Source organism: Tachyglossus aculeatus, chromosome 9, assembly GCF_015852505.1.
Source record: "Tachyglossus aculeatus isolate mTacAcu1 chromosome 9, mTacAcu1.pri, whole genome shotgun sequence".
Lineage (NCBI taxonomy): Eukaryota > Metazoa > Chordata > Mammalia > Monotremata > Tachyglossidae > Tachyglossus > Tachyglossus aculeatus.
In genome coordinates this window covers 38,485,474-38,607,369 of record NC_052074.1, presented here as the reverse complement: position 1 = coordinate 38,607,369, position 121,896 = coordinate 38,485,474, and the positions used below count along the sequence as shown (strand labels likewise).

Here is a 121,896-nt window from a genome sequence, read left to right as displayed (position 1 = left end):
GTGGGAAATGTTCCAATCCATTTTCACTTATATTTAACTAGAAACATAAAGTGATGCTTAGAAGAATAAGTTTTTGTAATAAAAATGAGGAATAAAAAAGCTCGGCTTGCTGATTTATGATTTAGCTATTTGTGCCCATAACCATCCCTAAATAATCTCTAAATAAAATGGATTTCTACGTATTGACTGGCAGTTTTGAGCCTAATTCATGGATATGTATAAACCTGAATATTTGAATGTGTGTATATATACATATAAATTAGAGAGTGGGAGAGAGAGAGAGAGAGGGGTAGAGGGGGAGAAACCGAGACAGAGACAACACTTAAGAAGCTGAAAATATCACCAACAATAAAACACACAAGCTCTACTGATTTCCATTGATGTTGATTCTGCAAAGTGGCTTCCCAGCCAACACTCAGACTTCAATCATTTCTTGAATCTGCGTGGGACAAGCATACTTTTCAAAGATAATTTTGCCTCCTCATTCTTTATCTTGCCATCAGTTTTCAACCTCCCTTTGACTTCACCCCAGTTTCCTTGTTTGTGCTTCTTTTTTTCTTTTTTGGTATTTGTTGAGCACTTACTATGTGCTAGGCACTGCATGAAGCGCTGGGGTAGGTACAAGATACTCAGGTTGTACACAGTCCATGTCCCACGTGGGGCTCACAGTCTTAGTCTCCACTTTACAGATGAGGGAACTGAGGCACAGAGAAGTGAAGTGACTTGTCCGCTGTCAATCAATCAATCGTATTTATTGAGCACTTACTGTGTGCTAAGCACTGTACTAAGCGCTTGGAAAGTACAAGTTGGCAACATATACAGCCATGATTAAAACCCTGACCTTCTGACTCTCAAACCCGTTCCATGTTGCTTCTCACAGTTCTCCTTCCCTCTTAGACTGTGAGCCCCAAAATGGAACAGGGACTGTGGTCTTACCAGACTATTGTTAAGCGCTTAGTACAGTGCTCTACACACAGTAAGCGCTCAATAAATATGATTGAATGAATACCTACCCCGGCACTCAGTTCAGTGCTTGTTGCATAGTAAGTGCTCAACAGATACCACAAGGTATTATTATTATTATTGTCAAAGCTGGGCTGGAAACAGTAAAGCTTTTCCACTAACAGAAGAGCCACCTATTCATAAAAAGTGGTCCCTTGGACACATTTGAAAACGTGCGACTAATTTTAACCCAATCAGAGGAGGCCACAAAATAGCATTCAAGAAACTACTTTTCCAAGAATGGGAACTTTCCCACAAAAACTCCTCCTGAACTAGACCAAGACTTTTCAGCTGGATGGACTCTCTAAATAATATGTAAAATGCTGACACCTAATGTTAACTTTTTGAATTATTTTTTATGGAACTATTGGAGAGCTGGCCAGTAAAATTCACAAACGTTTTCGACATCTTAAATGTTGGGGAAAATGAATGGACGGTCATCAACTGGACACTGAAGATGGGCAAAATGTCAGGGGCAAATACGCTTCCTGTCCATTAATTGATTGCAATCCAGATTTAGAAGTGATGTTGATGAAACCAACATGTAATTCACAAGGTGCGGTCAGCTCCCACTACTGAGGCAATGTGTACAATGAGCTCAGAGAAGCAGCGTGGCTCAGTGGAAAGAGCAAGGGCTTTGGAGTCAGAGGTCATGGGTTCAAATCCCGGCTCCGCCACTTGTCAGCTGTGTGACTTTGGGTAAGTCACTTAACTTCTCTGGGCCTCAGTTCCCTCATCTGTAAAATGAAGATAAAGATGGTGAGCCCCACATGGAACAACCTGATCACCTTGTAACCTCCCCAGTGCTTAGAAAAGTGCTTTACACATAGTAAGCGCTTAATAAATGCCATCATTATTATTATTACAAGTAGCACAGCCACACGGAATAGTGCATGTGAGGAGATGCAGTGTGGTCTAGAGGAAAGAGCACAGGCCTGGGTGTCAAAAGGTTACAGGTTCTAATCCTGGCTCTTGTTTGCTATATCTTCTGTGTGACCATGGGTAAGTCACTATACTTCTCTGGGCCTCAGTTACCTCGTCAGTTAAATGGGGATTGAGACTGTGAGGGCCACGTGGGACAGGGACTGTGTCCAACCTGATTTGCTCATATCCACCCCAAAGCTTAGTATAGTGCCTGGAACATAGTAAGTGCTTAACAAATACCATAATTATTATTATGATTATTATTGGGGTAGATATAAGCTAATCAGGTTGGACACAGACCGTGTCCCACACGGGCTCACACTCTTAATGCCCATTTGACAGATGAGGCAACTGAGGCACGGAGAAGTGAAGTGACTTGCCTGAGATCACACAGCAGAAAAGTGGCAGAGCTGGGATTCAAACCCAGATCCTCTGACTTCCATGCCTGTGCTCTATCCACTAGACCATGTTGCTTGTCATGTAATGTCCGTGTGATTCACTTACCTAAAATTTTGGACACGTACGGCTTCAGTTTCGTTCTGGTGGGGAGGAGAGAGGAATATACAATAAGCGGTCAATAAAAATCATGGATTTTATTGATTACTGGAGGGCTGAATCAAGGGAAGGGGTGCAACATCTTGAGAAGAAGTGGGGGGACAGGCGGGGAGATGCAGAAAAATGGGAAGGGGGCCTGGAGGTGACAAAGAAAGCAGGGGTGAAAGGTCAGAGGTGGCTGAAGTTCAAAAAGCAGCCGTGGTCTCTGTTCCAGTGAGTGACCAGTAGTAGTTACAGTTGTGGAGACCTAATCTTAATGCCCCTTGACATATTGGGGTCTGGGATACAAAGAGGGCAGCCACAATGGTGCTGTGCTGATCCCGTCCCAAATGAAAAATCAATCATAATAATTGTAATATTTCTTAAACACTTATAGCTTGCCAAGCAGTGTGGCCTAATGGAAAAAGCCCAGGCAGAAGAGTCAGATTCTCTGACTCTGGCTCCCCCAGTTACCTGCCATATATACACACATCAGTTATGATCTTGAGCAAATAAGTTCTCTGTGCTTCAGTTTCCTCATCTATAAACTGGGATTCAATGCCTGTTCTCCCTCCTTCTTAAACAGCGAGCCCCATGTCGGACAGGGATTATGCCTAACCTGATTATCTGCCCCAGGGCTTAGTACAGTGCTTGGGGTGTGGTAAGCACTTAACAAATACCGAATTAATAATAATAGTAATAATAATAATTGTGCGAGGCAATGAAGTAGATTCAATACAGATTAGAATCAGTCTCTGTATGGCATGGGATTTATATTGTAAAAGCCAGCAATTAATGTGAATTACTATTAATTTCAATTACAATTCAATTTCAATTACTAATAGCAACTACTATTACTGGACAGGGAGTGAAAGCAAGTGAAATATTTGGGTACAAAGTTAACCCTCCCGACCAAAGAACATCCACAAACCCGAGACCCGAGCAGAAGAAAGAGAGCGTGTTTTACTAATGAATCTATCTGGCTTCCTTGGCCTTCAGAGACAGAAGTGACCTCGGATCCAGGACCCAAAAGGGTAGCGGTCACTACCGAAAGTAGGCCTCAAGGGAAGGGACCCATCACACTGTGGAAAGGCAGTGCAGATTCACAGATTCCAAGCTTGAAAGATTCACAGATTCCAAGCTTGCTTGTCCTTGAGCCTGAGGAATTGATGAAAGGAAGCCATCGGAGTCAATCAATCAATCAATCAATGGCATTGTTTGAGCACCTGCTGTGTAGGGAGCACTGTTCAAAATCCCTGGGAGAATACAATACAATAGTGTTGGTAAATCATCATCAATCGTATTTATTGAGCTCTTATTGTGTGCAGAGCACTGTACTAAGCGCTTGGGAAGTACAAGTTGGCAACATATAGAGACAGTCCCTACCCAACAGTGGGCTCAAAGTCTAAAAATATGTAAATATTTTTAAATATGTTTCCTCCCTACAACGAGCTTACAGTCTAGAAAGGCAGAGCTTAGAAAACCATGAAGAGGGTGGCAGAGTAGAACGGGAACTCAAGTTGACCGCATGGAAGTCAATGGCCAACCGCTTCCAGATTTTGACCAAGAAAACTCTATGGATCCACTACCAGAACGATTGTAGGTGGAGAGCAGGGGGTTCTCGGAGAGATGTGTCCGTGGTGTCGCTATGGGTCGGAAATGATTCGACCGCATAAGATAAGATTCAAGATAATCAGGTCAGACACAGTACCTGTCCCTTTTGGATCTCAAAGTCTAATGGGGCTGGAGAAGGTCTGTTATTCTTCCCCAGGTACCACATCAATCCATCAGTGGTTATTTACTGAGTGCTTGCTATGTACTTTACTAAGTGCTTGGGAGATGCTTCCCCCTCTCCATCCCCCCGTCTTACCTCCTTCCCTTCCCCACAGCACCTGTATATATGGATATATGTTTGTACATATTTTTTTTACTCTATTTATTTATTTATTTAATTTATTTATACATATCTATTCTATTTATTTTATTTTATTAGTATGTTTGGTTTTGTTCTCTGTCTCCCCCTTTTAGACTGTGAGCCCACTGTTGGGTAGGGACTGTCTCTATGTGTTGCCAATTTGTACTTCCCAAGCGCTTAGTACAGTGCTCTGCACATAGTAAGCGCTCAATAAATACGATTGATGATGATGATGATGATGAGATTTCAATAGTTAGCAGACACAATCCTTGCCCTCAGTGAGTTTACCGTCGACTGAATGCATTGTACTAAGTGCTTGGGAGAGCATGACAGAATTAGCAATCAATCAATCTTATTTATTGAGCACTTACTACTTGTGTACTAAGTGCTTGGGAGGGTACAATATGACAGAGTTGGTAGACATGTTCCCTGTTCACAATGAGGTGCCACCCTAGAGACATGATCCCTACTCTCCAGGAGCTTACAGTCTACTCGTGTGAAGAGCACTGTACTAAGCATTTGGAAGAGTCCGATACAATTAGACATGATCCCGGCACTTAATGAGCTCACAGCACTTGTCAGTCAGTCAGTCATATTTACTGAGTGCTGACTGTGTGCAGAGCACTGTACTATGCACTTGGGAGAGTACAGTAACAATAATTTTAATAATAATTTTGGTATTTGCTACACACTTACAATGTGCAAAGCACTGTTCTAAGCACTGGGGAGGATATAAGGTGATCAGGTTGTCCCATGTGGGGCTCACAATCTTAACCCCATTTTATAGATGAGGTAACTGAGGCACAGAGAAGTTATGTGACTTGCCCAAAGTCACACAGCTGACAAGGGTGGAGCTGGGATTTGAACCCATGACCTTGACTCCCAAGCCTGTGCTCTTTCCACTGAGCCACGCTGCTTCTCTAATCTAAATATAAAATAAAATCTATTTTATATAAAATATAAAAATAAACAATATATATCATAAACAATCAATATAAAAATAAACGGTTACATCTCCTGCCCACAGTGACATGGGGACAAGGGGCCCCCACTGAAAGGTAAAGGTGGAAAGTGTCAACCAAATGTGAAGGAGCCCTTCTTCCCCTAAAAAGGGAGGGACCACAGAGACTCTTCCCCCAGTCAGGGGTGAGCACCAGAAATCCTTCCCCTCACAAAAGTGTGTGGTCAGAAATAACAACAGGTTCCAGGAGGTTTTAACTTCACACACCCCTGGGCCCAAGGCTTTGCGTCTGTGCCACAGGGGCCTGGTCAATTGTAGTGTGATTTCAGTGGCGGTAATCTCACTGTGGCAGGGAATATGTTTGTTATATTGTTATATTATACCCTCTCAAGTGCTTAGTACAGTGCTCTGCACACAGTAAGCCCTCGATACATACAGTTGACTGGCTGACTAAAGTTTTTACCATGAATGATAACAGTGATGAAATTTGTTAAGCGCTTACTATGTGTCAAGTACTGTTCTAAGCTCTGGAGTAGATAGTAGCTCTGGAGTAATCAGGTTGGACACGGTCCCTGCCCTAATAGGGGCTTACGGTCTTCATCCCCATTTTATAGATTAGGTAACTGAAGCAAGGAGAAATGAAGTCACTTGCCAAGGTCATTTGCCCAGCAGACAGAGCCAGGATTAGAACCCAGGTCCTTCTAACTGCTAGGCCCAGGCTCTATCCACTAGGCTGTACAGCTTCCCGATCATCCTGGTTCCTCCAAACATCAACTTTTGTCCCCAGCCAACAACTTCCAACCATCCCCCCGCTTATCCCAAAGTGTCTGAACTTATCACCCCCAAAGTTGATATCCAAGGAACTTGGAGGCAGGGGGAGTTTTGCCTCTCTCCTCCTCCTCTCTCCGGCAAAACAGAACATTCTCGACCCAGCATGTGATGCAGGAGCCTAGTAAGCGTCCCATTCTTCCCCAAAGTTTCTCTTGTCGCTTCAAATCCGGCAACGGCCCGCCAATTGCTGGCAAGTTGAAAACAAACCAACTGGGGCCATTCAGGGACACAGCTTCAGTGTCGCTCCAAACTAGTGAAGCGACTTCCGAGACACTTGGGAAAATCCCAGCCTTCCTTCCCACTAATTAAGACGCATGTATCATTCTGTATATCATCTGTCGAATAAACAGCTCTTGCTCCTGCCAAAAGAATATCTGGAGGTGTTCTTGTTTACATCATGGGCTGAAAATATCAATAAAAACAAAAAAAAATGGGATTCACTGTTTGTTGCGGCTTATAAAATTGCCACTCATCAACACGGAAGCAGCGTAGCCTTATGAATAGAGCACAGGCCTGGAAATCAGAAGGACCTGAGTTCTAATCCCAGCTCCTCCACTTATCTGCTATGTGACCTTGGGAAAGTCACTTAATTCCTCTGTACCTCAGTTACCTCATCTGAAAAATGGGGATTAAGACTGTGAGACCTGTGTGGGACATGGACTGTGTCCAATCTGATTAGCTTGTATCTACCCCAGGGCTTAGAACAGTGCTAGACATATAGTAAGCGCTTAACAAATACCATCAATATTATTAGTAATAGTAAAAACTTTAGTCAGTCAGTCCATCATATGGATTGAGTGCTTACTGTGTGCAGAGCACTGTACTAAGCGTTGAGAGAGTATAATATACAATACTACAGACACAATCCCTGCCACAGTGAGACGGGAATTAAGACTGTGAGCCCTGTGTGGGACATGGACTGTGTCCAATCCAATTAGCTTGTATCTACCCCAGTTCTTAGTACAGTGTCTAGTACATAGTAATTGCTTAATGAATACCATTATAAAAAAACAATAAAACATGGCTCTTACAGTGGTTACCCTATACTTTGGGGGCAGCTGTGGCATAGCTGGTGTTGGGAAAATCTTGCTTTCTTGACCTAAGCTGGTGTTTGAAAAATCTTGCTTTCTTGACCTCCTCTAGACTGTGAGCTCACTGTGGGCAGGGATTGTGTCTGTTTATTGTTGTATCGTACTCTCCCAAGCATTTAGTACAGTGCACTGCACACAGTAAGAGCTCCATAAATGATTGAATGAATGAATGAATGACTAACCACTTGAAAAGACTTTTGTCCCTACAATCTAGTGAAGGGGAAGTGGTGGTGATTCCCATCTCCTTTCAAGCTGAAGGAATCTAGTTCTATTGTCATTTCCTGATTGTAAGTTTTGGTCATTTACCCCTTTCCCTCATTGCTCTCCAGCCATGATGGACCTGACCCACAAATTCCACTTCCAATCTGCCCTCCAGATGAAGGCATTCCAAGCAAACACGTCAGGAACATAGCGGCAACTGATTTTTATTTTTCCACCAAAGAAAACCCAACGTTTCAGATTCCATAAACCTTCCATGGAAGCCAGAGATATGTTCCAAAACCGGGTGCTTTGCGTACCTCATTCCCCCATCATCAACTCTCAGAATTCCCCAGAATGCAGCCAAGCCGTGGGCAAGAGGGTTAGCCTGTGCCCCCTCCCCACCCGCTGTTCTCTTCCCGAAGCCCAAGGGGTGAGAGCCAATGAAGGATGCAACCAATCTCATGGGTTGGACTGGTTTTGGTACCTATACCATCACAGATCTCAGGATTTGAACGAACTTGAAGACATCGTGGAAGGAATTGTAAAGAGGAACGGGGGACAGGCGGATCCCGCTCGGTTCTCGTGTATCACACTGGAAAAAAGAGAGAAAGAGACCTCTGAAGAAAATCACCATTTTCCCGTAGGGAGGAATGAAGAGAAGACTAGGAGCGAATCAAAAGTACGAGACCAGACCTGCCTATGGGCAAACATCTTGTCACTACAACAGCCCTGGAGAGAGAGCTGTTATTTTTTACCTGAGTCCAGAATTGGGCATATTGGAAGCAGCGAACATGATGCTTGGATCACGCTTTCCTATGGCCTGACAGCTGAATTAATGATAATGATAATAATGATAATGGAATTTGTTAAGCGCTTACTATGTGCAAAGCACCGTTGTAAGTGCTGGGGGGTTACAAGGTGATCAAGTTGTCCCACGTGGGGCTCACAGTCTTAATCCCCATTTTACAGATGAGGTAACTGAAGCTCAGAGAAGTTAAGTGACTTGCCCAAGGTCACACAGCAGACATGTGGTGCAGCCTGGATTCAAACCCATGACCTCTGACTCCAAAGCCCATGCTCTTTGCACTGAGCCACGCTGAATTCTCGGTCCATCTTCAGAAAGTTCTGGAAAGATCATACTACAAGTCCTAGAATGCCATGGGGCTGGACATGAACCTGCACTGAGCATGCTCCAGCACAGATAATAATAATAATGATGGCATTTATTAAGCACTTACTATGTGCAAAGCACTGTTCTAAGCACTGGGGAGGTTACAAGCCAATCAGGTTGTCCCCCAGGGGGCTCACAGTCTTAATCCCCATTTTACAAATGAGGTAACTGCAGCACAGAAGTTAAGTGACTTGCCCAAAGTCACACAGCTGACAATTGGCAGAGCTGGGATTTGAACCCATGACCTCTGACTCCAAAGCCCGGGCTCTTTCCACTGAGCCACGGATGTGGGCATCCTCTATTGACAGTGAGCCCAGCAGCAGCAGCTGATCCCGATAACTGGGAAGCTGAGACGGACCCAATTCCGGGCCATTTTCTCCACAGCTTTTCTGAATTTTTTCTTTTCAAATTGACTGAGAATGTCCTAGCTAAACTGGGACTTTCTAATATTGCTCAGAGGAACTGGCATGGGATGACGATGGGATGGTGATAATAATATTACTACAACTACTCCTAATAATAAAATCTTTCATTTGTTTGGCAGAGTTACAGTTTGAGAGTGCTTCTACATCCGTTATCTCCTTTTATCCCCACAGCATCGCTGCCAGAAAGATGGACATTCTTTCATTTTACTGCAGTCCACTGAAGTTAAGAACTTGCCCGAGGCCAAAGAGCAGGCCAGGGGCAGAGCTGGGATTTGAAACAGGGTTTCCTGACTACTGATTCTTTGATCCCAATATTATTATATTGCACTCTCCTAGATGCTTAGTACAGTGCTCTGCATACAGTAAGCACTCAACAAATACGACTGGTCGATTGATTCCTCCCATGAGAAGCAGTGTGGTCTAGTGGAAAAAGCACGGGCCTGAGAATCAGACATCCTGGGTTCTATTCCCGGCTCCACGACTGACCTGCTGTGTGACCTTGGGCAAGTCATTTAACTTCTTTGTGCTTGAGTTTTCTCACCTGCAAAGTGGGGATTCAATGGCTGATCTCCCTCCTACCTAGACTATAAGACTTGTGGCTGATCTGATTGTCTTGGGTCTATCTGAGGGCTTTGCGTATAGTGCTTGGCAACAGTAACAATAATAATAATAATAATGGCATTTATTAAGCGCTTACTATGTGCAAAGCACTGTTCTAAGAGCTGGGGAGGTTACAAGGTGATCAGGTTGTCCCACGGGGGGTCTCACAATCTTAATCCCCATTTTACAGATGAGGTAACTAAGGCCCAGAGAAGTTAAGTGACTTGCCCTAAGTCAAACAGCTGACAATTGGAGGAGCCAGGATTTGAACCCATACCATAATTGTTATCTCTATCTCTATTTGGTAGATTTACCGATGCTAGAGGTTGTTATTTTCAGACTCTCAAAACTTGCAGATTTACAAGTTGCTATTTTTATGGTACTTATTAAGCTCTTAGTATGCACCAGGGCTGATTAGATTCAAGCTAACCAGGTTGGATACAGTCCATATCTCCCACGGGGCTCACAGTCTTAATTCCCATTTTACAGATGAGGAAACTGAGTCACAGTGAAGTGGCTCACCCAAAGTCACACAACCGGTAAGGGCGGAGCAGGAATTAGATGCCAGGTCCTTATTTCCCCAAGTACTTGGGTAACAATGACTTCTTTTAATCAGTCCACTAATGGTATTTATTGAGTGCTTACTGGGTGCAGGTCACTGTTCTGTTTGGGAAAGTATATGCAGCAGAGATGGTAGACATGTTCCTTGCCCACAAAGAACTTAGAGTCAAGAGGAGAAGCTGCCAGTCTGACCCTACAATGAGCTCTAGTATTCAGAACGGGCCTTCACTGGGTCTCTGGGCCTCACCAGTTTCCTAATCTGCAAAACTGGGATAAAATCTCTGCCCTCCTTTTCTAATAATAACAATAATGGCAATTATTAAGGGCTTACTATGTGCAAAGCACTGTTCTAAGCACTGGGGAGGTTACAAGGTGATCAGGTTGTCCAACAGGGGGCTCACAGTCTTAATCCCCAATTTTACAGATGAGGGAACTGAGGCCCAGAGAAGTGAAGTGACTGGCCCAAAGTCACACAGCTGACAATTGGCGGTCGGTATTTGAACCCATGACCTCTGACTCCAAAGCCCGTGCTCTTTCCACTGAGCCACGCTGCTTCCTCTGAATGAGAGCCCCATGTGGGACAGGGATCTTGTCCCATCAGATTACCCTCCATCTACCCCCGAGCTTCTCACAGTGCTCAGCACATAGTAAGCACTGAGTAACAGTATCTCGATCCCATCTATCTTGCCACTGACCTCTTGTGCACTTCCTGCTTCTGGCTGGGAATGCCTTCCCTCCTCATAACTGACAGAAAATTGTTCTCCCCTACTTCAAAGCCTTATTGAAGGCAAATCTCCTCCAAGAAGCCTTCCCTGATTAAACCTCCTCTCCTCTTCTCCCACTCCTTTCTGCATTGCCGTGACCTGCTCCTTTTATTCATCTTCCTTTCCAGTCCCACAGCACATATGGATCTATCTCTCATTTATTTATTTATTTGTTTATTTATTTATTTATTCATGGATATTAATACCTGTCTCCCCCTGTAGACTGTGAGCTCGTTGTGGGCAGGGAATGTTGTTTGTTGTTGCACTGTACTCTCCCAATCACTTAGTAATCATAATAATAATAATAATAATAATCATGGCATTTATTAAGCACTTACTATGTGCAAAACACTGTTCTAAACACTGGGGAGGTTACAAGGTGATCAGGTTGTCCCACAAGGGGCTCACAGTCTTAATCCCCATTTTACAGATGAGGTAACTGAGGCCCAGAGAAGTTAAGTGACTTGCCCAAAGTCACACAGCTGACAGTTGGCAGAGCTGGATTTGAACCCATGACCTCTGACTCCAAAGCCCATGCTCTTTCCACTGAGCCACGCTGAGTACAGTACATAGTAAGCACTCAACAAATGCAACTGAATAAATGAACAACTATAAGGAAAATAAACGAAAAGGATGAGGGATATAGACTCACCACCACACCCCTTTTTTCCAGCTCTTTGAAGACGGATTTCATCGGAATGGAAAACACCAGTGTTAGCTGGCAGCCCCTCTCCTCCGGGTCCGATGGTGTAATTATGTTCACAAAAGGTCTCTCTGGGTCGGCCTTATCTTTGCCATAGTAATGCTTGATTAGGTACTCCAGATAGCCAGTGAGAAGAATGGATTTCTTCCTTAACGCGCTCATCGTCGTTTGATTAAATACCTGCACCACATCAAACAGTTGGATCAACAATTAGGAGGCCTTCCCAGACTGAGCCCCCTCCTTCCTCTCCCCCTCCTCCCCCTCCGCATCCCTCCTGCCTTACCTCCTTCCCCTCCCCACAGCACCTGTATATATGGATATGTTTGCATGAATTTATTACTCTATTTATTTTATTTGTGCATATTTATTCTATTTATTTTATTTTGTTAATATGTTTTGTTTGGTTCTCTGTCTCCCCTTTCTAGTCTGTGAGCCCACTGTTGGGTAGGGACCATCTGTTTATGTAGCCAACTTGTACTTCCCAAGCACCTAGTACAGTGCTCTGCACACAGTAAGCACTCAATAAATACGATTGAATGAATGAATGAATGAACAATTCCTTCCCGATATGCAAAGCAGGAAAGACAAAGCTGACACCCTTCTCAGAAGCAGCTGGGCTTCTTCTTCTGACCTTTCCAATAAATGCCATATTTTTAGATACACTGCTCTGAAAAACCTGGTAAATTTTACGAGACGTCCTGAATTCTTGGGCAGTGACTTTCAGCTCATTTTGTAAGAAGACTCCTTAATGTTATTTCAACTTCTCCCCTCTAAGTAGCAAGAGCTAATGGATTAGGATGGGTTAGGGTTAGCCCTAACCCTAACCCATGGCTAATGGATGAATGAATTAAGGTTTATCTTGGCATATATGGGAGAAGGGGCAGCTTTGATATTCAGATACTCCTTATTGACCTCCCCTGCTGAGGTATGGGTTACTTACCTCCAAACTAGCATGCAAGGCACTGACCAGCAACATCGGAGGATTAGATATCCGAAATCCATTGACTCCTGGAGTCAACTGCAATTCTGGAAAATGAATACTGGGTACTTATAATATTCCAAGTGCCAACAGATGGCAGGTATTTCCAAGTTTTAGTTGCTGTTTGGTAAGATGGCCCCTTTTCTTCTGCTCTTTCTCCCCTCCCCATCACCCCTACTCCCTCCCCCTGCTCTACCCCCACCCCCGCACCCCACAGCACTGGTGTATATATGTACATATTTATTATTCTCTTTATTCTATTAATGATGTGCATGTATCTATAATTCCATTTATTTATTGCCTGTCTACTTGTTTTATTTTGTTAACTGTCTCCCCCTTCTAGATTGTGAGCCTGTTGTTGGGCAGGGATTGTCTCTCTCTGTTGCCGAATTGGACTTTCCTAGTGCTTAGTACAGTGCCCTGCACACAGTATGCCCTCAATAAATATGATTGAATTGAATTAAATTGAATATTAATGCTATTGATGTCTGTCTACTTGTTTTGTTTGTCTGTCTCCCCCCTTCTAGAAAGTGAGCCCTGTTGCTAGGTGAGGACTGTCTTTATTTGTTGCCGAATTGTACTTTCCAAGAACTTAGTAAGTGTTCTGCACACCGTAAATGCTCAATAATATGATTAAAATGAATGAATTGTTTTTTAAGGACGTCTTTTTCGTCTTTAGGGACCAAAGACCCAAACTTTCTCGGATTCTGGGATCTTAGAATATTTATGGTTCTGAGTAAAAACTTTCTAAATTACTCTCTTCAAGTATCTTGGGTCTCTCTTTCATCATTGATCTTCAATAGTCTCATACCAATGGGAAGTGCTAAGCGGGGCCCTTTCAAACCAATCAATCATTGGTATCTACTGAGCACCTATTACGTGCATAGCACTGTACTAAGTGCTTGGAAGAGTACAATACATTAAGGTTGATAACACACGATCCCTGCCTAGTTATTTGTCCACCCAGTGAGGAGTCCGTCTCTAGCAGAAAAAGAAAAGTAATGGACACAAATCCCACTGGAATTTTGTCTATTCTTAGAAAAAATCTCCAACCAACACTGCTGTATTGCACTCACCCAATGCTCTGCACACAGTAAAACACTCAGTAAATACCACTGATTGATTCACACTCCTCAAAGTTCTCAGTGAAGGACCCGGCTCAAATGGCAAACTTCAATGAGAAATTTAAAACTACTCACCGTTTTCCATTTTAAATCGCGTTTCCAGATCGTGACCGAACCATCCGACTAACCTGAAAGGGAAATGTGATTCTGTCAAATTTCATGCAACCAAAGGAAGCTGCCGAGCGATGCAATACAGAAGGCATTGCTCAAAATGCAGAAGCAGTTTTCAATCAAGTCCTGACATTGCCTAGCAAGAGGAACATCATCAGTGGTATTTATCGAGTGCTTACTACATTCAGAGTACTGTATTAAGCACTCGGGAGAGTACAGTATAACAGAGTTCACAGACATCAATCAGTCAATGCGTGGTATTTATTAATAATAATAATAATGATGGCATTTGTTAAGAGCTTATTATGTGCTTGCTATGTGCTTACTATGTGCCAAGCAGTGTTCTAAGAGCTGGGGTAGATACAAGGTAATCAGGTTGTTCCACGTGGGGCTCACGGTCTTAATACCCATTTTACAGATGAGGCAACTGAGGCACAGAGAAGTCAAGTGATTTGCCCAAAGTCATACAGCTGATCAGTGGCAGAGTGGGATTAGAACCCACAACCTCTGACTCCAAAGCCTGTGCTCTTTCCACTGAGCCATGGTGCTTCTCTGCAGAGGTAGTTCTCAATCAAATCCTGACATTTCCTGGCAACTGGAACATCATCGGTGGTATTTATTGAGCGCTTACTCTATGCAGAGAACAGTGCTTTGCACATAGTAAGCGCTTAACAAATGCTATCATTATTATTATTATTATTATTATTAAGCACTTGGGAGAGTTCAGTGCAACAGAATTGGCAGACATCAATCCAACTGTGGTATTTTTTGAGTTCCTACTACATGCAGAGCACTGTACCAAGCGCTTGGGAGAGTACAATCCAATGGAGTTAGCAGACACATTTCCTGCCCTCTAAGAGTTTACAGTCCAGATGGGGAGACAGACATGAACGGGAATAATTGATTTATACTATAGTGATAGGTACACAGTATTGAGGGGTTGAGGGTGGGGTGGATATCAAATGCCCAAAGGACACAGATCCTAGTGCAGAGGTGATGCAAAAGGGAGAGGGAGAACCGGTGAAGAAGGGAGTGGAAGAAGTCACTAATAACAAATGGCAATTCTGTCGGCGTCCCTTAAGTAGATTCTGAATTTGGCATTTGCCAACATCTAAACCGATCCCATAAAAGAAATCATTTTATCCGGGTAAACGTCAGGGAAAGGTAAATGAAAACAAAGTCACGCCAATGATTCCCTCCAGTTAGGTGAAAGAAAAAGCAGAGATTTGGCAAGCAGTTCCGATTCAGAAGACGAAAAGAATCTAGAACACGACAGTCTTGCACGGAAGGGTCACCAAACAGGAAACACACCGTGGAAAATGAGGTGGGAGCCTAAGGAATTATTCATGCCATTATTACACAGATTGCAGATTGGTTTTGCATTTATATGGCTCCTTTCCTGCAGAGAACTCAAGGTAACTCCAATGATAATTGCGATTTTAAATTGTTTTGATTTTCCTGCTTAGAATAAACAGCCGGGACAGAGACCGCACTAGTCCCAGGGTGGATTCCCAACTGAAAGAGCTAAGGAATAAAGATGCCGAGATGTGGTAAAAAAACCTCTTCCTTCACACCCTCCCCGATCAGCACTTAGAAGATTGGCGACTTCCTCCATTCTGACTAAAATTTTCTTCTTTAGGCCTCCCCCATGCTGCTCATAGGAAGAACAGGTAGTTAATCTCCATTTTACAGATGCAGAAACAGAGGCACAGGGAAGGTAACTGATTTGTCCAAGGTCACACAGCAGGAAAGTGGAGGAGCCAGAATTGGAACCCAGGTCAGTCAGTCAATTGTATTTATTGAGCACTTACTGTGTGAGGAGCACTGCACTATTCATTCATTCATTCATTCAATCATATTTATTGAGCACTTACTGTGTGCAGAGCACTGTACTAAGCGCTTGGGAAGTACAAGTTGGCAACATACAGAGACGGTCCCTACCCAGCAACGGGCTCACCGTCTAGAAGGGGGAGACAGACAACAAAACAAAACATGTGGACAGGTGTCAAGTCATCAGAACAAATAGAATTAAAGCTAGATGCACATCATTAACAAAATAAATAGAATAGTAAATATGTACAAGTAAAATAAATAGAGTAATAAATCTGTACAAACATATATACAGGTGCTATGGGGAGGAGAAGGAAGTAGGGCAGGGGAGATGGGGAGGAGGAGAGGAAAAGAGGGGCTCAGTCTGGGACCACTAAGCACTTAGGATACACAATACATAGACACATTTTCTACCCATGACAAGCTTACAGACTATAGAAATAAATAAATTATGGCTATCATAAGTGGTGTGGGGCTGGGTGGGGAGAGGAATAAAGGGAGCAAGTCAGGGTGACGCAGAAGAGAGTGGGACAAGAGGCAAAGAGGTCTTTGGTCAGGGAAGGCTTCTTGAAGGAGGTGTGCCTCAACAAGCCCTGTAGCTAGGGAGAATCATTGTCTGTCAAATATGAGGAGGGAGAGCGGTCCAGGTCAGAGGCAGGTTGTGGACAAGAGGTGGGCAGTGAGATAGACGAGATTGAAATACAGTGAAAAGATCAGCGTAGCCATGAGGAGGGCCTCTCCTTAGAATTTAGGACCTGATGTAATCCCTACTCAGCCCTCAAGTGTTCTCAATAATTCATTTTGATCCTGAGGTAGTAACTATGTTGATATTCATCTCGCCTATTAGAGTGTTAGCTCCCCATGGGCCTTGACTGCCTCTTCTTTATTCTGTATAGAGAAAGAATAATAAATAAATCATAATTATGGTATTTGTTAAGCACTTATGTGACAAGCACTGTTTTAAGCACTGGGGTGGATACAAGGTAATCAGGTTGCCGCACGTGGGGCTCACGGTCTTAATCCCCATTTTGCAGCTGAGGTAACTGAAGCACAGAGCAGTTAAGTGGCTTGCCCAAGGTCACACAGCAGACAAGTGGTGGAGCCAGGATTAGAACCCATGTCCTCTTACTCCCAAGCCCGGGCTCTTTTGCGGCTACTACTACTCTTACCACTTTTTCTACAACTAGGGTGTTAGCTCCCCCTAAAATGTAAGTTCATCGTGGCCACGGAACACGTCTATTGACTCTGTTACAGTGTATCCTACCAACTGTGTAGTGCGGTGCTCTGCACACAGCAAGCGTTCAATAAATGGTCAAATGATCGACAGCAGAACTGACACTACTGCTGTTGCTGTGACAATTGCGGTATTTGTCAAGGGCTTACTAGGTGTCAGGCACTGTACTAAGCACTGGGTTGGATACCAGCAACTCAGGTTGGTCACAGTTCCTCTCCCACTTGGGGCTCAAAGTCTCAATCCCCATTTTCTGGCTGAGGTAGCTGAGGCCCAGAGAAGTGAAGTGACTTACCCCAGGTCACGCAGCAGACGAGTGAAAGAGTGGGGATTAGAGCCCGTGACCTTTTGACTCCCAAGCCCATGCTCTAGCCACTACCCCTATTACTGCTGCTGCTACTTTTCATTCATTCAATCATATTTATTGAGCGCTTACTGTGTGCAGAGCACTGTACTAAGCGCTTGGGAGGTACCAGTTGGCAATATATAGAGATGGTCCCTGTTAAGCAGCGTGGCTCAGTGGAAAGAGCACGGGCTTTGGAGTCAGAGGTCATGGGTTCAAATAATAATAATAATAATAATGGCTTTTATTAAGTGCTTACTATGTGCAAAGCACTGTTCTAAGCGCTGGGGAGGTTACAATGTGATCAGGTTGTCCCACGGCAGGCTCACAGTCTTCATCCCCATTTTACAGATGAGGGAACTGAAACACAGAGAAGTTAAGTGACTTGCCCAAAGTCACACAGCTGACAGTTGGCGGAGTCGGGATTTGAACCCATGGCCTCTGACTCCAAAGCCCATGCTCTTTCCACTGAGCCACGCTGCCCAGCTCCGCTAATTGTCAGCTGTGTGACTTTGGGCAAGTCACTTAACTTCTCTGGGCCTCAGTTACCTCATCTGTAAAATGGGGATTAAGACTGTGAGCTCCCCGTGGGACAAACTGATCACTTTGTAACCTCCCCAGTGCTTAGAACAGTGATTTGCACATAGTAAGCGCTTAATAAATGCTGTCATTATTATCATTATTATTATAGTGCCACTATTTCCAAGCAACCAGTCAATCAAATGCACTGCTTAAGCACTTTGTGTATGCAAAGCACTGTACTAAACAATTAGGAAAATACAATAAAACAGCCAGTAGACTCGATCCCTACCCTCAAGGAGATCGCAGGCTCAGATCACGTTATCTGACAAACGATCTGCATCGCCTGCAGGATACGGAAGCTCAGCTGCTTAAGGAAGACATGTCAGAGTGACCTGGGAAAATCCCTGAATCTTCACGGAAAATTTCAACCTGAACTCTGTGAGCGGGAGCTAGACACCCATGCCTTCATGACAGAGTTTCATTCTCATCTTCCATTGGAAAGCCTCGGGGCATATTTACATTTTAGAAGTCAACATATCAAAACATTTCAAAGGGATAAACCGCAAGTCATTAGTGTTCTGGAGGGTTGATTTTATTGATCGTTTTTCAGTGTCGCCTGTCAGAAATTGAAAGCAATGAAGACTCCAAGGGGAATCTCTGCAGAGAGGAGTCAGCTTGAAGAGATATTGCATTCTACCAGACAGACACACGTGTGGAGTTCTTTACGTACGGAGCCTACTTTGCTCGCTCCAAGACAGAAAAAGCCATGTGAAAATAAGGATTGGTCATGTGACTTCACCACATTTTAACAGTGATCCTCTCTTGACATTTTGGAAAATGAACATACTGTGTGCAAAAGGCAGAACTAAGCCCTTGAAAGAGTCCAATAGAATGAATAATAATAATAATAATTGTTATAATTACGGTATTTGTTAAGCACTTACTGTGTACCACGCACTGTTTTAATGAACATTCTGTGTGCAAAACGCAGAACTAAGCCCTTGAAAGAATCCAATAGAATTAATAATAATAATAAAAACTATAATTATGGGATTTGTTAAGTGCTTACTATGTGCCAGGCACTGTTCTAAACACTTAGGTAGATACAAGGTAATTAGGTTAGACACAGTACCTGTCTCACTTGGCGTTCTCACTCTTAATCCTCATTTTACAGATGAGGTCACTGAGGCACAGAGAAGTTAAGTGACTTGCCCAAGGTCACACAACAGACAAATGGTAGAGCTGGGATTAGAACTCATGACCTCTGACTCCAAGCCTGTGTTCTTGCCACTACTCCATGCCGCTTCCAATTAGCAGACATCTTCCTTGACCTCAACAAGTTTACTGCCTAGTGGGGAAGACAGATAGGGAAAAAATAATTTATAGAGCCAACCCAAAGGATCCTACTGAAATGTGTGTTTTTGCTATGTGTTGTGGCTAGGGTGCCGCAACTAGGGAATTGGGGAATTTTCTTCTCACAGTAGGAGACTGGGCTTAGCGTACATGGCATGACAGTGTGAATTTCCCTTAATGCAAGGTTTCAATCAATTAATCAATGGCATTGATCAAGCGCTTACTGCGGGCATAGTGAAGGAGAGTCAGGCTGTGGTGGAGAATGGGACACTTGGGGAGCATCATGCACGTGTGCCAGCCCTACTGTGTGGACTCTTACCCATCTGGCCAGGGGGGTGGGAGAACTGCAAAGAAAGGGTCGGAAATCCTTTCAGCTATTAAAATCAATCAATCAATCAATCAATCGTATTTATTGAGCGCTTACTGTGTGCAGAGCACACAAGTCGGCAACACATAGAGACAGTCCCAACCCAACAGCGGGCTCACAGTCTAGAAGGGGGAGACAGAGAACAAAACCAAACATACTAACAAAATAAAATAAATAGAATAGATATGTACAAGATAAATAGAGTAATAAATATGTACAAAAATATATACATATATACAGGTGCCAGCAGTAACAGTAGCAGTAATAGTATTTATTAAGCATTAACTGCGTGCAGAACACTGGTTAGGGATTGTCTCTATTTGTTGTCGAATTGTACTTTCCAAGTGCTTAGTAGCTTAGTACAGTGCTCTGCACACAGTAAGCACTCAATAAATATGATTAAATGAATGAATGTACCAAGGGTTGGGAGAGATGTGAGAAGGAGACTTGGACTGTCACAACAAGTCTCAGAATCTCTACAGTAATTCTTTGGAGTTGGTTTATTAATGATGATGATAATAATAATAATATAATAGCAGTGGTATTTCTTAAGTGCTTACTATGCGAAGAAGCAGTCTGGCCTAGTGAATAGAGCATGGGACTGGTAGTCAAAAGGACCTAGGTTCTAATGCTGACTCTGCCTCTTGTCTGCTGTGTGACCTTGGGCAAGTTACTTAACTTCTCTGTGCCCCAGTTGCCTCATCTAAAAAATGGGGATTAAGACTGTGAGCCACATATGGGAATGGACTATGTCCAACCTGTGTAACTTGTACCCCTAGCACTTAGTACAGTGCCTGATTAAGTGCTTAAAAAATAGAAAACAACAACAACAACAAAAAATACCCCAAGACAGTAGAATTGAAAGACATTTGGAGAATGGTCACAAAGGAGACAATCACAAACTGTAAGCTTCATAACAATAATGATAGTAGTAGTAGTAGTAGTAGTAATAATAATAATAATAATAATGACATTTGTTAAGCGCTTACTATGTGCAAAGCACTGTTCTATCAGGTGATCAGATTGTCCCACGGGGGGCTCACAGTCTTAATTCCCATTTTACAGATGAGGTAACTGAGGCACAGAGAAGTTAAGTGACTTGCCCAAAGTCACACAGCTGACAATTGGCAGAGATGGGACTTGAACCCATGCCCTCTGACTCCAAAGCCCGTGCTCTTTCAACTGAGCCACGCTGCTCCTAATATCGTTAGATTGATTGATTGACATGACAAATTTGGGCAAAGTATAGAGAAGAGGGAGAAGGGAATGTAGCACCAGCACTGAATTGAACAAGTCCATTATTAGAATCAGGGATGGTGTTACAGCCTGTGGGTGATAACGAACCCTGCAGATTTAAAAATAAAACTGAAAATGAAAAAAAAAAACCCTCATACTGTCCAAAAAACAAGAGGATTTGGACAGGTTCTTATCACTAAGCTCCATATTTTTTGTAAGCTCCCACAAGGAGCCACTTTTAAATGTGCATCCAAAAACACGTTAAAAAAAAGCGGGTTAGAAGTCATTCCCAAAAAGGAAAAATTCTACTTGCTGGACTTTCAAATTGCAACCTGTGATCTTGGAGATGCAGTCACCGGAGTCCCCGGAGGTTTGGGAGATGTTTATCTCAGTAACATATGATTCTATTGCACGGGGCTGCCTTGTTCTAACACACAAAGAGCAGTTTCATCTGAGAAATAAAAATATAATCTCGTCAACAGTAAGGCCTCGGCTGAAAAGGCCACCTCAGTCTGAGGACTGAGCTGGGCTTTCAATCTAAACAGAGTATCAGGTTTGCAGATCTGCAGCTATGCTCTGTCCTTTGTCCTCTGAAGCAGAGTATGTGTGGTTCTTAGGCTGAAAAGAACGCAGGTCCTTTCCAACTTGCAAGCTTCAAAAAAGGCTGAGCTTTTGGAGGCACGGAGAATCCGAACGGGCAGTTCTCAGAGAAAAGGGTAAACTTGAGGTCAGTATCTGACTTCACATAGGTATTTGAGACAACAGGGGAGTTTGGATGAAATCAGAGGCACAAAACAATCGCCACCAAATTACACCAGACTGAGAGAGAACCGTAAAAATGGCTTTTTTAACATTCACTGGAAAGGAAGAAATCTCGCAGGCAGAGATAACCTAGACAGAGAAATGGCATCTTCCCATCACATTTACGACAATCCCAAATGCCTTGAGAGTTTGGCACTTTTATCGCTTTGGTTTACACTTGAAAAACTCCTACAATCTGCTCGATTTTTTAGTTTTTTTCAGCGACACATCCTAGAGCTGGAGAGGGAAAGGGAAGAAAGAGAGAGAAAGAGACAGAGAGATGGCCAGATGGGGAGAGAGGAGATTCACCCATCTATTCCTGATATAATGATGGCATTTATTAAGCATTTACTATGTGCAAAGCACTGTTCTAAGCGCTGGGGAGGTTACAAGGTGATCAGGTTGTCCCACAGGGGACTCACAGTCTTAATCCCCATTTTACAGATGAGGTAATTGAGGCCTAGAGAAGTTAGATGACTTGTCCAAAGTCACACAGCTGACAGTTGGCAGAGCCGGAATTTGAACCCATGACTCTGACTCCAAAGCCCGGGCTCTTTCCACTGAGCCATGCGGTCTAGACACTCCTCAGCTGCTGCACTGTCTAGAACAGAGATGTATTTTCTACCTATATGGACTGTTAACAGATCAATCAACCCAAGGCATTTACTGACTGCTTACTGTGAGCAGAGCACAGTGCTAAGCGCTTGGAAAACTACACTGTAATAGATTTGGTAGACATGATCCTTGCCCACAAGGAGTTTACAGTCTCCAGGAGGAGACAGGTGATAAAATTACATATAAGGGATCCGCTATCTATACATGAACTGGCAGTGACTATCAGAAGTATGCTACAGAAGCAGCATGGCTCAGTGGAAAGAGCATGGGCTTTGGAGTCAGAGGTCATGGGTTCGGATCCCGGATCCGCCACATGTCTGCTGAGTGACCTTGGGCAAGTCACTTCACTTCTCTGAGCCTCAGTTACCTCATCTGTAAAATGGGGATTACGACTGTGAGCCCCATGTGGGACAACCTTGTATCCCCCCACAGCACTTAGAACAGTGCTTTGCACATAGTAAGCACTTAACAAATGCCATTATTATTATTATTATTATTATTATTATCATGAACGGTTGCAGAAACTTGTCAGGATGGGGCATATAGGGTGGGGTTCAGAGTGACCCCAAGAAGACAGGATCCTCTAGACTGCAATCTTAGTGTGGGTGGAAAATGGGCCTGTTTATTGTTGCCATGTACTATCCCAGCATTTAGTACAGTGCTTGGCACACACTAAGCAGTTAATGAATATCAAAATTATTATCATTATTATCATCACTAGTAATGATTAGTAGTAATCATTAGTATTAGTAATAACTATAATTGGTTTCTTCCTCTGCCAAATGGAGATGCTAAGTTCTGGCCTCCCCGTCTTACAGGGGCGTTGTGAGGTCAAAACGAAAAATAGAGTGGGAAGGCACTTTGGAAGAAGAATACCATCATATAAACTTGAGGTGTTGTTGTAGATGTAATATGTAACAACTCAAATTCCCATGTGTATATAATGGTATTTTTCATTCATTCATTTCATTCAATCGTATTTATTGAGCGCTTACAATTTATTTTATTTTGTTAGTATGTTTGGTTTTGTTCTCTGTCTCCCCCTTCTATACTGTGAGCCCACTGTTGGGTAGGGACTGTCTCTATATGTTGCCAACTTGTACTTCCCAAGTGCTTAGTACAGTGCTCTGCACACAGTAAGCGCTCAATAAATACAATTAATTGATTGATTGATTGATTGCAGAGCACTGTAATAGGCGTTTGGGAAGTACTATTTGTTACACGCTTTGTGTGAAGCACTGGACTAAACGCTGGGATCACTACAGGTTAATCAAGTCAGACAAAGCCCCCGTCACACATGGGGCTCCCATTAACTCACACATGATGAATGGTTGCAAGGCCCAAAATTCAAGTGTAGACAACCAATAGAAAACACTGATTTCTAATTTCGCCCTTCTCCCTTGCCTCGCTCTCTCCACTATATCTCATCAGAAGGAAATCGACCTCTCTCTCTCGCTTTCGCTCAGGTTACGGCAGTAAGAGAGAGAAACAGACAGCCGTGGAGTTGGGAATCCAATCAGGACTTAAGAAAAACTCACCAAACCTTGCAGAAGCCACTAAGCCGCTTGTGAGGAAAAGAGCCAGCCACCCATTTCGCTCCTTGAGACCGGCCTGGAGAATGGCGTGGTGCTGAGGGGACTGTAATCTAAATTAAATCCCGACCATGGGCTCTCCAAAGAAGCAACTCTTCCAAGGCTAATGAAGTAGAATTAAAAACTGTTCGAGTCAGCTTATAAGGAACCGTTATCTCAGCGAGCTCGTAAATCACGGCTGGGGGCCCAATCTCCCAAACACGCAGAGAGCAGAGAGTGGTAATGTAATTGTGCTTAAGAGTGAGAAAAATGTGACTCCTTCCCTGACAGAAATTAAAAGTTAAACAGGGAGGCAATTTAATTGTAACTGGGATATTAATAAAGTTACGGTGATTACTCCAGGTTTGGGATAGTACCTAATTATAATAATTATGTGCCAAGCACTGTTCTAAGCACTGGGGTACATTCATTCATTCAGTCGTATTTATTGAGCACTTACTGTGTGCAAAGCACTGTACTAAGTGCTTGGAAAGTACAAATTGGCAACATATAGAGACGGTGCCTACCCAACAACGGGCTCACAGTCTAGAAGGGCAGGGGAGGATGCAAGTGATCATGTTGGACACAGTCCCTGTCCCACATGGGGCTCCCAGATTTAATCCCCATTTTACAGGTGAAGTCACTGAGGCACAGAGAAGTGAAGTGCTTAGCCCAAGGTCACACAGCAGATAAGGTACGGAGCCAGATTTAGAACCCACATGGTTTGACTCCCAAGCTTGTGTTCTTGACACCAGGCCATAGTCATAGAGACTTGATTGGTGGGGGCTCTTTCCAGATGTGACCAGTGTCTTTCGGGATTCTTCCCATGAAGGAAAGGAATGGCAGGCATCGGGGCCGAAGAAGGTATGTTGGATGTAAAAGTGGCTCAACATGTGGCGGGCCTGCCGCTCCCTTAACCAGCTTGGCCTCGGCCTCTCTGTTGGGTCTTGGAGAGACGGCTCCAACTTTGGAGGGAAACAATGCCTTCGTCACTGTGAACAGAGGGCTGTGCAACTCGAATCTGTCAATGTGTGTTGGAATCTGGCACCTGGTGCATCTTTGTGATCTTGGGAATGCTATGGAGAAGCCTTGGGAGGACCTCCCCCTTTTCGACTGTGAGTCTACTGTTGGGTAGGGACTGTCTCTATATGTTGCCAATTTGTACTTTCCAAGCGCTTAATACAGTGCTCTGCACATAGTAAGTGCTCAATAAATACGATTGATGATGATGATGATGATGACCTAGAGAGGCTCTGGAGAAGCTGTGGGAGGCTCTGGAGAGACCGAGAAAAGTCTCCGGAGAGGCTCTAGAGAGGATATGAAGAGGCTCTGGAGAACCAGTGGGGGGTCCTGGAAAATCCCTGGAGAGGCTCTGGAAAATCCCTGGAGGAGCTCCAGAGGAATTCTGGAAAGGCACTGGGAGATTTGGTTTTCCTTTCACTTTGAGCCATTTTGAAAGTTTGACGGATGCTCTCTTTACAGCGAGAGAATATTGATTACGTATTTGCCAAATTTAGTAAAAGCCTGTCTGTCTTTCAGAGATAATGGTGTACTTTTCTGGATAAGAATACCAAGTTCCATCCTAGAGCTACAAAGCTCCCCAGAAAGGCAAATAAAAGGAGATTCTGTTTGGGAGGCTTTTCAAGTCAAAGAGATTGGCCCGGCTCATAAAAACCAATCATTGATTATGTATTTGCCAAATTTAGTAAAAGCCTGTCTGTCTTTCAGAGATAATGTGTACTTTTCTGGATAAGACAACCAAGTTCCATCCTAGAGCTACAAAGCTCCCCAGAAAGGCAAATAAAAGGAGATTCTGTTTGGGAGGGTTTTCAAGTCAAAGAGCTTGGCCGGGCTCATAAAAACCAATCATTGATTATGTATCTGCCAAATTTAGTAAAAGCCTGTCTGTCTTTCAAAGATAATGTGTACTTTTCTGGATAAGACAACCAAGTTCCATCCTAGAGCTACAAAGCTCCCCAGAAAGGCAAATAAAAGGAGACTCTGTCTGGGAGGGTTTTCAAGTCAAAGAGATTGGCCGGGCTCATAAAATCCAATCAAAAGGCTTGCAGGTCTGGAAGGAGAGATCCTTAGAGTAGTCAAAATAAGACTTATTGAACGCCTACTGTGTACAATGCACTAAATTCTGGTTTCCAAGGTAACCGAGCAAATCCTTCAAATGAACAAGGATTGTCCTGAAAATACTTTTCTAACTATCCAAAGCCCACAACCACTGAAATCACCATCCAAACCTGCTGAGGGGGCTACTGGTCTGGTGTCTTGAATGTCACCCAACTTATCCTGGAAACATGAAGAATGATAAAATCAGTAATTTTCACATTTAATAAAATGTGACATCGTTTTTATATTACATGTCTAGTTTATCCTTTAATGTACTCTCCCAACTTCTTAGGAGAAGCACGTAGAAACAGCAGTGTGACTTAGAGTGAGAAGCAGCATGGCTTTGTGGATAGAGCACAGGCCTGAGTCAGAAGGATGTGGGTTCTAATAATTCTGGCTCCACCACAATTCTGCTCTGTGACCGTGGGGAAGTCACTTAACTTCTCTGGACCTCAAATGCCTCATCTATAAAATAAGGATAAGAGTGTGAGCCCCATGGCGGACAGGGACTGTGTCCAAATTGATTAACCTGTGTCTATCCAGTGCTTAGAACAGTGCTTGGCACATAGTAAGTGCATAGCAAGTACCATTATTATTATTCCTTAGTACAGTGCTCTACACCCAGTAGGTGCAGTGTTTTGCACACAGTAAGTGCTTAATAAATATGATTGAATAGGTGCCCAGTACAGTGCTCTGTATGCTGAATATCCAGTAATAATAATAATAATTGTGGTATTTGTTAAGTGCTTACTATTTGCCAGGCACTGTACTAAGCGCTGGGGTGGATACAAGTGGTGTGCGGCACCAAGCTCTGCACACAGTAGCTGTCCAGTACAGTGCTTTGTCCAGTACAGTGGACAAAGACAATAGACACTATCAAATAAATATCCCATTTTTACAGCACTCTCCTAAATACCATTTATATATTCATATAAGTCAAACAAAAATAATTCATGGTACTTCTAAGAGTGCCCAACTTCCACTAGAAAAGCTGATCTTGGGATTTTTTTACAGCAGTCACGGTAACTGGTAGCCTATTAGCTACCTTGCCGATTGAAACGTCAAAGACTCTCTTGAGAAAAAAGATGCCTAAACCTACGGTAAAGGAAAGTGTCTTTGGAAAGGTCTGTGGCTTTGGGTCTTTGGTTCCCCAAGAGATGACAGAGAGGTCAGAACTGCAGTTTCCTGACCCTCTCTGTAATTGGCATCATTGGCCATTCGGATCTAGGATGGTAAATGAGATGGCTGACTCTGGATCGGGCCTTAAAACACCATCTGTCCCATTTTCCTGCCTCTAGTCTAGAGGCATCAAAGTCAGCAGACAATGGAGTGTGTCCCTGGGGGACCCCTGATACCCTAAGTTGCTCCGCATTCCCTGAATCCTCCCTCCCATCTCCTTGTGAACACAGGAGCTGCTTCCGTGCCACGGAACTCGGTAGAAGAAGGAGATTGGGTGGGTCGAATGAAAAGGCCGGTCGTAACCGACGATGAGTTGATAGGGCCGGGAAGCCTTTCCGGCATAAAACCAAACCATCATCGGCCACCCTGGAGACATGGAGGGATGCCATGGTGCCCGGGAAAACAACTGCCCTCCAAAGTCAACCCGGTTTGATCCCATTCAGCCAGGTTAGGGTGTCACCTCACAGTCGGGGGAGAGATGACAGGCTGGGGAGGTGGGGTCTGGTGGAGCCTGGGAAGATTTTACCGCTCCCCAGCCCTTAATGTCCCCTTCACGATTCACTGCCAGGGTCATCCCTTGGCCATCAGCCTGATTTTTCCTTCCGAGCTGAGACGGCGAAAGGAAAGGTGGCCGGTGACCAGTGCCTAACATGAAGGTAATTGCACGCGGGAAGACTCAGAGAAACAGAACTCCCGTGGGATGGTAAGACTAGCGGAAAGCACTGAAGGGGCCCGGAGAGATCAACTGGTTGGCATCTGTGACTGTGAGCCCACTGTTGGGTAGGGACTGTCTCTATATGTGGCCAACTTGTACTTCCCAAGCGCTTAGTACAGTGCTCTGCACACAGTAAGCGCTCAATAAATACGATTAATGATGATGATGCGTGAAACAGGCAGAGTCTGCTCTGGGCAGCAGAAGGGCTAAGGCATTTTAAATGCGTGGTTAGGACCACAAGGTGTCGCCCTTGGTCCAGATGCCGGTGAAAGGCTTTGAGGCCGGGCCCACGATCAGCAACTTGTGGAGCACTTGCATTCCACTCTCTCGGATTAATTCAGGGAACAGCAAATTGGTCTGCATTTAAATCAGCTCTAAAACGGACTACTTTGACAGAGACAAATTCCCCTTCTTCCCCCCCGACTCCCTCAGGGCCTGTGCTGGCTCAGAGAGGGAGGACAGAGGGGGCATTTTAGCCAAGGGAAGTTCTCTGGTCAACCTTGACGCTCAATAAACACAGCGCAGCTGGGGGGAAATCACGTGGAGGTCATCACTTGAACGGAAAAGGTAACCTCCACTCTTCCCGTCTTCAAAACCCTACCAAAATGGCATCTCCTCCAAGAAGCCTTCCCAGCCTAACCCTTTTATTTCCCCACCTTATTTGCCCTCTCCTCTGTGTTCCCTATATACTTGGCCTGTACCCCATAAGAACCTGATACTCATCCCACCCACCTCCAACCCCACAACACTTACATCCGTATCTTCAGACTCCGCCACTCCCTCCATCTGTATTTTATTTTAATGGCTCCCTCTCCCTTCTATAATCACAATAGTAACGATGGTATTTGTTAAGCGCTTACTATGTGCCAAGCACTGTTCTAAGCACCGGGGTAGGTAATCAGGTTGTACCACTTGGGGCTCACAGTCTTAATCCCCATTTTACAGATGAGGTAATTTAGGCACAGAGAAGTGAAGTGGCTTCCCCAGTGTTACACAGCAGACAACTGGCAAAGCCAACATTAGAACCCATGTCCCCTGACTCCCAAGTTCATGAGCTCTTTCCACTAAGCCACGCTGCTTCTTAATCTTCTGATTCTTCCTTGCATTGCATCCGTTATCTCTGAGCATTTGATATTTGCCCCACTCTCAATCCAACCGCATGTAAGTACATGTCTTCAAACTATATATCATAAATTATTTATTCATACTAATGTCTGTCTCCCCCTCTAAACTGCAAGCTCATTGTGCACAAGGAATATGTCTGGCAATTCTGCTGCACTGTACTCTCCCAAGTGCTTAGTACAGTGCTCCGCACATAGTAAGCGCTCGATGAATACCATCGATGATGATAATGACGATGGTGTCTGTCTTCCCCATTAGGCTGTGAATTATTTGAGGGCAGGGATCTTGTTTACTAACTCTATTGTAGTGCACTCTCCCAAGTGCTTAGTCCAATGTTCTGCACACAGTAAATTCTCAATCAGCACCATGAATAGAATAGATTGATTGATCCGCTCTGGGCTGTTTCGACCTTGCCCATCCAACAGACCCCAACAGGTCTGGAGTGCAGAGATTTTGTCTGGCACAAAAAACATTTGTGGCCAGGGCGTCAGCTTTGTGGACCCATCCAGTGCTCTGCACAGAGTAAGTGCTCAATCAATACCATTGATTGCTAGATTGATTTAACAGCCCTGGCCTCCTCCTCCAAAAATGTTGCCTCTGATTCCGACTTCCTTTCCTACAGGTCACAATTAATTGGCCTGGGCAGATAAAGAATTCTCAGTTCTAACTGGAGGAACAAACCAAACCAACAACCTTTCAGTTACCGGCATCCTCTATACCCGATCTTTTCAACAAAAACGGCTCCAGAGTCCCATAACTGCTGTGGCAACATGGTGGACAATGAGAAAGGCGATGGATATGCTCAGTTCTCTGCAAGGGCTGGGCCGTGTTCCAAAAGATACTTCTCTGGCCATCAACTCAGCCTAATCACACCTGGGCCAAAGCCACACACACACACAGAGCGGTGTGTCTGCTTACTGTTCTATCCTACTCATCCAAGCGCTTAGTACAGTGCTCTGCGTTCAGTAAGCACTCAACAAATGTGATTGAATGGAATGGTTTCTTCTGGCTCCGCACCAAGTCATGCCCAGACAAACTGCACTGTGGGAAGGATGGTTCCCATTTCCTTAAAGCGTTCGATTCCCAGGATACTGAAAACACATTTTAAGAGAAGAGCGGCCCGTAGTCTGGGGAGGCTTAGTGAGAAGTAGCAGTAGAGTCCGGGTGATGAGAGAAGGAATGTGACATATTGGAAGAAGTACAGGCCTGGGAGTTGGGAGGCCTGGGTTCTAATCCCAGCTCTGCGACTTGCTTGCTGTGTGATCTTGAGAAAGTCACTTCACTCCTCTGTCCCTCACTTACCTCACCTATAAAATGGGGATTAAATACCTGTTCTCCCTTCCCCTTTAGAATGAGGTCCCATGTGGGGCAGGGACTGTGTCCAAAATGATTTCCTCGTATCCACCCCAGCCTTAATTCAGTGCTGGGCACATAGGAAGAATCTAAACAAATACCACGGTTATTATGATGAGAGTGTTTTGCTCAGCACCTCAGACTCTGAGGGATCCAGGAGCTGTTTGTATTTTTTCTGTCACCTGCTGTGTCAGCTGCTGTTCTCTGCTCAGAAGAAGCAGAAGGAAGACATGACTACTGAGCATCTTGGATGCAGGTAGGCAAGTGGACTGTGTGTTTGTGCACATGTGTATGGACAGGTGAGAGGAGGAAATGTGATGAGGAGAAGCTTGGAGGAGCCATGGGATCAGATGCCCGCTACTTAGAGAAAGGTCATTCCTTCCTCTGTAATAGTAATAGCAATAATAATAATTGTGGCATTTATTAAGCACTTACTACATAGCAGACACAGTAATAAGTGCTGGGGAGCATACAAGCCAATCAGTTTGGACACAGTCCCTGTCCCACATGGGGCTCACAGTCTCAATCCCCATTTTACAGACAAGGTAACTGAGGCACAGAGAAGTGATGTGATCTGCCCAAGGTCACACAGCAGACAAGAGGGATTCAAACACATGACCTTTGACTCCCAGTCCTCTGTCCTCCCCACTATGCCTTGCTGCTTCTCATGATGCTGCTTCTCTTGCTGCTTCTAGACTGTGAGCCCGCTGTTGGGTAGGGACCATCTCTATATGTTGCCAACTTGTACTTCTCAAGCACTTAGTACAGTGCTCTGCACACAGTAAGCGCTCAATAAATATGATTGAATGAATGAAGCAGCCTCCAACCTGCAGAAATTCCATTTCCAAAAACAAGTAGGAAACCCTGTTCCATCCCCGGATGAATTCAGGGACAGGTTTTGGTAGGATCAGCGCTTGGGAACCAAATCTCAGCCCCATGGGAGGCTCTTACAATGCTATTACTGATTCCATTCATCATACAAGCTGCAATCGTCGCCAAGATTAGGCCACTTGGATATTGGCTGGGAAGACGGAGGGAACACTAATCAAATGTGATTATGTTATCTACCGGGAGTCTAGACATCTCCCCATCACACGGTCTCTCCTGGAAGCTTTTCCTTTTTGTCCTTTCCAAACAGAATATAGTTAGCACCAAACCAGCAGGGAATCAAAAAAGTCAGGATTCAGATCTGCCCAAATTAGGGCCTGAGAAAACTGTGTATATTTGTTACTGTATTAGGTTTGTGTTCGTTTTCTCCCTAATAAGTGAAAGTGGCAATATAGGAGAAGATAAGGCATTTCCTCCAGCCAATCTGCCATTCAGCTCCTCCGTGTTCCTATGGTTTATAAAATCTAGGAGAAAAACAGACCTTCTCTAGCAGAACTTCATTTACCACTTCAGCTTTCAAAGGAGGTGTCATTTGAAAAAAGACACCCCTCTTCTCAGGAGCCATTAGGCACAGTGCTGGAGCTTTCTTTGATTTGCTCACCACAAGACATCTGAGATTTTTATAAGTTTAATTTTTGAAAGAAAATGATGCCTCTTTACATTAAGCTGTCTTTTATCCATGATTGAAGTTCCTTATTTTTAACATCCCAAGTATCCCTTTTATGATTAAATTTCTAGCACTTGCTAAGATGCTCTTAGGAAAGCAGCTATTTTGAATGAGCCGATCTAAGTAAGTGGAATCTGATACAATAATTGTAATTTACACAGATTCTCATTGGCTGGGAGTGTTTAAGAAGAGAGAAACTTGGATTGGACAACTTCTGAACCGGAGAAGTTTTGGTGTTTAAAGGCAGCAGTTGATACTTACGTGGGCTTTACTGTGTGGGCATGCTTTTCATGAATGAAGGCGCCAGCGAGACCCCCGGCTCCAGAATTTAAATACTAAGTAAAGCAAAACAAAAACAGAAGCAAAAACAGAATTCCATCACAATTCACATTATTGCTCTTTAAATGCAACAAACTACACACTCTTATCTGCCTCCCGCTGTAGATTGTAAGAGCCTTGTGAGCAGAGGTCCTGTCTACCAATTACATTGTAGTGTACCTTCTGAAGTGTTTAGTACAGTGTTCTGCCCACAGTAAGAAACAGGGAACAAACTCTGTTATATTGTCATATCGTACTCGCCCAAGCACTTCGTACAGTGGAAGCAGAGTAGCTCAGTGGAAAGAGCCCAGGCTTGGGAGTCAGAGGTCATGGGTTCTAATCCCAGCTCCACCACTCGTCAGTTTTGTGACTTTGGGCAAGCCACTTAACTTCTCTGTGTCTCAGTTACCTCATCTTTAAAATGGGGATTAAGACTGTGAGCCCCATCTGGAACACAGCTGTGCCCAACCTGATTAGCTTATTTCTAACCCAGCACTTAGCCTGGCACATAGTAAGCACTTAGCAAATGCAATTAAAAAAAAAAAAGACTGCATTTGGGAAGTTGGACAAGGATAAGGAGTGGTAGCCTTTTGCAAACCCCCAAAAGACGAAGATGTCTTAAAACATACCCAGAGACCACGTGCCAAGAGAAATTCCTGCTACACTAATCTAGTCTCCACTAGGATCGGTGCTATGAGCCTGGTAATCCAACGTTAAGGAGTTTTCGATGTCATCCTTCCTGACCTGTTCAGTCAATGAAATTTCCTGTATGCTTGTGCTGTGCAGAGCACTGAACTAAGTCCTTGGAAAAGTACAATTCAATAGAGTCGATAGATGTATTCCCCACCCATGACAAGCTTATCGTTTATCGCAAAAAGAGAAAACCGCAGGCAAGTCCGCATGACTCATAGGTGCACGTAAAACGGTTGGGAAGGGAATAGTCAATTAATCAGTCAATCAATGGTATTTATTGAGCACTTTCTGTGTTAAGGCCACTGTACTAAGCACTTGGGGGAGAACAATCCAATACAGTCAGTACACACTCACCCAGTCCGTATACGGAGCTGACAGTCTAGAAGAGGAGCTCAGCACTGTTTTCAAAGAATCAAATAGCAACCTAAGCCCTTTAACTCTGGTCATCCCGGGTGTAATGGTCAATAGATCACTCCAGAGGCCTGTTCAGTAGGCCTGGAGAAGGCACAGAGCTTGTGGGTGGAGGGGGCAGGAGAAGGGGTAATTAATTAATGAATTAATGATGGCATTTATTAAGTGCTTACTATGTGCAAAGCACTGTTCTAAGCGCTGGGGAGGTTACAAGGTGATCAGGTTGTCCCACGGGAGGGCTTACAGCCTTAATCCCGATTTTACAGGTGAGGTAACTGAGGCACAGAGAAGTGAAGTGACTTGCCCAAAGTCACACAGCTGACAATCGGTGGAGCCGGGATTTGAACCCCTGACCTCTGACTCCAAAGCCCGGGGGTAGTCCGCTCTGGAAGATGAAATCGGAATTCAAATTAGCCTGGAGTTGGAGAAGTGCTTAGAAACCAACAGAGTGAAGTTAAGTGAGGTCAAGAGCTGATGGTACACTGAAAAAGCAAGAAAAAATATCCCTCACCACAAATACAATTGGTGGAGTGATTCAGGCTATTAAATGAACAGGGACTCAATGCTGAGTATGAGTCAGTGTTGCAACCCACAGGTGCACACACCCACACACACACAAATGCATATAAAGTTACAGTGAACAAACCACAAACTAATGCTCAACAAATACGATAAAAGAAATGATGGGAGGTTGTATCCTCGGAGGTTCTGGAGTGTGTCAAGCTTAGTTGCCCCACCTGCATTTCTGGAAATGAGTCTCTCAAAGGGGCAACGTTTGTACTTTGAGAAATTCCCAGGACTACACTCTGTTTCCAGCTTGACTGCCACACTCTCTTCTTCCTCACTGTAGACAAATAGCCCGATGGAAGTTTCTCTCCCAACCACTGACACTTGCATATCAGCCATCTAGCCACACCTGGAAAAATCAAAGTCCCTCATCAAAAATGGATTTCCCACCACTGGACCATTCAGCCACTGTAAATCCATTTTGGCCCATCTCCATGCTCTCCGTAGATGAAGGCAGAAGAGTTCTGCTGTTACAAAAAAATCATTATACTGCCAACTGTTCTCTGCGTATTTTTATTAACATCAGAAATCTGTGGGAATGCAATTTGGAAAAGTGCACGGACATTTAGTGAGAAAACGGAGGGAGGGGTGGAGCAAAAGGACACCTGGGTTTCAGTTCGACAAGACTGGAGAGAGGCGGCCAAAGAGTATGGTGACAGGTCACTTAGAAGACATAAGATGGAGATCACATCATCATCATCATCAATCGTATTTATTGAGCGCTTACTGTGTGCAGAGCACTGTACTAAGCGCTTGGGAAGTACAAATTGGCAACATATAGAGACAGTCCCTACCCAACAGTGGGCTCACAATCTGAGTCATCTTTCAATGGCCATTAGAGGTACCCACAGAAAGGGTCACTAAGGCACTCTATGGTGAGAGAATTAAATGAAAGACTCAACAAAAGAGAGAACAAGAATGAATGTCAAAATGTATTCGCTGTCTGGCATCATCTTTGTAGTATTTCTGACTGAATAAGAGTCAAGTCATGAAGAAATCAACAGGATATCTTGTTAGGTTTTTTTCCCCCTTGTCTCCATTTCTTTCAGCCACACTTGACCGGGCGGTTTATATATAAGGAATAGTGTAAAATCCCCTCTGCTATTTGATAGAGAAAGGCAATTTGGCCGGAGGAGACGGGGAGGCAGTAAGAAGTCAATCATGCATTGTGTTCATAAATGAGAGGCAGTGTGGCCTATTGGAAAGAACAAGTGGCTGGGAGTCAGTGGACCTGGGTTCTAATCCCTGCTCCGCCACTTATTTACTGTGTAACTTTGGGCAAGTTACTTAACTTCTTTGTGCCTCAGTCAGAGAAGCAGGTGGCTCAATGGAAAGAGCAAGGGCTTGAGAGTCAGAGGTCATGGGTTCTAATCCCGGCTCTGCCACTTGTCAGCTGTGTGACTTTGGGCAAGTCACTTAACTTCTCTGTGCCTCAGTTCCCTCATCTGGAAAATGGGGATGAAGACTGTGAGCCCCACGGGGGACAACCTGTTACCTTGTAAACTCCCCAGCGCTTAGAACAGTGCTTTGCACATAGTAAGCGCTTAACAAATACTAAAAAAAAAAGTTCCCTCATTTGCAAAATAAGCAGCAGCATGACAGTGGAAAAAGCATGGGCTTGGGAGTCAGAGGTTGTGAGTTCTAATCCCAGATCCACCACTTGTCAGCTGTGTGACTTTGGGCAAGTCACAACTTCTCTGTGCCTCAGTTATCTCAACTGTAAAATGGGGGTGAAGGCTGTGAGCCCCACGTGGGACAACTTGACTACCTTGTATCTTCCCCAGTGCTTAGAACAGTGCTTGGTACATAGCAAGCGCTTAACAAATGCCATCATTGTTATTATCATTATTATTATTAAAATGGAGATTCAATATCCATTCTCCCTCCTATTTAGATGGTGAACCCCATGTAGGATTATTTTGTATCTACCACAGTGCCTAGTACAGTGCTTGGCACATAGCAAGCACTTAGCAAGTACCACGATTACTATTATAAATGGACAAATACTCGACCAATGTAAGTGTTATTCCTCAATAATCCAAAACTCTTCACCTACATTAAGGAATTGTCTTCGTTTGAGCAGTTGGATCCTCCAGTACCTGCTCACTGTGCCCTGATCTTATCTAACTCACTGCCAACCTCTCACCCACATCCTGCCCGTGTCCTGGAAATCTGACAAACAATGATTCTCCCCATCTTCAAAGCCTTATTGAAGGCATATCTCTCCCAAGAAGCCTTCCCCAACTAATCCCACATTTCCTCTTTTCCCAGTCCTTTCTGCATTGCACTGATTTGCTCCCTTTATTCACCCCTCCCTCAGCCCCACAGTCATTAGGTTTATATCTGCAATTCATTTATTTCTCACAGTGGTCAGGGAATATGTCTACCAGCTCCATTGTATTGTACTCTCCCTAGAGCTTAATACAGTGCTCTGCACAGAGTAAATGCTCAATAAAAACCATTGACCGATCAATTGAAATCCAACTGATAGGGAAGAAGGCATCACAAATGGGGGGAATTGAATAGGGATTCTCTGGAAGTAGTGGGTAATTTGTTTACCTATTTAACCAGGTAAATTTGCTTATTTTCTCTCCTACTGCTTGTGCCTGCTCTTCCACTTTCTGTCTTGCTGGAATCCTCCGTTTCTTGGAAAGATACATTTTAGCAGCCTACTATCAATCAATAGTACCAATCAATCATGTGAATTGAGCACTTACTGGGTACAGAGCACTGCACTACATACTTGGGAGAGTACAATAGAGTAAGTATTGTATTACTTATATATTTTCATAATTATATGAAATTAAGTGCTCTGCACACAGTAAGCGCTCAATAAATACAATTGATGATGATAAGTAGAGTAATCTCTATCCTCCAGTCATGTATAATCTAGCAGATGAGACAGATACTTCTAGCATCCAAAAAATAGTGGACCATTGTATAAGGTTCACCTGAGTTTGGATCATTCCCTAAATATCCATTGTTGTCAACACCACTGTTATCATCATCCAACTCAGTGTGGCCTAGTGGAGAGGCCACAGGCCTGGGAATCAGACAACCTGGGTTCTAATCCCGGCTCAGCCATGTACCTGCTGTGTGACCTTGGGCAAGTCACTTCATTTTTCTGTTCCTCCAGTTACCACATCTGTTAAATTAGGGTTTCGATCCCTGCTGCTTAGACTGTGAGTCCTGTGTGGCACACAGACCGTGACTGACCTGCTTATCTTTCATTTACTCATTCTTTCCTTCAATCATATTTACTGAGGGCTTACTGTGTGCCGAGCACTGTACTAAGCGCTTGGAAAGTACAATTGGGCAACAAATATAGACAATCCCTATCAAACAACGGGCTCACAGTCTGGAAGGGGAGAGACAGACAACAAAACAAAACGAGTAGACAGGCATCAATAGCACCAATATAAATAAATAGAATTATAGATATATACACATCGTTAATAAAACAAATAGAATCATAAACATGTACATATATACACAAGTGCTGTGGGGTGAGGAGGGGGGTAGGGCAGAGGGAGGGAGTCAGGGAGGGGAGGGAGAGCAGAGGAAAAGGGGGGCTCAGTCTGGGAAAGCTTCCTGGAGGTGGTGAGTTTTCAGTATCTTGTATCTTCCCCAGTGTTTACACGAGTGTTTGACACTATTATTATTAGGATGATTTTTATTATCTACACCACCACCACCATGGTCACTGTATAATAATTATAATAATAATGGTATTTATTAAGTGCTTACTATGTGCAAAGCACTGTTCTAAGCACTGGGGAGGTTACAATGTGATCAGGTTGTCCCACGGGGGGCTCACAGTTTTAATCCCCCTTTTCCGGATGAGGTAACTGAGCACCCTAGAGAAGTTAAGTGACTTGCCCAAAGTCACACAGCTGACAATTGGCAGACGCAGGATTTGAACCCATGACCTCTGATTCCAAAGACCAGGTTCTTTCCGCTGAGCCACGCTGCTTCTCTAAACCCGGATTAAATCCGGATTAAAAGAATACCAGTCGTTCACATGAGTGATATCTCAAACCAATTGGAAAGGCAACCCAAATCAATTCCCCATTTTATGGAAACTTTGTGAACTACAGAAACTTTTGGACTGGTTACAGTGGGCTAGAATTTTTGTATGAAGAGTGGTCTCCGAAAGATATTTTGTACCCTGTTCCAGTTGCTAAGGGCTGGAAATGTCAGAAAGTTAAGTTTCTCCCTGGAGTTTTTAATCACCATTGTGTTCAGTCAACCCACAAGTGCACAGACTGAAGAAGGAAATTGATGTACGTATCTATCCATCTATCTATATTGCAAGTTAGGTAGAGATAGTTGCATTTAGTTTGTCCTGCCCATCAGTTTGAGATCTCACTCATGTGAATGCCATTTTAAATGAAGCACGTTTCCTTCTAATCTAGGGTTCATACAATGACAATAGCGGTGCTTTAGATAATGATAGTAATAAAAATTGTGCTATTTGTTAATCACTATGTGTCAAGCACTGTTCTAAAGACTCCATATATATACGTATAATTTTTTTCCAATTGGCGCAAAGGTTTTGTGCGGTCTCTGATAAATTCATGACTCGGTCTGGATCACTACATGATGAAAATACGGTCCAACATAAATGACCGGAGGCGTCTTTACCTTATAAGAGCACCAGCAGGCAAAATCCACCCCCCAGTCATGCAAACGTAGTTCTACATTCCCCACAGCGTGGGCTAAGTCGAAGCCGACGAAGCAACCCTGCAAGAGAGCAGACGAAACACATCTGAAGTTGGCATGAGTCTCTGCGAAGGCGATGACAAATGTTCATTTAATGCTACCATTTACCCAACTTCTTCCACGAGAAGCCTGTCTCCCTCAGCCGGCACTGGAGAGCAGCAAAGCCTCATCCTGAGAAAGTAGGGCAAGTTGGAGTAAGCCTCTCCTGCCGCTTATGGAGCCGTTCAGTGTATGAACAATTGTCAATCAATCGAATTTATTGAGAGTTTACGCTGTGCAGAGCACTGTGCCAAGAGCTTGGGAGAGTATACTATAGCAGAGTTGGTAAACATATTCCCTGCCCACAATGAGATCACAGTCTAGAGGGGGAGACAATCATTAATAAAAATAATTTCAGATATGTAAATAAGTGCTGTGGGGGTGAGGGAGGGGAAAATAAAGGGTGCAAATCCAAATGCAAGGGTGATGCAGAAGAGAGTGGGAGAAATGGGAATGAGGGCATAATCAGGGAAGGCCTCTTGGAAGAGTTGTGCTTTCAATAAGTCTTTAATGCGGGGGAGAGTGCTCGCCTTTCAGATATGAATTGGGGGCAGGGAATGTGTCTGTTTATTATTATACTGTACTCTCTCAAGCTCTTAATACGGTGTTTTGCACCCAGTCAGCACTCAATAAATATGACTGACTGACTGAATGAATGAATGAATATGAAGAGGGAGGGCATTCCAGGACAGAGGCAGGTCATGAGCGAGAGGTCAGTGGTGAGATAGATGAGATCAAGGTACAGTGAGTAGCTTGAGCGTTAGAGAAGCAAAGTGTATATCTCTAACTGAGATAATATTTATTATTATTTGCTGCCTCCAAAGGCAAAATTCATTTCTGTTTTAATATCGATTATTTCTAGGCAAGAGCACATTATAGATGCACAAAATGCAGAGAGCAATCACTGGGTCTCCATGTTGTCTTTAAAATCATGTATGCCCATCTCTGTGATAGAATGGAAGCTTGCTTCTTCCCAGAAGAGTAGCCTTGAACATTACCTCAATTCACATCAGAATCATTTGACTTAGAGAAGAAACATATGTTCACTGAAGCACCAATTTAAGAAAATTCAAAATTCAGAGGAATTAGCAGCCCCATCCCCTAGTTCATAATTTATAATCTAGCAGGGAAGACAAATAATAATAATAGTGATAATAATAATAATAATAATGATGGCATTTGTTAAGCGCTTACTATGTGTGAAGCACTGTTCTAAGCACTGGGGTAGTTACAAGGTAATCACTTGTCCCACGTGGGGCTCACAGTATTAATCCCTATTTTACAGACAAGGGAACTGAGGCACAGAGAAGTGAAGTAACTTGCCCAAGGTCACACAGCAGACATGTGGCGGAGCTGGGATTCGAACCCATGACCTCTGACTCCTAAGCCTGTGCTCCTGCCACTCAGCCACCGTGCTTCTCATAGACCCCATATAGACTTCAGATAGGATGAAGCCTGGCCTAGTGGAAGAGCACGGGCCTGAATGCCAGGGGACCTGGGTTCTAATGCTGGCTCTATCACATGTCTGCTGTGTGACTTTGGGCAAGTCCTTTTAAATTCTCTGAACCTCTGTATCCTCATCTGTAAAATGGAGATTACTAAGACTGTGAGTCCTGTGGGGACAGGGACGATATCTGATCTGCATATTCTATATCTACTCCAGTGCTTAGTACAGGGTTTGGCACATTCATTCATTCAATCGTATTTATTGAGCGATTACTGTGTGCAGAGCACTGTACTAAGCGCTTGGGAAGTACAAGTTGGCAACATATAGAGACGGTCCCTACCCCACAGTGGGCTCACAGTTTAGAAATCGCTCAGAAGAGTCTACTACTATTATCATTATTACTGCCATTACTATTATTATTCATTCATTCATTCATTCATTCATTCAATCGTATTTATTGAGCCCTTACTGTGTGCGGAGCACTGTACTAAGTGTTTGGGAAGTACAAGTTGGCAACATATAGAGACGGTCCCTACCCAATAGCGGGCTCACAGTCTAGAAGGGGGAGACAGAGAACAAAACCAAACATATTAACAAAATAAAATAAATAGAATAAATATGTACAAATAAAATAGAGTAATAAATACGCACAAACATATATACATATATACAGGCGCTGTGGGGAGGGGAAGGAGGTAAGGCGGGGGGATGGGGAGGGGGAGGAGGGGGAGAGGAAGGAGGAGGCTCAGTGTGGGAAGGCCTCCTGGAGGAGGTGAGCTCTCAGTAGGGTTTTGAAGGGAGGAAGAGAGCTACCTTGGCGGATTTGCGGAGGGAGGGCATTCCGGGCCAGGGGGATGACGTGGGTTGGGGGTCGACGGCCGGACAGACGAGAACGAGGCCCAGTGAGGAGATTAGCGGCAGTAGTATCATCATCGTCATCATCTTTTTGGCTTAGTGGAAAGAACCTGGCCTCGGGAGTCAGAGGACGTGGAAGGGAGTAGGATGGAATCTCCATTTTAAAGTGGAGGAAACTGAGGCACGGAGAAGGCCTGGCTTCTTACATGACTTAAGTGATGCCCTTGAGAATAACTGACCGCCTTATAAAATGCAATCTATTACATATCCACAAGATGGTGGCATTTTTCTAGTAAAGAAAGTTCCCACTGAGGCCACCGTGTAACAGTGGAGAGATGTTGAAGATGGGATTTCTGCCGACAAAACCATAAACACTTCCTCACACTTTGCACCGCCACAGATTGATTTATAGTCAACGTGTGTTTTGAAAGAGCTGACCCCACGCTACCACACCCCCACCTTAGCAGGTGCCAACAGATCATCCAGTTTGGCCCAAATCGCTCTTGATGTTGATATTAAAGGGCGAGGTAGAAGGGAGTGGGAGAAAAGGAAAATGCGGGTTTAGTTGGGGAAGACATTTTGGAGGTGATGTGCTTTTAATGAAGCTTTCAAGGAGGGGTGAGGGATCATGATCATCTGTTGGGGAGGAAGCAACTACCCTGGAAGCCAGGGTAGTTGCTCCCATCCTTCCATTTCATTCCCAAATAAACAAATTTGCTTTCCAGTCACACAGTAGAATGGCAGCAGAGTTAATCTAGAACCCACTTTCCTGCCTGCTGTTTTTTTCCCTTAATGCCACCCAGCTTAATGCACTCCAGTCATCTGGGTAATTCAAAGCACAATGCTGATTTTGATCTAGCTTATCCCAACAATGTCAGCTGAACCTTTTTCTGGGAATAAGAAAGTCTGTGTGACTCTCCGAGTGCATTTGTGGTTTTTTTTTAACATCTCTCTCTAGCTACACAGCTTGTCTCCTTTTCAACTCTCACTTTTGCAACTCTGTGGTTTCCTCCACACCAAACATAAAAATCGGGTAAGAGTGACTCAGAAGGTTGAAGCTAGGGTTGTGACCAAGGCTGAGGGAAAGGGATGGGGTAAATCTGGGGGAGCCGGGCTGAGTGTCGGTGAGTGTGTGATGTCGCTGGGCATCAGTAAGGATGGGAACGGGAACTTTGCAGAAAACCTTCTCATTCATTCATTCAATCAATAGTATTTATTGAGCACTTACTGTTTGCAAAGCACTGTACTGAGTGCTTGGGAGAGTACTATACAACAGTGAACATTCCCTGTCCACAACGAGTTTACAGTCTAAAGGGGGAGATAGACACTAATGTTAATAAATAAATTACAGATAAGGTCATAAGTGCTGTGGTGCTGAGGGGGGGATTGAATATAGGGAGCAAATCAGAGTTACACAGAAGGGAGTGGGAGAAGAGGGAAGGAGGGCTTAGGCAGGGAAGGCCTCGGAGGAGATGGGCTTTCAGTAAGGCTTTGAAGGTGGGGAGAGCCGTTGTCTGGAAAGGGTGGGATGGAGAGGGCACCCAAATCATTCTGAAGGCTGGAGTGAGCTGGAAAAAAAGTGAGTCTGGGAGTTCCTAGAGGATGGGGGTTATTATGCCTGCTCCAACTCAGATTCCTCATCTATTAAGTGCTTAATAAATGCCATTATTATTATCATTATTATATAGTAAGCACTTAACAAATATCATAATTATTATTATTATTAAACATTCTCCTCCTTGCCTCCCAACGTCCCCACACAACTTTTTCTATCTCTGTTTTCCTTGAGAAGCCAGAGACAGGAAAATAGCCAGGGGGAATAAGATGTTGAGTTTATTTAATATTTAATGGTTTCATGAGGGTGTCTGTGTGCTCACAGGGTTTCTATGCATGGAAACAGCAGAACTCCCAACAAATGTTCACTTTCATTTCGGAATAATTGACCATAACAGGGCTTTCCCCAGATCTTTCTGGGTGGAGAGGGCAGCCGTGATTTGGGGGTAAATATAGCTAATTAACGAGGGCTGCTGTTGGAAGCTTATCCAATGGAATCTAAGAGGGAGAATCCAAGGTGACAGAGTATGACCATCCCATCCCTCCGACCCGATTCTCCCCTCTCCATCTTTGACTCTCCCCCAGTGACCCAGCCCGGACCAGCGCACACCACCGACTCTCCCATCAACCAACACCTTGACTTTCCCCACTATACCCCTGATTCTCCTCCAGTGACCCAGCTCTGACTAACCAACACTTACAACTCCTCTTGCAACCTAGCATGGACCTTCCAACACTTCTGACTCTCCCCTCTTCATCCCTGGCCTGGAATGCCCTCCCTCCGCACATCCGCCAAGCTAGCTCTCTTCCTCCCTTCAAGGCCCTATTCAGAGCTCACCTCCTCCAGGAGGCCTTCCCAGACTGAGCCCCCTCCTTCCTCTCTCCCTCCTCATCCCCCCACCTTACCTCCTTCCCCTCCCCACAGCAACTGTATATATGTATATATGTTTGCACGTACTTATTACTCTATCTTATTTGAACATATTTATTCTATTTATTTTATTTTGTTAATATGTTGTTTTGTTCTCTGTCTCCCCCTTCTAGACTGTGAGCCCACTGTTGGATGGGGACTGTCTCTATACGTTGCCAACTTGTACTTCCCAAGCGCTTAGTACAGTGCTCTGCACACAGTAAGGGCTCAATAAATATGATCGAATGAATGAAATGAAAGAATCCCTGACTCTCTCCTCAGCGACTCAGTCCAAACCATCCAACACCCCTAAGTCTCCCTTCTCCATTGTTGATTCTCTCCCAGTGACCTAGCACTGACCATCTAACACCCCTAACTCTCCCCTATCCATCTTTTACTTCTCTTTCTCTCTCTCCCCACAAGGTGATGTCGCAGACAAGCAGCAAAGTACAGATTAGAACCCAGGTCTTCCGATTCCCAGTCCCATGCTTTATCCAGGAGGACACCCTGCTTCAGGGAGTTTTGGGTCAAGTGATCGAGTCCTCGATCCTCTCAGGACAGATAAGGCCAGCCCAACTCAGAGAAGGCTCTCTTGAAGGTATGTTTCATTCATTCATTCATTCAATCGTATTTATTGGGCACTTACTGTGTGCAAAGGACTGTACTAAGAGCTTGGGAGAGTACAATATAACAATAAACAGACACATTCCCAGCCCACAAAGAGTCTAGAGGGGGAGACAGACATTAATAAATAAATTAATATGCTGTGTAATTCTTGATCTCCACGTGACAACAAACGTAACTAAGACACTATGTCACCAGCGTTTTGAGTCTCCACTTGACCTTTGCTGTCTCCCAAAAGGATCCCCCCAACCCAATCAATCAATCAATCAATCGTATTTATTGAGCGCTTACTATGTGCAGAGTACTGTACTAAGCGCTTGGGAAGTACAAATTGGCAACACATAGAGACAGTCCCTACCCAACAGTGGGCTCACAGTCTAAAAGGGGGAGACAGAGAACAGAACCAAACATACCAACAAAATAAAATAAATAGGATAGAAATGTACAAGTAAAATAAATAAATAAATAAATAAATAGAGTATCGATATTGATACTCAGATCGATATTAGTGGGAAAACCCAGATCGATATTAGTGGGAAAACAAGGCAGGGACGTCCGTACCTTGGCCTGCCCGGCTTTGGTTATCCGGGGCATGTCAAACAGCTGTCCAGTGTAGAACTGTACGCCACTAAATAAGATCACTGCGATCGAGTCCCCTTCCTTCTCAATTAGGGCAAGGATGTCTTCGGTCCGCAGGGTCTCCTCCCCCTGAAATGGTAATAGTAAAAATAATAATTTATAATCGTGTTTTTTGTTAAGCGCTTACTATGTGCCATGCACTGCTCTAAGCGCTGGGAGAGATATAAGGTAATTGGGTTGGACACAGTCCTGTCCCACAAGGAGCTCACAGTCTTGAAATCCATTTTACGGATGAGGCCCAGAGAAGTGAAGTAGTTTGCCCAAGGTCACACAGCAGACTTGTGGAAGAGCCAGGATTAGAACCCACACCCTCTGACTCCTAGGCCAATGCTCTTTCCACTAAGTCACGCAGCTGTACAGTCCAGTCAGCCCTTGGGACCCGATCCGACACTGCCACTTGTCTGCTGTGCGACCTCGGGAAAGTCACTTCACTTCTTTGTGCCTCAGTTACCTCATCTGTAAAATGGGGATTGAAATTGGGAGCCCCATGTGGGGCAGGGACTGTGTCCAACCCGATATGCTTGTATTCACCCCAGAGCTTAGTATAGTGCTTGGCACACAGTTAGCACTTAACCAATACCGCAATTATTATTATCATCATCATCCATAGTATTTATTGAGTATTTACTGTGTGCAGAGCATTATACTAAGAGCTTGGGAGACTGCACTGTAACAGAGTCGGCAGGTAAATTCCCTGCCCATGATGAGTTTACAGTCTGGAGGGGAAGATGGACACATAATCTTCTTTTTCAAGGGAAACCAGTAGCCCAAAGAGTCCGAGCAATGATTTTGTGTGGTTTGGCAAATTCAGGTCCCTAGGGGAAGGGGGGCCAAATATTAGTGCTCTTTTCTCCAACACCTCCTTGCTCTTCAGGAAAGCTTCCCAGCAGGTAAGAAGCTATTATAAACCTTTCATGTTATTATTCCAGATACGATAACTCTCAGAGCACCTTGAGTGTACAAAAACACTCAGAGCAAATCCCAAGACCCCCAAATAAAGGGAAGCAACAACAGTAAAACAAAAAAATTTAAAAAATTTGGCTCTGGGCTGGGTGGACCCTGGGTTTGACTGAGTCATGGCATTACTCATGCCTTTACAGTCTTATCAAATCAGAAAGAAAATCAGTGAGACTGGAAATGCTTTTGGTCAAAGAAAGCCACACCTTGCTGACAATAGTGGAGTTGTTTCCCTTCTTTTCAACCCCTATGAGCCTTCAAGAAAGGGTCAGCTCTACAACCTCCAGTGTCCCCCTTCTCTGAGTTAAGCAGCTGGCTCTCACAATCACTCCTTGCTCCTCTTCCACTATAACCCAGCCTGCACACTTCCCTCCTATTAACACCAACCTATTCACCATCCCTCGATCTCATCTCTTGCCGTTGACCCCTTGTTCAAGTCGTCTCTCATCTTTCACATTCAGCAAACCACCACTCTCCCTATCTTCAAAGCCCTACTAAAATCACCCCCTCTCCAGGAAGTCTTCCCTGACTAACTCATCTCCCCACCCTACTCTCCCTCCCTTCTGCATCACATACACGCTTAGATCTGTACCCAATAAGCACTTGAATACTTACTTCACACTCATAACACTTATATCCACTCCCTGATATTCCTTTTCTTCCCTTCCCTTTTAATGCCCATCTCCCCTGCTAGATTGTCAGCTCAGAGGGCAGAGGTCGGATCCACCGATCAATCATGTTTATCGACCGCTTATTGTGTGCAGAGCAGTGTACTAAACACTTGGGAGAGTACAACAGAAGAGAGTTGGTAGACACATTCCCTGACCACAAGCTTTTCCTCTTCTACAGTACTGTAATAATAATAATAATAATGGCATTTACTAAGTGCTATGTGCAAAGCACTGTTCTAAGCGCTGGGGAGGTTACAAGGTGATCAGGTTGTCCCACGTGGGGCTCACAGTCTTAATCCCCATTTTACACATGAGGGAACTGAGGCACAGAGAAGTTAAGTGACTTGCCCAAACTCACACAGCTGACAATTGGCGAAGCCGGAATTTGAACCCATGACCTCTGACTCCAAAGCCCTGGCTCTTTCCACTGAGCCACGCTGCTTCTCTGTACTCTCCTAAGCGCTCTGCATATAATAATAATAGTAATGATGGTATTTGTTAAGCGCTTACTATGTGCCAAGCACTGTTCTAAGTGCTGGGGGGATACAAGGTGATCAGGTTGTCCCATGTGGGGTTCACAATCTTAATACCCATTTTACAGATGAGGTAACTGAGGCACAGAGAAGTGAAATGACTTGCCCAAAGCCACACAGCTGACAGTTGGCGGAGCGAGGATTTGAACCTATGACCTCTGACTCCAAAGCCCGGGCTCTTTCCACTGAGCCACGCTGCTTCTCCACTCAATAAATACGACTGATTGATGGATTGATTGACCGATTACCTTCCCAGGTGCCTGCCGCCGGCTCTCCCAAGAACTCAAATTCATTCAATCATATTTATTGAGTGTTTACTGTGTGTGGAGCGTTGTACTAAGCTCTTGGGAGAGTACAATACAATAACAATCAGGCACATTCCCTGACCCGAGGATTCCTGTCTGGCACATACCTCTCTCGGCTTGATCATCAGCATGCTTTTCTGCACGTCAAGTCCGTGGAGCTGGAGCTGGGACTCTATGGCGTACTGGAAAGAGAGCGTGGATGTTTATGGGGTCAACGAACGGAGCCGGGGCAGGGTTACCAAGTAATAACCGGTTGTTGGGGTCATCGCCGATGGAGCCCAAGTTCCTAGGCCCAGATTCCCAGGGGGACGGTGCTGGTACAAATCCCCCTACACCTCCCGGGCCCAAGCCGGCCCACCGTGGCTCATGTCTTTAAGTTTTGGCCTGGTGGTGTTCGGAGGATTATGGAAAGACCTTCCCACGGCCTGAGCCATGGTCCAATCAATCAATCAATCAATCACTCGTATTTATTGAGCACTTACTGTGTGCAGAGCACTGTACTAAGCACTTGGGATGTACAAGTTGGCAACATATAGAGACAGTCCCTACCCAACAGTGGGCTCACAGTCTAGAAGAGTTGGTAGATACATTCCCTGACCACAAGCTTTTCCTCTTCTAATGTACTGTACTCTCCTAAGCACTCTGCATGTAATAATAATAGTAATGATGGTATTTTTTAAGCACTTACTATGTGCCAAGCACTGTTCTAAGCACTGGGGGGATACAAGGTGATCAGGTTGTACCTCCGCTGGGCACGGGGGTCCGGAGTCCAGGGTTTGGCCCCAACTCCCCGGCCCCCAGCTTCTCCTCGAGAAGAAACTGTCCCGGTCTACGTTCTGAACTGCGGTGCCAACAGCAGACCCCTGAGAGGGCACAGGGAGGAAGCAGTTACTTTAACACAATAAAGGTTCCCTTTCTGCCACTCCAACGACAGAAGAGAAACGTGTTTAACAAACCGCCTTGACTCCCCTGCGTGAAGCTGCATATCTAATTGCTTCTAGGCGAATTTTTGTCATTTATCTCTCTTTTTCTTACTCTGTTACCTACTGTATGGTGACCAGTTTGGGCTCTTCAACAGACCATCAGCTCATTGAGGGTATGGGCTGATATGAATGTTCTCCAGGTGATCCTCTAGACTGTAAGCTCATTGTGGGAAGGGACTGTGCCTGTTATATTGTTGTGTTGTACTCTCCCAAGCACTTAGTACAGTGCCTGCACACAGTAAGCGCTCAATAAACATGATTTATTTCTCCCCCTCGTTCCCCTCTCCATCCCCCCATCTTACCTCCTTCCCTTCCCCACAGCACCTGTATATATGTATATGTTTGTACATATTTATTACTCTATTTATTTATTTTACTTGTACATATCTATTCTATTTATTTTATTTTGTTAGTATGTTTGGTTTTGTTCTCTGTCTCCCCCTTTTAGACTGTGAGCCCACTGTTGGGTAGGGACTGTCTCTATATGTTGCCAACTTGTACTTCCCAAGCGCTTAGTACAGTGCTCTGCACACAGTAAGCGCTCAATAAATACAATTGATTGATTGATTGATTGATGATTGATTGATTCATAATAATAATAATAATGATGATGATTATGGTATTTGTTAAGCGCTTATTATGTGCAAAGCACTGTTCTAAGTGCTGGGGAGGTTACAAGGTGATCAGGTTGTCCCACGGGGGGCTCACAGTCTTAATCACCATTTTCCAGATGAGGTAACTGAGGCACAGAGAAGTTAAGTGACTTGCCCAAAGTCACACAGCTGACAGTTGGTGGAGCTGGGATTTGAACCCATGACCTCTGACTCCAAAGCCCGGGCTCTTTCCACTGAGCCATGCTGCTGCCACGCAGGGGGTGCCCAGGAGAATGTATGAAAGAGGTGCCCAGTACAGCGCTCTGCACATAGCAGGCAACCAGTGCAGTGCTCTGCACCTAGTAGGCACTTAGAACAGTGCTTGGGACGTAACAGACACCCAGTACAGTGCTCTGCACAAAGCAAGCTCCCAGTAGAATGTTCCACTTACCATGCTCAGTGGAAAGAGCACGGGCTTTGGAGTCAGAGGTCATGGGTTCGAATCCCAACTCTGCCACTTGTCAGCTGTGTGACTTTGGGCAAGTCACTGAACTTCTCTGTGCCTCAGTTCCCTCATCTTTAAAATGGGGATTAAGACTGGGAGCCCCCCGTGGGACAACCTGATCACCTTGTAACTTAGCCAGCGCTTAGAACAGTGCTTTGCACATAGTAAGCGCTTAATAAATGCCATCACCATTATTATTATATAGTAGGCCCCTCGCACATATCTTGCATGTAGCACAGTGTCCTGAACACAATATCTGCACTCAGTCAGCCTCTCCTGCATATGGTAGGAGCCTAGTACAGTGCCCTGCACATAATGGGTCCAGTGATCTGAACACAGTAGGCGTCCAGTTCAGGGCTCTGCACATAGGAATTACTCAGTACAGCTCACTGCACGCAGTAGATACATTAAGCACTCAGTACATGCCGCTCCTGATCTGAATCACGGAGTCTGTCACGAATCCCTCTGAAAATGATTTGGGGTTCAGCATCACTGTGCCCGCAGGAGCAAAGTCCTGATCAATTTTGCCCTATTTCCTGAGGTGATGATGGAGCAGAAGCCGTGCTACGGCAGACGGCCCCAGATTCATTTTTCCTCAGCTGCAATGCACATTTTTTATATTTAATAGGGCACAAATTATTCCCGTTCCCGTGTTCCCGCATGCTAAGGAAAGGCATTTATATCTCTGCCGGGGGAGCTGCTTAGGGTTAAGGCTCTGAAGTTTGTATTGATTTGGTTTCGTAAAATAAAACAGCAACGAGAATTAATAAAACATTTATAACTTCAGTTGATTCAGGCCAGCAGCTTGCTCAGTGTCTTTAAAAAGGCTAATAAATCAATGTCCCCGTTCAATCTTTTCCTCTTTTAACACATGTTTTACTTGAACAAAAGGAATAGAGCTCTAATGTATAAAAAATGTCTAAATCAAAAGCAGCTGACGGATCTTTGTGCTGAAAAGCTACGTGGACTAGGCTGCAGGATAAACATTCAAATCAGCCCTTGGAATTCCGGGGGAAGATGAGGAGAAACCCTGCAGAGGGAGGAAAAGCGCGATTCCTTACATGGTCCGAAGGGAAGGCTTTGGCTTCTAGAAGAATTTTGTAGCGAGTCGGCGTGGGCTTAAAGAAGGATAACTGTAACAGAAATGATTTGTCGAGCTCGTATTAATGCAAAGTCTTAAACGTCGGAGCGCGTGTAGAACGCTTTCATCTCTGCACCTTGCAGCCCCTTGGAAGCATAATTGATTAATTGATTAATTAAAAGATTGATTGGAAAACTGCAGCACCTGGTGAAGAGAGCATGGGGCTGGAGAGACGAGACCCGGGGCTCTAGACCCCGGCTCCGCCGCTAACCTTCTGGGTGACCTCGGCTGTCACCCATATTCTCTGGGCCTCAGTTTCCTCTCTTCTTAGCTCTGAGCCCTATGGGGGACAGGGACTGGGCCTCCTCTGATTATTTGTATATTTAGTACCGCTTCTAATCCTGCCTCTTCTGCTTATCTGCTGTGTGACCTTGGGCAAGTCGTTTAACTTCTCTGAGCCTCAATTTCCTCAACTGTACAATGGGGATTTAGACAGTGAGCCCTATGTGGGACTGTGTCCAACGCGATTATCTTTTAACTGCCCCAGCCCTTAGTTCAGTGCTTGGCAAGTAGTGCTTAACAAATATCACAATTACTTTGCACAGTGTTTTACAAACATTAAGCACTTAATATATATAATAATACATATAATACATAAAAGCAGTGTGGCTCAATGTGGAAAGAGCATGAGTTTGGGAGTCAGAGGTCAAGGGTTCTAATCTCGGCTCCAACACTTGTCAGCTGTGTGACTTTGGGCAAGTTACTTAACATCTCTGGGCCTCAGTCACCTCATCTGTAAAATGGGGATAAAGACTGTGAGCCCCAAGTGGGACAACCTGATCTCCTTATATCCCCCCCAGTGCTTATAACAGTGCTTTGCACATAGTAAGCACTTAACAAATACTAACATTATTATTATTATATAATAACAATGGAAGTTGTTAATATCATTATTGTTGTGGTTACTCTAGCTAGGGTTTTCAGGGAGACAGCCCCAAAGCTGTCCGGCTGAACAGGAGGGAACTGTTCTTGTGTCTCTTTGGAAGAGCTGCAAACAGGGGATTTGAGGCTGACCTATTCCAGCACAGTGCATTTCCTTCCTGCAAAGCCCTGGGAAGTGATCTGCTTGGCTCCTTTCCCGGAAAACTCTGGAGTGAGCTCCACTCCAACCCAATCCCCGTGTGCCCCCAGCTTCTGCTGCTTCCAGCCTTTCCCGATCTCTCTCCGAACTTGACCCACCCCTCGCTCCACTCCACTTCCACCCCTATAACTTCCAGTTCCCAAGAAATGTAGCCCCCCTGCTTCTACTGCTGCTGACTTTGCTTCAGCAGGGTTGTGACAGCTCCATGTATGTTTCCCCTCTCAAATGAGAGATCTGTTGTCAGAATCCAAAATTGGGTTTGCGACAGGCTCAGTTCTCTCTTTCTTGGGAGGCTTTGAAATTGCTTCAGATCCCAAGCCTCACCTTGCCCCACGATCCCTTCCAATGGGATTCTTCTCCTTTTTCTTTTTATATGGTATTTATTGAGCACTTACTATGTAGCAGGCACTGTACTAAGCACTGGGGTAAATGCAAGCTAATCAAGGTGGACATGGTCCACATTCCACATGAGGCTCAAGGTCTTACTCCCCGTTTTACAGATGAGGGAACCGAGGCACAAAGAAGTAAAGTGATTTGCCCAGGTCACACAGCAGACAAGTGGCGGAGCCGGGATTAGGACCCTGGTCCTCTTACTCCTAGGCTCGTGCTCTGACCATTGGCCCACAGTGCTTCTCCTTTCACTGTTCTGCCTGTTCTTCTGGTTTGGATTTGAGATTCTCACCAACCCTGGCCTTGAAGCCATTGGGATTTATACTGCTCTCCCTCTCTCCCTCTCCCTGTTTCGGTCTCTCTCTGACTCTCTAATCTCCTCATCTGATTCTCTTTCACCAACTCACTCTCTCTAACCCTAACTCTGACAACTCTCTCTCACTGTCTCTGACTCTCCCTTCATTCCTCTTCTCCTTCCCGATTCACTTTTCAACCCTTTTTTTCCCTTACCACCCGACAAAGATAACCCACAGACATGAGACCCTGCTCAATTTAATTCCGACCCGCCCAGAGCCGCCTTCAAACCTAGATTTTGCAGCCTTCCCTTCCTAACTTCGGTGGAGATAGTCTTGTATCCTGAACTGAGCCTAGCCTGGGCTTTCCATTTCCTCAGAAATATTGATTCCTTAACTATGCAATGATTATTAAAATAGCATTTTATCCTGGCCCCCAATAGAACAAGGAGAAACTACCAGCTCATTTAAGAAAATAAACAGAAACCATCGCACCCTCATGAATTAAAGATAACGATAGCCCAGATTCAGCTACCGAAGACGTGGGAAATATCGTTGGGATGGAGACGTACCAGCAGGAGATGCAGATTGACTGTGAGGCCATTCATTAATGCGATCTCTTTCTCACCTGCTCCTGGAAAGGAAACAAACAAGGGTCCCTGTTGGCCTTTTGATTTGACATGAGTCCGGGTTGGGCTGCTGTGACATATGAAGCATCCCAATTTCACTCTGTCTCTCCAATGATAATAATAATAATGATAAGAATAATAATAGTGATAATAATTGTGGATTTGTGAAGTGCTTACTATGTGCCAAACACTAGTGGCTCTCCAAGGTAATTAGGATGGATACAACCCCTGCTCCCCATGGGGCTCACAGTCTAAGTATGGATGAGAACAGGTATGGAGACGAGGAAACTGGGACACAGATAACTTCAGCGACTGGCCCAAGATTAAAAAGGCAGGCAAGTGGCAGAGCCGGAATTAGAACCCAGATCCTCTGACTTCTCATTGCTCTTCCCTTAAGGCCATTCTTACTTCTCTTTCTGAGGACTTGCAGAAAAACACAGATTTAGTGTGTCACCAAGCAAAAGGGAAGCTTTCCCATTTGACCCCCCACTTCTTCAGCCTGACGGGAAAATATACATTATTCAGTTTTGTTGCTGAAAATGAAGGATTAAAAAGGATGGATGAATCCACTGCATCTTACTGTAAATGAACAACTACTTATTATTATTATTATTCATTTCTAAGCCCGGTTCCCAAAAGTGCCTCTGGGAAGAATCATGTCTCAGAAAGAAACCTGGGAATAGATCAGGGACAATTGCATTTTCCTTCAGGCCCTGGTATTGCTCATTAAAATCAATCCATCGATCAATCAATCAACAGTATTTTCTGAGACCCTACTCTGTGTAGAGCACTGTACTAAGCTGGGAGAGTACAACAGAGTTAAAAGACACGATACTTGCCCTCAAATAGCTTAAAGTCTAGAGAGGGTGCCGGACGTAAAATAATTTACAGAAAAAAGAAAGGGATATGTAGGAGTTTGGGTTTCATTAGAAACCATAAAAGTTACAATATTTATTGAGCACCCACTGACTGCAACACACTATACTAAGCACTCAGGAACAGAAGTACAAAACATGTTTTCCATCCACAAGGTGCTCCTGCTCTGATGACCTTCTAATGCAAGTCCATGAATGCGGATATCATCAACCACCCATCCGTCTCCACATCGAGCAGAAACTTCTCATCAATGGCTTTAAGGCCCTCACCCAGTTCTCTCCCCTCTCCATCTCTCCTCACTCCTCTCCCACTACATCCCAGCCCACAAACCTGCTTCTCGAACACAAAACCTACTTCACTGGGCCTTGCTTTCATGTCATTTGCTGTTGACATCTCATTTGCTGTCTTGGTTCTCGCCTGAAACGCCTCCCCCCTTTTATATCCGACAGTCCCCCATCCTCCCCACCCTCCAAGCCCTTTTTATAATCATATCTCCTCCAGGGAGTCTTCCTTGATTAATCTCTCATCTCCTCACCCTATCTTCCCTCCCTGTTGCATCACCAATAATAAGAATAATGATGGTATTTGCTAAGCGCTTACTATGTGCCAAGCACTGTTCTAAGTGCTGGGGTAGATACAAGGTTGTCCCACTTGGGGCTCATGGTCTTAATTCCCATTTTACTGATGAGGTAACTGAGGCACAGAGAAGTGAAGTGACTTGCCCAAAGTGACAAGCGGCGGAGCCAGGATTAGAACCCATGACCTCTGACTCCCAAGCCTGGGCTCTTCCCACTAAGCCACACTGCTTCTCTCAGCCCATCATGGTCTAAATTCTGAGGTACTCACCCTATCGCCTCCACACACACCATTGACGTCCTAAACCTTAGGCCTCCTTTGCCTCCCCATTTATTTATTTCATCATTTCTTTTCATGCTGTCATCCCCTATTAGAGACTGTCAACTCCTCGAGGGCAGGGATTGTGTCTACTTATGAAACCGTACTCTCCCAAACACACAGCCCAGTGCTCGGCCCACTGGAAAAGCTCAATAAACACCACATATTGGTTGATTGATTGATTAACAAGCCCTTTTACTGTCAACTGGACAACTACAGGGAAGCAGCATGGCCCAGTGGATGCTAGCCTAAGAGCACGGGCCTGGGAGTGAGAAGGTCATGGGTTCTAATCCAGGTCTGCCACATGTCTGCCACCTGTCTGCTGTGTGACCTTGGGCAAGTTACTTCACTTCTCTGTGCCTCAGTTCCCTCATCTGTAAAATGGGGATTAATACTGAGAACCCTATACGGGACGGGGACTGTGTCCAACCTGATTACCCCTTCTAGACTGTGAGCCCATTGTTGGGTAGGGACCGTCTCTATATTTTGCCAACTTGCACTTCCCAAGCGCTTAGTACAGTGCTCTGCACACAGTAAGCGCTCAATAAATATGATTGAATAAATGAACGATTATCTTGTATCTTCCCCAGAGCTTAAAACTGTGTCTGGCACATGGTAAGCACTTAACAAGTGCCACAATAATGATAACTATTATTATTATTTGCAACATTGGAGGGGGAAGAAACACATGGTGGCCGTTTGAATTTAGGTCTGTGCCGACAGGGTTGTATCAGATGTGAAGGATTTTGGAAGTAAATCTTTGACAAGAAGGCTATGATGAGTACTGAGATGGAAGTTCATCTAGAGCCCCACTATTTACTGCTCACAATTTTCTTCAGGAAGAGCATCCAGCGTTTTGCGGGCAAGGAACCATGAGAAAAGCAAAGTTCCGGGCACGTTGACGTCCTATGATTCCACAGAGAAAGATTCAATCTGAAGCTCACCTTCACTGCCCGACACTATTCCAAATGAAATCTGTCACTGCATTTGTCACTGAAACCTGGAAATTTTCTAAGTAATATATTTATTGAAATCCGGTCTTTATTGAGTTTCAGAGCCAAAACAAACTTAATCCATTTCTCGGGAAAACGTTCATCCTTCATAGCCCAAACTGTATTTTGGAACGCTCTCTCTGATCTGATCTGATTATCCTATAACAATTTTCAAAGACTACCGTCGAAGAAGCAGAATGAAGTCTGCCTTCTCGGCACTAAAACTCCACATCCCGAGACAGACTAAACCCTCCAATGTTCGCTGACAAATTTTCCCTCAAATGAAAGGAAGCAGATGGCATCAGTAAAATCTCCTCTAGACTTTCGCCACAGCCCTGATTGGATTAGGCAGACAATGCCATCTTTCTCCCTGAAACTATAATACAGGTGAACTCTGCCGGGCAGCTAAGCCAGAAGGCTTTTTTGTTTGTTTGTTTGTTTGTTTTCTTTGGTTTCAGGAAAAGACTTGTAGCCCAAAGGCAGAGGACCTTGTGTGGGTTTCTTCATCCTTATCTGATGTCAGGGCAAATCCCGTCACCACTGAATCTTTATTTATCCATGACCGCTAAGGGTGGTTCACAGGAGCGAAGGAATAACATTTTGTCTTAAGAGAGTCCATCGGCAGGCCAGCAAGTCAGGCGGGGAAAAGAAGCAATTTTTTTTGTGTTTTAATGTTCCACAGCTAGCCCGACTGCTGTTTTCCAATTATGCATGGTTTAGGCGTGAAACAAAGCAGTACACGTCCTTTGATCTCCCAGTGACTTTGACTCCTCAGATCTCACAGAATCACTGAGGAAATACACACTGAACAGGGAAATATGTGTCCATTTAACAAGCAGGTTGTTATGGCCCGATAAACTGTTAACTAGACAAAGGGAAGCTCTATACAGGTTTAGTGTCTTCCTGAATAAATCTTCTGAAATAACATTCATTTATTGCTTCTCCTAAGGAGCGTGAACATGCCCCCATGAGTTGATTAATATTAAACGCAAAATAACTGCTTGAAGATTTCGTTTATGTACCGACATTAAAACCTACCCGGCGAAGACAATTTAGAGTTCTCTGCTCCCTCCCTTTTCACCCTCTTGTATTTTCTTCCTCAGGGTTGGGGAAATTCATAATCTCAGGCAGTTTTTGATAAGAATAGTTTAGTGTTTTTTGAAATTTGTTTCTTTGTTTGTGGAACAATTACAGGGATGCAAATTGGTTCCTGAGTAATTAGTCCGTATTATAGAGGAGTGATTAAACAGAGACTTGACACAAATGCATATATAATGGAGAAGAGTGTTAGGATGTCAGTTCCTTCCACTTCAATAAATAGTCATCTATGTTCCCCAAAGTGATTCTAACAAATACTCACAAGAACAAACCCGCCCCTCATAGTGCAACTGGATCATCGGCTGAGTTTTCCACTCTATCCTGTCGATCCCAGATGACTCCGGTCTTTGGAATGCTCTGGTAGTATGTTCTGGGCCTGAACTCGCAGGTTTTGTATTAATGTCTGTCTCCCCCTCTAGACTGTAAGATCCTTGTGGGCAGGGAATGTGACTATCACCGCTGCTGTAGTGTACTCTCCCAAGTGCTTAGTACGGTGTCCTGCATACAGTAAGTGCTCAATAAATAGCATTGATTGACTGAATGATTTTCTTGGGAAGGTCACACCCAAAAGTGGTTGGAATCCTGGGTCATGAACAGTTCACGCAAAAAACAGATAAACAGGATGGTTGACTTCATTTAATTCCCTGGAGTTCACAACACCCCTAATCTTATCTAACCAGGAATAAAATTAACACACCTGATGTTTCTGAAAACTTGTGAGGGAGGCCAACACTGCCTAGTGGAAAGAGCCCCAAACTGGGAGTCGAGAGGACCTGAGTTCTAATCCTTGTCTGCTGTGTGACCTAGGGCAAGTCTCGTCCTAGTCTGTGCCTCAGTTACCTCATCTGTAAAGTGGGAATTAAGACTATGAGCCTCTTGTGGGACAGGGACTGTGTCCAACCTGATTAGTTTGTATCTACCCCAGTGCTTAGTACAGTGCCTGGGACACAGTAACTGCTTAACAAACACCACACAAAAAAAAGGCAGAGGAGTCTCCCTTCTGCCTGTGTGTCACATTAGAGTGTGAAGCTCTTTGTGGGCAAAAAATAAATTTTATATTTCTTAAATGCTTACCTTAGTGCATTGCTACCAGTAAATGCTTCAGAGATGTTATTATTACTTCTGAAGGGGATTGGTTCAAATTAACAAAATAATTTTTCTTTCTCATTTAGATGGTGGTTAGCATGTGCAATTCATTTCATCGATCAATCAATAGTATTGATTGAGAGCTTATTGTGTCTAGAGCACTGTACAATACAATAGAGTTGGTAGACTCCCACCCCTCCTTTCAAGGACCTTGGAGGAGTGAACCATAATCAACTGACGGCATTTATTAAGTACTTACTGTGTGCAGAGTACTGTACTAAGTGCTTGAAAGCATATTACAGAGTTAGTAGACATGTTCTCTGCCTATGACAAGCTTAGAGTCTAGAGTGGGAGATGGAGGGATAACAATAATAATAATAATAATAATCGTATTTGTTAAGCACTTACTATGTGCCAGGCACTGAACTAAGCACTGGGTGGATACAAGTAAATCGGGTTGGACGTGGTCCCTGTCCCATCTGGGGCTCACAGTCTCAATTCCCACTTTACAGATGAGGTAATTGAGGCACAGAAAAGTGAAGTGACTTGCCCAAGGTCACACAGCAGACAAGTGGCGAAGCCAGGATTAGAACCCATGACCTTCTGACTCCAAGGCCCGTCCTCTTTCCACTAGGCCAGTGTTCTGCACAACCACTGACTGGCTGTCAATTTAACCCAGAGAAATGAGTTAATTAGAGGAAGCAGAGAAGCAGTGTGGCTTAGTGGTCAGAGCATGGGCTTGGGACTCAGAGATCATGGGTTCTAATGCCGGCTCTGCCACTTACCAACTGTGCGACTTTGAGCAACTCACTTAACTTCTCTGTGCCTCAGTTATCTCATCTGTAAAATGGGAACTAAGACTGTGAGCCCCACGTGGGACAACCTGATTACCTTGTATCTAACCCAGCGCTTAAAACAGTGCTCGGCACATAGTAAGCGCTTAACAAATTCCATAATTAGTAATTACCTGAGACTCACACCGATCCCTTGGACTGGGCCCTCACCACCAATTTGAAGTAGGATGGGGAATTAGAGGCACAGCGAATCTTCTTAATACTAGTCACCTTTCCAGAGCAAGGACTTCCTCTTAGAGGGGAAAGCTATGGGAAGCATAGTAGCACCAAATAGCCTGAAAGATTTCAATCTAGGTCAATCTGTCTGAAACCTGCTGAGGGGAGAAGAATTCTTCTCCCTCCGTGGTGCACCCCTAGAGAACATTAATTTTGTTGTTTCCTGTTTGAACAGAGATAAAGAAAACACAAAGCAAGATATCCTCATCCCCCACACCTCTTATCATGGTTTCTATTTTCTTTTATCTTCTCCTCGAGCAATCTCTCTCCTTGGCGATGTGGTCTCAATAGAGTCTCTTCATTGTTCATGATCTCAGATCCTCCCGCTGCAATTCTATGTGTGTTCATTCCATCAGCACTAGGGTCAGCCTCCAAACGTTGGAAGGTAGGAAATAAAAGCACCAAGGAGTCAAAAAAAAAAAAAAGCAAAACAATCTCTTCTACTGCTACCACTGAGAGTTAGGAAGAAGGGATGCCGTTGCCAGGGTTACCGATGTGGTACTTACCCACGATGCTTTCCATGAGCCCCACAATGCACTCGTCCCCTGTAATCCAAGGACGCCGTCCGAATTCATGCCCAAAAGCTCCCCTGAAACAGAAAGGAGCCGAAAATGAGTCGCTCTCCGTCCCAGGAGACTCGGCCTCTGACATTTCACGGGGGCAGTTGCATGCATCTAGTGAAAAAAGCACGGCCCTTGGGAGTTAGGAGAGACGGCTAGAGAAGCAATGTGGCTCAGTGGAAATCTCCTAATCTCCTCTCCGTACCTCGTTCTCGCCTGTCCCGCCATCAACCCCCGGCCCACGTCATCCCCCTGGCCTGGAATGCCCTCCCTCTGCCCATCCGCCAAGCTAGCTCTCTTCCTCCCTTCAAGGCCCTACTGAGAGCTCACCTCCTCCAGGAGGCCTTCCCAAACTGAGCCCCTTCCTTCCTCTCCCCCTTGTCCCCCTCTCCATCCCTCCCATCTTACCTCCTTCCCTTCCCCACAGCACCTGTATATATGTTTGTACATATTTATTACTCTATTTATTTATTATTTATTTTACTTGTACATATCTATTCTATTTATTTTATTTTGTTGGTATGTTTGGTTTTGTTCTCTGTCTCTCCCTTTTAGACTGTGAGCCCACTGTTGGGTAGGGACTGTCTCTATATGTTGCCAATTTGTACTTCCCAAGTGCTTAGTACAGTGCTCTGCACATAGTAAGCGCTCAATAAATACAATTGATGATTGATGATGATGATGGAAAGAGCCCGGGCTTTGGTGTCAGAGGTCATGCGTTCAAATCCCAGCTCCACCAATTCGGGCAAGTCGCAACTTCTCTGGGCCTCAGTTTCCTCATCAATCAATCAATCAATCGTATTTATTGAGCGCTTACTATGTGCAGAGCACTGTACTAAGCGCTTGGGAAGTACAAATTGGCAACACATAGAGACAGTCCCTACCCAACAGTGGGCTCACAGTCTAAAAGGGGGAGACAGAGAACAGAACCAAACATACCAACAAAATAAAATAAATAGGATAGAAATGTACAAGTAAGATAAATAAATAAATAAATAGAGTAATAAATATGTACAACCATATATACATATATACAGGTGCTGTGGGGAAGGGAAGGAGGTAAGATGGGGGGATGGAGAGGGGGACAAGGGGGAGAGAGGGGAGAGGGGGAGAGGGGGAAAAATGTAAAATGGGGATTAAGACTGTGAGCCCCCCATGGGGCAACCTGATCACTTTGTAACCTCCACAGCGCTTAGAACACTGCTTTGCACATAGTAAGTGCTTAATAAATACCATTATTAAGTCATGGGTTCAAATCAGCTCTGCCAATTGTCAGCTGTGTGACTTTGGGCAAGTCACTTAACTTCTCTGTGCCTCAGGTACAAATTTTTTACAAATGAGGATTAAGAAGTGAGCCCCCCCAGGGACAACCTGATCACCTTGTAACCTCCCCAGCACTTTGCTTTGTACATAGTAAGCACCTAATAAATGCCATAAAAAATATAAAAAATCCCAGCTCCACCACTTACCTGCTGTGTAACCTTGGGCATTTCACTTCACATTCCTGTGCCCCAGTTTCTGCCTCTGTAAACTGAGATTTAAATGCCTGTTTTCCTTCCCACTCAGACTTTGTGTCCCATGTGGGACAGAGGCTAAGTCAGACCCGCTTCTAGCATATTTGGCCCCAGACCTTCATTTAGGGTTTGGTGCTTAACACACACCACAGTTATAATTATGACTAATAGGCAGGTGGTGGAGCTGGGATTTGAACTCAAGGCTCCTGACTCTCAGTCCCTGCTGCTTCCACTAGGTTACAGGGGTCCTCTGACATTTTCTATAGGGTCCAGGGTGGGTCCTCCCTGCATGGAATGGGAGTCCCTTATGGTCCAGGGTTCAGTTGGCATTCCATCATTCCAGCTCTTGGCGTGAGAGCTCATAGTGTGGGTAACTACCGGTGCCCATCCTGGGAGTGTTTGCCAAAGTTGGCATGGGCTGTATTGTACGCACTGGCCCTCCCGTCTGGCACTAACCCTGCTTATTGAGAAGCAGCGTGGCTTAATGGAAAGAGCACGGGCTTGGGAGTCAGAGGTCATGGGTTCTAATCCCGGCTCTGCCACTTGTCTGCTGTGTGACCTTGGGCAAGTCACTTCACTTCTCTGTGCTTCAGTTCCCTTCTCTGTAAAATGGGGATTAAGACTGTGAGCCCCACGTGAGACAACGGATTACCTTGTAACTACCCCAGCGCAGTCCTTGGCACATAGTAAGCGCTTAACAAATGCCATCGTTATTATTATTATTCAGTCACAGATCCTGAGGGTGCCAGGGATGGCATGGCCTAGTGGAAAGAGGATGGAATGGACCCAATCTCAGCTCTGCCACATAATTACAATAATAATAATAATAATAATGATAATAATAATAATAATAATAATAATAATGATGGTATTTGTTAAGCACTTACTATGTTCCAAGCACCGTTCTAAGTGCTGGGGTGGATACAAGGTAATCAAATTGCCTCACGTGGGGCTCACAGTCTTTATCTCCATTTTACAGATGAGGTAACTGAGGCACAGAGAAGTTAAGTGGCCTGCCCAAGGTCACACAGCAGACAAGTGGCAGAGCCGGGATTAGAACCCACGCCCCCTGACTCCCAACTCTGGGCTTCTGCTCTAAGACACGCTGCTTCTCAGTTGCTTGCTTTGTCACCTTGGGCAAGTCATTTAACTTCTCTGGGCCTTGGCTACCTCCTCTGCAAAATGGAGTCTAAGACTAGAAGTCCCACTTGGGAGATGGACTGCGTTCAACCTGATTTGCTTGTATCTACTCCGGGACTCAGTACAGTGCCTGGCACCTAGTGAGTGCTTAACAGAAATGAGTTAAAAAAAAAAATGGTCCAAGGGAATGGCCTGTTTGAAGTTTTCATCTTCATCTTCGGAAATGGCCCCTCTGATCGATCAATCAAAGATGTTTATTGAGCTCTTACTGTGTGCAGAGAAATGTCCTAAGTGCTTGGAAGCGAATGATAAAATGGAGGTGCTCCTTGCAATCCGGGGTCAATTAGAGGGGACTGTTGTCCCCTCAGAGGTGGCGTTTGTCCAGCTTGCCCTCATCTCTCGTAAAGGGCTCTCCTCCTCACCCCCACCCCAACTCCAGGCCTTCCAGCTGCCTGCAGTGAATGCCCAAAGACACGGGTGCTCCGAGATTTCAGGTTGGACGTCACCGCGTAAACCCATCAGGCTGGGAGGTGCTATCACTTCTGAAAGTCCGACGATTATAGTATTCCTTAAACACTCACTATGTGCCGAGCACCGCTCTAAGCATTGGGGTACATTCAAGTCAATCAGGTTGGACACAGTCCCAGTCCCACAGAGGGCTCACAGTCTACGTAGGATGGAGAACAGGTTTCAGATCCCCATTTTACGGCTAAGTGAAGTGACTTGTCCAAGGTCACCCAGCGGTCAGAGTGGCAGAGCTCCCAAGCCGGGGCTCTTTCCACTAGCCCTCACCGCTTCTCTGAATCGCTCCCCCAGTTTCTGATTTCGCCACTTCTCTTAATGAGCATTCAGGGCAAAGAGGGGCCCGCCTCATCGGCACGTGGCGTGGAATACAATTTCAAAACTCATTTCCGAGTTGTCGTGAGGACGGTGGCGGCGAGCTTGTCGTGGGGGAGCGTCTATGGGCTTGGGGATGGCCCGTTGTGGGGCCAGCCCCCCGAGGGAGGAGGGAGGGGCCTGCTGGTTATTATTATTCCTATCATTATTGGCTAGCCCGCAGTCTGCCCCTCTCCTGACTTCCAATATAAATGCTAAAGACAAAAATCATTATCGTTAAATGCTAGTTAAAGGCAGATCCCGGGACCCTTTTTTATTTTAATCACACAGAAGTCTATAGCCTTTGCTGATGGCACTATACATCTTATTACATTTAGGTAGTAAAATTCTAGGCTCTGCTTCAGAGAATTTATAACCCAGGACATAACGCCACCCTACTCCAACGCTGGTAGACTCCGGGGGCGATAATCTTTCGGGATACATTCAGACCGCACTGCTGTTGGCATTTCCTGTCCTGTACATCATTCGAAGATCCTCCTGCCTCGGTTCCTCCTCCTCCCACCCCCAGCCCGGGGTCATAAAAGAGACATAGATAAAGGCGGGCATATTGTCCTTGCCTGGCTTGGGCTCTGAGACGGCTGAGGAAATGTTGACAAGACAAGATTAAATGGCAGCTCCATGTTCTGCCTCCTGTTTTAGGTAGACCAGCGCGTTCTTCAGTCCAGTGCTCTGCACACTGTAAGTGCTCAATAAATACGATTGATTGATTCTTTGTCCCAATGAAAGAAAACACTGGGATGTAATGCCCATCCTTCTTTCCTAATAATCCCGGAGAAAAGACTCCGTAGAACCCTGAAGGCAGGGCTTTTGTGGTCCTCTCCCAAGCCCTTAGTACAGCGGTCTACACACAGTAATGTACCTATCTCTAATTTGATGCAATTTATTTATTTTTATTAATGTCTGTCTCCTCTATTCTATAAGCTTGTTGTGGACACGGAATGTGTCTGTTTATCAGTGCTTAGTACAGTGCTGTGCACACAGTAAGTGCTCAATAAATAGGATTGAATGAACGAATGAATGTACAATGGCTCAAAAAATACTATTGATTGATTGAAAAAGTTCAGGGGTCTTCAGGACCAGCAGGAAAATCATGAAAATTCCTTTTTTTTTTTTACAGTATTTGTTAAGTGCTTACTAGAGAAGCAGCGTGGCTCAGTGGAAAGAGCACGGGCTTGGGACCCAGAGGTCATAAATTCTAATCCCGCCTCAGCCACTTGTCAGCTGTGTGACTTTGGGCAAGTCACTTAACTTCTCTGTGCCTCAGTTCCCTCATCTGTAAAATGGGGATTAAGACTGAGCCCCCCAAATAGGACAACCTGATTACCTTGCATGCCCCCCAGCACTTAGAACAGTGCTTCATACATAGTAAGCGCCTAACAAATGCCATCATTATTATATGCCTGGCTGTAGAAGATACAAGCTATTCAGATTGGACCCAATCCATGTCCCATAAGGGGCTCACAGCCTTAACAGTGCTTCATACATAGTAAGTGTTTAATAAATGCTAAAAAAAAAACCATTTACTGATGAGGTAACTGAGGCACAGAAAATCAATCATTTGTTTTCATCGAGTGCTTACCTAGTGCTTGGGAGAGTACAATACAACAGAATTAGCAGTCATAGAGAATGGTATTCAGTAAGTGCTTACTATGTGCCAGGCACTGTACTAAGTGGTGGGGTGGATATAAGCATATCGGGTGGGGTCTAATCCCAACTCTGCCGCTTGTCATCTGTGTGACTTTGGGCAAGTCACTTAACTTCTCTGGGCCTCAGTTACCTCATCTGCAAAATGGGGATGAAGACTGTGCACCCCAAGTGGGACAACCTAATAACCTTGTATCTACCCCAGCACTTAGAACAGTGCTTGGCACATAGTAAGCGCTTAACAAATGCCAACATTATTATAATTACTATAGGGCTCACAGTTTTAATCTCATTTTACAGATGAGGTAACTGAGGCACGGAGAATTCAAGTGACTCGCCCAAGGTCACATGGCAGACAAGTTGCAGAAGCAAGATTAGAACCCATGACCTTCCGACTTCCAGGCCTGTGCTCTATCCACTATGCTAGAAGTGAGGTGACTTGCCCAAGGTCGCACAGCGGACAAGTTGGTGGAGCTGCCGTTAAAACTCAGATCCTGTGCTGTATCCATTAGGCCGCATTGCTTGTCTTCCCTTCTGTTGAGTGGGGATTAAAATGGTGAGTCCTATATGGGACATGCACTGTATCCAACCTGATTACCTTATATCTACCCCAGATCTTAGAACAGTGCCTGTCACATAGTAAACACCAAATTCCATAAAAAAGTGCGCTCAATAAATAGCTTTGATTGATCGATCGAGGGGCCATTCCGAAGATGAAAACTTCAAACAGGCCATTCCCTTGGACCATTTTTTTTTAACTCATTTCTGTTAAGCACTTACTAGGTGCCAGGCACTGTACTGAGTGCCGGAGTTGATACAAGCTAATCAGGTTGAGCTCAGTGGAAAGAGCCCGGACTTTGGAGTCAGGGGTCATGGGTTCAAATCCCGGCTCCACCAGTTGCCAGCTGTGTGACTTTGGGCAAGTCACTTCACTTCTCTGGGCCTCAGTTACCTCAACTGTAAAATGGGGATTAAGACTGTGAGCTCCCTGTGGGACGACCAGATCACCTTGTAACCTCCCCAGCGCTTAGAACAGTGCCTTGCACGTAGTAAGTGCTTAATAAATGCCATCATTATTATTATTGTGATAACTTACATCTGCTCCTTGTAAGCCCTTATTCGACCATTATTTTATAATCCCTGAGGGCAGGGGTCACGTCACCTCTACCGTACTCCCCCAAATGCTCAGCACAGTGTGCCGCACAGCGTAGGAGCTCCATTAGAAGCAGCGATTGATTCAGGTTGATTCAGGTGGTGTTGCTTCTAGGACTGTCTTGGGAGACTTGCCTCTCTCACTTGCAGAGCAGTGGCAGCGGACTGAGAACGATGATAAAAACTAAAGTATTGGGAGAGGTCATATGATTTATCCCTATCTAGGCCCTCCTGGCCATCAGAGGATCGTTCTGGTTTAAGAATCCCTTCAGAGGGGGAGAAGTCCAAAAACTATGTTATGTGGTCTACCACCAGCAATGGGGCCCAAGATCATTTGGAAGACCAGAACCATGACCTTCTCATACGCTTAACCATTCCTCCAGCCCATCATTCACGATTCTAACTCAACCCTTCTAATTCTCCCGGTGTTCTCTTTAATAGGGCTGACTTTTTTCTCTCCGATATTCCAACCTCGCTTGAACTTATCGGTCATCGCTGACTCTGCAATGGTCAGCCTCCTGAACTTCTTTCTTCTTTCTAATGGGAGTCATGTGTACTACTCCACGTTCCAATTCAAGCGTACGGGGAACTGTCTGTGAGGAATTGATTCTCAATTTCACGTGGGCACATTCTCCCTCGAGACTTTCTGACACCCGCCCCCATTGCAGAATTCTCATTCTTCTCTGGGTAGATCCGAAGATAATGACAGATTTTCTCCCCGTTGACTTCTGCCAAGGCACTCAGCTAAGTGCCAAGTAGAAGCCCTGATTAAACCCTCTTTTCCCCGGCCCGCTCTCTGTTCTGCATTGTCCACACTCTTGGATTTGTGGCCTTTTGGCATTTGACATTCAGCCCATTCTCAGACCCACAGCACTTGTGTTCATATCTACAAATTATATAACATTTATTCATATTGCTGTCTGTCTTAGGCTGTAAGCTCATTGTGGGCAGGTCTGTCATACTGAACAAACCAAGTGCTTAGTGTGCATGGTAAGTGCTCAATAAATAGCACTGATGACAGAGTGAGAGTCAGCGTGGCCTAGTGGAAAGAGCTTGGCACAATTATAAGGGAAAGGAAGGGGGAAGTGGTGAGTAGTGAAGGAATTACATGAAGGAGAAGAATGATTTCTTGAGATGTAACCTGGGTCAAGAAGTGACTACTGCTGAGTGAAGCAGCATGGCTTAGTGGAAAGAGCCCAGGCTTGGGAGTCAGAGGTCGTGGGTTCTAATCTCGCCTCCGCCACCTGTCAGCTGTGTGACTTTGGGCAAGTCACCACTTCTCTGTGCCTCAGTTCCCTCATCTGTAAAATGGGGATGAAGACTGTGAGCCCCACGTGGGACTACCTGATTACTTTCTATCTAGCCCAGCGCTGAGAACAGTGATGATAATGATGGCATTTGTTAAGCGCTTACTACGTGAAAAGCACTGTTCTAAGTGCTGGGGGGATACAGGGTGATCAGGTTGTCCCATATGGGGCTCACAGTCTTTATCCCCATTTTACAAATGAGGTAACTGAGGCTCAGAGAAGTTAAGTGACTTGCCCAAGGTCACACAGCAAGCCTGTGGCAGATCTGGGATTAGAACCCATGACCTCTGACTTGCAAGCCTGGGCTCTTTCCACTGAGCCACTCTGCTTCTCTATGTGCTAATACTTCTCTATGTGCTAACAGTGCTTAGCACATAGTAAGCACTTAACAAATACCCCCATTATTATTATTATTATTATTATTATTACCTTAATCACCCATTATTCCACCTTTAAGAACCATGAGACCATAGGCTAGGAACTCTGTTATTATTCAACAAGCACCCTAGTGGAAAGAGCTCAAGCCTGGGAGTAGGAGGACTCGGGTTAAAATTCCAGCTCTGTCATTTGCCTACTCTGTGACCTTGGGCAAGTCACTTAACTTCTCTGAGCTCCAGTTTCCTCACCTGTAAAAAATGGGGGATCAGTACCTGTTTTCCCACCTAATATGAGAGTAAGCCCTAGTTAGGGGTAGGGACTGTGTCTGCCTTGATTACCCTGTTACCTATGCAACTCTTTAGTGCTTGGCACATAGTCAGCATAATAAGAAAATAAGCATAATATTGAGAAGCAGCATGGCTCAGTGGAAAGAGTACGGGCTTTGGAGTCAGAGGTCATGGGTTCAAATCCCGGCTCTGTCAATTGTCAGCTGTGTGACTTTAGGCAAGTCACTTCACTTCTCTGTGCCTCAGTTCCCTCATCTGTAAAATGGGGATTAAGACTGTGAGCCCCCCGTGGGACAGCCTGATCACCTTGTAACCCCCCCAGTGCTTAGAACAGTGCTTTGCACACAGTAAGTGCTTAATAAATGCCATTATTATTATTATTATAAGCAAAGGAGAAGTAGCATGGCCTAGTTGTTAAAGTAGGGGCCTAGGAGTCAAGAGGACCTGGGTTCTAATCCTAAATCCACTACTTGTCTGCTGTATGACCTTGGGAATATATCTTCACTTCCCTGTGCCTCAGTTACCTCATCTGTAAAATGGGGATTAAAATGGTGAGCCCTATGTGGGACATGGACTGTATCCAACCTGATTACCTTATATCTACCCCAGATCTTAGAACAGTGCCTGTCACATAGTAAACACTAAATTCCATAAAAAAGTGATCAACAGATGTTACAGACATTGTTATTATTATTTGCATGCTCTCTACCTAGTAGGTACTTCGCCCACTAGATTGTAAACATCTTAAATGCAGAGACTATTTCTACTAACTGTACTCTCATGTGCTTAGAACAATCCTCTGCATACAATAGGCACTCAATAAATATATAGTTTTGATTATCACTGTGCAGGTTTCCAAATCCCTACCACAGTGCTCTACTAGAGTAAGTGCTCATTATTGCACTTGGTACATCCTGGGACCTGAGGGCAGTACCATGTAAGTGGTTGATAGAGTAATCTGCAGAGAATAGATGCTCCATAAATCCTGAATGTTCTTGATGATGATTGCAGAATCTTTTAAATCCAACAACTGATTAATTAGGATGGAGTGGGGCAGGTCTACCCAGCTGGAGGGAGGAGTTGAGTCTTTTTTTTTTATTCCCCACAAAAGCCCCTTCCCCCTTTCTGCATCTCTGGCAATTGAATAACCCGACATCTGGGTTGGGTTAGATGGCCCCCAAATTCGGACAAACATCTAGGCAATTTTCAAGAAATAATTTCCCTAAAATGGCATCTCTTCCAGCTGATTGAGTCAGCCTCCCCTGGTCTGACCTCTTAGAGTGCACAGCATGATGCGACATGTAGTCCCACGGACCCGAAAGCCAAGGGACTTTGAGGAAAATAGCACACTTTTCCTCAAACTCCCTCTCCCAATTGGAAGCAGGGAATCCTGGATCACCCCAGATGGAGAATCTGTCACCATAGAGTCATTCAAGCCCCTCCCACCCTAAGGTCACCCAAGTCCCTCCGCCACAACCTCCCAGCCACCGTGATCCAAGACACCTAGGGATCCTGTGAATCCAATTGCTTACATCCTGGCCCACTTGTCCAGTTCCTCCTCCAGGTAAGCCTTCACTTTCTTGGGTTGAAGTCCGAGAGAATTTCCCAACAGGTAGATGGCTTTGTCCTCCGCGGTCGACAGAGACGGGTCAACTGCAAATAATGATAAAGAGCTGCTTTCTTCCAAGTGTTGGTGGAGCGGGCGTGAGGTTTTGGGCTTCGCAGTAGCCAAAGGCAACCCGACAAGATCGGCCATTGGAGCCTTCCCGGAAGTGAAGTGCCAGAAGTTCAAATATGTTTTTGGCTTCCGGTCAAACACCAAATGAAAATCAGGGATTGCTAAGTGGAAATCACAACCAGTTACTTCTGTTGACTATTAGCAGAAGGAGGGGGTGGGAGAGGATGACCAGGATATATGAAATTGAGGAAGACTTTTTCAGGCCAGCCTTTAAGGACAATGCACTTTTTTCTCCTCCCAAACTAATCTCACTGTGACTCTTTCTCATCTCAACTGTCTAGACAGTAAGCTCCTGGAGGGCAGAGAGCATATCTACCAATCCTACTGTATCGCACTCTCCCTGGATGGTCTGGCCTCCAGACCCTTGCTCAAACTCTTTATGCTACCTGGAACGCACTCTAACCCTAACCTTAATCAGAACTCACTCCCTCGTCAGTCCACCAGACCACGGCTCTCCCAACCTTCAAAGCCCTCTAAAAATCTCACCTCCCCCAGAAGACCCTGTAATTTATTTCAATGTCTGTCTCCCCAGCTACACTGAAACCTCCTTCAGGGCAGGAACCATGTCTATTAAATCCAACGTACTCTCCCAAGTGTTTTGTACAGGGCTCTGCACCCAGAAGGCATTCAGTAAATTCCACTGACTGTTAGATTGATTGAGGCCTTCCCAGATTGAGCTCCGCCTTCCAGTTGTGTCAACCAGCGGCCTCTCTGAGTTTGTATTCTCAAATCACCTTTCCTCAAATCACCTCACTCCGATTAATCTCTTCATCCTTCCACACTTCTGTCGGCAAGAGCGGAAATACTTGTGAACAGCTCATCTCTGTCAGCCCGCTCCACGAGACTGCAGTCAAACAGATCTCAGAAACACATGCTGCGTCTCTTGCTTATGACTCTGATTCTTCTCATGTGGGACCTGATTATCTTCTATCTGTCCCAGGGCTTAGTACTGTGCTTGGCACATAGTAAGTATGCAGCAAATATCATTATTATTTAAAGGAGGGGTCGGGGGACAACATGTCAGGGCAGGGAGAGCACTCCAGGTCTCTAATAATAATAATAATGGCATTTGTTAAGTGCTTACTATGTGCAAAGCACTGTTCTAAGCACTGGGGAGGGGTTGTCCCACATGGGGCTTACAGTCTTAATCCCCATTTTACAAATGAGGTAACTGAGGCACAGAGAATTTAAGTGACTTGCCCAAAGTCACACAGCTGACAAGTGGCAGGGCCAGAATTTGAACCCACAACCTCTGACTCCCAAAACCATGCTCTTTCCACTGAGCCACGCTGCTTCTCAACTCTGGTTCTGCACTCCATTACTCAGTGGTATTTATTGAGTAATTACTGTGTACAGAGCACTATACTAGTGTTTAGGAAAGGTGCATTGCAATTGAGTTGGTAGACAGAATCCCTGCCCACAAGGAGCTAAGCTCCTTGTGAGGAGGGAATAATAATAATAACAATTATGGTATTTGTTAAGTGCTTACTATGTGCCAAGCACTGTTCTAAGCACTGGGGTAGATACAAGGTAATCGGGTTGTCCCACGTGGGGCTCAGTCTTAATCCCCATTTTACAGATGAGGTAATTGAGGCACAGAGAAGTGAAGTGACATGCCCAAGGTCACACAGCAGACAAGTGACAGAGCCGGGATTAGAACCCATGACCTCTGACTCCCATGCCTGGGCTCTTTCCACATACTGTACTCTCCCAAGTGCTTAGTACAGTATACTGCACACAGTAAGTGCTCAGCAAGCTAGCTCTCTTCCTTCCTTCAAAGCCCTACGGAGGGCTCACCTCCTCCAGGAGGTCTTCCCAGACTGAGCCCCCTTTTTCCTCTCCTCCTCCCCATCCCCCCTGCCCTACCTCCTTCCCCTCCCCACAGCACCTGTATATATGTTTGTATAGATTTATTACTCTATTTATTTTACTTGTACATATTTACTATTCTATTTATTTTGTTAATGATGTGCATTTAGCTTTATTTCTATTTATTCTGATGACACCTGTCCGCCTGTTTTGTTTTCTTGTCTGTCTCCCCCTTCTAGACTGTGAGCCCATTGTTGAGTAGGGACTGTCTCTATTTGTTACCAACTTGTACTTCCGAAGCGCTTAGTACAGTGCTGTCCACACAGTAAGCGCTCAATACGATTGAATGAATCATTTATCCCCCATCTTACCTCCTTCCCTTCCCCACAGCACCTGTATATATGCATATACGTTGTACATATTTATTACTCTATTTATTTATTTATTTTACTTGCACATATCTATTCTATTTATTTTATTTTGTTAGTATGTTTGGTTTTGTTCTCTGTCTCCCCCTTTTAGACTGTGAGCCCACTGTTGGGTAGGGACTGTCTCTATATGTTGCCAACTTGTACTTCCCAAGCACTTACTACAGTGCTCTGCACACAATAAGTGCTCAATAAATACGATTGATTGATTGATTGATTGAATGAATGAATAAATAAATATAATTGACTGACTGATTTACAAGTCTGCAATCCCTTTCCACCCTCTACCATTTGACTGAATTTTCTGACTTGAGGCAATGCAAGCCCGGCCCTGAGAATTCTAGACAAATCCAGCAAAGTTCCCGTTGCTCTGACACCTGTCAGAGGAAGAAGGTTTCTGAACATCCGAAGCACTGAAATCATCTCATTAAAAAGCTAATCTGTCTCCACCTCCGTGTCTCCGAGAGTAGCTGTTTACTCGAGGAGAGCTTAGCTGTCAGGCTGACTCCACTGAAGGGATCAGCAGGCCGTTCTTTCTTTCACCCGGCCTCCAGGCCTTCTCAAACAGACCCTGGGGGCCGCCTGGATCATCATCCATTTGTGCAAGCGGCTTTCGATTTGGACTCGGCTCACGCCACTCCGCCGACACTTTTGCTCTATCTTGCTTGTCTCAACTGGAGGTTCTCCCCTCCCCGTTACCAAACAGTTTTAAAGTCCATCTTGCTGCTTTTTGGAAGTGAGGGCAGGACACGCCTGACTAATCGTTACAAGCATTCATTCATTCAATCGTATTTATTGAGAGCTTACTGTGTGCAGAGCACTGTACTAAGTGCTTGGGAAGTCGGCAACATATAGAGACGGTCCCTACCCAACAACGGGCTCGCCATCATCATCAATTGTATTTATTGAGAGCTTACTATGTGCAGATCACTGTACTAAGTGCTTGAAGGAAGTCTAGAAGGAGAGACAGATGACATGTTTCCTCTAAGACATAATGCCCCTTGGAAGCGCCAGTTAACACATCCATCCTAGGACACTCTAGTAGGACAGAGAGAAAACAAGCTCCACTTTACCCACTCCTAGAATCCCCAGAAAGTCCAGCACTTGCCCTTCGGCTCCACTTCCAGATCTTTAGACTGAAAGCTCCTTGTGGGCAGGGAACGTTTTTACCATTTCTGTTATGTACTGTACACTCCCATCAGCTTAGCACGGTGCTCTGTACCCCGTTAAACACTCAATAAATACCACCGATTGATCATTCTTCAGCACAAGAGGGTGTGCTCACCAAGATGTCTCCAACTTGAGCCAGTGAAGCCTCAAGAAAAGCATCCAGGGCTGGGAGTCACGAGACCCAAGGTCAGTCCCTGCCCCACTGTTGGCCTGCTGAGGAACCGGAGGTAAGTTGACCAACCTCTCTGGGCCTCAGGCTCCTCACCTGGAGAGTAGGGACGCCTGTTTGGTTGGAAGCTCTGAGTGGGTCCACTCTGATCACCCTGAATTTACCTCTAAGCCTGACTCACTGTGGGCGTTTAAACAAATACCAAAATTCACTTCCTTGGCAGAAGACTGAGAGGGTCAGGAGACCAACTTTCATCTAGGTAATCAGCAAGTGGCTTGGCACTCACAACCGCACTGCTCTATGTCTCCGCTTCTGGGAAATGAGCCTAAACCACCCCTGAGAGGTATGCATGGAGATTGCAGAAGTCTCCCCACCTCTATAGTTTTGGGCCCTGGAGCTCAGACCCCTCTGATTCTGCCTTTAGTTCTCTCAACTACAGGAGCTTGGGAGTTCAGGAAGGCTGAGGGTCCCTGGAACGAGATGAACTTGGCAACTGTTCTAAGCAAATCATGACGACAATAATAATAATTGTAGGATTTGTTAAGCACTTACTCTGTGCCAGGCACTCTACTAACTGCTGGGGTGGATACAAGCAAATTGGGTTGGGCATAGTCCCTGTCCTACATGGGACCCACAGTCCGAATCCCCACTTTTACAGATGAGGCACAGAGAAGTGAAGTGATATGTCCAAGGTCACACAGCAGACAAGTGGAGGAGGTGGGATCCCCAGGCCTCAGCTTTTACCACAGAGCACTCATTATTGCACCCTCTGCTACGAGGGAGAAGGGGAATGATGCATCATAGCCTTCATGTGGGAGGACTTTAATTGTAGATAAATAATAATAATAATAATAATAATAATAATAATAATAATATTTGTTAAGCATTTACTACATGTCAAGCACTGTTCTAAGCACTGGGGGGGGATACAAGATAATCAGGTTGTCCCACGTGGGGCTCACAGTTTTAATCCCCATTTTACAGATGAGGTAACTGAGGCAGAAAGAAGTTAAGCGACTTGCCCAAAGTCACACAGCTGAGAAGTGGCGGAGCCAGGATTAGAACCCACGACCTGTGATTCCCAAGCCCGAGCTCTTTCCACTGAGCCACGCTGCTTCTCTATATCAAAGCCTTATTGAAGGCCCATCTCCTCCAAGAGGCCTTCCCTGACTAAGCCCTCATTTCCTTTTCTCCCATTGCCTCCTGCGTCACTCTCAGTTGCTCCCTTTATTCCTCTCCCTCCCCAGCCCCATAATTCTTAAGTCCATATCCATGATTTATTTATTTCTCTTGATATCTGTCTTCCCCTCTAGACTGTAGCTCACTGTGGGCAGGGAATGTGTTCTGTTGTACTCTCCCAAGCACTTAGTCGGGTGTTCTGCATGCAGTAAGCACTCAATAAATACCATTGATTGACTGATTGATTGATAGGACCTAAATGAGGCCTAAAAGCAGAGCCTGCATGACCCATCACAGTCAGTCTCCCTTCGGTATCACCTCCACACTTGGATCTGTGACATTTGGGCATTTGATTTTCACCCCACCCTGTTCTTCCTTGAATGCCTCTTCTCCCTCTTACATGAGGGACTGTGTCCCGCCTGATGGCTGGTATCTAACCCAGTATTTAGAACAATGCTTGACATGTAGTAAGTGCTTAATAAATACCAATGAATAAATAAATGGATAAACAAATAATTTAACATGATACAATTGATTGACTGAATCCCCAGAGACATCAGAGTGGAAGACATGGAAGAACATGGCCTGAGAAGCAGCATGGCTCAGTGGAAAGAGCACGGGTTTAGGAGTCAGAGCTCATGGGTTCTAATCCCAGCTCTGCCACTTGTCAGCTGTGTGACTTTGGGCAAGTCACTTAACTTCTCTGGGCCTCAGTTACCTCATCTGCAAAATGGGGATTAAGACTGTGAGCCCCACGTGGGACAACCTGATCACCTTGTATCTCCCCCAGCGCTTAGAACAGTGCTTGGCACATAGTAAGCGCTTAACAAATATATCATCATTATTATTATTACTTCGTTTGAGCAGATCCTGAGCAGGCAGGTCTCAAAGGTCCCAATTAGCCTAGGCAATCAATCCATCACTGGCATTTATTGAGCACTTACTGTGTGCAGAGTGCTGTACTGAGCACTTGGGAGAGTTGGTAGGCAGGTTTCCTGCCCACAGTGAGTTTGCAGTACAGAAGGGGTGACAGACATTGATATAAATCAAAAAAATTATTTAAGCCAGAGCAACCTCCGCTATTTTTGCAGGTTTTTGCCAAGCCCACATAATAATCATCATCATCATGGTATTTGTTAAGTGCTTACTATGTGAAGGGCACTGTAATAGTAATAATAATAATAATAGCGGCATTTATTAAGCTTTTACTATGTGCAAAGCACTGTTCTAAGCACTGGGGAGGTTACAAGGTGATCAGGTTGTCCCACGGGGGGCTCACAGTCTTAATCCTCATTTTACAGATGAGGTAACTGAGGCACAGAGAAGTTAAGTGACTTGCCCTTAAGTTAAGTGACTTTTTAGATTGTGAGCCCACTGTTGGGTAGGGATTGTCTCTATATGTTGCCAACTTGTACTTCCCAAGCGCTTAGTACAGTGCTCTGCACACAGTAAGCGCTCAATAAATATGATTGATTGACTGATTGATTGATTGCCCAAAGTCACACAGCTGACAATTGGCAGAACTGGGGTTTGAACCCATGACCCCTGACTGCAAAGCCCGGGCTCTTTCCACTGAGCCATGCTGCTTCTCTAGTACAGCTCTGTACTAAGCGCTGGGGTGGAAACAAACAAATCAGGATGGATTTGTCCCAGGTGGGGCTCACAGTCTCGATCCAAGTGCTTAGTACAGTAAGTGCTCAATAAATACGATTGAATGAATGATCCCCATTTTACAGATAAGGTAACTGAGGCACAGAGAAGTGACTTGCTCAAGGTCACACGGCAGTCAAGAGGCAGGTGTAGGATTAGAACCCATGGCCTTCTGATTCCCAGGTCCGTGCTCCATCCACTCTGCCATTCTGCTTCTCCACTTGGCAGGGGCCACTGCGAGGCGGTTCTTACTTGGGGGGAGGTCCTTCATTTGGGGAATGTGGAAACACGCTCGCAGGTCTCTAAGCTCGTCTTCTTGATCCAAGTAGAGTGCGAGCTTCTCATCGGTGGGCTGGCACCCAAGCTGGACGGAGAGTCCTTCCAAAACGGCTGCCGGCATGACGGAGGGAGAGGTGCTCATTTTGGGTCAGTGGTTGCCTGTATTTGACAAAGCAACAGTGTTTTGGTTTTTTTAAAGGAATTTGTCAAGCGCTTCTTCCCAGACTGAGCCCTCTCCTTCCTCTTCCCCCTCTCCATCCCCCCCGCCTTACCTCCTTCCCTTCCCCACAGCACCTGTATATATGTTTGCATGTATTTATTACCCTATTTATTTTACTTGTACATATTTATTCTATTTATTTTATTCTGTTAATATGTTTTGTTTTCTGTCTCCCCCTTTTAGACTGTGAGCCCACTGTTGGGTAGGGACCGTCTCTATACGTTGCCAACTTGTACTTCCCAAGCGCTTAGTACAGTGCTCTGCACACAGTAAGCGCTCAATAAATACAATTGAATGAATGAATGAAAGCGCTTACTATGTGACAGGCACTGCTCTTAGCGCTGGCACAGATACAAGCTAATCAGGATTGGACACAGTCCCTGTTCCACATGGGGCTCACAGCCTTCATCCCCATTTTGCAGATGAAGTAACTAAAGCACAGAGAAGTGAAATGACTTGCCCCGGGTCACACAGCAGACAAATGTTGGGGCCAGGATTAGCACCCAGGTCCTTCTGACTCTCAGGGCCACCCTCTATCCCCAAGGCCACGCTGCTTCTGCCCACAATCAGGCTATGAACTTACAGAGGAGAGAAAACAGAAATGCAGCAATTATTTTCTACAATTACTTGCTCTGGGGTTGAAAGGAGAAACTTGTTGCATCATCTAGTGGAAAGAGCTCAGTCCTGGAAGTCAGGGGACCTGGGTTCCAATCCGAGTTCTGCCACTTGCCTGCTGTGTGACCCTGAGAAAGTCACTTAACTTCTCTGGGCCTCAGTTTTCCCATCTGCAAAATGCAGATAAAATGCCTGTTCACCCTCCTCCTCAGATTGAGGAGGATCACCTTGTAATCTCCCCAGTGCTTCACCTTGTAATCTCCCCAGCGCTTAGAACAGTGCAATGCACATAGTAAGTGCTTAATAAATGTTATTGTTATTATTATTATTATTATTATTATTGAGAGGCCCAGGAGGGGACCATACTGTGTTTAATTTGTTTATATTGTATTTACCCCAGCGCTGAGCACAGTGCTTGTCACATAGAAAGTGCTTAATATAACAATCATTATTAAAAATACACTATTTTGTTAATATGTTTTGTTCTCTGTCTCCCCCTTGTACACTGTGAGCTCACTGTTGGGTAGGGACCATCTCTGTATGTTGCCAACTTGTACTTCCCAAGCGCTTAGTACAGTGCTCTGCACACAGTAAGCGCTCAATAAATACGATTGAATGAAAGTATGAACTACTATGCTTACAATAAGTGCCCAGCAAAGTGCTCTGCCCCCAGTAGGGACTCAATAATCAATCAATCAATTGTATCTACTGTTGTCCCTGATGAGAACGGTGAGGATAATGTGATTATTAACCAAAGACTTTAGTCTGGCAGTAATGACAAAGCCCTTTCCAAGCTGGAATAATGAACCCAAAATCCTTAAGGCCGGTGCTACTGCCTGAAAAAAGATAAGCAGAAATAGGAAGGAGTCAGAGGAGTAAAGTGATAAGGGAGAGAGCCAAACTGCAACACAGAGAGTGCTACAGACTCCACCAGATTGGGGGGATGGGTTGGGGCGGGGAGATCAAAGAATGAACTCTATTTATGTATTTATTTATGTATTTATTTATTTATTTATTTATTTTCCTTGTACATCGCTATTCTATTTATTTTATTTTGTTAGTATGTTTGGTTTTGTTCTCTGTCACCCCCTTTTAGACTGTGAGCCCACTGTTGGGTAGGGACCGTCTCTATATGTTGCCAACTTGAACTTCCCAAGCGCTTAGTACAGTGCTCTGCACACAGTAAGCGCTCAATACATACGATTGATGATGATGATGATGATGGAGTGGATAGAGTTTGGGCACAAAGTAAATGAGAAAAGGCGTAGGGGAGAAGCTCTCTGGAGCGGTCTGTTTACTGGGGAGCATCTGGAGGGGAATCAATAAATCAGTGGTATTTATTGAGCGCTTAGAGAAGCAGCGTGGCTCAGTGGAAAAAACATGGGCTTGGAAACCAGAGGTCAATCAATCAATCAATCGTATTTATTGAGCGCTTACTGTGTGCAGAGCACTGTACTAAGTGCTTGGGAAGTACAAGTTGGCAACATATAGAAACAGTCCCTACCCAGCAGTGGGCTCACAGTCTAAAAAGGGGGAGACAGAGAACAAAACCAAACATACTAACATACTAACAAAATAAAATAAATAGAATAGATATGTACAAGTAAAATAAATTACGTACAAGTAAAATAAATAGGTCATGGGTTCTAATCCCAGCTCCGCCACATAATAATAATAATAATGATAGCATTTATTAAGCACTTACTAGGTGCAAAGCACTGTTCTAAGCGCTAGGGGGTTACAAGGTGATCAGGATGTCCCACGGGGGGCTCACAGTCTTCATCCCCATTTTACAGATGAGAAAACTGAGGCCCAGAGAAGTGAAGTGACTTGCCCAAAGTCACGCAGCTGACAGTTGGCGGAGCCGGGATTTGAACCCATGACCTCTGACTCCAAAGCCCGGGCTCTTTCCACTGAGCCACGCTGCTCCTTCTTGCCAGATGTCCGCTCTGTGACCTTGGGCAAGTCACTTAACTTCTCTGAGCCTCAGTTACCTCATCTGTAAAATGGGGATTATGACTGTGAGCCCCACGTGGGATAACCTAATCACCTTGTATGCCCCCAGTGCTTAGAACAGTACTTTGCGCATAGTAAGCGCTTAACAAATGCCATCATTATAGTGATAATGATGGCATTTGTTAAGCAGTTACTATGTGCCAGGCACTGTACAAAGCACTTGGGAGAGGACAATATGACAAATTCAGTAGACATGTTCCCTGTCCACAACAAGCTTATAGTCTAGAGCAAGAAGAAAGGGGGGTTTGCCTTATGAAAAGGGATGGACGCACCAGCCTGAAGCTGAACAAGCATCCTGAGCTGAACTGAAGGGGCAAACAGCATGGCAGAAAGAGTATGCGTCAGGAGACCTGGGTTCGAAAGCAGACTTCACCACGGGACTGCTGTGTGACCTTGGATGAGTCATCTAACCTCACTGGGCTAAGCAGCATGGCTCAGAGGAAACAGCTCAGGCTTTGGAGTCAGAGGTCATTGGTTCAAATCCCGGCTCTGCCAATTGTCAGCCGTGTGACTTTGGGCAAATCACTTCTCTGTGCTTCAGTTACCTCATCTGTAAAATGGGGATGAAGACTGTGAGCCCCCAGTGGGACAACCCAATCACCTTGTAATCTCCCCAGCGCTTAGAACAGTGCTTTGCACATAGTAAGCGCTTAATAAATGCCATCATCATTATTATTATTAAATACCATTTTTAAAAAAAAAGGAAAAATCGCAAAGGACAACTATTCTTATTGGAACTTGAAAGTAACATTAAGTACTCACTATGTGTCAAGAATTAGGGTAGAGTTACAAGGTAATCCAATCGGACACAACTCATAGTTTAAGAGGGAGGGTGTACATCATCATCATCATCAATTGTATTTATTGAGCGTTTACTGTGTGCAGAGCACTGTACTAAGCGCTTGGGAAGTACAAGTTGGTAACATATAGAGACAGTCCCTACCCAACAGTGGGCTCACAGTCTAAAAGGGGGAGACAGAGAACAAAACCAAACATCCTAACAAAATAAAATAAATAGAATAGATATGTACAAGTCAAATTAAATAAATAAATAAATAGAGTAATAAATATGTACAAGCATATATTTTATCCTCATTTTACAGACAGGGAAACAGATATGGTGGGATTTTAGATGACTTATTCAAGATCATACAGCAGTGAACAGGTGGGGCTAGAACCCAGGAGTCCCGACTCCCAGCCCCATCCTCTTTGCCTGTCCTGTATTGCAGTATAGTTTCCATTAAGGTCACAAAGGTTTATCTCTGAGACAGTAAAGATTTCACTGGGGCTAATTCTAGGTGCCATCCTGCGTCCTTCTCAGTACGATCTCCCAGATTTTTTGAGTGCCATTCAGTCAGCAAGAGGTCATCCTACACAAAGGCAGAGGGGGACAGGGTCGACTGACCACTGGTGTTCCAGGGGATTTCATATGAGAATCCTTTCGCTTATGGGGAAAGCAAGTAGTAGTAAATAGAAATTTATTAAGCGCTTCCCATGTGCAGAGCACTGTACTAAGCACAGGGAGAGAATTTGAGCTCCATGTGGGACAGGGACTATGTCCAACCCTATTGGTTTATAATAATAATAATAATAATAATAGTGTTGGTATGTATTAAGTGCTTACTATATGCCAAGCACTATTGTAAGCACTGGAGTAGATACAAGGTAATCAGGTTGTCCCACATGGGGCTCACAGTCTTAATCCCCAATTTACAATTAAGGTAATTGAGGCACATAGAAATTCAGTGAATTGCCCAGGGTCACACAGCAGACGTGTAGGGGAGCCAGGATTAGAACCCACGTTCTCTAACTCCCAAGCTCATGCTTGCTCTTGCCACTACCTCACGGACTAAGGTGAAATGAAAAGTCACTGCTGCAAAATCTGTCCGCGGCGTTATAGGGTTAATGGACACCAGGGTTAATGTTTGCCAAAGCCCAAAGCTCTTGGGAATGCATACATATACACACACACCCACCAAAAGCACAAATAGGGATCTCACACATCCCCTAACAGGGCAAAGGTCTAGGGGCAGGGGAGAACCCTGCAGAAAATCTTGCTGAGCCAAGGGGACCTGAAGGAGTAAAGCAGATGCTGAGAAATAAAGAATTTTTTTCCATCCCGGTGTTTTGCCTTCGAACAGGGGGGAGGAACATCATACACTGCCCACCATGTCAAGCGGAAGGGACAGTGGATCAGGGCAGGAGAAGCTGGTATTTCCTAAGCGCTTACTACGTGCCAAGCACTGTTCTAAGCACTAGGTTAGATGCAAGCCAATCAGGTAGGATACGGTCCCTGTCCCACATGGACAGCTTAAGAAGGAGGGAGAAAAGGCATTGAACCCCCATTTTGCAGATGAGGGAACTGAGGTACAGAGATGTGGAGTGACTTGTCCAAGGTCACACAGCAGCCAAGTGGCGGAGCTGGGATTGGAACCCAGGTCCCTCTTGATTTCCAGGCTCGCGCTCTATCAGCTAGACAGGGCTGCTCTACACCCCTCTAGACCAAGCTCCATGTGGACAGGGAATCAATCAATCAATCGTATTTATTGAGCACTTACTGTGTGCAGAGCACTGTACTAAGTGCTTGGGAAGTACAAGTTGGCAACACATAGAGACAGTCCCTACCCAACAGCGGGCTCACAGTCTAGAAGGGGGAGACAGAGAACAAAACCAAACATACTAACAAAATAAAATAAATAGAATAGATATGTACAAATAAGATAAATAAATAGAGTAATAAATATGTACAAACATATATACATATATACAGGTGCTGTGGGGAAGGGAAGGAGGTAAGATGGGGGGGATGGAGAGGGGGGTGAGGGGGAGAGGAAGGATGGGGCGCAGTCTGGAAAGGCCTCCTGGAGGAGGAATGTATCTCTTTACTGTTACATTCTCCCAAGCGGTTAGTACAGTGCTTAGCACACACTAAGCAGACCCTGACTTGCTCTAAGGCCTAGGTTTTGTCAACAGAGCCATGCTGTGCCTTAGGGATTTCCTCCCAGAGTGCTGGCATGGCCCACTAGACTGTAAGCTTGTTGTGGGCAGGGAATGTGTCTGTTTTTTGTTGTATTGGACTCTCCCAAGCGCTTAGTACAGTGTTTAGCCCACCTGCATATATGTATATATGTTTGTACGTATTTATTACTCTATTTTATTTGTACATATTTATTCTATTTATTTTATTTTGTTAATATGTTTCGTTTTGTCGTCTGTCTCCCCCTCCTAGACCGTGAGCCCGCTGTTGGGTAGGGACCGTCTCTATATGTTGCCGACTTGTACTTTCCAAGCGCTTAGTACAGTGCTCTGCACACAGTAAGCGCTCAATAAATACGATTGAATGAATGAATGAAAGCGGGTAATGCCAGTTAGGGACCATGCTACTTTAGAATGCGGTGACTGTCACTGCAGAAAACGAAAGAGGAACCAAATTTCCCGGCTTGACTCATATTTCTTCAGCTGGTTGCGGTGAGCAGACACACTCATTCACTCCCTCTCACTTCTCTGTAACTACCCTGGGGCTTAGTGGAAAGAACCAGAGCTGGGAGTCAACGGACCTGGGTTCAAATCCCAGCTCCGGCACATGTCGGCTGGGTGACCCTGGGCAAGCCACTTCACTTCTCTGTGCCTCATTTCCCTTTTCTATAAAGCCAGGATTAGGACTGTGAGCCCTATGCGGGGACAGGGAATGTGCCCAACCAGATTAACTTGTAATAATAATAATAATAATGGCATTTATTAAGCGCTTACTATATGCAAGGTTGGTTACAAGGTGATCAGGTTGTCCCATGTGGGGCTCACAGTCTTATCCCCCATTTTACAGATGAGGTAACTGAGGAACAGAGAAGTTAAGAGACTTGCCCAAAGTCACAGTGCTGACAGTTGGCAGAGCTGGGATTTGAACCCATGAACTGTAACTCCAAAGCTCGGGGTTTTTTCCAGTGAGCCAGGCTACCCCAGCACTTAGTACAGTGCCTGGAACATTTTAAATGCCTAACAAATACCATTTTAAAACAAAACTGCGGAGTAGAAGAGCATGAGTCACAGGTTGGAGTCAGTGGCAATGAAGATAAAGCCAGTGACATGAAGCTAGAGGTAAAGGACACTGTTTCTGCAGCTACCAGTTAATATGCAACCTTCTCCCAGATAAAATAATACATGTGCAATGAGAAGCTAAGCAATTTCTGGTTTTCTCTAATTTCCCTCTCTCAGTCACAACTCTTTCTTCCTCCTTTCACCTCCCTTACTCTTTTCCTATTTCTATGTCTCCCTCTCCTTCCCTCTCTCCTATTTAACCTGGCCCAGACAGTCAGAAAACTGAGCGCTTCCCCCCCCACTCTCATCAAGCGCTTAGTACAGTGCTCTGCACATAGTAAGCGCTCAATAAATACGATTGATGATGATAATGATGATTAGAGAAACAGTGTTGTCCAGTAGAAAGAGCCCGGGCCTGGGATTCAGAGAACCTGGGTTCTAATCTTGACTCCACCATTTCATCATCATCAATGGCATTTTTTGAGCACTTACTACGTGCAAAGCACTGTACTAAGCTCATGGGAGAGTACAATACAATAGACTCTGCAGGCACATTCCCTCCCCACAATGAGCCACTTGTCTGCTGTGTGACCTTGGGCAAGTCACAACTTCTCTGTGCCTGAGTTACCTCATCAGTTAATCAATCGATCGATTGGATTTAGTAAGCATGGGAGAATGCAATATAACAGAGTCGGTAAATATGTTCCCTCACCTGCAAAGTAGGGTTTCAATAACTGCTCTCCCACCTAATTAGACCGTGAGCCCCAGGTGAGACAGGAACTGTGTATAAACTTGTATCTACCCCAGCACTTAGAACAGTGCTTGACCCCTAGTAAGCAGCGTGGCTTAGTGGAAAGAGCTCGGGCTTGGGAGTCATAGGTCATGGGTTCAAATCCCGGCTCTGCCACTTGTCTGCTGTGTGACTTTGGGCAAGTCACTTAACTTCTCTGTGCCTCAGTTACCTCATCTGTGAAATGGGCATTAAGACTGGGAGCCCCAGGTGGGACAACCTGATAACTTTGTATTTACCCCAGTGCTTAGAACAGTGATTGGCACATAGTAAGCACTTAACAAATACCATAAATAATAAATAATGATGGCATTTGTTAAGCGCTTACTATGTGCCAAGCACTGTTCTAAGCGCTGGGGAGGATACAAGGTGATACGGTTGTCCCATGTGGGCTCACAGTCTTACGCCCCATTTTACAGATGAGGTAACTGAGGCGCAGAGAAGTGAAGTGACTTGCCCAAAGTCACACAGCTGACAATTGGCGGAGCCGGAATTTGAACGCATGACCTCTGACTCCCAAGCCCGGGCTCTTTCCTCTGAGTCACGCTGCTTCTCTAAGCACCATCATCATGCTTCTCTCACCATCATCATTATTATTATTAAGCACTTAACAAATTCCATTAAAACAAACAAAAATAGTCTCTGCTGCCATTCCAAACAGAGAAGACCAGCTGGGCTTGATGAGCAAAGTGCTCAAACCACACGCAAGGAGACAAGAAAACCATCAAGACACGGGAAGCGCGTGGCTCAGTGGAAATAGCCCAGGCTTTGGAGTCAGAGGTCATGGGTTCAAATCCCAGCTCCGCCAATTGTCAGCTGGGTGACGTTGGGCAAGTCCCTTCACTTCTCTGGGCCTCAGTTACCTCATCTGTCAAACAGGGATGAAGACCGTGAGCCCCACGTGGGACAAACTAATCACCTTGCCTCCGCCCCAGCGCTTAGAACAGTGCTTTGCACATAGTAAGCGCTTAATAAATGCCATCATCATCACCATCATTTTTTTATCCATATGGTCTTAAACTAGGACGTGGCATTGTTTTGAGCCCACTGTTGGATAGGGACTGTCTCTATATGTTGCCAATTTGTACTTCCCAAGCGCTTAGTACAGTGCTCTGCACATAGTAAGCGCTCAATAAATACGATTGATGATGATCATCATCATGGGTTCAAATCCCAGCTCCGCCACTTGTCAGCTGTGTGACTTTGGGCAAGTCACTTCACTTCTCCGTGCCTCAGTTACCTCATTTGTAAAATGCAGATTAATACTGTGAGCTCCACGTGGGACAACCTGATCACCTTGTAACCTCCCCAGCGCTTCGAACAGTGCTTTGCACATAGGAAGTGCTTAATAAATGCCATTATTATTATTATTATGTGGCGCCCGGTGCCCAGACGGGGCATGATCTGGCGGCCTTGCAGGGAGCCCTCTCTGGGGGAGTCCCCGTTTATTGGGGGCAGTTCTCACCTGGAAGATCTGCTCCTGCTGCTGTTCCTCTGACAGCTCCCCTCTCAGCTCCAGAGGATCTGAGCAGCCAGAAACTTGGTCATGTTGCACTTGGGGAAGGAGGAGGTCACTCTGACCCTGGCTCCGCCCCCCACGGCTAATACACTGCCACCCCACCCCTTCTGCTTCTGGGCCAGGAAACTCCACCGGCTACTTCCCCTCTGTCCCTGCCACAGTTCAGCAGGGTTTGCCTTTCAGAAGCTCTGAACTTTGCCCTGTTGGCGTGCTTTAGTATTATTATTATTATTATTATTATTATTATTAATAAAAAGCCCGGGCCTTGGGAGTCAGAGGACCTGGGTTCTAATCTCAGCTCTGCCTCATTCATTCATTCAGTCGTATTTATTGAGCTAGCTCTCTTCCTCCCTTCAAGGCCCTGCTGAGAGCTCACCTCCTCCAGGAGGCCTTACCAGACTGAGCCCTTTCCTTCCTCTCCCCCTCCTCCCCCTCTCCATTCCCCCATCCTACCTCCTTCCCTTCCCCACAGCACCTGTATATATGTATATATGGTTGTACATATTTATTACTCTATTTATTTATTTATTTTACTTGTACATATCTATCCTATTTATTTTATTTTGTTGGTATGTTTGGTTTTGTTCTCTGTCTCCCCCTTTTAGACTGTGAGCCCACTGTTGGGTAGGGACTGTATCTATGTGTTGCCAATTTGTACTTCCCAAGCACTTAGTACAGTGCTCTGCACATAGTAAGCGCTCAATAAATACGATTGATGATGATGATGATTGAGCGCTTACTGTGTGCAGAGCACTGTACTAAGCGCTTGGGAAGTAAAAGTTGGCAACATATAGACATCTAGACTGTGAGCCCACAGTTGGGTAGGGACTGTCTCTATATGTTGCCAATTTGTACTTCCCAAGCGCTTAGTACAGTGCTCTGCACACAGTAAGCGCTCAATAAATACGATTGATGATGATGATGGTGATATATGTTGCCAATTTGTACTTCCCAAGCGCTTAGTACAGTGCTCTGCACACAGTAAGCGCTCAATAAATACGATTGATGATGAAAAAGATAGAGCAGTAAAGAAGGAAAGTGGCTACCTGCCCGTTCACCTCCCGGGAGAGGTACGAGTGACAAGCAGCCCCGATCCCATTCTCACTGTGTCTTTTATTGAGTTACAGCAACATGGGAGCGGAGCATTTAGGAATTTCAGGAATCCGATTAGGACCGACAAGATGTTACAAATTCTCATTATTCTCTGTTCTCACTGCCTTGTGCAGGTTGTTATCTGCCCTATGGCCTTGCATAGATACTCTTTACTGGCCTAGAAGACGTCTGTTGCTGAGCCTTGCATACAATACAAAAAGGAGTTGTTCTCTCGGCCTGCACAAAATGGAGGGTTACTGTCAGCATACACAAAATGGAGTCGGTCATGTCAAGTCCGCTAGTGGACAACATACTTCCCAAGCGCTTAGTACAGTGCTCTGCACACAGTAAGCACTTAATAAATACGATTGAATGAATATAGAGACGGTCCCTACCCAACCGTGGGATCACGTCTCCTGTGGAATCTTGGGCGAGTCGTTTCATTTCTCTGGGCCTCAAGGCGCTCATCTGCAAAATGGGGATTCAATGCGTGCCCTCCCTTCTACTTAGTCAGTGAGCCCCATACAAGACCTGATTATTTTATAATAATGATAATTACGGTATTTGAGAAGCGCTTACTCTGTGCCAGGCAGTGTATCTACCACAGTACTTAGTAAAATGGTTGGCACAAGGTAAGTGCTTAACAAATAGCACAGTTATTATTAATAATAATAAGTGGAAAGAGCACGCGCTTGGGAGTCAGAGGTTTTGGGTTCTAATCCCGGCTCCTCCACTTATCAGCTGTGTGACTTTGGGCAAGTCACTTAACTTCTCTGGACCTCAGTTACCTCATCTGTAAAATAGGAATTAAGACTGTGAGCCCCACATGGGACAACCTGATCACTTTGTATTCCCCCCAGCGCTTAGAACAGTGCTAGCACATAGTAAGCACTTAATAAATGCCATTATTATTATTATTATTACTCTCCCAAGTGCTTAGTACAGTGCTCTGCGTGCAGTAAGAGCTCAATAAATGTGGTTGAATGAAAGAATCCTAAAATGCAATTGGAGAAGCCCTCTGCATGTAGGGCGGTGGGCAGAGGGCACAGATGGATGGGGAAGATAACGGGAAGGGAAAGGAAAGCTGCAGAGTACTTAAAATGGAAGTCCATAATCGGTGCCACCCTCAGCCAGCACCATTGTGCCACCCAGCCTAGCACTCTTTTGCTCCTACAGAGGGGCCCCCAGGACCCCAGAAGGCTAATCCGGGCTCCACCACTCGTCTGCTGAGTGACCTTGGGCAAGTCACTTCACTTCTTTGTGCCTTAGTTGCCTCATTTGTAAAATGGGGAATAAAAGTGTGGGACAGGGACAGTGTCCAATCTGATATGCTTGTTTCCACCCCTGCGCTTAGTACAGTGCCTGGACATAGTAAGCACTTAACAAATACAACTAAGACTGTGAGCCCACTGTTGGGTAGGGACTGTCTCTATGTGTTGCCAACTTGTACTTCCCAAGCACTTAGTACAGTGCTCTGCACACAGTAAGTGCTCAATAAATACGATTGATGATGATGATGATTATTATTATTATATATGGGCTGGGTCCCCTCCTGAACAACCAATGGACATTCCAACTTCCCCTAACCAACCCACTAATTAATAAATATTACAACTACTACTACTACTATTATTCATCACAAATTTATTCAAGTTTCCCTTTCAAGCCCTTGGGCTTGAAAGCTGTGTCCTATCCAGACCAAATGATAAAAATAATGATGGCATTTATTAAGCGCTTACTATGGGCAAAGCACTGTTCTAAGCGCTGGGGAGGTTACAAGGTGATCAGGTTGTCCCAAAAGGGGCTCACAGTCTTAATCCCCATTTTACAGATGAGGTAACTGAGGAACAGAGATGTTAAGTGACTTGCCTAAAGTCACACAGCTGACACTTGGCGGAGCCGGGATTTGAACCCATGACCTCTGACTCCAAAGCCCGGGCTCTTTCCACTGAGCCACGCTGCTTCTCAACCAAAGAGCTGAGGGCCCCAAGAGAAGCAGCAAGGCCTAGCGAATAGAGCACAGGGCTGGGAGTCCGAGGACCTGGATTCTAATCTCGACTCTGCCAATTGCCTACTGTGTGACCTTGGGCATGTCACTTCACTTCTCTGAGCCTCAGGTTCCTCATCTGAAATATGGGGATTCGATTCCTGTTCTCCCTCCTACTTGAACTTTTAGACTGTGAGCCCACTGTTGGGTAGGGACTGTCTCTATATGTTGCCAACTTGTACTTCCCAAGCACTTAGTACAGTGCTCTGCACACAGTAAGCGCTCAATAAATATGATTGATTGATTGATTGATTCCCAAGCACTTAGTACAGTGCTCTGCACACAGTAAGCGCTCAATAAATACGATTGATTGATTGATTGATTAAACTGTTAGCTCCTGCGGGACAGAGAGGGTGTATTACCCAATTAACTTGTATGCACTCCAGGGCTTAGGACAGTGTCAGGCTTAAAGTAAGCACTTAACAAATACTATTAAAATAAAAAAATCTCCAACCTCTAGCCTTCACACAGTACTGGCGCTGCCACTAAAATCCCCAAGACAATCCCTCAAGCAGACATTCAGATGCAAAGAGGGTTGGCAGGAAAGAACAGTGGAAGGAGACATTCTGAGCCAACCACCAGCTCAGACCTCTCCCCTTTGCCATTTCAGTTGGGAAGGTCTCGTTTTTAATGGTGAGCTTGTCATCTCCTCCTGCGCTGAAGTTTTCATTACATTTTCCATTAACACCTTAATAACTCCAGACATTTCTGTTTGAGATCGGGCGCCGTCACCAAGGTAGCCGTGGAAGAAACATATTCCGTTTCCTGGAAGCCAAGAAGAAACGTTGTCTTTGTGTTTTTGCTCAGATGATGTTACCGTGGGCTAATTCATCTGCAAACTTCAAGTGTGTTTAAGGATCCATTTTCAGAGGGAAAATAGAGTCATTTTTTTAAAGTGGTACACATCGTCTTGAGTCTTTTTGCTTTCAGTATGTTCGCATGCAGATGTGATGGATGAGGGATTCTCAGAACATGATGCCAAAGAGGGCTCAGGGAAATGATTGTAAAGCTCTTCATAAATATGCAGAACTCTCCAAATGTGGTCCAGATGGAGTAATCAATCAGTGAACTTTTCTAGGGCTTGTGGGGTGAGGGTGGGGGCAGGAGCTGTTGGAACATCCCCTCCTAACCCCCACCAGTTGGCCAGAAAGTGCTCCCACTCCACAAGTTCTCCATCCACCCCTTTCACCAGGAAGGCCAGTGCTTTGTAGGAAAATCTTTCTGGAAACTTCCTGACCTAAGCAGTTGGAGGGAATTCTGGGGGTTGGGAGGAGGGAGCTACGGGGCTGTGGTGACATATTCATTCATTCATTTAATTGCATTTATTGAGCACATGCTGTGTGCAGAGCACTTTTCTAAGTGCTTGGGAAGTACAAATCGGCAACATATAGAAATGGTTCCTACCCAACAATGGGCTCATTGTCTGGAAGGGGGAGACAGACAACAAAACAAAACAAGTAGACAAGTGTCAGTACCATCAGAATAAATATAATTATAGCTACATACTTATCATTAATAAAATAGAGTAATAAATATGTACAAGTAAAATAGAGTAATAAATATGTACAAATATATACAATTGTTGTGGGGAGGGGACGGGGTAGTGCAGAGGGATGGAGGGGGATGATGGGGAGGGGAGGAGGAGAGGAAAAAGTGGGGGCTCAGTCTGCGAAGGCCTCCTGGAGGAGGTGAGCTCTCAGAAGGGCTTTGAAGGGAGGAAGGGAGCTAGTTTGGCAGATTTGTGGAGGGAGGGCCTTCCAATCAATTAATCAACCAATCGTATTTATTGAGCACTTACTGTGTGCAGAGCACTGTACTAAGCACTTGGGAAGTACAAGTTGGCAACATATAGAGACAGTCCCTACCCAACAGTGGGCTCACAGGCCAGAGGCAGGACGTGGACCAGGGGTGGACAATAGGACGGGCGAGAAGGAGGCACAGTGAGAAGGTTAGCAGCAGAGGAGTGGAGTGTGAGGGCTGGGCTGTAGAAGGAGAAAAGGGAGGGGAGGTAGGAGGGGCGAGGTGATGGAGATCCTTGAAACTGAGAGTGAGGAGTTTTTGCTTGATTCAAAGGTTGATAGGCAACCACTGGAGATTTTTGAGGAGGGGAGTGACAAAGATAATCTGGGCAGCAGAGTGAAGTATAGACTGAAGCGGGGAGAGACAGGAGGATGGGAGATCAGAAAGGAGGCTGATGCAGTAATCCAGTCGGGATAGGATGAGAGATTGAACCAGCAAGGTAGCGGTTTGGATGGAGAGGAAAAGGCAGATCTTGGTGATGTTGTGGAGGTGAGAGATTGGATGTATGGGGTGAATGAGAGAGCAGAGTCAAGGATGACACCAAGGTTGTGAGATTGTGAGACGGGAAGGATGGTAGGGCCGTCTACAGTGATGGGAAAGTCAGGGAGAGAACAGGATTTGGGAGGGAAGATAAGGAGTTGAGTCTTGGACATGTTGAGTTTTAGATGGCGGGCAGACATCCAGATGGAGATGTCTTGAAGGCAGGAGGAGATACGAGCCTGGAGGGAGAGAGAGAGAACAGGGGTGGAGATGTAGATTTGGGTGTCATCAGCGTAGATATGATAGTTGAAACCATGGGAGCGAATGAGCTCACCAAGGTAGGGAGTATAGATGGAGAACAGAAGGGGACCAAGAACTGACCCTCGAGGAACCCCTACAGTAAGGGGATGGGAAGGGGAGGAGGAGCCTGCGAAGGGGCGCTCCTACCCCAGGGACCTATAGGATGGATCCGGCTCACCAATGTCCTCAGCTCCAATTTCTAGTTCTCTGCATCCTACCTGCTGTGGGGCCAGTTAAAGAGAGTGATGAGCCAGGGAGGGAGAAAAGTGACCAGGAGGAAGGTGGGAAGAGACAGGAGAGAGGAAGGGGGAAAGGGTGGGGGGGAGGGGAGGAAGGGAGGGTGTGGAGGAAGGAGGGGAGAGAGGGGAGAAAGAAGGGGAGAGCAGGGAGAATGGGGAGAGAGGACAGAGTGAAAAGAGAGGATAGGAAGGAGGGGAAAGAGGGGAGAGCAGGAACAAGGGGAGAAAGAGGAGGTAAGGGGAAAAGGGGGGGAGAGGGGGAGAAAGATGGAGAAAGGGAAGAGGAGGGGACAGCAACGTGAGGGAGAGAGGAAAGGAAGGATGGGAGAGGAGGAAGAGGGGGAGGAAGGGGGGAAGAGGAAGAGGGGGAGGAGAAAGAAGAGGGAGGAGACAGAAGGGAGAGGAAACAGGAGAGGAGACATAAGGGAGAGGAGATAGATAGAAGAAGAGACAGACTGAAGAGGAGACAGCTGCCTGGACCAGGCATGGGGGCGGGGGGGCAGAAGCCTGGGAAAGAAAGAATGGAAAAGTGGAAAGGAAGAAGTTCAAGAAAAAAAAATCAAGGTAGAAAAGAGACCAGAAAAGGGGGAAAGTACAGAGAGGTGGAGCCAAGCAGGCTGATGATGCCCCATCCTCCCACTACAAAATAAAGGGGAAGTACAGTATTTCCCTGCAATCCTCCAGAAAATGAAGCCCTGGCAACCACTAATCAGTATAATTGACTGTAAGCTTATCTCTAGATTGTAAACTCCTTGTGGGCAGGGAATGTGTCTACCAATTCTGTTGTTTTGACTCTTCCAAGTGCTTAGTACAGTGCTCTGCACACCGTAAGCATTCAGTAAATACCACTGATTGATTAATTGATTGGGAGGAGGGCATAGAAACTCAACATCTCCTGAAGAGTGTTACTGAAGCAATTTCAGAATATGACAGAAGCCACAAATCAACAGCTTTACTTCTACGGTATTTGTTAAGTGCTCACTATGTGCCAGGCACTATACTACATGCTGGGGTAGATACAAGCTAATCAGGTTTGACGCAGTCCATGTCCCATATAGGGCTCACAGTCTTCATCTCCATTTTACAGATGAGGAAACTGAGGCCCAGAGAGGTGAAGTGTCTTGCCCAAGATCACACAGCAGACAAGCGGCAGAGCAGGAATTAGCTCCAAAGTCCTCTGACTCCCAAACACAAACTCTTTGTATTAGATCTGTTGCTTCCCAGTTCTGCATCTAGACACCTCCTCTCCTCTGTCTCCTTTTCCAACAAATCCTCCTCCACTGTCTTCCACTTTCCCTGGGACAACTGGAGGCCACAGAGATGATTTTCCTTATGCTTCCTGGGTCAGACATCTTGCCTACCAATGTGGGATATTTCCTGTGTCCAGAATTTACAGATATTGGCTCAGAAATGCAGAGTTCCCATAGCAACTGCAGTCACAAGTGCTACCTTACTTCCCAGGGGTCTTCTGAGCCTCCGGGGGATGGAGGGGGAGATTGGTTCACTTGAGCTCCCAGGACCGGAGGATTCTGGGCTTGGAATGGCAGTCAAACCTCTACTCTGCAATGGGATCGATGAAATAAACAATTAGGATCCTTCCTCAGGACAAGCCAGCATCTGAACTGGTTCCTGCAGGGCACTGGAGTCAATCAGTCAGACAATCGTATTTATTGAGCGATTACTGTATCCAGAGCATGGTACTAAGTGCTTGGAAGTATACAGTATAACAATGTAATAGACATATTCCCTGCCCACAGTAAGCTTGCAGTCTAGAGGGAGAGACAGACATTAATATAAATAAATAGAATTACACATATGTACATAAGTGCTGTAGGGGTGGGAAGGGGAATGAATAAAAGGAGCAAGTCAAGGAGATGCAGAAAGGAGTGGGGGAAGAGGAAAAGAGGAATTAGGGAGGGCCTCTTGGAGGAGATTTGCCTTCAACAAGGATATGAGGAGGGAGGGGATTCTAAGCCATTGGCAGGTTGTGGGCAAGAGGTTGGTGGCAAGATAGATGAGAGGGAGGTACAGTGAGAAGGCCGGCATTAAAGGGAAGTGAGGTAGGAGGGGGCGAGGTGGTTGAAGTACTTTAATGCTGATGGTGAGGAGTTTCTGTTGGATGCAGAGTAGAGCACACAGAACCACAGCAGACACGCAGTACCACACACAAGCACAGAGCAGGTGCTCAGTACAGCATACAAGCATGCAGGAGACTCTCAACACTACACACAGGCATGAAGCAGTTGCTCAGTAAAGCATTCATTCATTCATTCAATCATATTTATTGAGCGCTTACTGTGTGCAGAGCACTGTATTAAGCGCTTGGGAAGTACAAGTTGGCAACATACAGAGACAGTCCCTACCCAACAGTGGGCTCACAGTCTAGAAGGGGGAGACAGAACAAAACAAAACATATTAACAAAATAAAATAAATAGAATACAGCAAGCATGCACCTGGCTTGTTGGCGTGGGGCTCTCCTGCCCTCTCCCCCCACCGACCCTGCTCAGCCCTGCCACAAATAGCGCATTGTCACCACGCGCTCACTCTGCACCAGGTCTGAGCATCCCAACAGCCAGGACGGGCTAGTTGCCAGCCAGGAGGTGGACCAATCCAACAGAAAGAAAGGCTGGGCCTTCCTCCCTCCCTCCCCACACATGCGCATACAACAACCAAGAGATGTGACAGATGACTGCAGCTGAACGTTGGGGTGTATTGAAGGCGAGATGCCTGCCAGGGAAGAACAGAGAGCAGGGTTGGTCGGAAGGCTGAGAAGGAGCTGGCCACAGGGAGCCCATTATCATCATCATCAATCGTATTTATTGAGTGCTTACTGTGTGCAGAGCACTGTACTAAGTACTTGGGAAGTACAAATTGGCAACATATAGAGACAGTCCCTACCCAACAGTGGGCTCACAGTCTAAAAGCCCATGGGACTGCCATTTTGGATCTCTCCAGCCCTGACTGGACACTCTTAGATAATAATAATAATAATAATGGCATTTATTAAGCACTTACTATGTGCAAAGCATTGTTCTAAGTGCTGGGGAGGTTATAAGGTGATCAGGTTGTCCCATGTGGTGCTCACAGTCTTAATCCCCATTTTACAGATGAGGTACTGAGGCCCAGAGAAGTGAAGTGACTTGCCCAAAGTCACACAGCTGACAGTTGGCAGAGCCGGGCTTTGAACCCATGACCTCTGACTCCAGAGCCCAGGCTCTTTCCACTGAGCCACGCTGCTCTGGTCAGCGATCTGGGGTGAGCAAGACCAGGAGCCCAGGTCAACCAATCAAATAATCAGTCATATTTATGGACCACTTACTGTGTGCAGAGCACTGTCCTGAGCCCTGGGGAGACTACAATAGAACAGAGTTGGTAGTCACATTCCCTGACCACAGTAATAATAATGAATAATTATGGTATTTATTAAGCGCTTACTGTGTGCCATGCACTGTTCTAAGCACTGGGATAGATACAAGTTAATCAGGTTGTCCCACGTGGGGTTCACACAGTTCCTGGCCCACATGGGGCCCCCAGTCATAAACCCCACTTTACAGATGAGGTAACTGAGGCCCAGAGAAGCGAAGTGATTTGCCCAAGGTCATACAGCAGGTATGTGACAGAGCCGGGATTAGAACCCAGGTCCTTCTGGCTCCCAGAACCGTGCTTTATCCACTAAGCCAAGCTGCTTCTCCACAGTGAGCTGGCAGTCTAGAAGGGGAGACAGAGACAGACTTTAGTATGAGTAAATAAATTACAGATAAAGACATAAATGCTGTGGGGCTGATGGAGGGATGCAAATCCGACTATTAGGGTGACACAGAAGAGGGTGAGTCATGTTGCTGTCAGAAGCTGGGAGCTGAAAATAAATTAATCAGGATGTCCGTGGCCACGGCAGCCGAGAGTTGAGCCTTCCTCTGACCATGGACACAGTGGACAGAACTGTCTGCCCCCTGTGAACTTGTCTACTGAGCTGCATCTCCGCCGTGGCTATCACCATCATCATCATCATCAATCGTATTTATTGAGCGCTTACTATGTGCAGAGCACTGGACTAAGCGCTTGGGAAGTACAAATTGGCAACACATAGAGACAGTCCCTACCCAACAGTGGGCTCACAGTCTAAAAGGGGGAGAGATCAACGCTGACCATCAGGAGGATCACCTTCAAATACGCAGAAGCAACATGGCCTAGTGGAAAGAACACGGGCCTGGGAATCAGAGGTTCTGAGTTCTAATCCCGGCTCTTGCTCTTGCGGTGATGAGGGCAGATTCTGCCCAAGTCCTGCTGCCCCCTCCCAAGTCCTGCTGATTCCTCTCAGCATCTTTAACAAACCCTGCCATCCTTTGCCCAGGCCCCAGCTTGGCCTCCAGGCTCCTCCAGGAATCAATAAACTAATATTTATTGAGTGCTTACTGGGTGCAGAGCACTGTACTAAGCACTTGGGAGAGTCCAACACCCAGCATGTTAATGGGCCGCTGACACCGTTCTAGATTAGGGGGATCTGCAGAGCGTCTGAACATGAAATTCCCCTCAGTCAATCAACCAGTGACATTTACTGTGACTTTGGGCAAGTCACTTCACTTCTCTGTGCCCCAGTTACCTCATCTGGAAAATGGGGATTAAGACTGTGGGTCCCCAGTGGGACAACCTGATCACCTTGTAACCTCCCCAGTGCTTAGAACAGTGCTTTGCACATAGTAAGCGCTTAATAAATGCCATTATTATTATTATTATTATTATTATTTACTGAGCACTGATCTAGGCACCCGGGTGAGTACAGTGCAATACATGACCCCCACCCTCAAGGAGATTACAGCCTCTGGATCAATCGGGGTTTGAAACTTGCTTGCTTCACAGCTATTTGCCTACATGCAGGTAAGCTCATCCAAGGCTGGGCCAGAGGAGGTAGAGGGCTCTCAAGAAGCTCTAGAGAAGCATCGTGGCTCAGTGGAAAGAGCACGGGCTTTGGAGTCAGCGGTCATGGGTTCAAATCCCGGCTCTGCCAATTGTCAGCTGTGTGACTTTGGGCAAGTCACTTAACTTCTCTAGGCCTCAGTTCCCTCATCTGTAAAATGGGGATTAATCTGAGCCCCCCGTGAGACAACCTGATCACCTTGTAACCTCCCCAGTGCTTAGAACAGTGCTCGGCACATAGTAAGTGCTTAATAAATGCCATCATTATTATTATTATTAAAGCCCAACTTGGGAAAAAAAGTCATATTAGGAGAATTCCCTCTTTCCCTCCAGCTTACCGAATATATTTTTTTATGGTATTTGTTAAGTGCTTACTATGTGCCATGCACTGTACTAAGTGCTGGGGTAGATACAAGCCAATAGGGTTGGACACAGTGTCTCTCCCACGTGGGGCTCACAGTCTTAATCCCCATTTTACAGATGCGGTAACTGAGGCCCAAAGGTCACACAACAGGCAAGTGATGGAGCGGGGATTGGAACCCAGGCACTTCTGTCTGTGCTGTACCCACTAGGCCATGCTGCTTCTCATAAAAAATTATAATAATCATAATGTTAACAGCAACAACAATAATGATAATGATGCTATTTGTTAAGAACTTACTACATGCAAGGACTAAACTAAGCGCTGGGGTAGATACAAGATAATCAGGCTGGGTACAGTCCCCATCCCACATCAGACCACAGTCTGAGGAAGGAGAATACGTATCGAATCTCCATTTTAAAGATGAAGAAAATAAGGCACAGAGAAGTCAAGGGACTTCCCTAAGCTCACACTGCAGGTGAAAGACAGAGCCAAGATTAGAACTCAGTTCCTCTGACTTCCAGAGGATTTGCTCTTCCCACTGGGCCACCCTGCTTCCCATCCATCACACCCTTAAACACCAAATGCTTCAAAGCTTAAATATCTCCCTCTTCATAAAACTGTCCCCAAATGGGGGGTAAACTATCAGTAAAACAAGCCTATGTGAAAATATGAATCTGAATATTTTGTTCAAGTTTCAGGTTTTGACATATCCCCCTATTCTAAAGAGTCATCAAGAGCACCTCTCCATAGCACGAAAACAAACCTATATAAAAATATTAGTCATTGACAAGGAAATTGCATACGGATGTGCAGAAAATACCACTAATATTTTTTCCCAAGGCTCGTACTCTCTAAAAGCTAGATCTGCTGAAAGCACTGTGGAATTTTTGTGGAGATTCATTAGAGACAGAAAATGAGTTCAACGAGACGATAAAATAAAATACAAACATAATCGCTTCGCCAAAAATATTCAATCGGAAAGCTTTCTTTGAAAATAAAACAATTTACACCTAAGACATATAGGCATAAAGATCATGTAGATAGAAGAGATAATCTGCAGCTTTTTTTTTGCACCCCCAAGAAATTTGCAGCAATTCAATGTAATTTGTATTACAGTCCATTATCTCGCTACAGAAATGGAGCCATCTCCAAAATGCACCCTCTCAAATGAAACTCCGATAATGTAGCATAAACAACCTCTCGGGTCAATGTAACACAGATGCATTTCCATGCTTGAAAATATTTATCTTCCCAACGCTTGACGCACAGAACACACCATGAGAAATCAGCTAAACTGAACATGTACTGAAGACAGGGTCGTGTCTCCTTACACTATCATATTTTCCCAAGTTCTTAGTTCAGTGCTCTGTTCACAGTAAGCACTCAGTAAGTACCACTGATGGACTGATAAATCCATAAGGTTTCTGTTAAGGGCTTACTATGTGCTAGGCACCAAACTTAGCACTGGGATAGATACAAACTAATTGGGTTGGACACAGCCCCTGTCCCACATGGGACTCACAGACTTAATCCCCACTTTACAGAAGGTAACCCTACTTTGTCACAGTGCTTGAGACTGGGCTTCAGCGGAGAAAACAGGTCGCCTAGCGGAAAGCGCACAAGACAGAGTCTCCTCAGACTCTGTAAGTCATTTAACTTCTCTGTTTCCCTATCTGTAAAATGGGAACTCCCTGGAATGGCGCATAATAAAGCCTTTAACAAATGCCACAATTATTATTCTAAGTGGGTCCCTTTTTTTTCCTGCTCCACCCAGTTTGCAGGCTTCACCCTGTGTTAGCTCACTTCCTTGGTTACCAGCTCTTAAATTTCCCAGAATGATACTGGTGATGAAATGGAATTGTGACACCTGATAAGGATTATCTTACTTTTCCATTATGAATTCAGGTACCTAAATCCCTACCCCTGAATAATAATAATGATGGCATTTATTAAGCACTTGCTATGTGCAAAGCACTGATCTAAGCTCTGGGGAGGTTACAAGGTGGTCAGGTTGTCCCACGGGGGGCTCACAGTCTTCATCCCCATTTTACAGATGAGGGAACTGAGGCACAGAGAAGTTAAGTGACTTGCCCAAAGTCACACAGCTGACAAGTGCCAGAGCCGGGATTTGAACCCATGACCTCTGACTCCAAAGCTCGTGCTCTTTCCACTTAGCCACACTGCTTCTCCAATACCCCTAACCTGCTAGGCTGACGGCTCTCTCTAGACTGCAAGCTCACTGTGGGCAGGGACTGTGTCTATTTATTGTTTATTATTATTATTATTATAACATAATAATATAATGTTATATTATGTATAATAATAATGTTATTTGTTAAGCACTTGCTATGTGCCAAGCATTGGTCTAAGCACTGGGGTAGATACAAGATAATTAGGTTGGACTCAGTCCCTGTCCCACATGGGGTTCATAGTCTTAATCCCATTTTACAGATGAGGTAACTGAGGCACAGAGAAGTAAAATGATTCACCCAAGGTCACCCAGCAGACAAGTGACAGAGCCAGTATTAGAACCCAGGTCCTCTGACTCCCAAGACCATGCTCTTTCCACTAGGCCTTGCTGCTTCTTGCATTGTACTCATTCAATCATATTTATTGAGCGCGTACTGCATGCAGAGCACTGTACTAAGCGCTTGGAAAGTACAGTTCAGCAATAAAGAGAAACAATCCCTGCCCACAGCAGACTTACAGTCTAGAAGGGGGCAATAACTAAATTCAATAAATACAATTGAATGAATGAATTGTACTCTTCCAAGGGCTTAGTACAGTGCTCCGCACACAATAAGCGCTCAGTAAATACAAGTGACTGACTGACTGAATGAATGAATGAAAATAGCTCAGGTTCAAGATTATGACACTGCCAGTGAGGTTTTACCAGCGTGAATGAGTGAGAGGCTGTGGTCAAGACCCATGTGTGACTGACAAAATCCTTTCCTCATCATGTGCCTGGATTTCCCAAGATAAATCTATTTCTCCTGGCTGCCTCTTCTTGGTGTCAGATCTTCCTAAAGTCCGGGCTCCCAGAGAGGGTGGTAACTGAGAACAGTCTACTTTTCAATCATCTGGGTTAATGGATAATCCTTCTGTAAAGAACCCTGATAAATGAGGATCTAGGGCATCATCAGGAGATGAAGATGCTCAGGAACTTGAGTGACTTCCACCCAAATGTTTCTAATCCAGCTGTATTTAATATAACTCGGAGAAAACAGACTGAGAAGCAGTGTGGCTGAGGGGGAATGTCTGTCCCCGCCTCTAGACAGACAGCTTCCTTTTAAAAAAAATGATATTTGTTAAGTGCTATGCTAAGTGCTGGGGGAGATGCAAGATAAATGGGTAGACACAGTCCCTGTCCCACATAGGTCTCTCAGTCTCAATCCCCATTTTATTCATTCAATCGTATTTATTGAGCGCTTACTGTGTGCAGAGCACTGTACTAAGCACTTGGGAAGTACAAGTCGGCAAGATATAGAGACGATCCCTACCCAACAACGGGCTCACAGTCTAGAAGGGGGAGACAGACAACAAAACCAAACATGTGGACAGGTGTCAGGTCATCAGAATAAATAGAAGTAAAGCTAGATGCACATCATTAACAAAATAAATACAATAGTAAATATGGACAAGTAAAATAGAGTAACAAATCTGTACAAACATATATACAGGTGCTGTGGGGAGGGGAAGGAGGTAGGGTGGGGGGATGGGGAGGAGGAGAGAAAAAAGGGGGCTCAGTCTGGGAAGGCCTACTGGAGGAGGTGAGCTCTCAGTAGGGCTTTGAAGGGAGGAAGAGAGCTGGCTTGGCGGATGTGCGGAGGGAGGGCATTCCAGGCCAGGGGAAGGACGTGGGCCAGGGGTCAACAATGGGACAGGCGAGAATGAGGCCCAGTGAGGAGGTGAGCGGTGGCAGAGGAGCAGAGGGTGTGGGCTGGGCTGGAGAAGGAGAGAAGGGAGGTGAGGTAGGAGGGGGTGAAGTGATGGACAGCCTTGAAGCTGAGAGTGAGGAGTTTTTGCTTGATACGTAGGTTGACTGGCAGCCACTGGAAATTTTTGAAGAGCCGAGAGCATTTCTGCACAAAGATGTTCCAGGCAGCAGCGTGAAGTATAGACTGAAGTGGGGAGAGACAGGAGGGTGGGAGATCAGAGAGGAGGCTGATGCAATAATCCAGTCGGGATAGGATAAGAGATTGAACGAGCAGGGTAGCGGTTTGGATGGAGAGGAAAGGGTGGATCTTGGTAATGTTGCGGAGATGAGACCGGCAGGTTTTGGTGACTGATTGGATGTGAGGGGTGAACGAGAGAGTGGAGTCGAGGATTTTTTACAGTATCATTATTTACAGATAAAGTCACTGAGGTACAGAGAAGCGAAGCACGTTGCCCAAGGTCACACTGCAGACGAGTGGTGAAGCCAGAATTAGAACCCAGGTCCTCTGACTGCCAGGCCCGAGCTCTTTCCACGAGGCCACGCTGCTTTCATTCATTCATTCAATCGTATTTATTGAGCGCTTACTGTGTGCAGAGTTCTGTATTAAGCGGTTGGGAAGTACAAGTCAGCAACATACAGAGACGGTCCCCACCCAGCAATGGGCTTCTCCCTCCTTATCAGCAGGGATCGTTTCTACCAATTTTTTCAGTGTACTCTCCCAAGAGCTTAGTACAGTGCTCTGCATGTAGACTGAAAATTCCTTTATGGCCGAAGTGACCTCAGCAGGGGGCTGATGTCATGCCGTAGCGTTGTAGATCACCAGGTAGTTGTCGAGCTAACCACTATGGTCTTCCCTGTCCACACTGGCTAGCTTTTTCCAGACTTCCTGCCCCACATATTCATTCAATCGTATTTATTGAGTGCTTACTGGGTGCAGAGCACTGTACTAAGCGCTTGATAAACATATGCGATGCTCTAGGTGCTTTCCCCAGCCAGAAACCTTACGTGCTGATGACACTGCCGTAGCAGACATTCCCCTACGACTGGCTGTTAAATGTACTCCACCCTACCCTAGAGAAGTAGTGTGGCTCAGTGGAAAGAGCACATGCTTTGGAGTCAGAGGTCATGGGTTCAAATCCTGGCTCCCCCAATTGTCAGTTGTGTAACTTTGGGCAAGTCACTTAACTTCTCTGTGCCTTAGTTACCTCATATGTAAAATAGGGATGAGCACTTGTGAGCCCCACGTGGGACAATCTGATCACCTTGTATCCTCCCCAGCACTTAGAACAGTGCTTTGCACATAGTAAGCGCTTAATAAATGCCATCATTATTATTATTATTATTACCCGACCCAAGTGTGGTGAAGCCAAAACCAGTCAGTCTCCAAAGCAAGGACGCTGGAATGTTTCACTTTGTTTCTTTACTGCTTCATCCAAGGACTTCAATAATAATAATAATCCAAAGAAAAACAACAGAGCTGTGGGGACACAGCAGGGATTTTGGCGACTTGAAATCATTTGATCAATTGTGTAAATGCTGTTGCCCCGCGCAGAAATGAAGTGAGAAGTGAAAAATCCTTATGCCATTTCAGTCGGGAAAATTACTACCAACGCAGAGCGATTCTTCGGAAGTGTCAATATGTTGACCATTATTAATTTGCTGTTTTCAAAAACACCTAAATCCCGTCGGCAATGTGATTTCACTTATGAAAATCGAAGCCAGTTTGCGAAAACAAAGAAAGTTGGGCTGGTGAACCGGACAGAAATATATTTATTTTTTATTTTTTTTTGAATAAGAGACAAAGAGCTAGTCTGCCGGATTGAGTCAGGTCACCGTGTAATCTGAGCGGAGGGGTGGAGGCCAGCTGCTTCTGCGGAAGCCCTAACACCAGGGTAAAGGAGCGAAGGAACCAGCCTTCTCTGCCTCATAACTCAACCCCCCGGGTTAAGCGTTTATATTAGGAGATCTTCACCCTCACAGTTCACAAGACAACAGAGTAATTGTGGCTTCAGCAGGTGGGATGTAAAAATTACCCGCGACGGGAGGCTGTCATACACGCCTCTGTAGCTATCACAGCTCTTCCCCTGGCATGCATGCCTGACACTAAAATGGAACCAACGGGGAAAAGCGAGAAGCAGATAATAGTAATCGCTGCGGCGTTCGTTAAGCACTTGCTATGTGTCAAGCTCTATACTAAGCCCTAGTAGACTAAGTGGTAGATACAAGATTTTCAGAGAAGACAAGCAGCGTGGTCTAATAAATAAAGAACAGGCCTGGGAATCAGAAGGACCTGGGTTCTAATTTCAGCTCTGCCACTTGTCTGCTGTTTGACCTTGGGCCGGTTGCTTAACTTCTCTGTGCCTCAGTCACCTCATCTGTAATTAATCAGTCAATTGCATTTAGTAATAATAATAATGATGGCATTTGTTAAGCGCTTACTATGTGCAAAGCACTGTTCTAAGCACTGGGGAGGATACAAGGTGATCAGGTTGTCCCACGGGGGGCTCACAGTCTTGGTCCCCATTTTACAGATGAGGGAACTGAGGCACAGAGAAGTTAAGTGACTTGCCCAAAGTCACACAGCTGACAACTGGCGGAGCCGGGATTTGAACCCGTGACCTCTGACTCCCAAGCCCAGGCTCTTTCCACTAAACACTTGGGAAAGGACAACCCAAAATATAACAGACACATTCCCTGCCCAAAAAGAACTGGCAGTTTAGAATGGGGACTACGACCATGAGCCCCATGTGGAACGGGGACTGTATCCAACCTGATTAGCTAGTACCTACCTCGGTGGTTAGTAGAGTGCCTGGCACATAGTAAGCACTTAACAAATACCTTAAAATAAAAATAATAATTATAATTCCGGTATTTGTTAAGTGCTTTGTTAAACCAGACACATAGTAAGCACTTAACAAATACCAAAATTATTACTAATAATTGGGACAAACTGATTACCTTGTATCTACCCCAGTGCTTAGAACAGTGCTTGGCACATAGTAAGCGCTTTACAAATACCAACATTATTATTGTTATTATTATGATTGTTATTTTCAGGTCTTTGTTAAGTGCTTACTGTGTGCCAGGCACTGTACTAAGCACTGGGGTCGATACAAGCTAATTGGATCAGACTTTGTCCCGGTCCCACATAGGGCTCACGGTCTTAATCCCCATTTTAAAGATGAGAGAACTGAGGCACAGAGAAGCAGCATGACAGAGTGGCCAGAGCTGGACCTGGGAGTCAGAGGGTCATGAGTTCTAATTCTGACTCTGCCACTTGCCTGCTGTGTGACCTTAGGCAAGTCACTTCACTTCTCTGGGCCTCAGTTACCTCATCCGCAAAATGGGGATTAATACTGTGAGCCTCACATGGGACAGGGACTGTGTCCAACCTGATCTGCTTGTATCCACTCCAGTGCTTAGTACAGTGCCAGGCACAGCATCAAGTGCTTAACAAATACCATAATTTCCCCCTTCTAGACTGTGAGCCCGTTGTTGGGTAGGGATTGTCTCTGTTGCCAAAATGTACTTTCCAAGTGCTTAGTACAGTGGTCTGCAAACAGTAAGCACTCAATAAATATGATTTATTGAATGAATGAATAATAATAATAATGATTATGGTATTTGTTAAGCATTTACTATGTGTAAAGCACTGATCTAAGCGCTGGGGAGGATACAAGTTGATCAGGTTGTCCCACATGGGGCTCACAGTCTTAATCCCCATTTTACAGATGAGGTAACTGAGGCACAGAGAAGTGAAGTGACTTGCCCAAAGTCACACAGCCGACAGTTGCTGGAGCCGAGATTTGAACCCATGACCTCTGACTCCAAAGCCCGTGCTCTTTCCACTGAGCCACGCTGCTTCTCCATGAATGAATGAAGTGATTTGCTCAAGGCCATGCAAAAAAATAAAACCCATCAAGTCCCTGGCCACGTGGTCCTCACATTCTAAGCAGGAGGGAGAACGGGTATTTAATTTCCATTCTAAAGATGAGGAAACTGAGGCCCAGAAAAGTGAAGTGACGTACCCAAGATCACAGAGCAGGCAAGTGGTGGAGGCAGGAATGGAACTCAGGTCTTCTGATTCCCGGAGCCCGGGCTCTTTTCACTGCGCCACAGTGTTCCTCCTAGAAGAGAAAGGAGCAGTCATGTTCCAGCACACAAGTCATAGGTCTATAGTCATAGATGGAGAGGCCTTCCCAGACTGAGCCTCCTCCTTCCTCTCCCCCTCCTCCCCTTACCTCCTTCCCTTCCCCACAGTACCTGTATATATGTACAGATGTTTGCACATATTTATTACACTATTTATTTTACTTGTACATACTTATTCTATTTATTTTATTTGGTTTATATGTTTTGTTTTGTTGTCTGTCTCCCCCTTCTAGACTGTGAGCGTGCTGTTGGGTAGGGACCACCTCTTTATGTTGCCAACTTGTACTTCCCAAGCGCTTAGTACAGTGCTCTGCACACAGTAAGCGCTCAATAAATATGATTGAATGAATGAATGAATGAATAGGTGGTGGCTCAGCTCTGCCTAGATGGCTGCTGCCTTTGTTGGAATGGGCTGATCCGTGTCTGGGCCTCAGAGCTTCCCTGTTCTCCTTGGTCTTGGAATGGGGAGGTGTCCGTTCCTGAAACACTCCTTTCCTCTCTTGTCTTCCCCTCCCGACCATACACAAAGGTTTGGGCCCACATGGACGGCGGATGCCCAGACATACACCACTTCACATTCGGACACACCGTGTCACACTCGACCTGTGGTGGAATTCCATCTAAGCCCATCCAAACCTAGAGCATTTCTCCGGGGAGATGGTCAGCCCTTCCCTCACCCGCGAGCAGTTGTATCCCCTTCCCAAGTCCACGCCAACAAGGGCGCTGCATCCGAGCTGTGGAATTGGTTGGCAGGACCTCAGGCAGAGGAAGGCTGGGAGCAGGAAATAAGAATCAGGAAATTGTACCAGAGCCGTACCGGATGAGGACAGACCAGTTTTCCGATGCCCTACCTGGTTGGGAGAGCAGGAACTTGTGGGGCAGCAGGGGAGTGGCATATCCCATTCCCTGGCACCAGCACCAGTTCGAAGGAAGCTTTGGGCTCCCGGCCAGCTAGGCAAAGACCAGCATGAGAGACTTTAATCCAACCCTGGATCTACCCACTTCATCGATCCCTCTAGAGTGTAAGCGCATTGTGAGGAGGGATCATGACTACCAACTCTCCCAAGTGATTAGTTCAGCATGCTATACAAATAAGTACTCAATAAATACCATCGATTGCTGATTAATCAATAGGGACTAACTTCCAAAATGCCAGTGCTATTCGAGGTCCTTTATCACAGTATTTGCTAAATGTCTAAATCACTCTTGCCTTTCCAGCAATGCATGCCCTAGTTAGGGTCATCAATATAAGCCCAAACGTTTGATTAGTTTAGCAGGGTAATCCCATTTATTCCAAAAAATCCAATCGATGGATGCTCAGGTAGAAAAAAAACCTCCACGTCTTCCTCTGGAATGAGATGGAAAGTCATCTTTTGAGGCCAAAACTCATCATTTTAGAGAAAATTGAATGTCTTTCCGGGTTCTTATCTAGACCCGGTTAATCCCCCAAAGAAGTCCTTCCTGGAAATGCTATTTAACCTCCTTGGGCCTTGACCAAAACCCGACTGATTCAATTATGATCCGAAAACGTCAGTGCCGGCTGAACCCCACTGAGAACACGGTATCCAGGAGTTAAAACGGTACCACCTTCCGGGAACAGTTAACAAAAACCTTCCCTCAGGGGAGGCCACCATTAATTATCCTTCACTTAATGAGATTTTTGTGGCAATTAATACAAGAGGCGGGTTTTTATGCCTTTAAAGAGATCTCACGACCGGCAATTTCTCATGAGTGAGAATGATATCTCTTTCCATGAGTGTTATTTATGAGTTGGTCTGCAAGTGGTGGAGGCAATCTATGACATTAAAGGCCAAAGGCTGCTTGGGCAAGTATTTCTATAAGGGGCAGGAGGGCTTGGGGGGCTTCGGGAGCTCGGTTTAGTGTTTTTTCACCTGTCTGTCTTTCATTCATCCAATCGTATTTATTGAGCACTTACTGTGTGCAGAGCACTGTACTAAGTGCTTGGGAAGTACAAATCAGCATCATGTAGAGACGGTCCCTACCCAACAACAGGCTCACTCTCTAGAAGTCTGTCTTCTCTTCATTTCTTTGAGTGGAGAAGTTTCCCAAATCCAGGGACTTCATTCACACTTCTCTTCCACGAGTAACGATACTATGTCAAAATCTCCACAGAGTGAGACTTGTGGACAGCTCTTGATTGCATTTTCAGTCCTCCTAATAATAGTGAAGATAATTGTGATATTTGTTAAGCACTTACTGTATGCCAAGGATTTTGCTTGATAACATGTCAAACTATTAATATCCTGATTACCCCGGATTCTACCTCAAACACTTAAAACAGAAGCAGTATGTGGCCTAGTGGGAAAGAGAGCAGACCTGGGGGTCAGAGGAAATGGGTTCTAATCCTGGCTCTTCCACTTGTCTGCTGTGTGACCTTGGGCAAGTCACTTCACTTCTCTGTACCTCGGTTTCCTCACCTGTAAAATGGGGATTAAGATTGTGAGCCCTATGTGGGTTGGGGGCTGTGTCCAACCTGATTAGCTTGTATGTACCCAAGCACTTACTTTAGTGCCCACAAATTCCATTAAGTAAAAAAACAGTGCCTGACACATAAGTGCTTAACAAATACCATAGTTATTAATTATTATCATCTAACAGTCCACTACTTTCTCCACCTTCAAAGTTCTCCTAAAATCATGAGATTTTATTAAAAACACTGTAGCATGGTGGATAGAATACAGGCCTGGGAATCAGAAGGACCTGGGTTCTAATCCCAGCTCCGCCACATGTCTGCTACCTCAATTCTGTCATCTGTAAAATGGGGATTAAGAGTGTGAGTCCCATGCAAGACAGGAACTATGTCCAACCCGATTAAGTTGTAGCTACCCCAGAATTTGGAACTGTGATTGGCACATAGTAAGTGCTTAACAAGTACCATAATTATTATTATTATTATCACATCAACGATAAAAGCTGGGGACCTGACTTGGCTTGGGTGGCTCCTCTGAAGATGGGCAGATGAGAAGGAATGCAAAGCAATCCTAGAGTGCCAACTTCAGGAATCATCAAACATTCGTTAAGCACTTAGTACTGTGCTCTGCACACAGTAAGTGCTCAATAAATATGATTGAATGAATTTGTGCTTCTGCTCCCCTTCCCACCTCACCGCCCCTCACCACCGGAGAACACAAGAACTCAAAGTGTCATTGTAACAATTTCATGAAATGAGCCCACGCAATTTGGGGTCAAGTTGGTTGCAAAATCCACTTCCATCCTTTGTTCTTCTGACCTCCCCAGTCTCCCAGCCCTCTTCATCCTAGAAAATTGGAACCGATTCCTTGATTAAGAGATGATCCATTCATAGGATGACTGCAATGAAAACATATGGCCAAAGAGTGCATCTTACTGTAAACGAATCAGGCTTCAGGGAGCCTCTGACCATTATTGCTCACGTCGGCGAAAGGCGGCAAAGCAGGACAGATGGGAGGAAGTGATCTTCTTTTTGACTGTGTCCGCTAGCCCCTGGGAACCAAATTTAAGAGAAGCATTGATGGGATGGCAGGAAGGAAGAGGGGGATTGGAAGCTGGGTGAATGAGAGGGCACCCAGAGGAGAATATTGAAGGATAAGAAGGATCACTTGTGGTCTTCCCTGAGAAAGCTCATTGTGTATCCCCTTTCTGAGATTCTCTCTCCTCCAATCCACATCTACGATGCAGCCTTCCACACCTAGTGAAGGAGGGCCTATGCAACAGTGTCACCCTGGATAAAGCTCCAAACTTTCACTGGTTAGCAAAACACACCTAAACCCTCAGAACGGGACTTGCTAAGTTTGACATAGTCCCTGTCTCTCATGGGGTTCCCAACTTAAAGGGGAAAGAGAACAGGTATTGAAGTTTCCAAAATTGAGAGACTTCATTTCACACTTCTCTTCCACGAGGAATGATCCTATGTCAGGATCTCCACAGAGCGAGACTTATGGACAGCTTTTGATTGCACTTTTGGTCCTCCTAAAAATAGTGAAGATAATTGTGATATTTGTTAAGCACTTACTTCTAGACTGTGAGCCCGTTGTTGGGTCAGGACCGTCTCTATCTGTTGCTAACTTGTACTTCCCAAGCACTCAGTACAGTTCTCTGCACACAGTAAGCGCTCAATAAATATGATTGAATGAATGAATCCCCATTTTACAGATGAGGAACTGAGGTACAGAGAAGTGAAGTGACTTGGCCAAAGTCACACAGCAGGCAGGTAGCAGAGCGGGGATTAGAACCCAGGTCTGCTGATTCCCAGGCCTCTTTCCACTAGGTCTCGCTGCTTCTCTGTATTTTAAGAGCCCAGCCTCCATCTGCGTTGCCTTCCGCTGTCAAGTGCCTTGGCTTGGAATCGGCACCCAAGGCCCAGCCGATCAGGGGCAGGGCTCTGGAAAAGAGCGGGGAGGTCAGAGATTGCTCCTGAAAATTGTTCTACGGTGTCATCACATTCTGCTGAGTATGCCCACAGTGCATATGTGCACTTAATCAGCTTGCCCCCTCTCCTCCAAGAAGCCTTCCCTGACTAAACTCTCATTTCTTAAGAAGCAGCGTGGCTCAGTGGGAAGAGCCTGGGCTTGGGAGTCAGCAGTCATGGGTTTAAATCCCGGCTCTGCCACTTGTCAGCTGGGTGACTTTGGGCTAGTCACTTCACTTCTCTGGGCCTCAGTTACCTCCTCTGTAAAATGGGGGCTAAGATTGTGAGCCCCCTGTGGGACAAGCTGATCACCTTGTAACCTCCCCAGCGTTTAGAACGGTGCTTTGCACATAGTAAGCACTTAATAAATGCCATTATTATTCCCCCTTCTAGACTGTGAGCCCATTGTTGGGTAGGGACCGTCTCTATATGTTGCCAACTTGTACTTCCCAAACGCTTAGTACAGAGCTCTGCACACAGTAAGCACTCAATAAATATGATTGAATGAATGAATGAATTTTGTCTTCTCCTGCTCCCTTCTGCAACACCCTTGCACTTATATTTGCTCCCTGTATTCACCCTTCCCTCACCCACACAGGTGTTATGTCCTTATCCATAATTTATTCATTTATATTACTGTCTGTCTCCCCCTCTAGACTGTGAGCTCGTTGTGGACAGGGAACATGTCAACCAACTCTGTTATATCGTACCCTCCCAAGCACCTAGTACAGTGCTCTGCACACAGTAAGTGCCCAATAAATAGGATTGACTGATTGACTGATGTGATACCAGTGTGGCTTAGTGGAAAGAGCACAGACTTGAGAGTCAGAAGTCATGGTTTCTAATCCCGGCTCCACCACTTAACAACTGTGTGACTTTGGGCAAGTTCCTTGACTTCACTGTGCCTCAGTTACCTCATCTGTAAAATAGGGATTAAGACTCTGAGCCCCACGTGGGACAACCTGATAACCTGTTATCTATCCCAGTGCTTAGAACAGTGCTTAGCACATAGTAAGCGCTTAACGAATACCATTATTATTATTATTATACCATGTGTCGGACAGCCAGGTAACCCCAAGGGCCACAAGCAGGTGGTCTGTTTCTGCACCTATAAAGGATGAAAACTATTTGAAAACCTTTCTGTGTTGGCTCTGGTCTGATGTTTCCCTAAGGAGTCGATGCCATTGAGAAATCATCACCATGGAAGAGCGAGTAGTGACCTACCCAAGGCCTCCACACCTCATTACTATTGCTGGCCTGAACAGGATAGGATGATTTAGAATGGATTGGTAGAATGCGGTGAAATCATCTGGATGCTTCATTCTCAGTACGTGGAAAAAATCGGCTGAGATTTCTTCTTTGTTCCATCAAATCTGGGTCAGGACGGATGCTTGACAGCCACGTACCCAAACATGACGATAAAAAGTAAATGTGCCAACCCACATGAGATCTGCAGGAATGAGTCTGGAATATACTGGCATGTATTTTTTCTAAATAGCTTCAAACTGCTCTCAGGTAAGAATGGAATGCTAATTTATTTGCCTCTGTTTTCACTTATTTGCCCAGAGAAGAACACAGAAAAAATAAATTGAATGAAGGGGGCTTCTGGGAAATTCTGTTTGTCTAGGGGTTAGAAGGAAATGGAGCGTAGGTTTTTGTATGATTAAACCCATGTTATCCGTTCTGGATGGGGGCCGGGGCAGACCAGAGACCTTGAGATTGGAAATGGGAAATGCAGGGTGAGGAGTGAAAATATTGACTGTGATGTTGTGTGCCTGGACCCCACACAGGCCTTCTCCAGCCTCCAAGCCCGGAGTCTACTTACGCAGTTGAGTCCTTACAAGAGAATATTAGATTAATAACCACATCTTCCCAAACTAACTCTTGGAACAATAACACTTAATGCAAAAGAGGATGCCACTTCCCTTGCCAAGGACTTATGTTCTGAAGAGAGAGGCGGACACAAATAGAGCAGGAGGAAGAAAGGCGGCAATCCAAACAAGTCAGGATGACCTAGTTGAATAATGTACAAAATACACACACATAAACACACATCTGTGCATGTGCCTAAGGAATAAGGAACAGAAATGGAAAAGTAGTTGTTGGATTGGTTCTGTAAGGGGGTTGAGGATAATTTGGGAACCTTCTTGGAGGCGGCGGGGATCTTGTTATGATTGGAGAAGTATCTAGGCCTGGTGGAAAGAACACAGATCTGGGAGCCAGGAGATCTGGGTTCTAATCATGATGCTGCCACTTGCCTTCTGCATGACCTTGGCTAAGTCTCTAAACTTCTCTGAGCATGAGTTTCATGTAAAATGGGGATTCAATACCTGTTCTTCTTCACCCTTAGACTGTGAGTTCCAGGTAGGACAGAGACTGTGTCCAACCTGATTATCCTGTATATATCCCAGGATTTAGTCTAGTGCTTGGCAGACAGTAAGGATATACAAATACGTAGGACATAGACTGTGTCCAACCTGATTATCTTGTATTTATCCCAGGATTTAGTCTAGTGCTTGGCACACAGTAAGGACATACAAATACTATGATTATTGCTCCAGTTCTTAATACAGTCGTCAGCGCATGATAGGAACTTAAATACCACAATTATCATCATTAAAACATTGGAGATCTTGATCTCCCTAAGAACTCACCGGGCCATCTGGAAAGGGAGTTGGAACAACCCTGCTGGGTGTGATCTATGTTATTCCCATTTCCCTGGCCTGCTGGTCGACCCCCATACTGTCTGCTCATTTCAACTGGCCATTCACCTCCCCAGCCCCCAGCGGGGAAGGGGCTGTAGCCAACGACCCATCCACAGAGAGGAGGAAGAAAGAAGCCAATCTCAGAGTGCCTTGGTGTCTTCCACAGCCAACAGAGGACTTCACAGCTCAGAGGGTGGCTCCATCCTTGAGGAAAACATCTGCCTACTGATCCGCAGAAATAATGTTTTGGTTTCAGACAATCCTTAAATAAAAAACGGTGCTGGTTCAGCCACCCAAGTTGGCTATAAAAACAGGGTCTTCCCCAGGCCGGGATCGTCACGAACCCTAGAAAGCACGAAACCCTTCATTTTCAACACAGAGAAAATGTGCAGGGCTATGAATTATGCTCCCCAATGAGGTGTGAAGCATCAAGTGCAATTATTAGCATTATGCTATAAATGTTAACCATGCTAGCCATTTTACTGAGGATTTATCTTCCTGGCAAAAACTCCAGCCAACGTTGTGGCTCGGGGGAAGTCAGGCAGGGAGGAATACAGAAGGTGTAATTTCGTTTGGGCTTTCATTTACTCGATGGTCGTAGGAACACTGAATCAATGCAGGCTCACAACTGTGAGACTAGCAGCCTTCCAGGCTGACCGGATTGAGCTCTGAATATTTGGAGTTACTGAAATTATATCCCAGTGCTGGAGTTGGTGTAGGATGACCGAACTTCAGAGAAAACTCTTGCTTTTCCTATAAACTTTCTGTTTATGCCAATAATATAATGATAATAATAATGATGACATTTATGAAGCACTTACTATGTACAAAGCACTGTTGTAAGCACTGGGGAGGTTACAAGGTAATGAGATTGTCCCACAGGGGGCTCACAGTCTTAATCCCCATTTTACAAATGAGGTAACTGAGGCCCAGAGAAGTGAAGTGACTTGCCCAAAGTCACACAGCTGATAGAGAAGCAGCATGGCTCAATGGAAAGAGCAAGGGCTTTGGAGTCAGAGGTCATGGGTTCAAATCCCAGCTCCACCAATTGTCAGCTGTGTGACTTTGGGCAAGTCACAACTTCTCTGGGCCTCAGTTACCTCATTTGTAAAATGGGGATTAAGACTGTGAGCCCCCCGTGGGACAACCTGAACACCTTGAAACCTCCCCAGTGCTTACTACAGTGCTTTGCACATAGTAAATGCCATCAATATTATTATCATTAAGTGGCGGAGCTGGGATTTAAACCCATGACCTCTGACTCCAAAGCCCGGGCTCTTTCCACTGAGCCACGCTGCTTCTCAATAAAGATCTCTGCTCATTAATGGGTGGCCTCTGAGAGTTACATTGGAGGTGGGAGGTAGGTAGGTGTGGAAGAGACACCCAGAGGGAGAGAGACACAGAAGGAGACAGAGGGAGAAGCAGGAGATGGTATACAGAAACAGGTGTGCCAAGATGAACTAGATCGCTATCCTTCGGAGAGAGGCCCCGATGCCCACTGAAGTAACTCAGGGGTGTTAAATGCCCCATTTTCCATAAGTGGCCTCCCTTTATCAAGTCTCATCATCACTACCAAGTCCACTTGCCCACATCATTCATACTAATAGCATTTACTGAGTGACCACTGGGTGAAATGCACTGTACTAAGCGCTTGGAACCAAAAGTGACCCATTCTCTGCCGAGACTGTAAACTCACTGTGTCTGTTATATTGTCATATTGTACACTCCCAAATGCTTAGTACAGTGCTCTGCACAGAGTAACCGCTCAATAAATATGATTGACTGACTGACACATACTTTATTCTCTAAAATTAGAGAGTGCTGTGTGGCTAAATCAGGAGTGCGTTCCTATACACTTTGCCTGGCTTATTTGCCCCTACAGGCAGAGGGGTTAATTTTTACTATTTTCCCATTAAGCTGGATTAGCTTATTGATGCACGAGTTTAATTTTTAAGTTCTGTTTCCCCCTCAAGAAATTAGTGTCTTTTAGTTCCCGCAATGAAAACGACTGAAATCCAAGTTTCCACTATTAAGAGGCTCAGCACTGATGCATTACTCTGTGCCTTTGTTCTGGGAGAGAGGAAGGGCCAGGGCTATTTATGCATCTCTGAAAGCACTAGTTTCTAATCAGTGGCATTTACTGAACATTTACTGTGAGCAGACTGCTGTATGAAGTGCTTGGGAGAGTTCAGTACAACAGAGTAGGTGGACACAATCCCTGCCCACAGGGAGAGTAAGACATTAAAATAAATTACAGGTGGATATGTACGTAAATACCTTGCTTATTCTTCTGATGCCTTGCTGCTCTTGAGTGAGTTTGTTCTCCCTGAATTTTGACACTTGCAAATCTTCAGGTTTGCAAGCAAACTCACATCAGGCAGGGTTTAACTTGGACAAAAACAAGAATAATAACAATAATAATATTAATAATGGTGGTACGTGTTAAGCACTTATTATGTGCTAACCTCTGTTCTAAGTGCTGGGGTAGATTACAAGTTAATCAGGTTGAACACAGTTCCCATGCTACGTGGGGCTCTAAAATTCCCATTTTACAGAGAGGTGATAGAGGCACAGAGAAGTTAAGTGACTTGTCCACAATCTCACAACAGGTAAGGTGACAGAGCCGGGTTTAAAACCCAGTTTCCCTGACTTCTAGGCTCGTGATCTTTCCATTTGGTCACGCTAATAACAACTATAGTGACAGCAATACATGGGTAAAAAAGCCTGTAGGTTGCAGAAAAGGAAGAGGGATTCAAATTCTAGAGACACTTTCCAGCCCTCCAATAAATATATCAGTCGGGCATTCAGAAAGGCATCAAAGGCATAGATAGAGCATGGGCCTGGGATTCAGAAGGAAATGGGTTCCACTCCCGGTTCTACCTCTGGTCTGTTGTGTGACCTTGGGTTAGTCGCTTCCCTTCTCTGTGCCTCAGTTACCTCAGCTGTAAAATGGGGATTAAGTTTGTGAGCCCCATGTGGGACAGGGACTGTGTCCAACCCAATTTGCTTGCATTTTATTCATTCATTCATTCATTTGTATTTATTGAGGGCTTACTTCAGAGTACTGTACTAAGGGCTTGGAAAGTATAATTCAGCAACAAAGACAGTCCCTGCCCACAATGGGCACACGGTCTAGAACGGGGGAGACAGACATCAAAACAAGTAAACGGACATCAATAGCATCAATAGCATGGGCTTTGGAGTCAGAGGTCATGGGTTCATAAGTTCAAATCCCGGCTCCACCAGTTGTCAGCTGTTTGACTTTGGGCAAATCACTTAACTTCTCTGTGCCTCAGTTACCTCATCTGTAAAATGGGGATTAAGACTGCGAGCTCCCCTTGGGACAAACTGATCACCTTGTAACCTCCCCAGTGCTTAGAACAGTGCTTTGCACATAGTAAGCGCTTAATAAATGCCATCATCATTATTATCATCAATATAAATAAATAGAATTAAAGATATACCTATATATACACAATAAAACAAGTAAACAGGCATTAATATAAATAAATAGAATGATAGATAGGTACATTCATTCATTCAATCATATTTATTGAGTGCTTACTGTTTGCAGAGCACTGTACTAAGTGCTTGAGAAGTAGAAGTTGGCAACATTTAGAGACGGTCCCTACCCAACAGCAGACTAATAGTCTAGAAGGGGTAGACAGACAACAAATACACCTATATTTGTGTATACATGTACATATACACACATATACATATATTGTGTATATATATATATATACACAAGTGCTGTGGGGAGGGGAGAGGAGGGGGGTAGAGCAAATGGAGTGAGTGGGGGCAGTGGGGGGGCAAGGGGAGCTGATGAAAAGGGGGGCTTAGTCTGGGAATCCACCCCAGCACTTAGTACAGTACCCTCCATATAGTAAGCGCATAACAAGTGTCACGATTATCAGTATGACTCTTATCCCTAATGGCCTATTTAATTTGAAAAACAAGAGTGCATGATGGAACTACACCTGTGCCTTTCCACTAGGACTCACCTGGCAAGCCATCAAACCTCAGGCAGTGTGGGAAACAGATAGAAAATAACGAACCACACAGCGAGAGAAACATCCAGACAACAACAATGACGGCAGTGATAGATCAGATGTTGTCAAGACCTCAACAACCTGTCAGCCGCCAAAGGGCCAAAAGCAAACTTGTTCAGGAAGGAAATTCTCCATAATCAACCAATCAAACTCTTCCAGATGACTGACTGACAGGTGTTAGAGGGGCAGAGCTGCATGCAGAGAAGCAGCGTGGCTCAGTGGAAAGAGCCCGGGCTTGGGAGTCAGAGGTCATGGGTTCTAATCCCGGCTCCGCCACTTAGCTGTGTGACTCTGGGCACGTCACTTCACTTCTCTGGGCCTCAGTTACCTCATCTGTCAAATGGGGATTAAGACTGTGAGCCCCACGAGGGACAAACTGATCACCTTGTAACCTCACCAGTGCTTAGAACAGTGCTTTGCACATAGTAAGTGCTTAATAAATGCCATTATTATTATTATTATGCAAAGAGTCAGATAATGGCTTGGAATCAATCATTCATATTTACTGAGTGCTTACTGTGCACAGAGTACTCTGCTAAGCACTTGAATACATATGCACTTTCCACAAATGCACATCAGTGTGAGAATGAGATTTATCATCATCATTTGCGGCAGTTATGGTTTCTTGATGTCTTTGTGTTTACAAAATTCATATTGTACAGGTAAAGCCAATGGGGAAAAAACAAAGCAGATTTGCCTTTTTCACTGATTTGAATTAAAGGTGAAGGCTGTAGGGGCTTTCCCTTAGAGTCCCTTCCCAGATTGAACTGCTTTTAGGTGGACAGACTTCCTCAGTGCAAATACGGTAGTTTGGGGGACAAAGGATAAAGTTCAATGGTCTATCTCCTCTTATAAAACCTGTACCTTGACCCTAGATCTCAGCTTCTCTCTGTGCTTGTAGCTAAAGGAGGGGAGGCAGGGGGTCTGGATGCAGGGTCAATCAAAAGTACCTATTGTGTGCATTTGGTGCATTCTTCTACGTGCTCAGGAAAATACAGAAGAGCAGGAAGTCATGATCCCAGCCCACAAGGAGCTGATAATATGGTGAGAAAGACAAGGATCAAAACAAATTACAGTTAGGGGAAATAACCAAGGATAGTACCATGAAGGTGAAGTTAATATCAACCTGTTTATGGCAGAGAAGCAGCATGGCTCAGAGCATGGGCTTTGGAGTCAGAGGTCAGGGTTTCAAATCCCAGCTCCACCAATTGCCTGCTGTGTGACTTTGGGCAAGTCACTTAACTTCTCTGTGCCTCAGTTACCTCATCTGTAAAATGGGGATCAAGACTGTGAGCCCCCCGTGGGACAACCTGATCACCTTGTAACCTCCCCAGTGCTTAGAAAAGTGCTTTGCACATAGTAAGCACTTAATAAATGCCATTATTATTATTATAGGGGACACATAGAGGGGAGAGTTTAGTCAGGAAAGGCTTTTAAGAGCAGACATGATTTTAGAAGAGCTCTGAAGACAGAGAGAGTGGTGATCTGTCAGATATGCCTAGCAAAATTTCCTTCCCCACCCAATGCTGTCAGAAATACAACCCCATGTTTTGATTATTAATTTGTTGAGACAAAATGTAAAATGAGACAGGGGATAAGCAGGCGGAGAAGAAGCGTGGCTCAGTGGCTCAGAGCACGGGCTTGGGAGTCAGAGGTCATGGGTTCTAATCCCATGCTGCTCACTGTCATCCTACAACTCGTCAGCCACTTCTTGCCCTAGACTTTAGGCTGACTGGGAGCCTGTTAGTAATTTTGGTTAGTTTTGCTCAGTTTAGTTGATTTCTGGGGAGAATCACACCATGCTGTTCTAAGAAATAAATAAAATATGAGGTAGCAAGGGGTGAATCCACACACCTTCCAGGGAGGCCTGTGGGTTTATTTCCAAGGGAGGGATGTTTGGCAGAGGGAGCAATGTGGCAGAATGGAAAAAGCCAGGAGACCCGGGTTCTGGTGACACTCAGGCGCTGGGTGATCTTAGACAAGGCACTTGACCTCTCTGTGAAACACTCCCTATGTAAAATGAGGTAATATTCATTCAATCGTATTTATTGAACAATTATCTCCTTCCCAATACCACTCCTTTATTTGGACTTTTTCAGATCACTTCGGGTTTCTTTGACCCTTGAAAATGTGTCTTCGAAAAGCGGGTCCCTGCTGAGACAATTAACTATTAATGGTTGTGAAGGATGGCCTTGTGGACTAAGGACCTTATGGGTCACAAGAGGGAACATTCAGGATGCTAGATGGTCACCCCTAGCCTTGAAAATGGATGTTTGTTGGACTCTGAGCCCCTCCAGATGTTTCTAATCAAGACTTAAACCTGCAATTGCTACCCATGGGGCATTCCGGGAATGCTGGTCTACCCAGGCTAGGAGCCAGAGAGAAAATCACGGCCTTATTAGACATCACTCTAATGCCCCAATCCAGTTGAACAACCAGTAAGGGAAAGGGGTAAAGTTAAGCCAATCTAGATGCTTGCACATTTTTTTAAAAAATGGAACTTAAGTGCTTACTATATGTCAAGTACCTTCCAAAGCGGTGGGGTAGGTACAGATAATAATAATAATAACTGTGGTACTTGTTAAGTGCTTATTATGTGCCAAATACTTTACAAAGTGCTGGGGTGGATACCAGCAAATTGGGCTGGACACAGTCTGAATCCCCATTTTATTGATGAGGTAACGAAAGCACAGAGAAGAGAAGTGACTTACCCAAGGTGAAACAGCAGACAGGGAGTGGAACCGGGATCAATCAGGTTGGACACAGTCCCTGTCCCATATGAGGATCACAGTCTAAGTAGGAGGGAGAGCAGGTATTGATTGAATCCCTGTTTTACAGTTGAGGGATGTGAAATGACTTGCCTAAGGTCACCCAGCAGGCAACTGGTAGAGTCAGGATTAGAACCCAGGTCCTTTGACTCCGAGGTCACATTGTTTCTCCAGATACACAGGTTCCAATGTTCTAAGCAGTGGGGTAGGTACAAGTTGATCAGATTGGACAGTCCCTGTCCCTCATGGAGCTCACACTCTTAACCACACTCTCTACAGATGAGGTAACAGAGAAGTGAAATGACTTACCCAAGGTCACACAGCAGACATGTGGCACAGCAGAATTATTCCTTCAATCATATTGATTGAGTGCTTACTGTATGCGGAGCACTATACTGAGTGCTTAGAAAGAACAATACAGCAACAAAGAGAGACAATCCAAGAATTAGAACCCAAGTCCTCTTGCTCTATCCACTAAGCCATACTGCTTCACCATCGTTAGTAGACATAATCTACGCCTGCCTTGAGGTTACAGTGTGCTAGGGAGAAGCCCACTTGTGATTCCCTGTTGATGTCATCAGAGCTTCCCTCAATCACAGAGGGAGAAGTTGTGGGCAATTTCCCCCACAGGAAAATGATCAAAGGAGAACCTTCACCCCCTGGCAATTTCTGCCTCTCCTCATTATCTCCACTCTTCTAATCTTCCCACCTCCCAGGGTGTAACTGTGTTCTTCTGTGGAAAAAGTAATAATAATAACTGTGGTATTTGTTAAGTGCTATGTGCTAAATGCAATAAATGCATCTAGTACAGTTCTCTGTATGCAGTAAGTGCTCACTAAATATAATAGATCGTCAGTCACCCCAGCTCACTCTCTCTTCTGTGTCTTCTATGAACTTCAATCTGTGACCTTTGGACATTTGATATTCACCCCCCACCCCGCAACCCTAAAGCACTTATGTATATTATATTAAATTATGTATATTATAAATTTCTTCTTTATTCATATTGTCTGTCTCCTCTAATAATAATAATGATGGTATTTGTTAAGTGCTTACTGTGTGCAAAGCACTGCTCTAAGTGTTGGGGAGGTTACAAGGTGATCAGGTTGTACCACGGGGGGCTCACACAATTTTAATCCCCATTGGTCACTGAGGCACAGAGAAGTTAAGTGACTTGTCCAAAGTCACACAGCTGACAGTTGGCGGAGCTGGGATTTGAACCCATGACCTCTGGCTCCAAAGCCCATGCTCTTTCCACTGAGCCTGGCTGCTTCTCCTCTAAAGTGTGAGCTTATTATGGACAGGGAACTGACTGCTAATTTTGTTGTACTGCACTCTCTCAAGTTCTTAGCTGAGTGCTCTGAACATAGTAAGCGATTAATCAATGATTGATTGATTGGCTCCATGACTAAATACACCCAGCTGGGCACTCAAGTACTGTCCTGTTCTGGGGGAAGTTTCCCAACTGCTTCCTAAACATCCAGCCTCCAAATCCCCCCTCCTCTATTCCCTAATTCCCTAAGGATCTCCCTCCTCAACCGAATCAGCAAGATTCCTCCTGGAGGCACTTAGCTGAAGTTGGGGGCAAGGGGCAATGATGTGTGGTGGGCATTTCACCCTGATTTGTGTTAATACCACTGATGGATTAATCAGAGCCTCCTGGCAGGTGGGCTCGGTTGAGAGGGGGGCTGGGAAAAGTGAAGCTGGTTGTGCGGGTTTTCAAGGACCGGACCCTAGCCCGAGCCTCCTTTAAGAGTTAGCCACTGAACTCCTGCAGATCAATCAATCAATTGTATTTATTGAGCACTTACTGTGTGCAGAGCACTGTACTAAGTGCTTGGAAAGTACAAGTTGGCAACATATAGAGACGGTCCCTACCCAACAGTGGGCTCACAATCTAGAAGGGGGAGACAGAGAACAAAACCAAACATATTAACAAAATAAAATAGAATAGATATGTACAAGTAAAATAAATAAATAGAGTAATAAATATGTACAAACACATATACATATATACAGGTGCTGTGGGGAAGGGAAGGAGGTAAGACGGGGGGGATGGAGAGGGGGAGAGGAAGGAGGGGGCTCAGTCTGAGAAGGCCTCCTGGAGGAGGTGAGCTCTCAGTAGGGCCTTGAAGGGAGGAAGAGAGTTAGCTTGGCGGATGTGGGGAGGGAGGGCATTCCAGGCCGATAATTTTAGAAAATCTAAACACCCCTCAATTTCTGTAGAAGAGTAGGGCGTCCCTCCTTTCATTCACCCCATCCAGGAAGTCATTCTAAGCATGGCTCTTCCTAGGGTCCCGGGGCGATGCTGTTGGAGGTCCAGGCTGCCTTCTGACCCGAAGAAGAGAAGACTAACTAGGTATGTGTATGGGGGAGAATTTGTGAGTTTCTTGTCTCCAGCTTTCTTGCCTCTCTTCCCATCACCTCAGAATGCCCTCATTCATCCTCCTAGAAAGCTGGGTACATCTCTCAATCTTCCCTCCCAACTATATTTGACTATTTTTTGCATTTGGTTTCCAATTGTGTACAACGACTCAATGAGTAACTAATAACTTTGGAAAAGTGCAGTCAGATGGGATCGGCCCCTCCGGCGGGGATGTCTGGTTGGTTGTCTTTAAAGGAATTTTGAGGAAGGGCCGCCTTCTTACTGTCTAAAAGTTGAACAGGCTCTTGTGGTGGATTGATGGCCTGTTTGTATGCTAATGGTTCCGGGATGTGAACACTGGGATAATTAACTGCTGAATGGAGGGGCTTGGTCTTCAGGAGACAATCCAAGGCGGGGAGTTCACAAACCTGAAGATTTTTTTTAAATCTATTTCTTTACTTGGTATCTGTTAAGCGATTACTATGTGCCAATAATCTAAGGGCTGGGGTAGGTAAAAGTTAATTAGGTCAACACAGTCCCTGTCCCACATGGAGTTCACAGTCTAAATATGAGGGAGAACAGGTATCCCTATTTTCCAGTTGAGGAAGCTGAGGCACAGAAAAGTCATTCAATCGTATTTATTGAGCGCTTACTGCGTGCAGAGCACTGTACTAAGCACTTGGGAAGTCCAAGTTGGCAACATACAGAGATGGTCCCTACCCAACAATGGGCTCACAGTCTAGAAGGGGGAGACAGACAACAAAACAAAACATGTGAATAGGTGTCAAATCAAAGTCACCCAGCTGACAGTTGGTGGGATTTGAACCCATGACCTCTGACTCCAAAGTCAAGTGACTTACCCAAGGTCACACTGCAAGCAACTGGCAGAGCTGGTGGGATTAGAACCAGGTGGTTCTGACTTCCAGTCCTGTGCTCTCTCCATTAGGCAATGCTGCTGCTTCTAGTCCCATCTGTCCCTGGCTATGTGACCTTGGGCAAGTCACTTTTCCTCTCTGGACCTCAGTTTCTTCATCTGTAAATCAATCAATTGTATTTATTGAGCGCTTACTGTGTGCAGAGCACTGTACTAAG

General features: G+C 45.1%; 1 protein-coding gene across 1 annotated transcript; it reads right to left on the bottom strand.

Annotated features, from left to right (window-relative positions):
• Positions 1-7,667: 7,667 nt before the first annotated feature.
• Positions 7,668-85,215, bottom strand: KYNU (kynureninase). Its single transcript, XM_038751461.1, has 14 exons — positions 85,127-85,215; positions 75,959-76,144; positions 69,096-69,216; positions 59,191-59,273; positions 52,612-52,673; positions 50,196-50,267; positions 47,161-47,235; positions 44,510-44,656; positions 38,442-38,540; positions 32,070-32,143; positions 13,862-13,914; positions 12,624-12,709; positions 11,633-11,863; positions 7,668-8,051 (listed from the first exon to the last, which is right to left on the bottom strand). The coding sequence occupies exons 2-14, from the start codon at positions 76,125-76,127 to the stop codon at positions 7,944-7,946; spliced, it is 1,380 nt and encodes a 459-aa protein (XP_038607389.1). The 5' UTR covers positions 76,128-76,144; positions 85,127-85,215; the 3' UTR covers positions 7,668-7,943.
• Positions 85,216-121,896: the final 36,681 nt, after the last annotated feature.

Excerpts from the sequence above, each read along its gene's own strand:
- KYNU (XM_038751461.1), bottom strand. The coding sequence starts at position 76,127 with ATGAGCACCTCTCCCTCCGTCATGCCGGCAGCCGTTTTGGAAGGACTC. Across the intron at positions 69,217-75,958 it reads AATGAAGGACCTCCCCCCAA|TTGACCCGTCTCTGTCGACC; the intron begins GTAAGAACCGCC and ends CATTATTTGCAG. Across the intron at positions 32,144-38,441 it reads CCTGCTGGTGCTCTTATAAG|TATTTAAATTCTGGAGCCGG; the intron begins GTAAAGACGCCT and ends TGCTTTACTTAG.